The following is a 130188-nucleotide window of genomic DNA, read 5'->3' as shown; positions in this document are numbered from 1 at the left end:
TGGGAGACACGTGCACAAAACTTTTTCCTGCAATAATGGCATATAAAGGAGGAGTGTGCTAAACACCCTTGACATATAGTTCTACCTGTAGCTTTATCGAAAATGCAGAGCTTGGAGAAGTTACTTTTTTGAACTACAACTCCCATCAGCGCAATCCAGTGGCCATGCTGGCTGGGGCTGATGGGAGTTGTAGTTCAAAAAAGTAAATTTTCCAAGCTCTGCAAATGTTATGGCTGATTGCGAAAAAAAATTGTTTTACCTGAAAAAGTTGCACCATCTTTGCTATGATTTTATCTTTGTGTGTGTAAATCCAGGGCTGGCTCCAGGCATGCGGGGGCCCTTGGGCATCAGTTTGCCCTGGCCCCCAGTCGGTGTGAGTGTGTGCATGTGCGTGTACGTGCACGTGCCCCCCAGCCCCCCTACCTGTCTAGTCTTTACCATTGGCCTTAATGAAGATGGCGGCCGTGGTTTCCCTAAGGGGAATGAAGCCTCTGCCACCATCTTTGTTGATGGCACACGTGCATGCTACGCACGTACATCTCTGCCATCAACTAAGATGGCAGCAGCAGCTTCAGTACCTTGGGGAAGCTGCAGCCGCCATCTTCATTAAGGCCAATGCTAAAAAGCCGGCTTACAGGTAAGTGGGGGTGTGGGGGGTATGGATGGTGGAAGGGGAGTGGAGGGCCCCTCAGGGGCCCCTGTAGCTCCGGGGCCAGTGCCCAACCTGGCCGCCCTTTAGAACCAGCCCTGTGTAAATCCCTGCAACAATGTATGGGGTTGAAGAACCACACAGAAGTTTTGTTAGTCATCAAAACTCTTTCGGTTTCACTTGAAATGCCTTGAATGCTTTGCCTGAGGAGAAACTCTCAGTTTTGTTATGAACTTTGTTTTGGATTATTTGGAACATTGTTTTACATAGATTTTCGTAGAATCATAGAGTTGGAAGGGACCTATAAAGCCATCAAGTATAACCCCTTGCTTAATGCAGGAATCCAAATCAAAGCATTCCCAACAGGTGGCTGTCCAGCTGCCTCTTGAAGGCCTCCAGTGTTGGACAGCCCACCACCTCCCTAGGTAATTGGTTCCATTGTGATACTGCTTAAATAGTTAGGAAGTTTTTCCTGATGTTCAATTGAAATCTGGCTTCCTGCACCTTGAGCCCATTATTCCATGTCCTGAACTCTGGGATGACTGGGAAGAGATCCTGGCCATCCTCTGTGTGGCAGCCTTTTAAGTACTTGAAGAGTGCTGTCATATCTCACCTAAGCCTTTCCTTCTCAAGGCTAAACATGCCCATTTCTTTCAGTCTCTCCTCATAGGGCTTTGTTTCTAGTCCCCTGATCATCCTTGTTGCTCTTCTCTGAATCTGTTCCAGTTTGTCTACATCCTTCTTAAAGTGTGGGGTCCAGAATTAGATGCAGTACTCAAGATGAGGCCTAACCAGTGCCGAATAGAGGGGAACTAATACTTCACACAATTTGGAAACTATGTTTCTGTTAGTGCAATCTAAAATAGCATTGGCCTTTTTTGCAGCCACACCATACTGTTGGCTCATATTCAGCTTGTGATCAACAACAATCCCAAGATCCTTCTCGCATGTAGTATTGCTGAGCTATCTTATAACTTCACCCATCTTATAACTGTGGATACTTTATTTCTTTTTCCTGGGTGTAGAACTTTGCATTTATCCCCGTTAAATTTCATTCTGTTTTCAGCACAATGCTGCAGCCTATCAAGATCCCTTTGAATTTTGTTTCTGTCTTCCATGGTATTAGCTATTCCTCCCAATTTTGTATCATCTGCAAATTTTATAAGCATTCTCTGCACCTCCTCATCCAAAACATTAATAAAAATGTTGAAGAGCACTGGGCCCAGGACCAAGCCCTGAGGTACCCCGCTCATTACCTCCCCCCACTTTGAGAAGGATCCATTGATAAGCGCTCTCTGAATACGATTCTGTAGCCAACTGTTGATCCACCCGATAAGTGTTCCATCCAGCACATGTTTAGCTTGCTTGCTAATCAGAATATCCTTGGGCACTTTGTCAAAAGCTTTGCCGAAGTCGAGATATATTATATCCACAGCATTTCCACAGTCTACCAGAGAGGTTACCCAATCAAAAATGGCAGTAATCAGTTGGGCTCCCTCCCTACTAAGTGTGTTCAGAGTTGCAGCCTCAGTTGTTCTGTTAAAATAATATGAAATATGAAGAATTAGGGCAGTATCCAGCTAAAGAGTTCTGCTTGTGAAAGCAATTCTGGCTGCACAATAGAACTTCTTCTCCCTCTCCTTTCCCTGTGTGCTCCTGTGCCCCCCAAAATCTGCTCCAGAGGGTGGGGGGAACCCTAGAACATATTTAGTGAGGTGTGGGGGCCTGTGGATAGAAGAGAGAGAGGGGGAGTTATGTTGTACATCCAAACACATTTCCACTAGTGGAACTGTCTAATTGGATCCCACCTTTAGTTATGACTTGAATTTTCTCAGGGCTGGGTAATTGGTGACTGTCCAGATATTGTTAGACCCTAGCCCCATCAGTCCCAACCAGTGCAGCCAACGGTCAGGGATGAAAGAAGTGTTAGTCGAGCAACATCTGGAGGGCCGCTAGTTACCCAGCCCTGATTTAGTTCCAACTGAAATCAATGTGACCTAAGTGCAACTAATGTAGTCTAGATTCAATCTAATGATGTCAATAAAAAATAGTGGGGAAGCAGAATAATTCCTCAATGATGAGGTTGTGGTTAGCAGGAAGAGATATGATCAAAGTAACAAGAGCCCATAGCTCAATAATAGTTCAGTGGTAGTGTACATAAGAAGATGTCAGATTCAGGGATTCAGAAATTAAAGCTGAATCCCATTTATAGGATTTTGAGTAGCAGGACTGGTGAAGGCCCCAGGCTGAGATCTTTGAGGACCATTTACTAAAGGGAATACTGGACTAACCAGTACCACAACTCAATATGCCACATGTGGTGTGTGCTTTAATGGACCACATTTATATATATAAATATAAACCTGTCCATTTGGAACACTTACAAACAAGCAATATCCTACATGAGGACTAAGTGGCACAGCCGTGTGAAATAATTTTATAGGGATTAGATATATAGGTTGTTTTATCTTATATTTTGATTTCTTATTGCTAGTATTCAGCTGTTCCTGTGCACCATAATCTATGGGACAGGGATGAAATAACAAACTACACCCCATCATGTGCTGAAGATATATTCCCTAAATTTCTTGCCAACTTTCCTCCTTCTTTCCTAATCCCTTATACATTTTTTTTTAACCTGCATGTGGTTTTAAGCCAACCAAACCGCACTTTCCATTTCCAGGTTAACTGATTTGATTTTCAGCATTCCATAACTAATTCTCCTGCAATAGTTAGGAACATTTATTGGAAAAATATAAGCTACCACCAATTTTTAGGGGATAGTCAGGAACTAGATGGACGACAACCTTCAGGTTTTGGCTCCAAAGCATTATTAGATTTATTGCTGAAGAATGCATATAGTTTGGGGATGCAGGAATATGCATGGTAAGGTTTGTGTTTATTGCATTCCACCTTGAGTTTGGAGACTAATAGAAAATGCTGCTCCTTTCTGTTATGCTTCTGAATGCTTCACGAACCTTGGCATTCCTCAAGCTATAGATGAAAGGATTCAGAAATGGTGTCACTACAGACTAGAAGACAGACACTATTTTGTCTGAATTGTGGATGTTCCTCACTGATAGCATCACATACATATAGATGATTGTGCCATAATATATTAATACTACACTAAGAGGGGCAGTGCAAGCAGAGAATGCTTTATGCCTTCTTCCAGTGGATGGCATCTTCAATATAGCCAAAATGATGTTGATATAAGAAACTGTTATTAATAAAAAGCAGCCTAGAACTATTGAAGAAGTGAACATGAAGACTGAAAACTCAATGAATTTTTCCCCCCACGTGGAAGAATCAGCACTGGGGCTAGACCACAGAAGAAATTATATATTATATTGGGCCCACAGAAATTCAGCCTAGCAAGAACAATGGTTGGGGGCAAGGGAGCAAGGAAACCTCCAATCCAACACGCAAGGATCAAGGACTTGCATATTCTATTGTTCATGACTGTGGTATAGTTCATAGGGTTACAGATGGCTAAGTAGCTTTGTAAGACATAAGCACCAGCAGGAAGTTCTCTGTAAGGTCCAAGAAAAGGTTAAAGTAAAGCTGTGTGAAGCAACCAACAACTGTGATGATGGTGACATTCCTGCTTATAGTCAAGATATACACCAACAGGAAGAGTGAAAGGAGAAAGTTCTGGAATCCTGGACAGTTAGAGAAACCAAGGAGGATGAACTCATTCAGAGAAGTTTGGTTTTCTGAGATCATTCCTTTATCTATAAAGACCTGAGATTTTATCACTTAACAATTAACAATTTTCCTTTACAAAGGAATAAAGTTAACATACTGGTACACTGTTACTGGTAAGCAGCAAAAGACAGAACTTTTGACGAAGAAAATATGGTGTAGTGATATAATAGTCTGAAGCAAAGTGCTCACACCACAAATAGTTTTGATTCAAACTTTTTTTTTTTAAAAAAATGTGCACATTGTCATTAATGTACCATACTCTAGAGTCAACAAAACATAGGCTGGAGCTATGCCGGGACACCCTTGTTCCTTCAAGACTGATATCTCTGGAGATTTTCAGGGACAGGGTGTAGGTTCAGCTTCAGGGGCGTCACTATCGGGGTGTGGAGGGTGCGGACTGCACCTGGGTGACACCCTGAGGGGGGTGACACCCAGAGCCGAGCCGCCCCGCCCCATGCCATTGGCCGGCAAAGGAGCCAGGAAGTGCTCTGGGTCGGAGCAGCCAACTCCCCTCGGAGGCGGGCGGGCAAGCCAGCCTGGAGCACGTGGTGAGTGCATGTGCATGCAAGACCAGCCACCCCATCCATGCACCTGGGGGGGTGCCGGAGGTCTGCACCCCCCTGCACTCCCACTAGTGACGCTGCTGTTCAGCTTTCACCACAATGATGTCCCTGAAACCCTCTTTTCTTTTTCCATATTAAGTGATGATTGTCATTCAGTCCTGGGGTAGGGTAAGGTGGGGTGGGGGTGGGATAAAGTGATGTATCTAGATTGAGAACAGGAGTAAGAGCAAACCTGCCCTTCACCCACTGCAAGAGGCAGCTTGGCTTTCATTGACAGAATCTTACAGTGAGCTATAATCTCTCCAAGTTTCCTTTGTACCAAATACGTCCTCTGTCCTCTCACACACAAAGCTCTCTTGGAATGGGGAAATCTGAAAATGTTGATTTATCTTATTTCTTATTTTTCCAGTTCAGTTCTCCACATTTCAACATCACTGTGATTTTTATTTTTTATAAAGAGCCCTCATGAAAATTCATCAGCATTTTATTGAGCAGTGAGCACCAGTCATTTTCACATGCAATTTTGCCTAAGCTACATAATTTTTCCAAAGCAATTCCTCTTAATATAATGCATTCTTGTATGCTATCTTTGCTAATATATGTATTTCTATGCATATATTACCCCAGTGCATGCATTTTTGTATACATTATTTGGCTGGAAAACTACTCTGAAAAATTTGAAGAGATGTCTTCCCCCAATTATTTAGATTCTGGGACCACAGGCTATACTACCTGGAAGATGGAGTGCTGGCAAGTGATGGGTTGCACCTCACAAATACTGGGAAGAACATGTTTGGCCAGATCATGGAAAAATTCATCAGGAGAGATTTAAACTTAATCCTAAGGGGAGGGAGACAAACTTGGAAGTAATGACTACCAGAGGCTTGTGCACAGTAAGATGAATTGAGGGAATGCCTCTAATGGGGCCAAGTAATAGTCTTCATAAAAATGTAGGAAGGAAGCCAGGCCATAAATCACATGGTCTTCGATGTCTGTATACTAATGCCCAGAGTTTGGGAAACAAACAGGACAAACTTGAACTCTTCAGACAGGAAGTACGACAATAGATATAACTGAATCTTGGGATGATTCCCATGACTGGTGACAGCAATTGAAGGATATAACTTGTTCAAAAAGAACAGAAGGAATAGGGAGGTGGAATCAAGTCATATGTTAATATATATATATATCCCTGGCCTGCACAGAAATACTGGAGGATGAGCTTGGTAACTCCACTGAGAGTATCTGGATTAAAATAAATGGGGCAAGGAATAACATAAACATGGTGGTTGGAGTCTACTACCGATCACCCAATCACAGAGAAGACAAGAATGAAACTTTTGCAAAGCAAATTGCCAATGTTTCGAGAAGGCATGATGTGGTAGTAATGGGGGACTTCAATTACCTCAATATCTGTTGGGAGACAAATTCTGCCAAATTTATCCCCCTGCAATCATACTTAGGATAGGTGAAACTGATCACAGAGGATGGAGAGGGGAGGAGGGGGAGGGGAGCAGGCAGGAGGAGGAGGGCAGGTTTGATTATTTGCATGTGTATTGAGTTCGGTGGGATTTACTCCCATGCAAACATGCTTAGGATAGGTGAAACTGACCATGGGGAGGGAAGCCTGGAGTGAGCAGGGGAGGAGGGAGAAGGAAGAGGGGAGGAGAGGAAGACGGGAAGAAGAAGGGAGAGGAGAGGGGAAGGAGGGGAAAGGCTGGAATTTGATGGATGCATGGAGAATGGATAAACCCTGTTAGAAAGATTCTGGGGGGAAAATGTACATATAAGAATCAATTTTATTTTTCTAAAAACTGGACTCACCATATTAATGATTCAAATAGTGGACAAATCACAATCTCAGATTGTGCCCTTTAGAAACAACCATAGAACTCCCAGATAGAGAACAAAAAAATCATGTTTGGTGTTTAAATCCTAGACTATTGCAGAATTAATTAATGACAAAAATCTTTGAAGATATACTTTTTTAAAAATTATATTTTTTTCTACATTTATCTTAACCCATACCTCCTATGGGACATGTTAACTGCAGTCCTCTGAGGAAGCTATATTAGTGAAGGGAGCAGACTGAACAAATTAAGACAACTCCAAAATGAACAATTATTGAAGGAAATCAAAGACCTGGAATCAAGACACAAATATACTGTGAGCACTAGTTTGCAGAGTAACAATAAGGAAAACAACGGGACTTGACTGCATGGAAACTAATAAAATTGTTCCTCATAATATATCAATCAAACATATTACAAATTTGATAATAAAAATTCTAAAATCTTGGCAAATAAATTGAGGTAAAAACATAAATTGAAACCATTTTCACATTAAAGAATTGGGGGCATGGATAAATGTATCAAAATAAGTCTCTATTAACACATTAAAAATTGGAAAACTATATGAATCAACTGAAACAGATCAAGAAGTGATAAATTCATACCTAGGAAAATTGGGGGTGCAACAACAAAGAGGGCATTTAAACCAGCCATTCACCACTGATGAAATTAATAAGGCCATAGATTATCTGAAACCTGTGAAATCATATGGGAAGGACAGATTTATAAGGGGTTCTATACAAAAATATCCACACTTTCTGTGTATGTTTTTTAATGCTGTATGAAATGCTGGGGCATCCCTAATTCATGGGAAGTCACTAACATTATTGTAACACCTACACCAAAAAAGGACAAGGAGTTTATAGAATCATATAGACCAATTTCATGGATAAACATTGACACTAAACTATTTACAGAAATATTGGCAGATAGATTAACCACACTGGCCCCTAGTTGTATACAGGAATACCCCGCATTAATGTACGCAATGGGTCCAGAGCGAGTACGTAAACCGAAAATGTACTTAAAGCGAAGCACTACCTTTTTTCACTTAGCGATGTATGTACTGCACTGCAATCGTCATATACAGGCATAACTGATGTAAATAACGCATTTATAACTAAAAGTCAGTCAGTCAAACTTTATTGCCTTGCTGTAGGCCTTAGCAATTGCAATTTTAAAAAACAGAAACAGTCTGCATTAGCACAGCATTAAAACAACTTTAAAACAGGAACCATATGTCCCTTAGCCATGTACAGTGGATGTAGTACACGGATAAATAACCATAATCCCCCTAAGATTTGTTTAGTACTTCTGAGACAAACTTCGCCCGTAACTTTTGTGCTGCAAGGGCAAAGAGGGCCACCCTGTGTGTAACAGAGTAGTCCTGGTCTGATAAAAGATAAATGATATTATCTTGCGGTGAAATTTGGCTCTGGGATGAGAGTATAGAGGGCACTCTAGCAGATAGTGAGATAGATCTTCAATCACGTCTGCACCACAAATACACACACGTTGATCCCAGGGAATCTGGCTATATTGGCCTGATAAGACCTCAGACAGCATTGTTTGGAATCTTAGGGTAGTGAATGCATACCTAAGGTTAGGTGGAATATAATAGGCCAAATAATTTGCTCTCAGATGATCCATTTTTATTACATCAAACCACCTTGAGAATTTGGAGTTGTTGATAGCCAATCGATCAATCCAGTTACTGTGTTGAAAGATTGCTTCCTTTAATTTACCTCGGTTTGATACAATTGCGTTTGAGGATGTTATGTGGTAAAGGTGATATAAGCTTGATATTCTGGCACTCCAGCCAGTATCCCTTACAGCCATATCATGGCATAGTTTAGTAGGAGTGTTCTTTATAGATTCCCAAAAATTAAACAGGGCGTAGCGGACACGAGCACTGAGTTGAGGGAGACCAAGCTCTGCTCGAAGAAAGGCCACCGGAGTTCCCCGGGGGAGGCACTAAAGTTTTCTCATGAAACTGTTTTGAATTGCCTCTAGACTGGGCATATTGGAGCTTTCCCAACCCCATACTGGTGCCCCATATAAAATCTGGGAGAGAACTTTATTTATGTAAATTTTTAAGGCAGGGAGGACCAGATTGCCTCCAGCTGTTCTATAAAAACTCAAAATAGCCCCACAAGATCTTAGTGCTGACAGTTTAATATAATTTATATGTGCTTTCCAGGAAAGATTGTCCTGGAAATAGATACCCAGGTACTTAAAAGCGCGGCATTGCTCAATTGGGTGGCCGTCTATGGACCAAGTGAAGTTCCTGGGCCTCTTACCAAAGACCATGACTTTGGTTTTAGAATAGTTAATCATGAGGTTTTCTTTTGCGCAGTATATACTGCATTTCTTAAGTAGTCTCCTCAAACCAATTCGCGTAATGGATAATAGAATCATGTCGTCAGCATACAAAAGTATGGACACTTTCCTATTTCCAAAGGCAGGGGGGGAGTATTCAGGGCCCGCCAGATCGGAAGTTATTTCGTTAAGATAGAAATTGAAAAGAAAAGGGGCCAATAGACAGCCCTGCTTTACTCCCTTACTGATGGCTATGGGATCTGTAAGTGAGCCAGTGGGCCCCACCCTAACTCTTGCAGTGTTGTCAGAATATAGTTCTCTGATAAGAAAGAGAAGCCGCTTATCTATATTGGTTTTGGCTAACTTGGCCCACAGCCTTGCTCTATCTATAGAGTCAAAAGCTGCTGCCAGATCCACGAAAGCAGCATAAAGATGTTTCGTGGGGCCGTGGATACTTTTCCTCACAATGTCATAAAGAGTTAGGCAGTGGTCCATAGTGCTCTGGCCTTTGCGGAAACCAGCTTGTTCCGGGGAGGTAACCTGGTTAGTGGTTTCCCACTCTTGAACTTTAGTTAGCAGGTATTTAGAGTACAATTTGACCCCTGTGTCAAGAGGGCTGATGGGATGATAGTTGTTAGGATCGTGTTTTTCCCCTTTCTTATAGATGGGGATGACAATGCTTTGCTTCCATCCTTCCGGGAAAATACCGGTCTTACTTGTGTAAACAATTTGGCAAGAATGGGCGCCCACCAATCCGGAAAATTTTTAAAAAGTTGGAGGGAGCATATCCTCTCCAGGGGCTTTGCCCGATCTCAAGGTAGACATGAGTGATTTTATTTGCGAGACCAAGACTGGGGGCCAGACTGGGAGGGGGTAGTCCGGTTGGTAGAGAACCTCAGGAGCTCCAATGGGAGGTGAATAGAGCTTGCTGAAGTGTGCATGCCAAACTTCAGCAGGGATCTGCCAAGAGTTTAGGAGAGTTGATGTGCGCATCCCTTTGGCCACCAGTTCCCAAAACCCACGTTCGTCTTTTTTGCCCATGGCCTGATCTAATAATTGCCATTAGGATCTAGCATATGCGTCTTTTTTCCTTTTTAATAATGCCTTATATAAAGCACGCAAATGGACTAGATGTAGACGCTGAAAATTTTCCGGGCATCTCATTGCACGGCGGGCGTAATTAGTTAGATGGCGTTTTGCTATTTTACATTTGTGGTCAAACCACCTGGAATTTGATGGCCCCAATGCCGATAATTGTTTATTCGATGTCAATATGGGTCTCAATATGGACACGATTGATTGATATGGCTTCAAAGCATCTGTTTCAGATGTTAATATTGCTTGTCTAATAGAGACCGGGAGATTACTATACAGAAATTCCAAGGCAGTAGACCACAAGGTCATAGACCATCAAACTCTCCACTCAGAGATTTGTATGCGTTCCAAATTAACTTGTGGAGAAAAGGGGGGAGGGTGTAATAACCTCATTTTCATTAGCAGGAGGAAGTGGTCACTTTCTACCCTGTTAATTACATCAAATTTTGATACTTCCATAGGTAGGTTGTTAGTCACAAATATATGATCTATTACACTCGCTCCCGTGCTAGTTAGGTATGTAAAAGCACCTTTGGACATGTCAAGCAAGGAACCATGCAGACATTCCAAGTGATGCAGCATCAAAACATCTAGCAGTCTAAGGCCTTGTTTATTAGATAACTGATCTTGAGAGACTCTATCCCTTGGGGGGGGGATAAAAACTATTGTCATGATTTGAGAACATACCCGTGACTGGCTCGGATTTCCCTATTCTAGCATTAAAATCCCCACATAAGAGTAACCTTGCATCGGGGAATTGATGCTCAATTTGTGACAGGGTGTCTGAGAGAGCATTCCAGATGCTGAGGGAACCCACTGACTTTGCTACGCTCGGCGGAAAATAAACATTATTAATAATAAGATGTCGTACTAGGTGCCCCCATAATCTCAGCACCTGTACGTATTGATCAGTGTTCAGGGTCAGGGGGATGATCTCCACGTGGAGGTCCAGCAATTAAAATGCTAAGGCCACCGGTTGCACGACCTTTGGAGTTGATCTTCCGGGCTGGTATAGAGAATTCTCTGTAACCATTAAGGGACAGTGAGTTGGCGTGCATCAACCACGTTTCTTGTAAGCACACTATTGTGGATTCATGCAGAAAGGAGTACAATTCCGCATCATGGTATTTATTAGACCAGCCCATTATATTCCATGACAGGATCGATATTTGTCAGGCGGGGCTGATCATATCTAGTTCCTTAGCTGTGCTTACACAGCAGTTTATTTGGGGGTATAAAGATGGGAGTACGGATTTTGTTATAGGGCCACGCTGGAGCTCTCCATTGGTCTTTTCAATGACTTTGGGACCATTCTGGGCATTTTGAGAGCTGGGGGTCTGCTTCTCTCTGAAAATTGTGGGGGCAATGGGGGGTGGGCCATTAAGATTCTGGGTGCGCTTAGTAGGGGCCTTTTCATACTCTTCCAGAGTCCTTATCTTGGGGGCAAAGTTTAAAATAGTATTATTAAGGATTCCCGGTCTAGAGGCTCGTGATGGAGAGGATTAAACTAGGGCGATCGTGCTGGGATTTGATGTAACAATTTGATCCCTTGTATTCCCCTGCATTGCTGTTGGGGGTCCCTTCTTTATGATGATCGATTCTGCCTCCTCTTTCTCCCATTTGTCCATGTGGTACAATACAGGAGGGGGTTCAGAAAAGGTCCTCTCATGTATTTTTAAAAGAAGAGCTTTTAGGTAGTCAAGTCTATGCATAATTTTGAGCCAACCTCCCATAGATAGCACCCCAAAAGAGTGGAGCAGAGCTCATTCCTCATCCTCAAGGAGGTCATTGCCCAACCATCAGGATGTTGCCTCAAGCTCTGAATGTCTGTTGACTTTCCTTGTGTAGTCACTGTCACTGGAGACACTGGGCAGCCCTCTGAGTCCTCCAGATCAATAAGCGGTCCAAAGTTCTTGCTTATAGAGGTCTGCCGAGAAAGGGATCTAGGTCTATGACAAGCAAGGAGGTCCACTGGGGCAGCCCTATTTTCAAAGAACCGTGCAAGCACAATACCCTGTTTGGACAATTGATCCTTCAGGGTCAATATATGTTTCGCTATTTTGGGTGAGGCAAAGGTGACTACCGCCCTTGCTCTCGTATCATTGTAATATAAGTACTCCACTAGGGCAATTTCCTGAATGTTTATACTTAGGGAGGGGAGGCCCTTTAGTATTCTTGCGAGGTGCCTTTTCCGTGCGGCTGAGATATTATACCCTTTGGTTTGGGAAAATTGACAAATACCAGTTTACATTGGTTTAGTACTAAATTCCATCTTGGCATGCTAGATGGTAGCGTCTGCGTCTTTTTCCCATGGTTCTTCATTAAAACTCCCTGCCACAGATCTTGGTAGGGATCATGACGATCCTGGGTTTCTGGAGGTGGAGCAGAAGCTAGGGTCAGAGGGGGAATAAGGAGACCGGGATTGCAACACGACTCTTTTTGTACTACCATCCCACTCACGTTAGTAGATTTGGGAGGTGAAGGGATCTCTTTCTCTTTCAACGCAGCTGGGGCCTTGTCCAATAAGTTAAAAAGTTTTTTAAAATTCATTTTACTGCCTCGAGCTGATTTTTGGCTTTTGAGGTTTTTGCTCTTCTTTACTTTAGTAGATTGGACCTTTTTTTTTAGTCCAGCAGGGTCTTGTCATGGCCCCGTCAGAGGACTCATCAGACAAGGATGACTCAGGAGTAACAGCAGCAGACCCAGAAGCAGCAGACCCAGAAGCAGCAGACCCAGAAGCAGCAGACCCAGAAGCAGCAGACCCAGAAGCAGCAGACCCAGAAGCAGCAGACCCAGAAGCAGCAGACCCAGAAGGAGAAATGGAGGAAACTCCTGAGAACCCAGCTCCTTCTCCCCCTCAGCTGCAGAGCACTCCAGACACAGCTGAAGCCCTTCAGCCAGACACAGAGAGTGAACAGGATACTCCCCCCTCACCTGCAGAACGTAGACAACAGAAGGTCAGAAGGTCCACTTAAGGCCAAAATGCTGATGGCTCACACCTGCTGACAAACCTGCTCCTTAAAAGTCAAACCTTGGGTTCAGCTTGTTGCTGACTACAACGTCAGGCATGGCTTCGTGTGTTTCTAGTTTCCCTGAATCTTATCTTGGAATGACCCCTTGGCAATTGAACCTGGACCTCTACTGACCTCGCTTCTGGACTTCTGGCTTGGCACGTAAGCTTAGGACGGGCCTTGCCCTTATCATGCTTCATCCTCATTAGCCTGGCAGATTTACGACCAGACTACCAGCTAAGGACTTTCCCGCCCTGATAACTACCCAGGAATTTCCAGCCCCCACCGGCACTGCTGTCTCAGTGCAGAGCTGACAGGTCTTATATTCAGTGCGATGGGATTGATCTCAGTGGGAGGAGGTGGTATAGTATGTTGTAGACACAAAGGTGGTATGTCGAATGCTAAATGTGCAACGGGCTTTTGGTGCATCTTAACTAGAGTTGTTAATAGTTGTTTACTTTCTGTCAGAAAGTCTTTCATGTTTTCCATCTCTGACACCAGCATGAGTAGCCAGCCTGCAAGAGAGGGCCCCAACTCTGAAAGGGCAATTTGATCTGTTAAGCCGTGGGGCACCACTGCAGAGCTAGATGAATTACACATGCCCAGATCTTTTTCATAAGGGGAATTCATCGTCAGTAACTTCTCCAGGATAGTCTTTTGTCCAGGCAAGAGAGTTCGAGGTTCTATGAGATTTGATAGAGTGTCTTCGCCTGTGCCTTGGAAGCATACTTAGACTCCTCAGGTGCTACATTCTTTTGAGTTTCAGTTGCTAAGCATCATGTTTCTTTAAGCCCTTGCTTCTCCGCCTGCTCAATCTCATCAGCTAGGCTTAGAGCCTGGGAGTTACTTGTATTCCACTGGATGTTATCCTTAAAAGAAAAAGACCACTCAGCAGGACAAGAATGGTCAAAAGTGGAGAGCCCCTCGGAGCTTTTCTGTGAGTGAGTAGTAAAAAAATGTGTGATTTTTAGTTGTCCCTTGGAGGGCTTAGATGGATTTTTCCAGCTTTGGAAAGGGGGGGAAGTTGGAACCATTTCTCCCTCTCTCCCAGACCGTTTCTCCTTAGAGGGGAGACTTTCAAAAGGTGGCACCTCTCCTAAGGCTCTACGTGTGTTTCTTGTCAGGACCATTGTTACAATGCCATATTATGTTGACCGGGATACAAGGAAATTCCTCCCTTAGTTGTGGGCACAGTCTATTGCGAGTTTAGGCATATCGGGAGTATTTAGTCGATTTATAAACCCTTCCAAGGTTAAAATACAATATACAGCTCAGTATGGTGGAATTGACAGTCCCAAATGCATTAACCTTGGAGGCACTGACCGGACGATGGGGAGAGGTGGTAGGGCCAGAGTGTTCCCAAGGGATATGTCATTTGGATAAATGCTGGCCTGGCGTCGGCTCTTCACAATTCTGTTTGAAGTAAGGCTGCTTTTCACGTTAGCACTTTCTTTGCCTAAAGATTTAGTGCGCACTGGAGGGGGAAAAGTCCATCCTCTAGACTATCCCTAGAGTTCATATGAGCTAATAGTTATTCTTATTAGCTTGGTTGAAAGGAGAGCACAGTAAAGACTCACCCAGCATCCCTCAGCAGCCAACCGGAAGTCCATTTATAACTAAAATAAACACAGTAGGCACAGTAGTTAAGAAACTGATAGTAGTTGGAAACTGAACAGGCGGTGGCGTCATGCCGTTAAGTGTCCATTCTTGTGAAGTGAGCATACGTAAACAGGGGAATGGTGCTACTGTAAATATGTCCGTACTTGCGAGTGTCTGTAAATGTTTTCTTTCAGTGTAGCACTTTGGAATATTCCATAGCCATTTTGATGAGATGCTATGCCCCAACTTTTTTTCTCATTAGGTTTGATAAGTGTTTGGTATTACATATATGTTCATAATTGTGCAACATCCTTCAAATATTTCAGTATATTAATTCCCCAAAATTTAAATCAGTTTTTAAAAATGAATCCCTTCCTCCCCTGCTTACTAAGAATACTAAACAGACAATGGTTAATTGAAATAAATAGCATTTCTCATGGCTTGGGAAAATTGCAGCAACAAAAATGATAATGCTTCCAAAATCACTATACCCTTTCCAAGTCATTCCAATTGCCATCTCACGCAAAAGCCTCAAAAAAGGGCAAAAAATAGTTCAGGCAAACGGATCTGCCCTATATCTTCTGCTATGACAAAAGACACAAAAAATTCATTCAGCTTCTCTGCAACCTCCTTAGTCTATCATTCCCTCTCTCACTGTCTTCCTTCTCTAAGTAGGCTGAGTGTGGCTCAACCCTCTATGAAGCTGTTAGGAAACATGTTCATTTGCCTCTTGCTCTTTCACTGAGCTGTTGAGGCCTGCTATGTATTCACACTTATCGCCAGGATGGCACACATCTGGACAGTTTTGGCTAATCCTAGGGGAACAACGCAGGTATATTGAATGGGTATGGGTCCTTGAATGGGTCACTTCTGCGGTGAGCTTCAGTGTGTCTGGTCCATTCAAGGGGCAGTTCCTTTGTTTCTGGTTCCACTCCTCACTTTGTTCCCTGAGCAGACCAGGATGGCCAGTATCCCACAAAGTAAAGGTACAGATGGAATTGTATGTTCTGGTGAACACTTATGGACTCAATGCAGATGTCCCAGTGAGCAGTCTCTGAAAGCTGTGGTCCCATGCTGCACTTGATCTCAACTTTCTCCAACCATGATTTCCCTTGCTCATCCACCGCCCAGCCCAGCCCAGCCCAGCCCAGCCCAGCCCAGCCCAGCCCAGCCCAGCCCAGCCCAGCCCAGCCCAGCCCATGCAAACAACATTACATAAATTGGACCATTTTTGCACAATTTTTATTTCTATATTTACTGTATAAATATTTACTTTCAACAAGATACAAAACCCCACAATGTCATGACCTCACAGATACCTAACTTTCCCCATCCCCATTAATGCCACATGTGAACATCTCCCAGAAAAGGCATCACAGTCTCTGTCCAGTATTCACAGTCACTTCCACTTGTGACATCATCCATTGTTCACTCTGGTGCTCCCTTATCTGTCCCATTCCAAAGCCTTAGAAAGGCTGGGGATAACTCTAGATCCAACTGGTACCAGGTGGTATACTGTAGAAAATTATACCATACCTCATAACAATCTCAGGCAGAGCACATCCTTTGTTCTCCTTGGGTGTTAACTTCCCATGGGCAGCTGGTTGGCCACTGTGAGAACAGGATGCTGGATTAGATCCAGCAGGTTTTTCTAGGCATCCAGGGTTGTTGTTTCTTGGGGCCCTCTAGAGGTCTTCTATTATCAGATCATCTGGATGGAAAAGAAGAAAAGTGATACTTGAGGGAAGGGAAAGAATTGCAGGCACTACTTCACACTGCAGCCAAGCACAAACTACAATCTATCATGTTAGCTACAGCAGAATGCTTGATTCAAGCTTAATTTCAGTGAGGGGTGGGGAGGGAAGGAGATCTTTGGACATCAGAGGATGCCTCTGGGGCCACATTGGCCCTCCCTCATCAAATTAATCTGTCATACTGACACAGAGAGCTTGGCTTTCACTTCAAAATCAGTGAGGAAGACGGTGGTGGTACCTTCCTCTGGCTTTTCTGTTTTCTTCACAGGGAAGAAGACCTCCATTTCCCTGGATGCCTCCGAAGACACTAAAGGAAAGGTCAGAAGGAAAGCAAAATGAGTATCATCCCCCCTTCTTCAAATGGAATGCCTCCCTGGCCTCCTTGAATCAGAGACCTTCCTCCTTTTTTATCCAGTTTTAACTGGCCTGCCAATCATCCCCCCTCACCACAGAACAATTCCTCACCTGAACTCCTGGAGCAGCTCCCTTCCATTCCCTGGTCCTCGAGCCTCTCAAAAATGATGTTTATTTTGAGCTCCTTTATGGAGACAGAGAGCCAGTGTGACGTACTGGTTAGAGTGTTGGACTACAACCTGGGAGACCTGGGTTCAAATCCCCACACAGCCATGAAGATCACTGGGTGACCTTGGGCCAGTCACTGCCTCTCAGTCTCAGAGGAAGGCAATGGTAAACCACCTCTGAATACTGCTTACCATGAAAATCTTATTCATAGGGTCGCCATAAGTAGGAATCAACTTGAAGGCAGTCCATTTCCATTTTCTTTTTCTTTCCTTTTTTTGGAGACCAGGGGATGGATCCTGCATCTACTGCAGCATTGGTGAAACATAGGGCTCATCCAGACGACTGCAAAATGTGTAACACACCCGCTATGTGTGTTCATTATTTTTCGGTCGTCCAAATGATGTCTCGCGCTGTTAGGCATTTTTGAGGGTTAAATCTGCTCCTTGCAATACCGGCAAAAATGTGATTTGCTGTTTAAAATTGGGAATCATCTGCTGTGCCTTCAGGAGTTAGGATGCAATACTGTGGACTTTACAGCTGAAAGGCAGTTCTTGGGCATTTCCCCTTGCCACTTCTCATTTCAGCCAATCACGTATCTGCACTTTTGGGCATGTGCAAGAATAAGCCCAGGAAAATTGAACCAATGATTGCAATGGTGCGGTGTTGGGGGGGGGGGTCTACAACTACTGCACAGATGCATTTAATTTTTTGCCAGCCTGAAAACTGGGCGGCTGCTCTGGGTGAGATCTGCAATGCACAGCAAGTGAGAAGGGGGGGTCGGTTTCAGCCTGCCTCCGAAAGCTTTGTCAATTTCATTCTACTTGCTGGGTTTTTTGCTTCAGATCAGAAAAGCATACATTTGTTTAAGTGTAATATCGCAAATACAAACAATAAAAGGGCTTCTGGTCAGTTTCAAGCCTGCTCCGGAAAGCTTTGTCAATTTCATTCTCCGTGGGAAGGAAAGGGAGAAGGAGGGGGGGTTCACACGTTTCTTGCTTTTTTGGAGAAATAAGTTCAATATGTATCTCCTTAAATATCAATAAAGGCAGAAAAGCATACATTCATTCAAGCATAATATTGCAAATACAAACAAGGCAGGCATGAAACCGAGCAGCAGCCTTTCCTTCCACAGCAAGAACTCCTTTACAGCCATATTGTGCTTCGTTGCAAAGGGGGAGAGGAGCATACATCATTTTTTTGCTGACCAATTGGTTGACAGGGGGAGGTTTTAGAGGCGGAGCTTGGAAAATGCAAAAAGAATGTAGGGGTCTTACCGCTGCGTGTGCGGGTGCAAAAAAACATTTTTTTTAATTGGGAAAGAGTGAACTAAAAGGCAAAGTGAGGACTATCAGATGACAAACCGAATATGGAAACCGTGGATTATCCTGCTGCATTTGGATAAGCCCATATTCACTATCCTCTTGAACCTAGAACAGAATATAGAGAAAGTGAGAAACTGGGGTTGTTGTATGTCTTCATGCAGGGAACCTGACACCTTCAGGCTTGAAATTCATTTGCTGTCATAAGCCTCTTGTGGAAATGGCAGCAAGGAGTTAGACCCCCTGAGGACATCTTGGCAAAAGACCCTCCAAATCTTGGATGTGCCCTGTAATCAAGCCATTTTACCTGAAGCCTCTAAACTGGCTTGGAGCATCATCCTTTGAGAATAATGCAGCCATAACTGCGGAGGGATAGTCCCAAGGGGTACTACATGTAAATGAATAGGAAGAGACCCACATAAACTACTAAGAAATCCTACTTACATTTTCAATGATCCTCCTTCTCTCTCCACCTCCCTCCCTATCACCTGACTCCCCACAAAGAGTTGAACTTGCCAAAGTTCCCAAGCAAGTCATCCAACTGGGAGATGTGTCACAATGGAGGATATGTCACCATTACTATACCAACCTTGCTCAACAATCGGCATTGTTCCTTTTTATAGTAGTTTTTATAGCTTTCAAGGGATTCAACCATTTTAATTTTAATTGTTTAAAAATTCTGTACCACCCTTCATTCAGTGGATCCTACTCCAGTGTCCACTCATAAGAATACAATATAAATCCTCTCCTCCGCCAACTGTTCACTGAATATGCTACAAATATCTCCCACTGACAGACTGCATCCTAATGTTGTTCATTGATTTATTTATTAAATTTCTGTCCCACCCTTCTTCCCAAAAGGAGCCCAGGGTGGCAAAAAACAAACAAGAAAACGCTAAAAACATTAGTGTTAAAAACACTAAATACTAGGGCTGTGCATTGCATTTGGCCAGGGTTCGAACCAAATCAGGCCTATCCAGAGGGTTTGGGGCCCTGGCCAGTTCAGTTTCAGACAGCCACAGATTGCTGCAGGTTGGATTGTCCTGCCCCAGAGATCCAGGGCTGCCAGGGGGTGTGGCAAGAGGCAGCCAGAAGAGGCAGCCAGCAGAAGGAAAACCTCCCAAAAGGCCAACAGCAAGAAGGCAGGAGTAATGCTGCAGCCCCCTTTCTGCCTGAGCATTGCCCCACAGGATCAGTGCTTCTGTTCATCAGCTGCTGGGCTGAGGAGCCAATCCTGTGGGGTGCGTGTGTTGCTAGCAGCTTCCCTGAAGGAAAATCTCTTGTGAAGCAGCACCACACAAAATCACTCCCTCCTCTCCTGTTGAGCAGAGGGAGCAATTCTACAGGTTACAGGTGTTGTTTTGCAAGGGGTTTTCCTGCAGGAAAGCCCCTTGCAAAGCTGCACTGCACAGCATTGACCTCACTCTCAGTGGGGAGGGGGTCATTTCCCACCCACCCCTTGCCATATGTTTAATTAGGGTTTATTTACCATCTGCTTCACCTTGAGAAGAGAGCCAGTGTGGGGTAGTGGTTAAGGTGTTGGACTACAACCTGGAAGACCAGGGTTTGAATCCCCACACAGCCATGAAGCTCACTGGGTGACCTTGGGCCAGTCACTGCCTCTCAGCCTCAGAGGAAGGCAATGATAAACCCCGTCTGAATACCACTTACCATGAAAACCCTATTCATAGGGTCACCATAAGTTGGAATCAACTTGAAAGCAGTCCATTTCCATTTTCACCTTGAGAAACAGGCCCAGTTTAAACAGATGACCTGGCCTGCTAGCCACCTGAGATATATGTCATTACACGAGAATTAGATCCTGGACTTGACCTCTCTGTTGAAGTTTGAGTTCATAAATGTATGGGATGCACTTGGGTCCAGTTTATGTGCGGGATTAACTTGCCCCATAAATGCGCACTCGGCCACTTCGATCTGCCAAACTGACCAGTTGCAGGGGCCACAAAATTCTCATTCTGCACTGATGGATCTTTTAGTGTGGCAACATCTACATGTTGGAACTCACTGCCTATTGACATCAGGCAGGCGCCTTCGCTGAACTCTCTGCAGCATCTGCTTAAAACATTTTTAAGGCAAGTGTATCCAGGCATGTAGAATATTGACATGTGTTTTAATTCTTTTTTAGGTTAATATCAATACTTTTTTTAAAAAAAAAGGAAAATGAAAACCTCAACGATGGAGGACTGCAGGATGTTGGCAGTCATGCCAGCTCCAGATGTTGGGAGGCTCTTGGGCAAGATGCCTTATGCACCATCATACCCTCAATCTCCTCTGGGCCCAACTCCCACCTCTGCCTGCAGGAGCAGGAGAGAGGGTAAGTGACGGAAGCCAGCAGCAGCGGGGAAAGGAAAGGCAGCTCTGTTAAAATGTATACAAATTTAATACAATTTGTTTTCTTCTAGCTGAATGTATTTTCAATTATTACTGTGTTATGGAAAATTAAGTTTATTTTGTCAATAAAATTTTCATAAAACTAAAAAAAACCCACATTCCCTATCTGAGCTAGATGGAAGCCAAATTTTTATTGATAAATCCAGTGATGCACAGTGTAGTCATCATATTCTGTATGTTCCCGAACTGCTGAGATATGTCTATTTACAGTATGTACAGTATATCCTGCCTTCCTGTCTGATGATATCTTGGATCACACACAAAAGAAAGGCAACATAATTATGGAGATATGCTTGGCTTCATTGTATTTGTTAGGGGCCTTTTGTCTATAGGAATCCACAATAAATCTAGCAAAATGTGTACTCGAGAGCATACAAGGTTTCATACAATGCAACATGCAGCAATGACCAGATATTCTCCAAGTACTACGCAGGGTCACTAAGACATACAGACAAGTCCACAACATTATTTTATGCTACCTGCCTTGTAGCTGATGCTTTTGTGCATTTGGAGGCACCCTGCTTCAGTCTAAGAATGGAGATCTTCATTACATCTGCATTGCTGGGATTCACCACTGAGGGTGGCTGGTTTGGTTTTCGCAGAGAACTCCTCCACCCAATCTTATGTAGGTGTTACCTTCTGGAACTCATTGTCACTGTCTCACTGTGAAATGTATCAATGTATACATGATGCATTAAGGGAAATGTAAGTTGAGTAGTTAATGTGCATAATGACTGGCCATGTGCACATTCACCAGACCTCATGAAGAATGTGCACATAACCCTTCCACAAAGAGGGAATTCTGCACATTTTCTGGCCAATATGCATAATCCTCAACAGCCTTGGGGAATGTGCATTTGGTATATTCTCCTGGCAATATGTACATTATCCAGTTAATATAGTCTCCAAGAAATATGTCTTTTTTCTATCATTTATTCAGAGGTGTCAGAACTGCACCGCGCGCGCGCGCGCGCACGCACACGCACGCACGCATGCACGCACACACACACACACACACACACACACACACGGTTGCTTCTGGTGTGCTGCCTAATCTTACATGACTCACAATATACCCTCACAGATAAGCAGAACATCAGGAAGTAGGGGAGTTCCAGATAAAGATAACTTCTTTTCTGAAATCCAGCCCCTTTTTCACCATTCTCATCTGTTCCCCACTCAGCTGAGCAACACAAAGGGAGCTACAGGGAAAGGAATGTTGTAGACCTTCCCTACCACAAATCGGATGGAAATTGTCTCCTATGCTGCTATTAAGGTAAGAAAATAGCTTCATAGGAGTATGGGATCAATCAGCATGGAGATCTCAGAGGAGGTAAGATTTAACCAGCTTAGGAAGCATTACCCAGCCATTATTATTTTGGTGATATTCAATTTTAAAGAGGCAGCTAAGCAGGAAAAAGACAGCTTTGTTTCCATTCATTTCATTTCACCCTCTTGTCATCTCTTTGAAAACCCATATCCCAGCTTTGGGTTATTCCTGAAGTAGACTGCATGCTTACTAAAAACTGCCTTGACAGCATCCTTCACCTGCTGATTTCTCAGACTGAAGATGAACGGACTCAGTAAAGGTGTCAACACAGTATTGATCAAAGAGACAACCTTATTAATTGAAGGGTTGCTGCCTGAGGGTCGTACATACATGAAGATGCATCTGCCATAGCCAAGACTGACAATGATGAAGTGGGAGGAGCAGGTGGAGAATGCCTTGTGACGCCCAGAGGCAGATGGGATCTTGATAATGGTTTTTACTATGTAAGCGTAGGACACCACTGTGAAAATAAAGGTTCCCACGACAGTTAAGGATGAGAAGAAACTGACTAGCTCTACAAGGCTAGTGTCAGTGCAAGCCAATTTAAACAAGGCCAGACTGTCACAGAAAAAGTGATCGATATGATTGCTATGACAAAAAGGTAGATTTATAACCAGGATGGTGGGGAGGATGGTAGCCAAAAAGCCAGCAGCACAAGATCCAACAACTAGCCACAGACAGAGCTGAGTACTCATAATAGCTGCGTAGCGCAATGGATTACAAATGGCCACGTAGCGGTCATATGACATGACCGCTAATAGGAGAAAATCACTACTTACCAAGAAGAAAAAATAGCACTGGGCAATGCAAGCTGGATATGAAATTGTTTTGAAACCTAGTAAAAGGCTCACCAGCACTTTTGTCACTACAGTGGTTGTAATTAGGATCTCTAAGCAGGAAAGGTTCCATAAGAAGAAATACATGGGTGTGTGTAGATGATGATCACGAATGATGATCATGATTATCATGATGTTGCCAGATAAGGTGAGCAGGTAGGATGCAAGGAGGAAGAGTCCCATGAAATGCTCCAGCTGATTCAGTTCTGGAAAATCAAGCAGGATGAAGTCCGTAATGACCGTTTGATTCTCTGCCATGGTTTCAGGAGTTCCTGGAAGAAACAGGTGCAATTAGTGAAAAGATATATTAATTGATGATGATATTTATATAAGGCCTTACAAACATAAAATGATAAAATACAATTGAAATACAGGACTGTATGACATCATAAAATGGCTACTTGCAACTTAAGAATTTCCAGCAGAAAGAATAAAATCAATTAAAATATAATTTGTTTGTTTAAAAAATTGTATACCATTACTCATAAAAAATCAAAGAGGTTTACAGCAATTGTGCATATATTCAATAAAAATTAAGATATTTTCTTAATTGCCTGCATAAGCTTGGTGGCAGGGAATTTAAAAAAGCAAGACAAAGAGAGATGGGTCTGATGACAGGTCACGGTCAAGGAGACACAGCACATCCATGTGTTCAAGAACCGTTTTTAAAATTAGAAGCGTTTTTAGAATTAGTAGAAGGGCAAAGTGAAAGCATACACAAGTGGAGAAATAGAAGAGGAGCTGAATAAAGTAAAGGGGGAAACCAGATAAACAGGGTTTTGTGTGTGTGTGTGTGTGTGTGTGTGTGTGTGTGTGTGTGAGAGAGAGAGAGAGAGAGAGAGATGCCTTGTAAACTATGGCTCACTGCATATGTATTTCTTTACCACCTCAAAAAGGATGTAAGCATACCTTATCTCTCCTTGTTGAATCCAATAGTATGTGGAGGAGAAAGGGTGCTTTTTTGGTAAGAATTGCAAGTTATGGATTCATTGCTGGCTGATGAGACTTTTGCTACCTGACGTGGAGTCCAAAGAGTCTTTTCCTCTTAGTCTTGTTGTAACTTTGACTCACTAATTGCTACCTTTGTCTATCCCCCCATCCCCCATCAAGGTACCACTTTACCCTGCTGCATGGTGGCTGAATGTGGGAGCTCCAGTTTGGAATATTATGAAGCTTTTTATTCAGACCAGGAAATGGAACACTCTACCCAATACACTTACAAAGTTATTTGTATACAACATGATGGTAATAGAGCATGTTTATTTTTTAAAAGACAATTTGTAACTCACATGAATTATGCTTTGTGCTCCACAGAGGTCCCTTACCATAAAAGGAAATACTGTGCCAGCTACATATCCAATTCCTGGCTTTTACAGAAATACAGATTTCTGTGTGTGGGAACGTTCAGAGGAATCTGCATGTCACCAAATATCCACTGATATTGTAGGGTTGGATCGATCTTTTAGCCATCTCGGATTCTTCAGAGGCACCCCAGAATAATTTGCTGTAATAGCTTATTCACTGAATATAGAACAGCTTGTTCAGATGCTATCCTTGATACACCTATGACCTACAAAGCTTTTCAAAGTTGTCACCTTCATATTTCTTCCAAAAATACTTTCTTATGGTGCTAAACCTTCTCCTGTTCTCACTCTGCTGCCTACAGCTCCCCAAACATACGTTTCACTGGATATACTCTTCCAGCTGATTAAATAAAATGTGTTCATGAAGATATTCTCACGAGACTGTCAGAATCACTACTGGAACCAAATAAACAAATAAAGGATTTTAACTGCACAATCTTATGCATGTCTACCAAGAGGTAAGCCCAAGGGAAGTGTGTACAGTAGCCCAATGGCCACATTTCAGCCCAAGAGCCTCCTGTGCAACCTTCCAGGAGCCACATAGTGGTTGACAGGGCCAGAGTAAAAAAATGCATGGAGCAATGAATGTAAATTTGATATTTGTACAGTAGGCTAGTTTCTACACATACTCACACACCCTTCTGTATCTTCCACCTAGAAAAGAGCGATTGTCAGAGTTCAGTGGCACAGGCAAAAAAACTCAAGGAGGGTGAGAAGAAGGGCCAGTAGGGGGTGTGGGTGGGGAAGGGGTGTGGCCTGGGAAAGTCTTAAGATCAAAAAATGTCTGTAAGGAGAGACCCTTCACACATGTGCATACGCAAAGGTTCCCATGGGAACTGGAACTAAAATAATTTGGGGTTCCAGATCCCAGGGATCATTCACTTATAGCTATTACGTAAAGACTTCCCCCCTAGAGCTGTTTCTGCCATGTTGGGGTGTGATATCAGGGTGGGGCTACTTGAAGTGGACCTGTCCCTTTCTTTCTGTTGTTAATGAATATGGGACCTATAAGATCTGCAGAGGGTTTGAGATTCTTTTTCATCGTCATCATCAACAACGTCATCATTAGCAGCAGCTAATTAAGCCCACACTATAATTTGCTGAGCAGGAAGAATGACTCATTAAAGCTCCTTTTCTACTTCATTAAATGTGGTAAAACTCCTTTGGTATGAATTATGTACTGTATACCTGCCCAGTTCTCCCAGTTTCCTGTCCTTGGGCTTCTATCACCGGCCAACGGACTCCTTTAAATAAACCACACATATGTCTGCAGACTTAAAAAAAAAACTTCATGTAAAGAGAATGCTTAACTTTTGTCAGAAGGTGGGTATATATGACCTGCAGGTTAATTCAACCTGTGTTACCATTAAAAAGAAAGATTCAGAAGAAACATATTATTAAACACAGGATTACTGAGAAAATTCAGCCTATTCCTGGAGGAAGACTTACTCCTGCACTGATTTGCAGAAGCTGGCTGAGGTTAAGACTCCTGGTTGGGGGAGAATAAATTTCCAGACTGAGTAGCTGAGTCTTCGACCCCTAGCAGTGACAGTGGGGGTGCAGTAGCCAGAACCTCTACAGAGCAAACTTCTTGCCATCTACCACTGCTCTGCATTTTGCTACTGCCCTCCCTGAAAGGAGAGCCATCAGATCATCTTTGGAGGAAAACCTACTGGGCTGGGGAGGCGTGTGTGTGTCTTTTAATCTGCTGGAAGGTGGAAGAGGAATTGTTTTTGCTTTGGCAGCCAGGAGTTGCTATTAATCTATCATGTGCCTGGGGGAGCCAATTTTGGACTGCTCTGTGTTAGCAACATGGAGTCCAATTCCAGTTGTCTCTGGTATGGGGTGATATGGAGTTGGATTAAGGGTAAGCCACTTAGGGGGAACTCAATCCAGGTAGCTGAAGTCTGGACCGTAGCACAGACAGTTACAGCCTGTGCTGTATTCCAACTCTTTTTCCAGCCAAAGGTTTGGTGGGGACCATGTCAGCTTGTCCTCAGGTCTCTAGGAGATGCTTATCAATACCAGGTCAGTCCATAATAAAATCTTTCTCATCCACAATTTAATCGAGGATGAAGATGATGACTTGGTGAGTATAACCTAGACCTGGGTGGGAGAGCAGGGTGGGATTAGCCTGTCTCAGTTGTTCCTGTCTGGATACTAGATCAGCACCATGGTAGGCTTGAGGGATGGGGAAGGGGGATGTTGTGGACAGTACACTAACAGAATCCCTTTGTGTTAGACTAGTGGGACAGATGGGGATTTTGTTGGTGTACTGTCCACCCCACTGCCCAACCGTCTCTCTGTACCTGGGCTGGGCGAGGGTGGTCTGAAGGTGGGGGACATAAAAACAGTCTCTGAGTCATGGTCAGATCACCTGCTGGTGAGTTTTAGACTTAGGGCTTATCCAAACGGAGTGGGATAATCCACGGTTTCCATATTCGGTTTGTCATCTGATAGTCCTCACTTTGCCTTTTAGTTCGCTCTATCCCAATTAAAAAAAATGCTTTTTTGCGCCCACACCTGCAGCGGTAAGACCCCTACATTATTTTCGCTTTTTCCAAGCTCTGCCTCTAAAACCTCCCCCTATTAACCAATTGGTCAGCAAAAAAATGATGTATGCTCCTCTCCCCCTTTGCAAAGAAGCACAATACGGCTGTAAAGGAGTTCTCACCGCGGAAGGAAAGGAAGAAGGAGGGGGGTGGTCGGTTTCAGCCTGCCTCCGGAAATCTTTGTCAATTTCATTCTTCTGGCTGGGGTTTTTGTTTCAAATCATTTCACTGAGGGAAGGAAAGGGAGAAGGAGGGGGTGACACATTTCTTGCTTTTTTGGAGAATTAAGTGCAATTGCCAGCATGTGTATCTCCTTAAATATCCATAAATGCAGAAAAGCATACATTCATTTAAGCGTAATATCGCAAATACAAACAAGAAACACCTGCCTTGGGAAAGCTTTGTCAATTTCATTCTCTATGGTTCTCCAGTCTCTAAGGAGATATCCACGCTGGCAATTGCACTTATTTCTCCAAAAAAGCAAGAAACGTGTCACACACCCCTCCTTCTCCTTTTCCTTCCTGCGGAGAAATGATTTGAAACAAAAACCCCAGCCAGTAGAATGAAATTGACAAAGCTTTCTGGAGGCAGGCATGAAACCGACCAGCAGCCCCTTTCTCGCTTGCTGTGCATTGCAGATCTCACCCAGAGCAGCCGCCCAGTTTACAGGCTGGCAAAAAATAAAATGCATCTGTGCAGTAGTTGCAGACTCCCCCCCCAACACCCCACCATTGTGATGATTGGTGCAATTTTCCTGGGCTTATTCTCACACATGCGCAAAAGTGCAGATACGTGATTGGCTGGAATGAGGAGAAGGGGCTATGGGAAATGCCCAAGAACCACCCATCAGCTGCAAAGTCTGCGGTATTGCACCTTACCTCCTGAAGGCACCGCGGATGATTCCCGATTTTAAACAGCAAATCACATTTTTGCCAGTATTGCAAGGAGCGGATTTAACCCGCGAAAATGTGTAACAGCACAAGACGTCATTTGGACGACCGAAAAATAATGAACACACATAGTGGGCGTGTCACACATTTTGCAGTCGTCTGGATGAGCCCTTACAGTGGCCTTTTTTGCTCTGCAGGGGTAGGTCACCTATTAAGATGGTATGTCCACAGAGACTGATGGATCTTATCAGTTTTCAGAGGGCTCTGGGGAGTTTTCCAGTTGGTATAGCCAGCACTTCTGATGAAGCCCTGGTTGATCTGTGAAATACAGAGATGACCCAGCACAATTACACCTGAGCATCCTCTCCTAACTGGCAGAGCTCAGAAAGCTCCATGATATGTCCCAGAGCTAAGTACAATGAAACAAGAAGGGAGACAGCTTGAGAGGAGGTGGAAAAAACTGCCAATGCATTGAACACTGGTATGTGCTCATGTTCAAGCCTACTCAGTGGCAATTAAGAAAGCAAAAAAACCTTACTTCTCCACCTCCATTGTGTCCTCAGTTTGCAGTGCAGCAAAGCTGTTTAGAGTGGCCCTAAGAAGGTGATAGAGCCATCTAAAGCCTGCTGTGATATGTTTTTGAAGCATTTTGAAAATAAAATTGCTTCTGTCCACTGGGATTTAGGACCCCATTGTTGATGCTGATGATCCAGGTGAGGTTTCTGGAGCACTATATTGTCCTATGTCATTGGCTGAGTTTCAGCTGTTGTGGCCTGAGGATATGGACAAGGTGCTTGGTTGGGTTTGTGCAACCATTTGTGCCTTGAATCTTTTCCCTTCATGGCTGATAAAATCTCACAGGGAGGGGACAACTGGAGGGGCCAGGGGAACAATGAATGATTGTCTCCAAGAAGGAGTGGTCCCAGGCTGCATGAAGGAGATGGTAGTAAGACCACTGCTGAAGAAGCCTTCCCTGGACCTAGAAGTTCCTAATAATTTTAGACCAGTGCAAATGTCCCCTCCCTGGGCAAAGTTCTTGAGAGGATGGTTGCCAACCAGATCCAGGTACTCTTGGAGGAGACAGATTTTCTAGATCTATTTCAATCAGGCCTGGGTTTGGTACAGAAATTGCCTTGGTCACTATACGATGACCTGTGTCAGGAGAGAGACAGGGGGTACGACTCTGTTGATCTTCCTCGATCTTTCAGCTGCTTTTCATACTATCAAACAAGTTGTCTTGAAGCAACATTGAAATGGAAATGGACTGCCTTCAAGTCAATCCCGACTTATGGATACCCTATGAATAGGGTCTTCATGGTAAGCGGTGTTTAGAGGTGGTTTACCATTGCCTTCCTCTGAGGCTGAGAGGCAATGAGTGGCCCAAGGTCACCCAGTGAGCTTCGTGGCTGTGTGGGGATTTGAACCCTAGTCTCCCAGGTTGTAGTCCAACACCTTAACCACTACATCACACTGGCTCCTAAGATATTCATTTAATTTTGACTTAAGTTTAACATTACAATCTCATTCCCTTTCTTCCTATGATAATAAAAACATTTACCCTGTTGGTATTTTTTGAGTATATATATTTGAACTATTTCTCATATTTCCATCACTAATCAAATAAGATGCAACATAAAAAAAATAGAGAAACCAAGGATTTATTGGTTTATTTATTAAAGCTAAAATATATTGTCTAACATTTCTAACCCTTAATTTTGATTTTAAATACATACAACGGATGCTTTACATGAGAAATCTTTGGTTTGTTGGATGGTTCTGCACATACAGACTCTACAGAACATCTAAAAATAAAGTTGAGAGAATAGGGACATACATTGGAATGTTTTTAGTAATGCCTAGGATATTGTGATGAAGAGACTTGGTTAAAATTCATTCTCATCTGTAAGGCTCACTGAATAGCCTTGGGCCAGTGACTATTTGTTAGCCTAGCCTACTCAGCAAGATTACTATGAGGATTAAAGAGAGGAGCTTGCACAACTATAATCACCTTGAAGGAAATTTAGGGGTGGGTGGAGGAAAGAATAAAAATAAATTAACAGTCCTTGTCAACCTGTACATTTTCTTATACTTATGTACTTGTTAACTGTGTTCCTGAAAACCGCTTGGACTTTCTGGTTTCTAAATGTGAAAATGATGGGGTTGAGCAAGGGTGTCACTGCAGTAGTGATCAGTGAGGCAATTTTGTTGAGATACATAGAGCTGGCTTGGGAAGGCCTGACATAGATGAAGACAGAGGTGCCATAGCCAATGGTAACCACTGTGAAGTGGGAGGCACAAGTAGAGAATGCCTTCTGCCTTCCTGTGGCAGAAGGGATCCGGAGAATAGTGCTTATAATGTAAAGGTAAGAGATGAGTGTCAGGAAAAGAGAACCCAGAAGAATGGGAAGTGAGACAAGGAAGTCAATAAACTCCACGAGGCTGATGTCTGCACAGGCTAAGTGGAGCAAAGGGGCACTATCACAGAAAAAATGGTTGATCACATTAGGGCCACAGTAGGGCAAGCCCAGCTTCATCACAGTGGGAACAAGTATGGAGAAGAACCCACTCATCCAAGAACCTGCCACAAGATTGATACAAACCTTCCCACTCATGATTGTGCTATATCGAAGTGGGTAGCATATAGCTACATATCGATCATAGGAGATCATAGCTAGTAGAACATACTCAGAGGTGCCAAACAAGAAATAGAAGTATGACTGACCCAGGCACCCATAAAAGGAGATGGTCTTCCTTTCAAGCAGGAAGTTCTGCATCATTTTTGGCACCACTTGCAGAGTTGCAAGGATTTCAATGACAGACAAATTGCAGAGGAAGAAATACATTGGGGAATGTAGGCGGTAATCAATGATTATCAGAGTTATGATGATGATGTTCCCAATCATTGTTGCCATCAGAATGATGAAGAACGTCAGAAAAAGGAGGATCTCTATCTCCCAGGGATTGGGGAATCCAATTAAGATGAACTCAGTCACACGTGTTGCATTCTTTCATTCCGTGTTTCAGCATGTTTACCTCTTTGCCTAGATGGAAAGAAAGCATCTTGTTACAAAGGGCATAGAAACTGCAGTGTGCTCTATTTCAGGATGCCTCCAGACCATCACTATTTTTGCAGGAGGGATTCAGGTGCATACTGTAAATTTAGGTTTGTACAATTAAAGTAGACAAGCACTCTATTATCCTAGTGCAACAAATTCACTTTAAAAAGGAATCAGACTTTTTGCAGTGATGGGGAAATGCATTGAAGAATGAATGGCCAATGGGAAAATGTGTACACACCCTGTAAGGAAATGTAGAATACATGCTTATTGTAATATAATCACACCACAAACAAATCAGAATGAATGCTCCGTTAAGCAATCTAACCACCTCATACATTTTGTCCAAACAAATCAGTATGAATGCTCAATAAATACATATTTGGGGGATGGCATAACCTCAGACAAGGTAAGGTCAATACATTTCTGGCATCTCACGATCCATTTCTCAATCTATTTATGGCAGAGTTTTGCAATGCGCACACTGATTTGATCCAACTGAGTTCAAAACTAGATGTCAGAGGAAGTAAATGCTGAATTCACTACAACAATTGTAAAGCCAACTATTTTGGCTCAGGAGAGCTGCTGGTCAGATTTATAGTCTAGTTTCATATTTGCTCAATATTTTCACATGGGAAAAATATCCAAAATTAGATCCAGTATTATATAATTTGAACAAATATGATATAATTTCATGCCATATATATCAATCTGTAAATCAACAATATTACCTCAAACTTACGGATCCTGGAACACATTATTAATTTGTAGAATATGTTTTCCAACCATGCCCACCCCACTTACAAGGCATTCCTAGGTACACTTACTGGAGAATAAATGCAAATGAACTTAGTATGACTTCTGAGTAAAGATAAAGATACATAGGATTGAGGATTGTACTATGATTAAGGGTCTCATTCTCTGCATATACCAATGCTGTAGACTGATTACTGGGCTATTGAATTTTGTCATTCTGTTACTTCTGTTTACTTCAGTTATTTTTCTGCTAAAAACTTCAATAAAGTTTTTAAGTCATTTTAATTAGATCAATTAATTGGTTCCCCTAATTGCATTTAATACCATCCTATATTTCTCTCTCTTTCTCTATATATATATGAATGTAATTGTGATTAACCAAACAGAGGTTGGCCACTGTGAGAACAGGATGCTGGACTAGATGGGCCACTGGCCTGATCCAGCAGGCTCTTCTTATGTTCTTATGTTAGGTTTTTATTATATTAACAAAATGTTTCAGCTTCCGCCTTCATCAGCTGCCGACATACAAATGCTGTTACCAAGGTGGCAGTTCTAGAGCTTTGAGGATGGAATGCTCAGAGGGGCTTCACTTGCAGAAGCTAAGTGGTGGTGGTACTGTCCTCCAGGTTCAGGCCATGTGGTGCCAATGTGTCCAGAGAGTAAATCCAAAAGTTCTCCCTTTTGGTCAATGCTGCTGGATCTGCTGGCATCTCTATCGCTGTAATGGAAAAGTCCAACAGGCTGTGACCCTCGATGTTAAAATGCTTTGCAACTGGTTGCTCCACTTTTTTTGTCAAAATTGCCGACTTGTGGTTCCTGAAGCGCGTGTGTAGGTCAGTTGTGGTCTTTCCTACGTATTGGATATGACATCCTGGTCTTTTGCATTCAATGATGTAAACTATTTTGCAGGACCTGCAGGTGATGTTCTGTTTGATGTAATATGTCCTGCCTGTCCTAGTGCTTGTAAAAGTGGCTGTCTCCCTGAGGTACACACAGGTGATACAACATTTGGAGTGACAAGGATGAGACACTGGATTGGTGATAGGTGGCTTAAGCACAGCTCTCACCAACAGTCTACGCAAATTAGGAGGTTGGCGAAATGCTATAACAGGAGGCCTGCTGATGGCTCTGGTAAGATGTTCAGAGTTTGCCAGCAATGGGTAGCTCTCCTTGATTGCTCGGTGATAGTTAGGAGATGCTGGATGGAAATCTACCACAAATGGAATCCGTTGCTCTCTGCTCTTTGACACCTCAGTATGAAGGAGGAAGTTCTCTCTGGACAGAATGGAGGCTCGGTGGATGTTGCAATTCATAATACGTGGAGAATATCCTCTTCGAAGAAGGTGTTCTTTAAGTTCACTGATCCTTCTCTGGTATTTATCTTCAGTGTTGCAAATAAGTTTGATTCTCAGAGCTAAGCTATACACAATGTTCCTCTTTATATGCATAGGATGGCAGGATTTCCAGTTTAAACAGGTGTGGGCATCAGTGGGTTTGCTGTAGTGACTATTTTGTTGTTTTCAATGCTAAGAAGGACATCCAGAAAAGGGATGTGCAAATTGTCATTTGTACTATTAAATGTAAACTTAATAGAGGGATGGATAGAGTTGATGTAATTTTTATATATATATAAGACAGTTTTCAAAGCAACAATAAGAACTTCACTCAAGCTTGCTCTAGATCCCTATAAGGATTCTGTTAATCACCTAAAAATACATATGAATGTAATTGTGATTAACCAAACAGAGGTTTTTATTGTTAATAATTACATCATATTACATCAAACAGAACATCACCTGCAGGTCCTGCAATATAGTTTACATCACTGAATGCAAAAGACCAGGATGTCATATCCAATACGTAGGAAAGACCACAACTGACCTACGCACATGCTTCAGGAACCACAAGTCGGCAATCTTGACAAAAAAAGTGGAGCAACCAGTTGCAAAGCATTTTAACATCGAGGGTCACAGCCTGTTGGACTTTTCCATTACAGCGATAGAGATGCCAGCACAAACAGCAGCATTGACCAAAAGGGAGAACTTTTGGATTTGCTCTCTGGACACATTGGCACCACATGGCCTGAACCTGGAGGACAGTACCGCCACTACTTAGCTTCTGCAAATGAAGCCCCTCTGAGCATTCCATCTTCAAAGCTCTATATATGCATATATGAATTATATATTACACTGCCATAGCCAATGGTAACCATTGTGAAGTGGGAGGCTCAAGTGGAACATGCCTTCTGCCTTCCTGTGGCAGAAGGGATCCAAATAATAGTGCTTATAATCAGAGCTTGGAAAAGTTGTATTGTATTTGTTCATTAAGGTCACAGACCCAATCAAATAAAATAGTCAGTAAAACATCAGAAGAATTAAGATACAGGAATATGAAAGTACAACATAAAAGAAATAAATAACAGTTAAAAGAGAAGAATCCTCTTACAACTCCTTTGGACAGAAAAGAGGAACTTAGCCACTGACTCTGTTATGGACTTATTAAAATCAGCTAAGAAGTATTTTAAAAACCAGGCCAATGGTCTGCTAGGAAAAGTTACTTTTTTGAACTGCAACTCCTATCAGCCCAATCCAGTGGCTATGATGGCTGGGGCTGATGGGAGTTGTAGTTTTAAAAAAGTAACTTTTCCAAGCTCTGCTTATAATGTAAAAGTAAGAGATGAGTGTCAGGAAAAGATAACCCAGAAGAATTAGAAGAATGGGAATTAGACTGAAAGCACAAAGAAACAATCCCTCGCCCCATGTAAACTTGTTTGGATTAACAGTGTAATCCTTTGCATGTCTGCTCAAAAGTAAGTCCCTTTGAATTCAATCGCACTTACTCTGAACTAGTAAGTGGATATAGGATCACAGAATAAGGCACAGATTTTAACAGTGCCTGGATTCCCAAAACGTGTGAAAAATATGAACTTCATTTTGTTCCAAGTGTGGAAGCCCCTTGGCTTTGCAATATGTTCTTCCAATCCAGATATATCCCTGACCTCTCAAATCATCTGTGGTAACATCTTCATGATTTCAATATCTTCATGATTTGCATGAAGAAGATCAGGGAGCTGCAATTTCTATTAACCAAGCTAACGTTTCCATCTGATATCTACAGACACCTAGATTAAAAGACATAAACCACACATCTCAGGGAACAAGTGCCTCTTACATTTATTTGAGGTGGGGGTGAGGGGCAGTCCATGATTTTGATAACATTTACTAACTACATGTCTATAGGACTGTAGGTTTATAGAGTACCAGGAATGGAATCTTAAGATTACTTAAAATGTGAACACATATGAACATGTACAACAGTTTTACACCAAGTCAGATCATTCATTCATCAAACCTAATACTGTTTACTGTTAATAGCAATTCTCCAATAAGAGAGGCAGAAGTCTTTCACCTGCCAGTTATCTTTTAATTGGAGATGACAGAAACTGAATCTTAGAACATTTACATGCAAATAATTAGCCAGATCACTTTGTATATTGTCATGAACATCAGACAGACAGATTTATATATATATATATATATATTACTCACTTTAGTGTAGACTGAGTCATCCATGTTTACAAGCCTTCATCAGCTTTATTGTCCTTATCCTACTGCTCAGAGAGGGACCATTAATCAAATTCTTGTCTGTTCTCTTGTATATGAAAGAAATAATTTCCAGGAGGTGAAAAATAGAATTGCTTACAACATGATTGCTACAGCTAGAACATTTATTGACCAGTTCTTGTAAGCAAAATCAGACAATAAAGAAAGATGTTAAACTCACATAAAATAGGGCAATCAAATTAATACAAGGAGTTTGGAATTTAGCATATGTGCATTTCTTGTTGAAACCTGAACAGTTAAATCATATAAATCCGTGAGGACTACGCAGAAAAGGGCAGTAAAGTTAATTTACATTCAGTATAATTTCTAACAGCAACTAGCAATCTAAAACTCCATGTGATGAATCCTGCTAAGACTAAAGTCTGCTCTGACATCCTTATAGCTCTTGAGCAGCATGGTAAAAAGAGTGGTTCCAACAAGAAGTTTATTATTGTCTTGAAACAAAAATCTAATCCATTTAATTTTAGAATCAGTGTCTGCAATAGCCGTAAAACTGCAACCTCAGTCTTTCATAAGTGTGTGGTCCATCTTTCTGCCACTCTATTTGTACTACTATCTGATTATTCAACCCCTAACCTCACTATAAATAAATAAATTAGGCCTCAGAGGCTTAGGTAGTATGCAGGTATAGATATTACTCTTGGGGTTGGGTAGAGGATAGGAGAGTACTATGCATACTTCAAGGTATTCTAGGGTTATGAAATGGGAATCACAGCAAGACCATCAATGTGAATTGTCCATATTTCATGGCGGACTATGAAAGATGATCAAGTTAGGGAGTTATAGGCTAGGAAGTAATCTCATGGGCCTAAAACATCATGGCCATCAACATGCAGAAGGTTATCATCTTATCTGAGACACACAGACCTCAAGAAGGAGCTCAATGATTTATACCTCTGTTGGGAAGCTTCTAGTAACATACAAGGGGATCAAATGTTCCTAGCATAACTAGGAATCGCAAATATGTATCTGAGATGCAAGGAGTGACTGAGAGTAATTGCAGCTGAGGGGCAAAATAAGACACAAACACATCAGCTTGGGTTGAACAAGGGCCACTTTATTAAATTATAACAAAACCCCTTTTAAAGTGACCTGCAGAGGGAAACCTAGGTGTGGAGACTGTCTATAAGCAAGCAGCTTGCCATACAGCTCTCGGGCGACTAGCCCCTGCTGGGGCAAGGGCAAGCCCATCTGCTTACCCCTTACCCCAGCCACACCCTGTAGGTGAGTAGGGGGGCCTTCCCACGTCACCCCCCGGGCCGTACAACCCTCGGGTGGATGAGGTAAGTTGGCCCCAGAAGCAGCCCATATGTTGCCCTTGGGCTGTAAAGCCCTGACAGACAGGCCTCTGGAACCAACGATCACCTCCAAAGGTGCCTAAGGGGGCCACCTAGCTGTCTTTACCTACTTCCCTTCCTGCACCTTCCTGCACCCGTGCCATAACAACTTGCCCTCCATAGGGCCTTAACAGTTTAAACATGTCAAAGTCAAATCAGCCAAAACCACCTATTAATCACAATGCCCCCTAACCCAATTCCCTCCCACTCTCACAGTGTGGAGCAGGCAAAAAACCTGCCCGCAAAACAAGGGTGGGAAGGGTAAAAATTCCTACTCAGCCCCAAAGCGACCCATGAACACACCATAACAAAGGGAGGGTGGGGTGGGTGTTGCACGCCAAAGAAGAGGCTAAGAGGCGTGGCCGGGACTTAAATAAACCCCTTAGCTCAACCCCTCCATGCCGTACATTGCGAACGCATAACTACTTTGACACACAACATTGGCCTCTTTCATGATGGTGGTGGCAGCATCGTCCCCATCAGCAACTATGCCCCATTCGCCAGATGCGCAGCGAGCGGGGTGGTACATCTGAGAAGGAAAATGGGGAAAATAAGTAGCAAGTGGCCAGACAACTGGACATCCCTCCTTCACTAATAATCTTCCAGTTGAGAGATAACATATAAAATGGTTGATTTCATCTTATTCTACAACATCTCTTTCCCCAGCAGTTATTGGGTTGATGGCATGATCCCTTGTGAGATATGCCATTTTGGATGAACCAGTGTGGAATTTGTGCAGAAGGAGAAGAGCCATATCTCAGTGGTAGGGCATCTGCCAGAAAATCCCAAATTCAATCCCTGGCATCTCCAGGTAGAAGTGTAAGAGGCTCTTTCCTGAAATCCTTCCTGTCAGTTTAGACAATCCTTAGCTATTGATGTTTTATACAGAGAATTTAAAACTGTTTCTGAGCTTTTAAAAAGTAAATGTAAAAAAAGAAAAAGAAATACTTAGCTAGGTGAACCAATGGTCTGACTCTGTAAAAGGCAGCTTCCTATGTTCCAGAAATATTTGGCCATTTCTGATCATCTCGCCACAATAGTGGAACAACAGGGGCAATCCATATTGAAGTTTCAAAAGTGATGTGCTACTCTGGCCATTCTCATCTAATAGAACAGGTGGATGTGGTCCAAGAAAGGACTGGATCCAGACTTCTAATGAGCAGAGTTCTGCTTAAGCTGAAGGAAGAGAATAAAGAGGTGATTTTTGCCAATTCCACCTTCCTTTGGAACAGCATGGAAGGTGGCACTTGTGGGTGCATGGAGAAGAGATAATTAGCAAAAAAAATCACTTCCGTGCTTCCTCCAGTAGGGAGCCTCTTCTGGATCTTGGTTTTGCAAATAGAAAGAGCCCTTCTTTTCATGGAGTGGCACATTTGCATATAACCCACAAGTGTCCACATATTCACCTCTCCAAACCTTCTCCTTTGTTGTCTGAAGGTGATGATCCCCAAGGGCAAGTGAGGTGTCTCCTTGGGCGTACACACTAAAGGGAAGAGGCAGGGAATTAATCGACAGAGCAGCCCCAGGTGTAGGCCGTTGCCAAGGTGCCACCACCACTGATGGCCAGGGAAGTTGGGGCTGTATTGGGACCAAGACTCTTCCCATGTAAACAGACTGGGTAGAGGACATGGTCACTCCTTGGATGGGAGCAGGTCAAGCCTGACCCCCATGAGTAGGTGTGCAAAGAGACTCACCAGCCCCAGCAGATGGGGACACCAACACTGCAGGAACCAGGTTGGGATTCCGGGCCTGGAATCACTAAGGGCACCACCATGGGGGCAAAAGATGTGGGTGCAGTCTGCTAAGAATTCAGAGTGAGCCCACCCCAGGTCTCTGAAGCTGGAACCGAGGGTACTGTGGGATGCAGACTGTCTGGACTGACTGGGATGTCCACAGACCAACCGGAAGCCTCATTGTCCAAGGCAGCCACCCTGAGGATCAAACCATGCATACAATTACCTTTAGATGCTAACCTGGGTGATTTCGCTGGAGGTGGCCCCAGGTCACCCTGGGCTGCCTGGCTCTTTCCTAGTGCCTCCACCCAAGCCAGTGGTGTGCGTAAGGTGCCCATGTTTGGCACATCATTGGATGAAGGGTGGTCTGTGGGTGAACTGCCTGCTTGACCACCTTCCATATTTTTGTTGAACAAAATTAAACTAGTAGAATCTGTTGAACAATGAGAAATTGAGATTAGTATACCAACTTATTGATTAGTATACCAACTTATTATTATACCAGGCTAATAGAGCACATATAAATTGGGGAGGGGGAGGACATAGGAGTCTTTATGCACCACTTCCAAATCATTGCCACAGATGAAGTGGGGGGTGAGGGGTGGAAAGACAAAAGTGCAATGGAATATCCCTCAAAAGTGATTGCATGTGAATAGGGAGAATCAGGCGCCTATGCCCACTACCTCCAGTAGGCCACAAGGGCCAAAGCCCAACCAGAATCCAGCCTGAAGATGTGTGTGTGTGGGGAGAAAGGACAACAATAGGCATCGCCATATTAATCCCAGGCCTGGGTGGCACCTCCTCCCCAGAGGGGGGAGGCGTGGAAGTTAAGGCTCCAGGACCAGGTAGTGGGGACATAGGAAGACCTAAGCAAGTAAAGATGAAGGCCTGAAAACTAGCTAGGTGATGCCGAGACGGATTCAGGAGAGACATGGGCCTACCACTGAAGCCCATCTGGGCACAAACGGCAGGTCGCAAGCTGCAACACCACCCGATCCTGGACAAGGAGGTGCTTGCTACCACAGTGAGCAGAGGAAGGTGGGGGAGGCTGCCGGAATACACTGCTCTGAACCAGGCCAAACCACCAGAAGGCTTCGGCATCACCCTGTAAGGGAGCATGGAGCACAAAGCCTCCCCCAGCACAAACTCTTGGAGCAAGGCCTATGCCAGGTGGTTCTCTGAAATGAAGAGATCACTTGAGCTTCTGAGGACTCCTGGGACCTTAGCCAGGTAAGAGGTGGCAGACATTTGAAACATAGTTGACCCAGTTCTAGATGTAATAGTGCCATTATGTGAAGATTGTGCAGTTTTTACGTATTCTAAAGTAAAGAACCTTGTTAAACAATTTGCATTTATATGATCATATATTGAGAAGTTATTTGTCCAACATTGCTTCTTTTTTCAGTTTGTCCCCTTGACTGGTCAAGTGCAATGGTCAAGATAATCCTGGTTAGATTCCCAAACATACCTTCTCTCTATTTCTCATCCTTTTTCATGATCACTAAGTTAATGAAAGAGGAATTGTATGTGCAGTATCCATTTGCTTGCCAAATTTCTTGTCCAGGCACACATACATAAATCTCTTCCTGCATGCATATAGCCCTTAGTTAGAACGTGACATGTGTCCTTTATATCCTTTTCATTGTATATCTCAAGATGACCAGAGTTGTGGATTTACACTAAACACCAAGGAAATCAAATGTTCAGTTCCCTGAATGTTTTGGTGTGCAATCTTTCAGGGATGAAACTAACACTGGTAATTTACAGTCAAATGACAATGTTACCAAAGTATATTTTGAAATATACTTTTCTTTCTTTCTTTCTTTCTTTCTTTCTTAAAAATAATTCTTGCACTAGACTGGACTTCAGTGCAAAAAGCACTGCATCATAACATCTTCCAAGTGGATTTCTGTAGATGGACTCATGAGCAAGATGCTAGAGTCCTGCCTTTGGCTAATCAGAAAAAAATGGCATAGTTGATTAGTACAATTTAACATACTATTAATTCCACAAGCAGCAAACATTTCTAACAACTTCTGTGGTCTAATTAGTTGCAAAATAACTGGATTTCTTTCTTTGCTATCTCACCCAGGAGTGCCAATGGTTTCATTATTCCCCAGATGCATTTTTTACCTTAGTTCAAAAATAATGAAAGGCAAAGGGCTGTATTCAACTAACTTTTATTCAGAGTTGACCCACTGTAATTAATGGCAATGACTAATTTAGGTTCATTTAATTTCAGTGGGTCTACTCATGGGTGATCTTTAGCTGATTTAACCCAAAGAATTGTATTTATGTAATATACTGAATTGTGTAAGTCAAACCTTTCCCCAAAACATCCATTCCCTGACTCACTAGGTCCCCATGGAAACACACAACTCAGTTCTTATTAAAGATGTGAATGATACTAATTAGCCTCCTGATAATAAAGTTCTGCTAAAACACCTATGTGCATTGTTCTCTGTTAAGAGAAGAGGTTATTCATTTTGAGAGGGGGACATCCTGAGAGTTCAGGAATGTAATGTTCACGAGCTGAAGCTGAAACTCATTACTTCCCATCATTTGCATGGTCCTATTGAGCTCTTAATGAATTCATTCAGAGAAAGTCTGTACTAGAGAATTCTGTTATATCTGATAAATGATTTTTTAAGTGTACAAGCAATGGATTGAATCTGATGAAGTCATTACATGAGTGGAATGACTTACGCTTTTGCAACAACTTCCTCTTCTCCTCCTGTGCATGCCACAGCCCCTTCCAAATCTGCTCTTGGGTTATCCCCAACCTTCTAAAGCAGATTTGTGGGTGAAGGGTGTACAACAGAGGAGGCGATGGAAGGGAAGTTCTATTAAGTAAGAGGAAGTCATTCTGATTGCACAATGACTTGGTTGGAATCAACACTTAGATATTAGGGTACCTAATTGACCACAAGTTGGATGGTCAAAAGTCAATGAGGGCAGGACTCCTGCAGTTGTGTAGAAGAATAAGAAAATGTGCAGCTGCAGCTGTGATCCAGAGGTGAAAAAGCATCATTCTCTAATTAATGTTGAAAAGTCCTGGAGCCCTTTCCTCCTGTGCCCATGGTTACCCTATCAGCTTTTGTTACCATTTCAAATTAGATTTAATTTAATTTGGTTCAGGCCTGTACACCTCTTGCAAGCCATCTTGATAATTGTGTCCCATCGTCCACAGCTGCACCCCACCAGGGCCCAATTTAGCAAGCCATAGGTTTGTTCCTATTGGTTTCTCTGATACCACTTTCCCCTCTCTATTCTTCAAAACAAGTCATTCTGGGCAAAGCTTTATTGGTGTATTTCCTTGTTGATGTATTTTTATATTTATATTTACTTTTTCTGTAAGCCACCTTGAGGTTGGACTACGACCTGGGAGACTAGGGTTCAAATCCCCACACAGCCATGAAGCTCCCTGGGTGACCTTGGGCCAGTCACTGCCTCTCAGCCTCAGAGGAAGGCAATGGTAAAACCACCTCCGAATAACATTTACCAGGAAAACCCTATTCATAGGGTCTCCATAAGTCGGAATTGACTTGAAGGCAGTATATTTACATTTGTTAACATAACATAACAAAGTGGCCAGGAGAGCACTTGCACTGCTGCCATATGTTACAGAGTGGCTAGTACACTCTTAGGATTATCTCTGCCAACCACCTCACCCAGAATGCCTTGCTATGAGGTAGCCCCCCCGAGCCTTTCTCAGAGCAAGACAAAGAGTAGGAGCTGGAGGGGGTGATGAAGAAAACACTAGTTCTGTCACCGCTAATGTGATGGCAAAAAAATAAATTAAAATAAGAAAGAGAAGAGGAGAAGGAATGGGGGTGGCAGGGGAAAACAGGAAAGAACAGAACAGCAGGAGCACTGCCATTGTGAGGAGGACACTGCCATGTGGGAAGAGGAAGAGGAGCAGGCAGTGCAACTCTGAGTACATGTTCCTCTATTGACAGTAAATGATCATTAGTCGATTTGTGTGTCTGATGATTGGCATCACTGCTGTTCTGTGAATGGTTGGGGCATCCATTAATGGAATTCATTTGCACTTATGCAAGGATCCGTCTGTGAGAGCAACTTTTGGTCCATGAGCTGAAGATTCTTCCATTCATGGGACAACAATGTTGGGTGCTGCCTGGCCATTTGAAAGAAGCCTTTGAAATTAAGGATGCACATGACATAATCTTAGGACTCATGGCAAGGGTGAGTCCTGAATATGAAGGGTACCAGATGGGAATTCAGCAAAAGGAGGAGAGGAATCCTGGACATCACTGCTCATTTTCTAGAGAAAGAGGTGCTGGGTCACATGCTGGGTCTGTCTTGAAATAATATGCTCTGAACTGGAACTCCCCCTCCTCATTTCTGATGCATTGAGGCTCTCTGTCATTATTCATTGGTAAAGAAGATGCACTTTGTACCTGCTCAAGAGCAGTCTTATCTCTTTCACCTTTCCATTTTCTGAGGTTAAGCCCTGGCATTAAAACATCATGTTGGGACTGGACTGTTGTAAGACCTAACACAGCTTAAGCTCTGCAGGACCCAAGCCATTATTTTTGAGCTAGTATAAATATTAGAATCACTGCAGAAAATTATACCTGCACTAAGATGTAGTGTGGTTATGTTACCATTGTTATTTACCCTATTCATAGTTGTTGTTTTGAATGCCTATAGGGGTTTTCATGCTAGTCACCTTTAGAGTTAACTCTAACTTAAAACTGAAATGGACATAACAGTTTTGAGGTTTTTTTCACACAGGATGTGAAATTTTGCCACCTTTAAAGTTTGCCTTTTCCAAAAACGTTTTTAAAAGATTGTGAGTGATCAGTCATGCGAGTTGTCATATTCCTGCACTCCCCTGTTCCTTCCTCCAAGATTTTGAAAAAAATGAGTTTTTTATTAGGTTTGCAATACTAGACACAATTATGTAGCATTAGGCAGGCACAGGCTGGCAGCAACATAGAGGTGATATGCAAATAGGAACATTACATTTGGAGACATTGTAGTCCCTATAGAGGGGACTAACCCTGGTAAATTTCAGGTGGGTAGCTCCAGGGGATTTAATGCTAACCACTTTTAAAGTTTGTTTTTTCAAAAAAAGAATACTATGAGTGCTCTATCATGCCTCACTCCTGTGTTTCTCCTGTTGCTTCCTTCAAGGTTTGAAAAAAAACAACCCTGAAGGTTTTTAAGAATTAGGTTTGTGATACTAACTAGACACATGTAGTATCTGCTTGTCACCTTTAAAACATGCTTTTTCCAATGAAGTTTTTTTATATATAAAAGGTTGGATGATAATTATACAGCCACAGGAGTGGCTATATACTATAGGCAGTGTGGGTTTTTCACATTCCACAATGTTAAATTGAAAATACCCACCATGACATTCTGATGCTTCCCATAAGCTCATTTCAACACAAAACCTTACAAAACTTGTAGTTCTGAACTCAGAAACGCTTGCTTAACAACCCTCTCAATTTTCATGGCAATACACAAAACAGTCAGAGAGAATAGAGAGTTCAAAGTCTAAAAAGAGAAAAAAAAAAACCCAGAGCCCTTTTGGATTTTTTTCTCTGAGAGTTCTCATAAACCTTTGAAATTCATTAAAAGTCAGCCATGTTCACAGAGTACCTGTAATCCTAATACTAACCTTGCCTCATACTCCAACCTTCATCTTCTGCAGTTTAAAAGTTAAAAAAAAGCCTGGCTAATGTTTAATTAATTTAATAAATTTTGGCTGGCAGCCTATGATAAAGTGGGGCATGCTCGGTAAGAACCAACTGTCAGAATTCTAAACACCAGACTCACAGCTGCTGGGCTTGGTTAATCAGGGGGCCACACCCACACCAGACTTTGATTTCACTTGAGATAGTCATGGCTTCCCCCAGAGAATCCTGGGAAGTGTAGTTTGTGAAGGGTGCTGAAAGGAGACTCCTATTCCACTGACAGAGCTCCAGTGGCCCGACTGGTTTAACAGTCAGCCACTCTGATTGAAGGTCTGTGAGGGGAACAGGGCGTCTCCTAGCAACTCTCAGCACCCTTCACTGACTACACTTCCCAGGATTCTTTGAGAGAAGCCATGACTGTCCAAAGTGAAATAAAGGTCTGGTGTGGATGTGGCCAGGGACAGCTTTGGTTTAAATTTGGGTGGGAGGCTACATGTGTCTGCAGTAGAATAAAAAGGTGGGGGGGAAGCCTGAAACAGAATGATACTATTCACAATGTTTTCCTTTTGGAAAGGAAAGGAGCTTCCCTTGTGCCCAGTGCCCGCCCACCCAATCTCTTCTCCTCCCCTCCCTGCCCCTTTCCTGAGTCAGTGTTGGACTATGACCTGGGAGACCAGGGTTTGAATCCCCACACAGCCATGAAGGTCACTGGGTGACCTTGTGTTGAGCCTCAGCTAACTCAGAAAGGACAGGAAGGGGGGAGGCATGAGTTTCAGGTGCCTCTGCTGCCAGAAGAAGCAGAGTTGGGGATTGTTGTGTCTGACCAGGACCTTGCGGGAGGGGGTCAGCCTGCACTCCAGCCAGTTCCCACGAGTAGCGCACTTTCCGAGGAGCCGAGCGTGCCACCCGCAGTTGATGCAGAGGACTTGTTGGGGGAAGCTTCAGAGACAGTGCCAGCTCCTCGCTTGCCAAGCAGTTCCCAGGGGGATACCAGTGTGGCACAGCCCCCTGACCTCGAGCCCATTGCTTGGGAGCAGGTGTCTTCAGATGAGCCATTGGATGCGTGTCCCCTGTCTGCTCGTTCCCGTCGCCACGAGAAACGGACAAGGCAAAGACAGGAATTACGAAGGAGTCAGAGATTACGTTTGAAAACATTTCCTACATAAGCCTGCCGCTCCCAGTGGGGAGTCGTTGAGTCAACTTCCTTCACACGCTGCAGAGCATGTCTAGAGTATAGTTAGGGATTCTAGTGAGTTAGCACAGGGTTTCCTATGAAGCACAATGCCTTTGATGTATCCATTACGCTAATAAAATGAGTTTTACTTTCACCCACACTTCAGCCTCATTCTTTCGGCTCTGGATGGGACACCTTGGGCCAGTCACTGCCTCTCAGCCTCAGAGGAAGGCAATGGTGAAACCACCTCTGAATACCGTTTACCATGAAAACCCTATTCAAAGAGTCGATATAGGTGGGGATCGACTTGAAGGCAGTCCATTTCCATTTTCAAACATGATTTCATAGAAATAAATCCCATTGAACTCAAAAAGTATGCAAATGATCAAACCCTCCCTCCCTTCTCCCTCCTATCCCTTCCCTCCCCCTTCCTTTGCCCCTCCTTCCCCATCCCTTTTCAATCCCCTACTTCCCCTTCCCCCTCCTTTTCCTCCTCCCCATGGTCAGTTTTCCCTATCTTAAGCATGATTGCATGGAACTCTATAAGCATCCAAATGATCAAACCTGCCCTCTCCTTCCCTTGCACAGGATCCCATTTCTTACCTCCCAGATTAAAAACCATATGCTCAGAGACACGTTACCAAATTCTTCCAAGCTACACAGCAAGTGGATTTGACTGTGAAAGACTAACCAAAATGGTGTTTAGATTTTGACCAATTTGTAGGGCAGTCCAATATCTCAGAGAGGAGATCAGGTCTCCTGCTCCTCTGGTGCATTTACTATAGCTGCCCAGTTTCCCTGCTTTTTAAATTTTGATAGAAATAGCTGTGGGCTATAGGTAAGTTCTTAAACCTCAAGTTTTTTTGCCAATTAGTGAATGATAATAATGATCATTATTAGAAAGCTGTGGCTAAATATGTCCATAAGGTTTAATATTAATTCTAAGCAATAAGAATCAAATGAAATTAAAAAAACAAAGACTTTTTAAAAAAAATATGTAAATAAGGATGGAACTGGGATTGATTGGGAAATAATAGAAAACATACACAAGCTGAACAAATGCCATCCAGCTCCCACCAAATGCTTCTAAGAGACAGAACTTACACAAGATTTCTATATTTTAAGTCTTCACCCCTTCCATGCATTGTGATAGAAAATGTTGGGTGGAGTAATATCATTCTAACCTTGCTCTGTCTCTCCCCACCCTTGTGTTTTCCTTGTATGGTGTTGTAATTGCTCCATTTTGGGTTCATTAGAGATGGTATTAAAATACAGCTCTGTACAAATCTCTACACATCAATTTGGAACTAGCCAATCCACTCTAAAGATGTTTGTAGCTGCTTTAGCCCAAGCTGGACAGGATGCAAATCATCCTGAATAAGACCATTTTGGTTTGTGATTTGTACAAATCTGGTGCAGAGCCTTCATGATTGTCATTTCTACTTTATGATTGTGTGTGTGTGTGCATGCACACACTCATTTTTTTAAAGGCTCTTTTAATCTTATGATGAAATTTTTTGAACATTTACCCCTAAAATTCAAATTGTCTCTGGAACTCATATATACAGAGATTTTTCTATTCCTTCTTTCTGTAGGGATGTAGTTAGGTTGGTGACCAAGAGTGCATCTATCCAAAATCAAACCAGAAAAAAAATACAGGAAAAATATGTAACTGGGGTATACGCCCCCAAATCTGCTCTGGGCCAGGACAAATCATATACCCCAGAAAAGGGGAGGGTGTCCCCCACGAGATGCCACTGCATCCCGCCTGGCCCAGAGCTTCTGCTGGGTTCAGGGCACATGGGAGGGCATCTACGCAAAATCAAACTGGACAAAAACACGCAGAAAAAAATAAGTAACTAGGGGTACACACCCCAAAAACTGCTCTGGCTTTGGGGGGGTCAGGTTGGGGGTGGGCACCTTTGGGGCCATTGGTCACCACTCCAGGAGCCACAGTCGCTACTCCGCCTAGATCACAGGCTATTTGTATGTCCCAGCTACCGCTCCAGGCTGCATGCAGCCAAATTTGGCAGCATGCAGGCTCTGGACAGGTGATGACATCAGTCATGTCAGCGGAAGGGCTTGCACCCACAGCCATACTTGCTGGGGAACTTCAACAGCCTACAGCACTGGCAGGTCAGGGTGCTCTGTCCGACCCTTTAGGGTCGGTGGCTGTTAATGCCATCCCTTTTGGGGAGACATCAGTCGCTTTAGGTTTTTACCTGCTCCCCTCTATGAAGGACAAAATTTGGCGGGGGGAGTACGTGGTTGTGTTTTTATTGTTATATCGGGAACACCCCAAAAGGGACAAGGGCAAAGATGCTGAGGGCGAGGCTGAGAAACCTAGGCTCAGGAGAGTTGAAAGTACCTGGGCCAATTGGCTGCCTGCATTTTTGATATATGCTGGAGTGCTGATGGAAAGGCAGCCCCAAAGGGGGCTGTCTCTCTTGAAGTACTTGGATATAATCTATAGAGCATATGTAGAGTTCTCAGGGCCGGCCTGGCTGTCTTACAATGAGGCATTTCATATGTGGGTGGCATGCGATGGGTCTCTGCGGTGGGACAAGAAAGAACCTGAATTATGCCTGCAGTTCATGACTGCAGGCAGGGCCATGACTGGGGATAGATGTGACAGTGGGCATATGCTCAGCAGGCAGTCGGCTGCTACCCTTCCCCGCATTAATGAGGGGCAAAGGGTTCAACCATGGCTGTTGCGCTGGGACTTTATTTTATTATTATTATTTTTAAAACTTATATACCGCCCGACTAGCAATAGCTCTCTGGGTGGTGAACATAAATACAATAAAATACAGGAAAATACAAAAGCATCACAATCTAAAATCAAATTTCACAATCTAAAAACTGCATAACTAAGATCAAATTACAAACATTACCATCATAACAGAAAATTAAAATGCCTCGGGGGGGTCTGCGCACGCACCCCAAGTCGTTACCGACACGACTGTGCCATGTGTGGAGCTGCACACCCTTTCACGGCCTGCCCCAGACACAGGTTCTATAGGGGAGGTGGTAAAGAACAGCAAGGGGGCAGGAAACAGCCCCCACCTGGAGTTAATCAAGGTAAAGGGCCCCTCCCCAATGAAGCTACATGTTTTACGGGCCTTACTTGCTGGTTACCTGGCGGTCGGGGATGCCCGTTTTTTATTGCAAGGGTTTTTGTCAGGCTTCCGTATTCCTTATGACGGTCCAAGGGTCGCCTTCATGTCCCGCAATTTGAAATCTATCATGGGCATGGAGGCACTTGTGCAACTGAAAATTGATAAGGAAGTGCAGGCAGGGAGGGTGCTTGGCCCATTCCAATCAACCCCTCTCCCTCATTTCAGGGTATCCCCTTTAGGTGTAGTGCCCAAAAAGGCTGCAGGGGAATTTAGATTAATACACCACCTGTCATACCCATGTGGACAGTCAGTTAATGATTTCATTCCTGACAGTCTATGCACTATCCACTACACCTCTTTTGATGGTGCAATGCGCATGGTGCGCGCTTGTGGCCGAGGTGCCTCCATGGGCAAGTGCGACATCAAATCCGCCTTCCGCCTTCTACCAGCCCACCCTGGAGATTTTGAACTGCTGGGTTTTACTTTCGCAGGAAGGTTTTACATGGATCTAGCATTGCCTATGGGATGCTCAATCTCTTGCACAGTTTTTGAATGTTTTAGTACCTTCTTGGAATGGGCTATCAAAAGATGGACTGGGCTGGATTCGGTGGTGCATTACTTGGATGATTTTTTATTTGCTGGAAGTGTTGGCGCGGGTGTATGCCAACATTTAATGGCACAGTTCCATGATTTGACAGAGGAACTTGGGGTTCCTTTAGCCATGGAAAAGACCGAGGGTCCAGCCACCCTTTTGACCTGCTTGGGCATTGAAATTGACTCTGACAAACAATGCTGCAAGCTGCCCCATGACAAGCTGCTTATTCTACATAGGAAGATCAAAGAAGTCACTGGGGCCAAGAAAGTTTTTCTTCCCACCCTTCAGGAGTTAGCAGGACACCTACATTTTGCATGCCGGGTCATAGCAACTGGCAGAGCATTCCTAAGGTGAGTCTATGATGCCATGGTGGGGCTCTCATGACCCCACCATAGGTTTCGTGTTACAGCGGCATTACGCGCTGACCTTGCGGTGTGGTCCTCCTTTTTACAGGATTTCAATGGGATATCCTTTTGGAGGCAGGACTGACTTTTAGAGGCAGAATTACAGGTACAATCTGACTTGTCTGGGGGTTATGGTTTTGGTGTGGTCTTCGGGTCTTCCTGGTGTAAGGGCCAATGGCCACAGACATGGGTGCAAGAAGGTTTAGACAAGGATCTGACCTTTCTGGCTTTTTTTCCAATACTCGTGGCTGTCTATCTGTGGGCCTGGGAGCTCAGGAACTCCACGGTCCACTTTTGGTGTGATAACATGGCTACAGTCCAGGTTATCAATTCCCTTATATCCAGGAATGCCAGGGTTATGGGTTTCATCCGTTCCTTTGTTCTCCAATGCCTGCGCTTTAATTTTCTGTTTCAGGCACGGCATGTTCCTGGCATTAATAACGATGTTGCTGATGCTCTGTCACAGAATCAGATGGATTGTTTCTGTCAGTTGGCACCGTGGGCCAGAGCTTAGCCAGAAGCCATGCCCCCTGCGATTTGGGAGATTGGAGAGCAGAGTCGGAAAGGGCCATAAGCCTTTCCATTAACCCCAGCACGCTCGCCAGTTACCGGAGGGCAGGTAGGGCGATGCAAGAATTCTGGGCCACCAAGGGCTATGCTCCAGAGTGGCCTATTCCGGTAAGTCACATCATGGAATTCCTGGTGGACGGCAGGAGATGCGGCATGTCAGTCAAGGTAAGCTGGTGGGGCTGTCCTTTTTAGCGAAGGCTGGTGGCTTTTTGGATCATGCTGGGGACTTTAGGGTCTGCCGCATGTTGACAGGGTGGGCCCTAGAACAACCTGTCCCACCAGATTCCCACCGCCCTATCTCGCCAGACATGTTGCTGGGTATGATTGAGGAATGGGAAGCAATTTGCTCATCCAGCTATGAAGCTAAGCTATTTCACACAGTGGCCCTTATGCTGTTTTTTGGAGCTTTCAGGACTGGAGAGGTAGTGGTCTGCTGTAAGCAAGATCTATCTGGGTGTGCCCTCCAGTTTACAGATATCTCCATAGAAGGAAGTTGCACCTGCATAGTCCTGAGAAGGTCCAAAACAGACCAGAGGTGTATAGAAGGGTGCGTACATTTGGCCCCAGCTTCAGTGCCTAACCTCTGCCCTGTACGGGCTTTGCAAGCATTTTTAAGAGACAGGGGGTCTGACATGCAGCTTATCAGGCAACGGTGGCCTGGCGTACGTCTGATTTGGTTAGACATGCTCCCGCCGAGGGAGTGGCATGTGGTATGGGATCCATGGGCTATAGACCGAGCACAGAAGATGGTCAACCGACGGATTCGGTTGGCCCTTCTTCAATATGGTGGGTTGCCCTTCCCACATCCACGCATTCAGCACTGGAAGGGTGAACTTTACAGGGCACACGGCGTTCACCTGTCTGACACAGGTAACAATTTATTTCTTGGGGACCTACAGAGGTGTCTGCGAGAGATGCTTCTCGGCAGTGGGGTAAAGGGGGACTAAATAGAGATTTGTCCCCCTGTTGTGGCGGGAAGGTGCGGGAAGGGGACAGCTAGGTGGCCCCCTTAGGCATCTTTGGAGGTGATTGGCAGTTCCAGAGGCCTGTCCAGCAAGGCTTTGCGGCTCGAGGACAGGATATGGGCTGCCTCTGGGGTAACTTATCTCATCTACCCAAGGGTTATTCAATCCCAGGTGGGGATGACGTGGGAAGGCCCCCTACTCACCTACAAGGTGTGGCAGGGATAAGGGGTAAGCAGATGGGCTTGCCCTTGCCCCAGCAGGGGCTGGTCACCCAAAAGCTGTATGGCAAGCTACTTGCTTAGAGACAGTCCCGCACCTAGAATTTCCCTCTGCAGGTCACTTTAAATTGGGTTTGTATGTTGTAATTTAATAAGGTGGCCCTTGTTCAACCCAAGCTGAAGTGTCAGTGTCTTACTTCGCCCCTCCACTGCAACTGTACACCATATTCCAAATGCAGCTGCACATCGATTTATACAACAGCACTGTGACAAGGATGGAGGTGTGTTTTTGTGTGTACATGCATGCAACCTTGTGACTTCTGCATGGCTGCAATATAGCTGACTGTATTACTTGTTGAATGTACAAGATGACCGCCTCATACGCCTTACCAGTCGTGTGCTCCTGCATGTTGTAAGAAATAACTTCTTCCTCTATTATTAAGTCGTCTGTCTCCCAGCTGGTCCTTGACAGATTATTTGCGGAGCTATTTGGGCTGGTTGTCCTCCAAGTTTCAGCCTCAGAGATTTGTTTGGTTTCTCGTTTCTCGTAATGGACCTCGTTAGCTGCAGCGAACAATCTACTCACCTTATCTCAGCTGCTTATTTCAAGGTCTGCTTCTCCTGTTCCAGGTTGTGTTGGATGTAATTCCTGCTTACTTGCTTACTTGCCAGTGGTGGGGGACCAGCAGACTATTTTTAGGTTTGCTCTGGCTGCTTCTCGGCAAATGTTTGTTTTTCCAATGAATGCTGGCTGGTGAAGGAATCTGCCGGCCAGGTCCAGCAGCCTTAAAGGGGCAGGATCGAGTTTTACATAAATCAAGCTGTGGATAAAAAGTAAGCAGCTGTTCATTAGGAAATCTAAGTTTGGGCACGATGGTTCTCACCAGAGTAGGATACAAACAGCGTGGTCTGGTCCCCATGACGGACGATATTGCGGCAGTCATTAAAAAACATAATCAATGTAAAATCATGGATTTCTTTGGCCAGAATTTAAATGTCTCATCTGCTATGGGACCTCTGGACCTAATGGTACTGGATGGCACCGAATGCTTAGACTGGTCTTTGGGGCCACAGTGCCTAATGAAATTATCAACTGGGGACACTATGAGGGCTGGCGAGTACTCTCTGGCTGTGGAACTAGAGCATGCTGATCCCTCGATTGTAAACCTTCAGCAGGGTGGCAGCCCTGCTCAGCCCCAAGTCTGTGGAGACTCCGTGAGCGTTACTCCACCTTGCCCTGCTGAGATCCTGTGCGCCACTTGTTCATCTTCTTCAGCTCAGCCTTCCCCGATTTATAAGGGTCCTCATCATGAAGAAATGGATTCTAATACGGTAGTCAAACTACTTTATTCCCAGCTGGACCTAATTAAAAGCTTATTTATAAAATGGACAGAAGACCTGTCACTGATTAAGAACCTCCTTGCCGAATGTATGGGTCAGTTGTTATTATTAACGGCCCCAATGTCGTCTTGTTCAAAGGACGCCACCTTAATTCAACCTCTCTGCACTACTTTGTCAACGGCTGTGTCGGAGACTAAGTCTCGGGTGGACAGGGATCCTAGTCCCATACATGAACTTAGTTTTACAACTGAATTGCCTACGTGTGTAATACATCAGCCTGGTGAGCGAACTTTTAATACAATTAACCCGGCTAGCCTAGGCCATGCTCACAGTAAGTGTGGCATTAATGCTGGGGTTTCAACAAAAAAGGCTCAAAACGTAAAAACATCAAGGCTCAACCAAGTTTAAAGAGGAAATCGACCAGTCCTGAAACCCGATTGGTATGGATCCAAATAATCCGTTTCATCCAAGTGTGCTGACAACTGGTTGGCCACCACTCGCTCAGTGACCTTGCCCAGAAATGGTAGATTCGAAATTGGGCGGAAGTTATCGAATACTTGGGGATCCAAGGAGGGCTTCTTTAAGATGGGCTTTACAATTGCCTCCTTGAAGGCTGATGGCATCACACCCTCTTTCAAGGATGCGTTTACCACTGCTTTGATCCCCTCGCCCAATTTCTCTCTGCAGCTCACAAGGAGCCACGAAGGGCAAGGATCAGTAAGACAAGTGGTTGGCTTGACAGATGAAAGGACCTTGTCCACTTCCTCAGAAGGGAGAAGCCGAAACCGATCCCAATTTACCGGCATGCAACTGGCCAACTCTGGTTCATCCACTGTGTCCACGGCGCACGGGATCGAGCTCTGTAAGTGCTCGATTTTATTGGCAAAGTGTTTTGCTAATAAGTCACAGGAGGCCTTTGTATTCCCCAGGTCCAGGCTATTTGACAGATTGTATCTCCCTACATGAATCTGTCCAGGATTTGAGATCTTCAAGTGAGGCCCTTCTTGTATTCCCCACACCATCGCAAGGACATATGATGCGGACACGAGACAGGGCCTTTTCAGTGGCTGCCCCTAGGCTGTGGAACTCCCTTCCGAGTGAGGTGCGATCAGCTCCCTCCTTGCCTTCTTTCCGGCAACAAGTAAAGACTGTTTTATTTCAATGGGCATTTGGGATAGAGAACGACCAGGATTAAGCATCATAGGTTTGGTTGACTACATTATATGATTTTATTATTTTAAATTGTCCGCTGTTTTTAATCTATATTTTATGGTTTTAATTTTTCTCATAGTTTAATTCTTTTTTAATAGTATACTTCTGTATGTTTTAATTGGTGTTGTTTTTAGTTGTAAGCCGCTCTGACTCCTATTAGAAAAAGGGCAGGGTAGAAATAAAGTTTACTATTATTATTATTATTATTATTATTATTATTATTATTATTATTACAGTAAAAATGAAAGTCTCATCTTTTGCTCTGTTCACTTTCACCTCTGGCCACTTCCAGTTTTCCTCTAGCCATACCAGTCCCTGGTGTGTGGCTCCTCAATGGTTGCCTATAGGGTATGCTTCTCTCAACCTGAAATAGTTTCCCCACTCCTATGTATGTTTATTAATTTGTCTTTTCAACAAAAATAACATACCAAGTAACAAATATTTGTGCTATCATCCAGTCAGTGTTAAGCACTTTTAAGTTTCTTTGACTTCTATGGGAGAATGAAGCATGTGTCTAAAACCTTTCCAAAACTGAATGCTACGTTTGGCATTTGAAAATGTGCCAAATGCTGAAATGATGGGGGGGGAGAGAGAGAGAGGCTTCAGCAATAGAATGAATACTCACCACATTCCTCGTGATGCCTCAAAGGTCTTTCTCCCAGTGGTGCCATCACTTCATTAAAAGAAAGATTTCAAAGATATAGTGTGCTTTGTTAAGAAAGTGAACATATCTACGGGAGGATAGCACTAGTTGTCACCATTCTTCAGATTAATGGTCGACAATTGGTTTTCCTGATTTCCAGATACTGACAGAAATAATTTTTGGACATAAGAAAAAGAAAAAAAAAATAGCAGGAAAGAATACACAACACCTAATAGGAATGAAGGTATTATGTTTTAATTAAAAAATAATCTGATTTTCTCTCATCTGCTTTCTTTCCCACACCTGCAAACAGGGCACCTAGCTTTGTGTTAATAAACTAAAATTTAATTAAAATCCTGAATTAAGTGCACTTTCTTTTAAATGAACTGGGGGAGGGGAGAGAGATGAAACAATAATATTCCAAAGAAGTGTTCAAGAACTCTGTCTTCAAAACATGTTTAAACAAGGAATTGAATGATTGGGTATCTAAATTACTAGACGCGTTTCAGTGATATGAATGGTAGGATAGAATTTGGGATGTAGATTTTTAAAACTATTCTTATAAAAGAAATAACAAATTTATTGAAAACAGATGCCTTTTCATTAATCACTGAAATACACACTTTCAAAATATTGTTCATTATTATTGTTGTTGTTGTTGTTAACAATTTACAAACATAATATAAAACCAGCTGAAATTGTTTTAAAAAGTACAATAAAATCAACTAGAGATAAGTATAACAACAATACATAGGCAAAAAACCTCTTTAAGAATGTACCTATAGCCCGCAGCTATTTCTATCAAACTTTAAAAAGCAGGGAAATAAGGCAGCTATAGTGAATGCACCAGGGGAGCAGGAGACCTGAACTCCTCCCTGAGATATTGGACTGCCCTACAAATTTGTCAAAAATGCAAACACAATTTGGGCTGGTCTTTCACAGTCCAATCCACTTCCTGTGTAGCTTGGAAGAATTTGGTAACATGTGCCTCTGAGCATATGGTGAGTGGTGGCAACACCTGCTATCTCCATGGGGAAGGGGAAGGGGAAGGAGGGGATTGGAAGGGGATGGGGATGGGGAGGGAGGGGCAAAGGAAGGTTGAGGGAAGGGGCAACAGGGAGGCGATAGGAGGGAGGAGACGGGAGGGTGGGTTTGATCATTTTCATACTTTTTGAGTTCAATGGGATTTTTTTCTATGCAGTCATGTTTGAAAATGGAAATGGACTGCCTTCAAGTCGATCCCCACCCATGGCGACCCTTTGAATAGGGTTTTCATGGTAAAAGGTATTCAGAGGTGGTTTCACCATTGCCTTCCTCTGAGGCTGAGAGGCAGTGACCGGCCCACGGTCACCCAGTCAGCTTCATGGCTGTGTGGCAATTGGAACCCTGCTCTTCCAGGTCGTAGTCCAATACTGACCCAGGGAAGAGGCAGGGAGGAGGGGAGGAAAGGAGGAGGGGGGGGAGATTGGGTGGGTGGGCACTGAGCAGAAGGGAAGCCCCTTTCCTTTCCAAAAGGAAAACATTGTAAACAGTATCATTCTTTTTCAGGCTTTCCCCCACCTTTTTATTCTACCGCAGGCACATGTAGCCTCCCACCAACATTTAAACCAAAGCTTTCCCCGGCCATATCCACACCAGGCCTTTATTTCACTTTCGACAGTCATGGCTTCTCTCAAAGAATACTGGGAAGTGTAGTTAGTGAAGGGTGCAGAGAGTTGCTAGGAGACGCCCTGATCCCCTCACAGACTTCCATCAGAGTGGCTGACTGTTAAACCAGTCTGGCCTGTGGAGCTCTCTCAGTGGAACAGGAGTCTCCTCTCAGCATCCTTCATGAACTACACTTCCCAGGGTTCTCTGAGGGATGCCATGACTGTCTCAAGTGAAATCAAAGTCTGGGATGGGTGTGGCCCCATGACTAGGCAAGCCCAGCAACTGGGAGGCTTTTAGAATTCTGACAGTTGGTTCTTATTGAGCATGCCCCGCGTTATCATAGGGTCCCAGCCAAAATTTATTAAATTAATTACAAATCAGCCAGGCATTTTTTTCAACTTTTAAACTGCAGTAGATGAAGGTCAGAGTATGGGGCAACGTCAGTATTAGGATTACAGGTACTCCACAGAGTATTAGGATTACAGGTACTCCACATTGCTGATTTTTAATGAATTTCAACAGATTATGAGAACTCTGAGAGAAAAAAGTCCAAAAGGGCTCTGAGGTTTTTTTCTCTTTGTAGGCTTTGAACTGTCTATTGTCTCTGACTGTTTTGTGTATCACCATGATAATTGACAGGGTTGTTAAGCAAGCATTTCTGAGTTCAGGACTATAAGTTTTGTACGGTTTTGTTTTGAAATGAGCTTACAGGAAGCCTCAGAATGGCATGGGGGTATTTTCAATTTAACATTGCGGAATGTGAAAAATCCCCTCTGGCTATAGTATACAGCCACTTTCGTGGCTCTATATTATGACACTATTTTCACTGGAATATATCTTGGCTAATATGTGAAACATACTAAGAAGGACACTTTACTTCTTACGTTTTTATTCTCTTCTTTTTATTGTTATTTTCTTTTTCTCTTAGATTTTTTCTCATCTTCTTAGTTTTTTCCCCTCATTTACTTTGTTTAAATCTATTGTGTGTCTTTAGGATCATTACAAGTAAGATATATCAGTGACAACATCTCTGTTTTAATGTGCATACCAGCTTATGCATTTTTGTTGAAGAGTGGTGTCATTTGTTTTTATCATAGTTATGCTGTAGTTTGTTTATTATTCAATCACCACTTCCCCCTCTTATTAACATGGTGGGTGAAGTTCTTACCTTACGTTCAGTAACATTTGGTAGAGGTTTTCAGCACTGAGACAGATATGTGTAACATTGGGTTGTAGCCTCAGATGGCCTATATATTATATGCTGACCATTTCTAATATAGTTATGGAAAGTAAGATGGTATATTTCAGTTTCCAATATCAGTATCAGGCTTTGGCTGCTCCTCACCAACACCAAAACATTCCATGAACAGATAGGCGAGTATCCTAAGATACGTTTCTTTCTCCTCATCCTACAGTCATTGTGTATCTCAAAATGCCTCTCTAGATGGCCAAGGGAGCTATGGAACAATGTGAAATGGGGTACAGGGTGCTGCTGGAGCTGGAGTAGATAGGAAACATTCCTTCCATGATCTTCCTTGAGCTAATTTGTGGGAATCTAAGATTGACTTTGAGTGAATACCCTGCTCTGCTACCATTCCTCCTCTCACAGTGTTCAGAAGGATCCCCTGACCGTCCCAGGACGCAGGTGTCCATAGACCAATAAAGGTCTCTTCCATGAAGTTCCTCAAATTAACCTGTTTTAGGATCCAAGTCGTAAAGTGTGGGTTGTCGGAAGAGAAATTGATGGCAGATGGGCACACATAGCATTCATCTTTCTATTTTGGCTGTGTGATATTTAGTTTCTAAGATGGTGAACAGAGAATTACCTACCTACCTAACTGTCTGTCTGTCTGTCTCTGTATCTCTCTCTCATCTATCTATCAATCTATCTATCTATGTTGTGTGTGTATGGGGAGAGAGCAGAGCCTGTTGCATCTGTTTTACTAAAATAATATCAATGTTGTGGTAAACACTATACAAACTTTTTTACAGAAGCCAAGTCCTTGGGCTGGATGCAGAGTTAAGATAGCTGCATTTCCTTCTCATTGAATTTGTGGGACATATTAGGGATGACTAACGTTTCACACTGATTGCAGTGAGAGCAAACCTTTGCTACCAGCTTATAATATAAAAATTATCTTTGCAGCTGTAATGGTTTAAATGACTATTAGACTATTGCTGCAGAGGTGGTGGTGTTTCTGCCAGACTGTACAGCCCTGTGACAAGGGGGTGTGGCACTGGATTGTACTCTTCAGGTTATTATTTTTTTAAAAAATGTTAACCATTCTGTTAACTATTCCCTCTAAACTCTTCACACTAGTATTAATCATTTTATTTTGAATTCAAAAATTCCTACAATCACGTTCAAGGCTACACCGAAAAACAAAACAAAAACAAATATTGTGGCTTGGTAGTGTTTGGTATTAACCATTATTATTCAGCAGCTTGTTGACTGCAGTGACCCAGCAGAATCAAAGTGCCCATTCAGAAGTAGAGCAAATAAAAGTCCCAAGATCAGATGTTGTTGGACCCTTGCCATTGACCACGCTAGCTGGAGCTGATGGAACAACATCTGGAGGGCCACCATGCATTAGATGAATGAATATGGAAAGTAGAAGTAATGCAGTTAGGGATGTGATATTGCAAATATGGGCCAATATTTAACCATTATTAGCCCCAGAATCTCTCCATTAATGTCTAGTTTCTTTGAATTGGTTGCTGGAAGCTAAAATGTACTATGTGACTCTGATATGTAGAGGATAAAGGGTGTAGAAATAACATGTTGTATTAAGCTACTTTATAATATTTCTTGAAATGATAAAATGGTTGAATATATTAATTTGACTCAAAAAGGTATTTAAGTTTCTATTTTAAAGATTGTAATACATATTATTTATTTATTTAACAAAACTAAACTAATTTAACTCTTGAATGTAAAGACTTCTAAGTAGCATTTTAAACTGTTTTATTAAATTATCAGAACTAATGATATATACGTATCCTTATATTTGAGGAGGAGAGGAGATACTGAACAACTGTAGTTCACAATGATATATTTTATCAGAGATTCAAGAATGGAGATAGCAATTCAGGTAACTTGAGGAAAGCTTTTAATAAGAACATGTCAGATAAACCAGTGAAAGGCTGTATGTCATAATGGCCAGACTTTTTAATCAATGTTCAATCAATCAAGAGAAAAGTTTGACAAGATTCTGTACTTAAGGCACTTTCACCTTTCATTATCCAATGCATTTTGTTGGAGATGTCAGCAAGACTACAGATTTTGAGCGTATTTAGTGAAATTGTAATGACATACTGTTTTGAGCTAAGGTCAGTTCAATAAAAGAAAAGATTACTGTTTACAAATTGCCAGTGGATCCAACAGTCCTCTCATGGCCCGGGGCCCAATTTCACCCCTCCAACCCTCTCTATCCACATTTTGGGACTCTTCCCAAGCCATTCCTCCTGTCAGGTCAAACCTTCTGTCTCTAGGCCACACCCGTCAATGGTCTTGATTGCCAATGTCTTCAAATCCTTTCCCATGACTGGAATGTGTCATTATCTGTGATCTTTGCTTGCCTGGATAAAAGATGGAAAATTGTGAGTATGGAGGGCTGCATAAACCTTTGTATGGGTGGAATGTAGCCTACTGTACAAGGTAAGAGTCACATGTTAGACACCATCCAGCCTTTTGTCTCTGGTTCCTACCTACCACTGGAATATTGTTCCCAGAAGACGGCACACTGGAAAATGTAATCCTTCACCTGAAAATGTTTCCATCCCCATCTTACCTTGAGGTTGGATGGATTGTTATCACTTCAGAGTACAAAGATGATGATGAATTAGTCCCTGGTTGTTGTTGCTATGTGCCTTCATGTCGATTGCGACTTATGTCGACCATATGAATCAGCAACCTCCATTGAGGCCTTTCTCTCTGTTTGACTAGAGGTATTGTCTTTTTGCATTATTCCTTGATAACGTCTCTGCCTTCACTCCATAGTTCTTCTTCTTCTCTGTCAACTAAGTTTAAAGCCTCAAATCTGTTCCTTACAGTAGGGCTGCATTCATACGGCAGGTTAGGTCCCAGACCCCCGCCAAAAAGCAAAAACCACTGAAAAGCAGATGAGCTGTAGTGCGGGGGTCTGGAACCATTAAGGATTTATATCCATATAAACATTCAGAGGGTTCTGCACATGATCAGTTTTTCCTTAGTAGATTGTTATAGCTGCCTGTGCAAAGCGTATTTGTTAGTTTATTTTAAATTACAGACATTTCATTACATTTTCAGTCAGTTATGGTGAATTAACAAGATCATTGACAAACATTCTGACCACAGAGACTTTCCAAAATGGGGAGAAATATCAGTGTGGCTTAACAAATGCTCACATTTACGTACAAATGATGTAGACCACGTTAAACATTAGATCACCCCGGAAATCATTTCTGGTACTCATCCTCATCAAGGAATGGCAAATGTAAGAAAGGATTGATCATGGTGCTCTTTTGACAGGTCCTGGGTCCCTGCTTACATGGGAACCCCATGTGTCTTTTTTGGGGGGGGTAGGTCTGACTATCTTGGGATTGTTTGATGTCGATGGGACTTATATCTAACTAACTGTGCATGGAATTGTATCTAAGAGTGAACATAATCTGAGATTTCAGACTGGTTTCCCATAATCTTGCAAATGACAGAAGAGGTCAGATGCTAATTTTCTGCATTTCGAACAGAAAGAGAGAAAGGGATAGAAGGAAAGAGTGAATGAAAGAGAAAGGCATGAACTTCGTATGAATTATGATACTTAATTCAACTTACAATACAATTTATCTGTTTAGGACACTGGCATCAGAGATATTGAAATAAAGAACCAGTCTACTACTATGGAATTTACACTGGCCGGTTTCACTAGCTCTGCAGAATTAGAGACACTTCTGTTTGGGGTATTTGCATTCATCTATGCTACTGCTTTAGCTAGTAACCTCCTCCTCATCTTTACCATATGCACTTCCAGGAAACTCCATACTGCCATGTACTTCCTGCTCATCAATTTGTCCTTAGTGAATCTGTTTTCCATCTCAGTTACAACTCCAAAATTCCTCCAGACTCTTTGGACCCACAGAAAGACCATCTCTTTTTATGGTTGCATTACACAGTCATTTTTATTCATATGGTGTTTGGGAACAGAGCTTTTTCTCCTCTCATTTATGGCTTTTGACCGTTATGCTGCTATTTGCCATCCTTTGCAGTACACAGTCATCATGAGGAAGGAAGTGTGTGTTGGCATAGCCAGTGGACTGTGGCTTGCTGGGATGGTCGTTTCTGCTGTTCTTGTTGGACTTATGCTGAAGCTTTCCTTCTGCAACTCTAACATAGTTGAACATTTCTACTGTGATCTTCCCCCACTTTTAAAGCTCTCATGCTCTGACACCAGCCTTAATGAGATAATGATTTTTTTGTCAGATGTGATTTATGCGATGTGTAGCTGTGGGTTGACGTTAACATCTTACTTCTTTATCCTGAGAGCTATCTTCAGAATCCGTTCCACTGAAGGGAAGAAGAAAGCTTTCTCCACATGTTCCTCCCATCTCATTGTAGTCAGTGTTTTCTTCTCTTCAGCCATTTACACATATATAAGGCCCAGCTCAGCCTACTCTCTAGACAAAGACAAGTTTGTTTCTCTCATTTATTCAGTGGTAACGCCAGTTATTAATCCACTCATATATTCTCTGAGAAACAAAGACGTAAAAGAGGCACTTAAGACAATTATTAGAAGATTCAGACTGCTCCAAAGACCTTAAGTTTTATATCAATGCTGCTGCTTCTCTGCTGCTGTTAAGGAGAGGAGCTGAACAAGAGAAAAGTTGGCAGAAGTAAACTGTTGGATTATTCATGTGCACCAAAATATGCTCCATTTGATTGGAAATCGTGGAACATAAAATGCAGGCTTCCTTTAATCTGTATGCATAATAGCATTTCACTGAAAATGCATCCAAGTGGATCCTAAAACCTTCCTCTTTGTTACTGGCTTGTATTTGGAAGAGAAAACCATGTGGCTCAATAGACACAGGAGTTCTTCAGAAGTAATCTCGTGCTTGACACAAAGAGGTGTTTCCTGCATGTATCCTATGTCTAAGGCCCCTGACTAGGTTTATCATGTTCTTCCCCAAGCCTGGGGCCTATAAATGCTCTGAGGCATGATTGAACCCACCATATTTCCAACCACATTTTTTCCTGTCCTCTACCCTGACTCCACATCATGTTGGAAAGAAATCTTGCTGCTCTCAGGAAGTAGATGGTGCAGAAGCCTGAGTGACTGTATGATAGGGAAGCAAGTGGAGACAGTTTTATTTATAAGCTGTCATTTGTCTTGAGATGTGACTGATCATGATCTCTTTATTTATTTACCCTCTTGTCATGGTCACAAAAATGTGTAGTGCTCTCAAAAGCCAAATTCTGATAACTACTCCTATTAAACTTCCACATTCTATTTTCTTGAACTCCATGTTGAAATTGCAGCCTTGATACATGTCAGGGGTCACCGATGTTGCAGCTGAAGGCACACATGCACCTGCAGAGGCCTTCTTTGCAACCACAGAGTCCCCTCCCCTTGCTGAACTTAGGCTTCAAAGAAGCATTCTCTCATATCCAATAAAAGAGTGCATTGTGTGCTTGATTGGAGTGTGTATGTGGTGCATGTGATGCTTTCTCCAGTTTGCAGATATGTCCATGGACCCAAAAACATGGCTACCTCCTACTGCATGCAGAGGAAGAGCAGGCCCACACCATACATTTAAAGGGCATGACTTCTCTGAAAAATCATGGGAACTAGTTTGTTCAGAGTGCTGGGAATTTGTAGTTCTGTGAAGGAAAAATCATAGTTCCCAAGGTTCTTGGGAACACACAAAGTCTGTGTGAAAGTACATATTTGGAAATGCCATCAGTGTAATCCTAAACACACTTAATAAATAATATCGAATTTGCATGTCACAAAATATATTATGGTCATGTCCATAAGCACCAGGAGGGTAGTTGCCCAGGGGATCTTAGTCTCTCTGCTTTTTTGGGAGCAGGGTCCCTATGTCTCCAAGCATCCTACAGTCAGCATGAAAAGGGAGTGTGTTAGTCACTGAGAAGAGTCTTCTAATATGCTTCCTTGCCTTTTCTGCAGATTGGAGCCAATCAGAGTGAAAGGAGGTGAGTCAGCCACTGAGAAGACTCTTCTCAGTTGCTAACGCTCTCCACTTTCATGCGGATTGGCTCCTAGAGATGTTTGTTGTTGTGAGAGAATGCATTAACAAAGATCTCATTCTTAATCCAGGAGCAAAAAAGGGTATAGATGGCTGTAACTATCAAGAAGGGACCCTGCAGCTCTGAATTTTCTACTAAACAATGGATAAATGCCTATGTAACTTTGTGTCTGGAGACGTATTATTAAGAATCACTTTCCATAATTGTAAGGAGGTGTGTCCATTCGCATGCATCCCAGGCACCTAAATGAGGGGTGGGAGCAGCATAGGGACATAAGCAGGTGTCTTATTCCAGGGGTTCCCAAACCTTTCTTCTACATAGACCACTTGAAAATTGCTGAGGGTCTGAAAGTATCTGAAAATTTACTATGGGCATATGCAAGATAATTAACTCCCATTAGCAATAAGAGCAAGAATTTGAACTGTGCGTATGATATTGTAATTTAAAGGTGTAATTTTAATTTTGCTAGTTGTTTATGTCACTACTATTGCCATTACATTCAGTGATATACGGGAATTACGATTTACGAGTAACATTAGTACAAAAAACACTACTAAAGATTCTGTATGGTTTGGTACAGGAGGAGGTCCATGGGGTGACACCATGAGTTACCGCACCAGGTGACACCAACCCTAGTGACACCACTGACCATGAGCTAGTATAACAAACTATGTACACTGAAGGGGACTATCTTGAGGGACAATGACTGCTATTAGACACATATTTAGGCATAGTTAAGCCTATTGGCACAATTCAACCATGCATATGCAGAAGAAGTTATTAACATATTCAGTAGGCGTTACTGCAAGGGAAATGTTTATAGTGTTGGCCTGCAGTTATACTTAAAGAAAACCGATGTAAACTAGACGGAAGCTTCCATATACTTGTCTATTTAGGGTTTGATTTCATAAATCTGAGATCCTTCAGTTCTTCTGTTAGAGATTCCACAAAAACGTATTTGGAATATCAGAAGAGATTTTCAGTGTGGATTACACCATCCTTCCTTCTTTGATTTGTAAAGGTAAACATCAAAAATCCTGCCATGGGATGGTGTCTTTATCATCAGATTATATTTATAGATTAATATGGAGTTTTTAGAAATTGCTTGAGAGATACTGCATTAGGGCTGCTTTCACACTGCACTTTATTCCATTATTCTGATGATTTCTTACCTGGTAATTTGTGCATTATATTTGATCTTTCACACAACACACAAGCTAGCACCAGAATTCTAGTGGAATGTAGTGGAAGTTTAGCGCTAATTTCCACGATAAAGGATACCAGAAATAATCAGTTAGCAAGACTGGGAACCTGGAAGATTGCAGGAATAATCTGCAGCTGCTCACGTGACAGGCGTCCCAGCATGCAGTGCATTCTCACCCTTTAGTCATGTGGGGAGGGTTGCCTGACAAACATTGTACCGGTATTCCAGCATCAGTGCTGATAGCGGCAGCATTTCCCACACACACCCCTGTTTTGATACAACTACAGTAAAACAATTTAGAAAGTCAGATCCTAAAGGGAGAGGGCTTGCATGGTGATGGGATGAGATCTTAGACCTCCTACACAGTGGGGAACAGTGTGCATGGGTGAAGGACGAAAACAAGCCATGTGAAAGACAGTTGTGCAAAATGCTGGTATATCAGCTGAAAAAGCTGATATTTCTTAACACAAGAGGTACTGCAGTGTGAACGGGATTTAGAAATTGGGACAACAGCACTACCTTTTTCATCCATTAAACTAATGCAATCAGCCCCATGGGTGAAAGAAGAGAGACATGGGATTGGATACACCAGCCCCTGCCCAAAATAGCAGTGTAGACCATGAGTAGGGAAAGGTGACTCTGTAAATTTCAATTTCTCTCAGTTTCTCAGTTCTCCACATGTCCGTATCATTTCACAATTTTTAAAAAAAACATCCTCATGAAATTTTATCCACATTTTAGTGTGAATTTCTCCCAGTGTAGACAATTTTGTATGCATTTTGCCTAATATTCTCATGTTTTACAGAACATTCCCCCAACTTCATATGCATCCCCCTCAATAAAGAGCTGACTACCATAAGTTCAAGGGTACAATATTTCTGTATGCTATTTTCACATCTCTGCATTTTTATGCACACTTTACCCTAGTATATGCATTTTTGCACACACTCCCTTGCGGAGGAACTGCACTGCAAAATTCAGAGAAGTGTGACTTTTGAAGGATGGCTGTGTTTCAGTTCGCATATTGCTTTGGAAAGTGTGAATGAGGTAGGTCCAGCTTTAAATGTGAACGGAATTGAACTTTCCCCCATCCTTAATCATGGGGCTGTTTTTGTATACATGTTTAGGTTTGAGGGCTTTTTCAGATTCTGGTGCTCCTGGTTGTATTATTGCTTCCCTCAAAATTCCAATGTGGAGCAAGCCAGTCTGCAGGTTTCTTCATACCCTTGTCAGCTGGGTTATTCAATAGACATGGATGGTCATGCTTTGGAGACATAAATCATCAAAATATAAACAGCATGATATGTGACAGACAGCATACTACTATATTTCTGTATGTGCATATGTCTAATCCTTACAGTCTTCCCAAATCCCTGTATCCTTTTTTTTCTTTCTGGGGGGGGATATGAGATCATGCATATGCAAGTAAAGCTATATGCACATATGACTCCATCATATGCAGTGTCCACAAAGTGGGACTTTAGCACAGCAGCAACCCCACTCTGCTTATGGAACAGTTAGTGTGTGAACCAGCCTTTAGACATTTCTGGCTCTAAAGCAATGCGTGCACATTTCTTCCTCTTCCATATCAAACTTGGTGACTCTAAAAAATGTTGCTCGTGGAGATGGATGGAACTTTCCTGGGACTCATGTTTACAATAGAATTCATCAGCTTCAAACATAAATTTCATATGAATCTCTCTCAGTAAAGAGCTGACTATTAACTGGCTCTTCGAAAAGACACAGGAAGAGCCCTGTTTGTTCATATGGAGAATATGTCAAATTCAGAATTCAGTTTCTGGTTTGGCATTCAATAGCCAGTAAGTCAACAAGAGAGAAGGCAACAATTCTCCCCAAATATTCATTTCCAGCACTGGATGTTTAACTGTATGGTTATTCTGAACATGGAGTTTAAATTAGGTATCCTAGTTTCTAATTAATAGACCTAGGACTTATCCTTCATATATTTACCAACGGTGAACAAGGGTGTGCATTGATTCTGTGTGAACCCTGAACAACAAGGCAAATGAGGGTGATTTGGAGGTAGATTGTGGACTTAAAGTATGTGCATAAAGGTAACAGCAAGACCATTTCCTTACCCTTCTTCTTTTCTGAGAAACAAAAGCAATATGACTGGGAAAACACCCAGACCTCAAGACTGCTGGGGGGGGGTGGGTGGAGTTTTTTGTTTAGATTCCCATTTAAAATCAAAGGGAACAAAACAGAGCTTCAGATTTAACATATCAGATTTGGCCCCAAATAGCAAATAGAACCAGAACAACTGTTTTGGATCCAAAAGAGCTGCCTCCAAACACTATAAATACAGATACATGATGCATCTTGTGGTCACTGCATACCTCTCATGAATATGGCTGATAAGGTGTCTCTACCTCTCTTATTTGACCATTACGGGTAATGTCACACAAATTAAACTGGTACTTACTAATCACCATCTTCAATTGCCAATGTATTTTTTCTTGAGCAATCTCTCATTCCTGGAGCTCATGATCACTGCAACCGTCATGCCTAAGATGCTAATAAATATAATCACAGGAAAGAAGACCATCTCTTTTGTGGGCTGTCCTACTCAGTCATTCTTCTATTTCCTTATGGGCTCAACTGAATTCTTCATCCTGGCTGTAATGTCCTTTGACCGTTACGTTGCAATATGCTACCCCCTGCGCTATGCATCCAGTTTGAACAGCAAAGCCTGTTTCCAGCTCCTTCTGGGGTCATGGGTTGGTGGTTTCTTGATTATTCTAGTTCCCAGCATTGTGACAGCTGGTCTACCATTCTGTGGCCCAAACATTGTCAACCACTTCTTCTGTGACAGTGCCCCCTTACTCAAGCTTGTCTGTGGTGACACATCATTGGCTGAAAGGGTTGATTTTGGGACTTCTTCTATATTGCTTCTGGGTTTACTTCTCATAACAGTTGTGTCATACATTTACATTATGCTGTCCTGAAGATACCATCAGCACAAGGGTGACAAAAGGCCTTCTCAGCGTGTGTTTCTCATATCACTGTGGTAACATTGTACTATGGGAGCTCTATCTTCATTTATGTCCGTCCCACTAAAGGGAACATTCTGGATTTCAACAAAATAGGCACTGTACTGAACACAATGGTGACACCCATGCTAAATACTTTCATATACAGTCTGAGAAATGTGAAGGTGAAGGATTCCCTTAGAGTTATCTTCAATCAAAGAAAACTAATTCTTAAGAAATGAACTGAACATGCAGCAAAATCCAGCAAAGGGATTTTAAGATCCGGTAGCTTCAGTGGGAGAGAGTCAGCATAGACTAGTGTGTTGGACTTAGATTATGGAGACCAGGTTCAAATCTTCACCTAGCTAGGTAGCTCACTATATGATCTTGGATCATTTAATTATTGCCAGCCTTACCTACCTCCAAAGGTTGTTGTGAAAGGTAAATGTGGCCATCCATGTATGTGTACCTTCTAACCTCTAGAATGCCCTGGGAGATGACTGAAAGTGGCTTTTCAAAATGTAAGAAATAAATAGGTTTTCTTAAGCGAATTTAAAAAGTGGTTTATTTGACTGGATAATGTCATTTGTAATTTGAGGGGTTTTGGGGGGTTCTTGTAAGATACAAAGTGTTATTAACTAGAGTTATATGCACATTCTTCATTGGAGTACTAATTCTAATGATATGGAAAATGAACAAAAGTCTTAAAGTATCATCATCTATACTAAGAGTAAATTCAATTCTCTGAGTGATATTCCTTTTGGAGTCAAAATGGCATCAATCATGAAGGTTTCAGCAGGCTTGGAGGATCCCCAATATTTGCAGAAGTGCCAAAAATGGGTAGAAAGTAAAAAAAAAAAGGAAGAAAATCCAATGGGATCAAAACATTCTCAGCTGGGATGGAATGCTGATGTCTGCTAGGAGGAGAGACCAAAATTGAAAACCAAGAGGAAGTAGGATGCCTTATTGTCTGGAACACTGAAGACACACATTCTCCATTGTAACATTTTGTGGATGGCCCTAAGTTATTATACAGCCATGAGAGTGGCTCCGTACTAGAGCCAGCATGGATTTTTCACATTCCGCCATGTTAAACTGAAAACACCGCCCATGACATTCTGCTGCTTCCCATAAGCTCATTTCAAACAAAACTCTTACAAAATGTATAGTCCTGAACTCAGAATCACTTCCTTAACAACCTCTAAGTTTTCATGAAGATGCACAAAACATTCAGAGAGAATCCAGAGTTCAAAGTGTAAAACAAAGGGGGGGGGGAATCCAGATCTCTGCTCAACTTTTTTGTCAATAGTTTCATAATTTTTGAAATTAATTAAAAATCAGCCCTGTTCATAGAGTATCTCTTCCTATTACTGACCTTGCCCCATTGTCTGACCATCATTTTGTGCAGTTTAAAAGTTAAAAAAAGAATGGCTGATTTTTAATTTAAGAAAATTAACATTGGAGTCTATTATAGTGGAGGCATACTCAGTAAGAACCAACTGTCAGTGTTCTAAAAGTCAGACTGTTTGGCTTGGCTAATTAGGGTGACACACCCATGCTAGAAATTTATTCTACTTCTACATTTATTCTAAACAGTCATGGCTTCCCTCAAATAATCCTGTGAAATTTAGTTTGTGAAGGCTGCTGAGAGTTGTTAGGGGGTGTAGTTTGTCAGAAAGCTGCTAAGAGTTGTTATTTCCTTGACAGAACTCCAGTGATTTAACAGTCAGCCCCTCTTCCCAGAGAGTTCTGTTAACTGTGGCTCTGTGGGGGGAATAGGGCATCTCCTAGCAACTCTCAACACCCTTCCCAAACTACACTTCCCAAGATTCCTTTATGGAACACATGACTGTCTAAAGTGAAATAAAAGTCTGGTATGGACATGGCCAGAGACCGCTTTGGTTTAAACTGGGTGGGAGATTACATGTATCTGCTATTGAATAAAAAGGTGGGAGAAGCCCTCCAAAATAATGATACTGTTAACAATGTTTTCCTTTTGGAAAGGAAAGGAGTTTTCCCTCTGCCCAGTGCTAACCTACCCAATCTCCTCCCCTACTCCTCCCCCTCTCCTCTCCACCTTCCACCTTCCCCCACCTCCCTGCGCCTCCCCAAATCAATTTCACCTATCCCAAGCATGATTGAACACGTGTAAATCCCAATGAACTTGATAAGTATGCAAATGAGTGAACCTGCCCCTCCCCCTCAGCCCTCCTTTCCCTCCCCTCCCCTCCCCTCCCCTTCTTCTCCCCTCCCACCCATCCCCTCCCCTTCCCCTCCACCCTCCTTCCATTCCCCTCTATCCCTCTCCCTCCACCTCTTCACTCTCCCCTCTCTGCTCCTCCCCCTCTCCCCTGCCCATCTACTCCCTTTCACTTCCCTCTTCCTCCTCCATTCCTCAGTCCAGACCTCCCTCCCTCCTTATTACTTTTCCTCCTCCCCATGGTCATTTTTGCCCATCCTAAGCATGATTGCACAGGAGTAAATCCCACTGAACTCAATAAGCATGCAAATGATGAAATCTGTGTTTGCCATTTCGCTCCCACATTCCCCTCCCCATTCCCCTCCTCCTCTTCCTTCCTCCTCATCTACCAACTCCTTCCCTCCCCATTCTCCTCCTCCCTCGTGGTCAATTTTACCTATTCTAAGCATGATTGTGTGGGATTAAATTTCATTGAAATCAGTAAGCATGCAAATGATCAAACCTGCCCTCCTCATAACCTTCCCCTCTGGCCTACTCCTATATGCTCAGAGGCATGTTACCATATTCTTCCAAGTTACTCAGGAAGTGGATTGGACTGTGAAAGACCAACCCAAATTGTGTTTGCATTTTGACAAATTTGTAGCGCAGTACAATATCTCGGAGAGGAGGTCAGGATTCCTGCTTCCCTGGTGCATTCACTATAGCTGCAGAGGCTGGGAAAATGGCCACTGGGAGAAGAGCTCCACTTCCCTTCTCTGCTGTCTCGCCAACACATTAACGTGGATTAACTTGGACCACAGCATTTCAATACGTTTTTAATGAGTGATGATTGTTTTTAGAAGCATTCTGCTCCTTATCCTCCCACTATTTATCTTTTGAGCTGCCGTCGACAAACTGAGAAATTGATAAACTCTGACGAAGAGAGGTAAGGAGCCTCTGTTAAACTCCCCACGGCTTCTACAGGAAGTATTTTGGCATTAGTCATTGCTGCTCAAGATTATAAATCATCTGGACAAAAATTGTGATTATATAATTTTTTCTCTCCTTGTGAGAAAACATTACTGCTACTGTTAGCCCTCTTCCTCACAGTTTGCTATAGCTTTTAAAGCAGAAGGCTCTGGAAAATGGTCTACACTAGAAAGACTTACAAAGAACAAGGAATTTGTTTGGACGGGGGTATAGCTCCAATTACTGCTAAGGCAAAGCAGTTACAAATTACTCATTTCTTCCCTCTAATTTGAAAGAGGAGTTGAATTTATCTGTTTCCCCCACTGAGGAGGAGCCAAAGGCAAATGACTATGGATATAAGGAAGGTCCATCTCGTAGCTCTGAAGGTTTTACCTCTAATGCTGCTATTCTGGACTGGTCCCTAGAGATGAAGGGGGCCCTTCTACCGGACCAATCTTTTCCCCCTTCCTACAATCTTGCTTCTGAATTGGAACTGGTTGAAAGCTCATCCAAGCTGCAATCATTTAAAGTGCCAGCGAATTTTATACCTGTGGGACAGATTTTGGAGGAGCAGATTTTAACTCCCCCCTCAAAACCTTGCCTCCTAGATACATCCTTAGAGCCTTTTATGGGAAATGTAACAAAAAATGAGCTCCTTCAACCTACTGAATACAATTGCTTGGTCACTAGATTGGCTGTAATTTTAACAGAGATCGGCTGTATTAAGAATTTCTTAACTGAGGTTAACAAACTGCTGACAATTCTAGTGGAGAAGTTTAAGAAAATGGGTTCTTGCCCCAGGGTCGATCCAGTCGTACCCAGCGCCACTTTGGATGCAGCGCAAAGCTCAATAGTCCAGAAAAGTAATTTTAGCCTGAAAACTGTCTCCAAACACCGCTCCAAAGCGAAGAAAACTGTGATGTTCCTGTATTAATGTAAATATGGTAAGTGCTGTTTGTATAGAAGACGTATGGTAAGTGGAGTGAAAGAGGAGGGGGGAGTAGATGAGCAGTAGAATGCTGGATGATTGGCTGAGCATTTGAATGGCTGAGAGTATAAATGGAAGAATGACAGTTGAATCGGAGGGTGTTGTTTGAGGTGGGTGTTAGTGAATGTGAGAGAAAGAAGGTGTTTGGAGGTGGATGTCAGAAGAGTGTGGAGAAAGAGGGAGTGGGAGTTCAGATTAATAATAAGTCAAGTATCACAGGAATAGATGAAACCATATGCTTATGTACCATTGTAAAAGTGATCTTGTTATTTCTGATATTTAATAAATACTATTTTGGTTTACCGAAGGCCTGATCCTTGGCTGGGGAATATACAGACCAGAAGGAAGGGCAAGGTAATTACCAAGGCTGGAGCGAAACAGTAACTAATGGTGGCAGCAGTGAAGGGAAGAATAATAACATTACAAGTATCCAGAGCCACCCAGAATTATATGCATTCTATATAGATACAAAGGGGTTGGGAACGGCATAAGCACAAAGTCACAGAAGTAACCAGATAGAGAGAGACTCAGGCAAAGTCTCTGGGAATATTGGTTATAGGATGTGACTGGTGGTGCTGCCTAGCAGGGGGATCTAGTGAGATCTGTGCTAGAGCAGAGAGAGAAACCATAAAAAGGACAGTCCAGACTGGTGGAGTGCCTGGTGGTGCCTAGTGAAAGGCAGTAGCCACAAGCAGGTAGGAACCTGACAGGGAGAGCCAGGGAAGGGCGTCACAATCACGCTTGTGAAAAAACCTAAAAACATCAAGAACTTCAGAGCCCCAAGGGCTAGGAAGATGAATTTTGCCAAACTCTTAAAATTTTTAGAAGCCTTGCTGAATACCAGGAACAACCAACGTAATACTTCTCCAGACCAGGAAAAACATCCGATGCGACTTAAATCTAAGCAAGACATAGCACTTTCAACTCCCGGTGGTACCTTTGCCCATTACTTCATCTTACTCTCATGGCTTAATGCCGCAGGGGAATAGGGCTCAACCCCAACAAGATCTAAATTCGTTTCTGACAGCGAAAAAGGAAAATCACTGGAATCTAAAACTTATTCCACACAAACTAGTACTACTTAATTGCCCGAGAGTAAACGTTCACGACGTTCAATCTGTTAGGAAATCTCATGTTGTCAATTTTCTGCAACCGATCGTGGAGGAACGGGTGACGACAACGGATATTATCAGAGTGGAATATCTGTACAGCAACTCTGCAAAAGCCAAGATACTTTTGACTTTTAGAAAATTGGACAAAGTAAATTTCCTACGTGCTCATAGGCAAACATTACTCATGCATGGCATAGTCATCCAAAGATATTTCCAGAATAGGGCTGGTCTGCACCCTTTACTACCGGTTCTGTATGCGGTACATTCAGCAAAATTGGTTAGTACTCCTAGTCCTGAGATAAAAATTCATAACGAGGGCCTAATACCTCCTGTTTCAAATTCAACAACGGTTCCTCCCATGCTGCAGTGTAACATCAAATCTGGAGTGGCAAATTGTGGTTGTTCTTCACCACCTAATGCATTAACTGGCTTAAAACAAGAGTTTAGATCTAACTCCTGTAAAAATGAAGATCTGCTTAGTCCTTTTAATGAAGAGGAGGAGAACCTTTTCACCACCTTCAGTGGCCTTCCAATGACTGCACAACAGGACATAATTTTAAGACTCCAGAGACTATCCTCTCACCTTCAAAACAGGATGTTTCAACCTGAGTCTTCATCGGATACAAAGCCGGGAATTCCACATGTTCCGAGTGTGCCTGGAATTTGTAAATCTCTGCAGGCTACCACCCTCCCAGAGGATTTAATTCTCTCTTCCCAACATAATGTTTTAGAGTCCTCTTGATTCAACCATATTTCCACACATGACCCTCCTTGGAGGACGTACTTGAATGCGCATTCAATTCCTTCCTGGAACGACGTGAGGTTTCCGGAGAAAGATGAAATGGGCTTTCCACCTAAATGTCAACCTACGACACACCTTCATCTTGTGAAGGCACCAATCTCTAACGTTAGCAGACCGGCACATACTTGCAAGGCAATCATACATCATTAGTCATTCTCCTCTTTGGAAGATTCAAATGCCCCACCATCTTTTTCACTCCCTTCTCTTCAGTATGTTGACGGTGTGTTACCTATTAAGATTTTATCATGGAACGTTGCAGGTTGGTCTTCTAAGTTTGCAGATGGATCTTTCAAAGACTTCTGCGCTCAATTTCAAATTCTCTGTATTCAAGAAACACGGGTAACGTCATCTTTTTCACCTTCTCTACCGGGTTATGCCACTTATTCACTTCCAGCAATTAAATCCGATCGTAGAGGTAGACCGCGAGGTGGCCTGGCAACGCTAATCTTGGTGGACTATAACCCAACTATTACTCAGGTTGAGGTGGGTTCCTCTAATAATATTTTAATAACCCAAATTGTCTGGCCCCCTGGTCTAAAAATCTTTCTGATTAATGTGTACTGCCTGCTCCTTAACTCTAAATATGCGGGCACCTCAATTTGGTCTGACATAGGGCTTTATCTCTTTTATATCAGTCTAATTTAGATCCCTTAATTTTAATCGTAGGTGACATGAATGCCAGACTAGGTCCAAACAATTTTAAGATAGGTGGTAAACTTGGGCTGACCCCGGAAGGTTTGTCATTCCTTCCTATAAGGTCCTCACAGGACTCAGCCATCAATCTCGTGGGCCATTCTCTTTTTGCACTTATTTTTAAATATCAGTTAGTTATATGTAATGGAACAATAAGAACCTCTACATCTGACCTTTATACGTACATTGGCCCTAGAGGAAGGAGCGTTATTGACTTTATGATCTTCTCGCAGCCTTGTATTTCTTTCTGTAAGTCGTTTAAAGTTCTGGCTAGACCTGAGAGTGACCATATGCCTATTCACTCTCTTCTTGTTATCCCAGTCAACTTTACTTCGACTGTATTCATATCGCCAGAGAATATTACATCTCAAGGTGATAAAAGGATTAGATGGAATGGGACGATTCAAGAAGACATAAATTTATTCTTAACTTCTCCTTGGGCACTAACTCTAAGAAACCAACTTTTGTCTTCGCCAGACTCATTGCAATATTCTACTAAAATAATTACGGCCATCAGACCTTTCGTAGTTAATACCCGCCCACCCAGACTGACAAAATATGCCTGGTTTGATAAACAGTGTGCCACATATAAGTGAACATTATCAAGAGCTATAAGGAAAATAAGAAGGTAGACTCCTTAGAAAATTTTAATACCTATATATGTGTGCGCAGAGCATATAAACATCTTTTATGGTTAAAAAAAGATAACTTTACCCAACAACAGTGGAGGGATCTAGGTTTAGCCTCTCTAGAAAAAAAATCAGAAAGATTTTGGGCTTTAGTAACAAAGGGGATCAAGGGAGATTATACTCCCCTGGACAATCAAATTACTTTGTCTAAATGGTGTTCCCATTTTTCTTCTCACTTTAGTCACCCTTCTTCTAGCCCTTTTGTAGATACCTATATTAACATAGATTCCCTGGCCCTTCGTTCTTGTCCGGATTGGGAACCAGTTACTTCCCAAGAAATATCTAGTTTGATTACTTCGCTCCCAGTTAAAAAAGCACCAGGAGAGGACATGATTCCAGCGAAACTGTTTAAAGCGAACCTTGACTGGTGGACACCAGTTCTTGCCAAAATGTTTACTTATATTAATCACCAGGGCAAAGTCCCACCGGGTTGGGGAGTTAGTATAGTGGTTCCCATCCATAAAAAGGGCTCTAAGGCAGATCCAAAAAACGTTAGACCAATTAGCCTTCTCGATGTGGTTGCTAAACTTTATACCAAATACCTGCTGTGTAAATTAAAGATCAAAGTTGCACTCTACTTCATTTAATCCAAAAATATTCTGTGAGTGACAGAAGAGAACTATTTGTCACTTTTGTAGATTTTACCTCAGCATTTGATCTTATTAATAGAGACCGTCTCTGGTTTAAGCTAGCCTCTACTAACATTGATAGAAGACTACTCTGCCTAATGCAAATGCTGCATTCAAATACTTCCCTTAGGGTTCGGTTGGGTGCTAACGGATTACTATCAGAAGCCATTCCAACTTCCAGAGGGGTTCGACAGGGATGCTTATTAGCACCATTTCTTTTTAATTTTTATATTAATAATATTGTTCAAGAATTGGCTGGTCCAGAATTTTTTCCAGCTTCAATCTTAGATGTTAAACTCTCAGTTTAATTATATGCCGATGATTTAGCCCTGATCTCTATTACTCAAATTGGGATGAGGAAGCTCCTAAGACGTTTGGGTAAGTTCTGTATTAAGGAGCATTTATTAATAAATCACTCCAAAACAAAGGTGGTAGTTTTTGGGAAGAAAGAAAAACCCATTACTGGAAACTTAATGATGCCCCCATTGAACAACTTCGTAGTGCTAGATATCTTGGTTTAACATTCAATGCCAACCTTACATGGAAACCACATTTTGATGCAGTCAAGTTGAAGGCGTCCCATTCGATCCACTCGCTACTCCGCTTTTTTAAATTTAAAGGGGGGAGTCTGGTACCTCCAGTTGTGGAGGTTTTCCATAGAAAAGTAATCCCTCAGCTCCTTTATGGTATGGAGATCTGGGGACATGCAAATATCTCGGCCCTTGAGATAGTTCAGAACAACTTTATGAGATCTATCCTTGCTGTTTCACAAGGTACACCTGTTTCCTTTTTAAGGACAGAAACTGGTCTCTGTTCTGTTGAATCTTCTGTACATGTGGCTCTTGCCATGTATTGACTGAAGCTGGCATCCATGAATGATTCTCGCCTTCCTAAAAAGTGCTTTTTAGAACAATTACAGAGCCCCTCTCATAACTCTTGATTTAAGCAAACTAAATTTATTTTGTCTACATATGGGATCAATATGGAAATTTTACCCTCTTACGCTTCATTGCGAGCGAAACAGTTATTTAAGGAAAGAATTTCCCTTTATTCTAAAAGGAGGGATCTTCATTCCTCTACTCAGTCATCTTTTTCTTTGTGGTATCCTCTTTTCAAAACAACTTTTGGTCTGGAGCACTATTTTAGTTTTCTAACCATTCCCTCTTTGAGAAAAGCTTTCACTGCACTATGTTTCCAATCTATGCCTTCAGCCCTTCTTGATGGGAGGTACTGCAGTGTCCCAGTACACCAAGATTTTGCATATGTCAAACGGGCGATGTTGAGGACATTGTCCACTATCTATTAAGATGCCCACTATATGATGCTCCAAGGTTGAAATTGCTTTTTGTTATTCTTTATTCTTTGTCAAATAGATCTTTGCTGGAGCAAATATGTGTCCTCCTCGCTGGCTCTGACATTTTTATAACCACTCAGGTGGCAAAGTTTGCCCTAGCTGCTGGGAAAATGAGGGCAAGATACCTAAAACATCTAAGTGGCGTTCCAGGAGTATCTCTATTTTAGCATTCTTGACTCAACTTTTGATATTGGCTGTTGGCTTTAACGTGCTACTGGCTAGGAGTGTTTTCTACAATCTTATTTGTTTTTCAATTTTAATTCAATTTAATCCATTTTAATTCCAATTTAATCCTATAGTGAAAGGTTTTACAGCTTTTCTGTTAGGTTTTATTTTAAAATATGTATTTTAAATATGTTTATTTCAGACTTTTTAAGTGTCATGTAATGTCACTGCATTTGTCTCTGTAGTATTTGTTATATATTGTGATGGCCTTTGGCTATAAACAATAAAGACTATTCATTAATTCACTATAGCTGCCCAATCTCCCTGCTTTTCAAAGTTTGATAGCAATATCTATTGGTTACAGATATGTTCTTCAATCACAAGGGTTTTTTTTGCCTCTTAGTGAATTACTATATTGTTCTCCTACCTTGCAACATACTATTAAAAACACAATGAAATCATTTTTAGTAATAATAAAAAGCCACATATAAATACAGTAGCTAACGCCCTCTATGCATATGTAATCCATGCTGTTACCAGTATTGCTAAAAGAATGATAAGTACAGCATGCCTGTGCTTGCTGACATTGGGTGTGGCTATTACCCTCCCCCTCTCTTTCTAGAACCAGCTATTGGAGCATGCTCAGTAAGTAACCTTCAGGGTGGGCTGGCTTCTGTGAGAAGCTTTTAGCAGACGAGGCCAACTCAAGATGAGGAAGCTGCTCCAGAGGGGAGGGGATGGGCAGCAATTCTGTGTTATTCACACACCTGCTTTGATTGCTTTTAGGTATGTGTTGGGATCAAATTATTAATTCGGGGTAAAAGATTATTTGTGGAAATGGGTAGATATTGTTTTCATGGGATTAAGATAAAAGTGGGATTTACTATTAAAGTCATAATTTTATGATATTGTAAAATATGTATTTCCCCATATTTAAAGATAGAGTTAAATATTGTTAAGTATATACTTTAATTATGTATGGAAGGAGAAGCTTCTAGCAGACCAGCCCAACTCAAGAAGAGGAAGCTGCTCCGGAGGGGAGGGGAATAGGGTTGCCAGGTCTCCGGTTTTCGGCCGGAGACTCAGGGAAAAAGGGGCCGTCTCTGGCCTCCGGCTATACTTCAATTTAAAAGGTGGATCTCCGGCTTTTTATTGGCCCCCTCAGCCACGCATGCGTGATTGACCACACATACGTTGGGCTGCGGCTGGCCGACTTCCGCTCTTTATCATTCAGGCAGGCAGGATGAGCAGCCACCACAGTGAGGGACCTCTCCAGCAGCAGCCCCTGCCCGCTCCCGCCACCACCCACAGAACATACAGGCTGAGGTGAGGCACGTGAGGGTGATCTGATGGCCCATGAGTGGGTGGAGGTGAGCGGTGGCAGCGGAGGCTAGGCTGGGCCAGCCTGGCTTCCTCAGTCCCTCTTAGCCCCGGCCCAGTCTGGAGCCAGTTCCCCTGGGGCTCAGGCTGCTGCAGTCTCTGGTTGGGGGGGCATCACGGCCACTACCACGCCCAGCGTCTCAAGACGGGGCCCACGCAGCCTGCTGTCAGCCTCAGCAGGAGCCGTGGAGGGCAGGCCGGGCCAGCTCCTTAGCCCCGGAGCCGGTTCCCCTGCTCCAAAAAGGACGGCCACCGGCTTCACCTCTCCTGCTGTGGGCCCCGCTGGGGGGGCCCATCGCGGCCGCTGCCCCCCAGCGACGCCCACAGCAGGAGGGGTGAAGCCGGCGGCTGTCCTTTTCGGAGCAGGGGAACCGGCTCCGGGGCTAAGGAGCCAGCCCGGCCTGCCCTCCACGGCTCCTGCTGAGGCTGATAGGCTGCGTAGGCCCCGTCTCCTAGCAACCGCTGCCGAGATGGGGCCCACGCAGCCTGCTGTCAAGAAATTCTTTTTTTAGTTTTTTTTACATCAGTTCCAAAGTTCAGATCAATTCCTCGCAAACATCATGTTTTAATTTTTTTGGTACAAAACTATTTTGCAACTGGGACTTGTACAATTGCCAGTGAGCTCTTTCCCCCCAAATGCTCTTTTTTTGTACAAAAAAAATGATGTATGGATTTACCTAATCTCCTCAGAAGAAATTTTGCTCCAAGGGGAGGGGAAAGTTTATTTTAGAATCGACTCTCGTGTGTGTGTGTGTGTGTGTGTTTAAAAGCTTTTTTATAATAGAGTTTTATTGTTTTTATGTTGTATTTTTGTATACTCTAGAGTTTTAAATATTAAGCAGTTTAGCAACACTTTTAAATAAAATAAATCAAACTAAAATGAACATCCCAAATCAATGCACAAATGCAAATTTCTCTAACATTCCCAGTTACACCATGCCTTCTCCTCAGTCTTGGCAACATATGCAGGATGGCAGATAATGGGGGCAGTTATATTTAATTTTTCTCCTCCTGCTGAAATCAATGAAAGGGAAGTTCCTTATGGGGAAAAGTTCTGCTGTTGACATAAGAACATAAGAAGAGCCTGCTGGATCAGGCCAGTGGCCCATCTAGTCCTGCATCCTGTTCTCACAGTGGCCAACCAGGTGCCTGGGGGAAGCCCGCAAGCAGGACCTGAGTGCAAGAACACTCTCCCCTCCTGAGGCTTCCGGCAACTGGTTTTCAGAAGCATGCTGCCTCTGACTAGGGTGGCAGAGCACAGCCATCATGGCTAGTAGCCATTGATAGCGCTGTCCTCCATGAATTTGTCTAATCTTAAAGCCATCCAAGCTGGTGGCCATTACTGCATCTTGTGGGAGCAAATTCCAGAGTTTAACTATGCGCTGAGTAAAGAAGTACTTCCTTTTGTCTGTCCTGAATCTTCCAACATTCAGCTTCTTTGAATGTCCACGAGTTCTAGTATTATGAGAGAGGGAGAAGAACTTTTCTCTATCCACTTTCTCAATGCCATGCATAATTTTATACGCTTCTATCATGTCTCCTCTGACCCGCCTTTTCTCTAAACTAAAAAGGCCCAAATGCTGCAATCTTTCCTTGTAAGGGAGTCGCTCCATCCCCTTGATCATTCTGGTTGCCCTCCTCTGAACCTTTTCCAACTCTATAATATCCTTTTTGAGATGAGGCGACCAGAATTGTACACAGTATTCCAAATGCGGCCACACCATAGATTTATACAACGGCATTATGATATCGGCTGTTTTATTTTCAATACCTTTCCTAATTATCCCTAGCATGGAATTTGCCTTTTTCACAGCTGCCGCACACTGGGTCAACATTTTCATCGTGCTGTCCACTACAACCCCGAGGTCTCTCTCCTGGTCGGTCACCGCCAGTTCAGACCCCCATGAGCGTATATGTGAAATTAAGATTTTTTGCTCCAATATGCATAATTTTACACTTGTTTATATTGAATTGCATTTGCCATTTTTCCACCCATTCACTCAGTTTGGAGAGGTCTTTTTGGAGCTCTTCGCAATCCCTTTTTGTTTTAACAGCCCTGAACAATTTAGTGTCGTCAGCAACATGGATGAAGATTCACTGGTATAGGATCTGGTTTAAGTGGGCTGCTTTTCTGTGCTGTCCATATCTTCCCCCTTTGTCAGCAGCTCTGTGAGCATACCTTCACCAGTTGAATGGCTCTGTCAGCAGTGTTTTCCACAAGTATATCAGGGGAATTCTGCTGGTATGCGATATTCTGGCAGCATATCTCAAGATCTGCCTGCATAGTAAGGCTTCTACTACTTCCTAAAGCTGCACAGTTGGAGGATACCGAGAACAGGATTGTGTCCTTAAAAACCTGGCTCCAGACCCTTGTTCAAAATCCTATATACTAATAGCAAATTCATTCTCTGACTGTACATATAAATAAAACATCATGCACACACACAATGGAGCCTGCCCTCCACGGCTCCTGCTGAGGCTGAAGAGCCGCATCGGACCCATCTCCTAGCAACCGCTGCCGAGACGGGGCGACGAATCCACCAGTTCCTACAGTGAAAGCACCTTGTTCATTCTTTCTGTTTTTCTTTTATAAAGAGTAATACTGTTTATAATGTTTATAATGGTTGAAAACATCCCTTGGATGTCATCCACTTCTCTTTTGTAAGAGAGATAAATGTCTAAAACCAGCTGCAATTTCATTGCTTCAGTGGGTCTCTACTCTAGTTGGGACTAGCAATTGGATTATGTTTAGCAGATTGATTGGTGATGTAACCTGCCTTTGTTCTCTTAAAGATAGTGTTTGTTAATAAAAAAATTGTTTGTAACCTGGTGCTATTGGTTTTATTTCTGTCACATTTTTACCTTTACCTTAATACTAGAGGTATTGTATAATTGTATAATTGTGATTGCCAACTGCTTGCCTAGAATGCCCTCCCTTGTCCTTAACATGGCTGCAACCGTATCTACTCAGAAGTAAGTCCTATTGAGTTCTATGGGGCTTAGTTCCTTAATAAGCATGTTTACAGTTGCTGCCTTCAGGGGCATCTATCTGTGCTTCCATCTAACATCTCTGCAACACTAAACTCCTTTCTTCCAATAATGGCCAAGTCTGAGGGCACGTAAACCCTTCTTGCCAGAAGCAAGTAAACTAGAAGGCATCAGAACTGCACCTCCCAAGAAATGCCCCTAATGTCCTAGTAAGAGTTCTACCCAGAAGTTGAAGGGTTACGCTGACCCTTTGGTATGTGTTGCTGTGGTTGGTATGGTATTGCATTTAGGGAAGCATCACTGTCTTTTTTCATTTTCTGTTTGCATTTCATGTACCTTTGACCCTCCTCCCTTACATTCATAGAAGCAACAACAGTGGTTCCATGTGGTCAACTAAACCCCTAAAACCCATTGATGATGTGCCTTGTTGGTTGCATGATGGTTTGTTTTTTGCCCACTAATGGTAAAAGAGAATTCACATATTTGAAAGTGTGGCTGCAGTTCTTGTTCCCAAGCTGCTGCCTGTGAAGGTAGACCAAACCATGGGTGTTTTTTCTCTGTCAATTATTACTCACTGGAATTGGATTGGCTGTCCAAGTGAGTTTATAGCACCGCGCAGAGTAGACAGAAAGGGTAGAGAATCTTCTTTCTCTTACACATTTCTCAGACCTCTTTCTGAAGTGAAGGGTCAAATCTGTAAAGAAGTTTGGAGCAGCCACATTAAAAGATAAGGGCAGGGCATTCCAGGCAGGGGGTTGTCAACCCTGCTTGGATATGGATGTCTTTGCAGAGGATCCCTAGTCAAGCATTACTAACAGCACAATCCAAACTATCTACTCAGAAGTAAGTCCTGTTGAGTTCTATGGGGCTTAGTTCCTTAATAAGCATGTTTATAATTGCTGCCTTCAGGAGCATCCATCTGTGCTCCCATCTAACATCTCTGCAACACTAGGCTCCTTTCTTCCAATAATGGCCTGGCCTGAGGGCACGTAAACCCTTCTTGCCAGAAGCAAGGAAGCTAGATTAAATGTTCCCTAAAGGTGTTGAACTGTGACCTGGGAGACCAGGGTTCAAATCCCCACACAGCCATGAAGCTCACTGGGTGACCTTGGGCCAGTCACTGCCTCTCAGACTCAGAGGAAGGCGATAGTAAACCACCTCTGTCTGAATACTGCTTACCATGAAGACCCTATCTGGGACCAGCTTGAAGGCAGTCCATTTCCATTTTGCATCACCCTAAGCTTGTGAGAAAGAATGACCTTATCACTTCAGATGGACCTAGGAACACCCTATTTTAGGTAAGATTTCTATTTTAATCTCCAGAGAATTTTTTTTGAATGGCATGCTCCAAGCAACTGTGGTTGATACAATGTATCATGCTTAATGATATCACTAGGGCCCGCCCCGTGATGTCACTAGGGCCCACCCTGTGACGTCACTAGGGCCCGCCCCGTGACGTCACTAGGGCCCGCCCCCATTTTCTCAGGTTTTTGGATGCCTCCGACCTGGCAACACTAGAGGGGAAGGCCAGCAAATTCTGTGCTATTCACAGGCCTGCTTTGATTGTTTTTAGGAGCCAAGCAGCAAAGAAAGAAGATGCTTGTTCCTGCAAAAGAAAATAGGAGCAAATCTAAAGGACTGTGAACTCATTGTTTTGTTTAGGGTTTTTTTTCTTTGCATCCTGTTAATTGTTGAAAAAAAGAGAGAAATTGTAATTTTTTTTACTCCTATGAAGCAATAGCAGCCAGATTGTTAATAGCATTATTATTATTTATCTGATCTGATAATATATCAGAACTATTTTTCTTCAATACATATTTAAGTTTGATTCTTGGTATTTTTACTGCAACTATGGATGGGTATCACACCATCAGAAAAGACAGAACCTGCCCACGTCTCCTAGTTAATGTAGGGATATTTGTGGGTTACACATGGCTAAAATTATGTTGCCTCAGTTTGGCTGTTATATCATTCTGACAACTGTATTGATTATTATTATTTTTTAAAAGAAACATATCACATAAAATATTAAATGTATTTAGGAATCACTTTTCTGTCTGTAAAAGCAGATTAAACACTGCAGACAGCAAACAGCAATTAAAGCAGAAAAAACAATTTTAAATTAAGTTGTAGATACATGAAATGTTTGATTTTATTTTAATGTTCCTTATTTTGGGATTGTTTGAACAATGAAGGGCAGGATAAAAATAATTCAAATAAATATTTAAACAAAAAGTGAAATTTAAGTATTTTAAAAAGATAGAAAGATAGCTCAGTTGCTATCTGGATAGCCTGGTAGAAGGATAATCAGCTACATTAAATGGCCACAACGAAGTGATTTTCAATAACCACAAAGGAATGTAACTAATGTTTCATGTGTCTGTTGAATGCCAAAACTATAGACAGGCTTCTAGTATTGGGATGAGGAGACATTTCTGTTCCCCACTTAATATCTAAGAGGCTTTTCCCCATACAACTTGGGTGGGACCAATGTAGCGAGCTGTACTGGATTCTGCATCATATTATGAAGGCCTCAAATCCAGTGATGGAGAAGTTTGTGGGATTATTTTATATATATTCCTTGCTGGAATGTAACCAGTCCCTTGTGGAATACAGAACTTTCCACATGAGTTTTAAAGCTGCAACTTTATATGCATTTATCTGAGAATAAGTCCCATTGAACTCAATAGGCCAGACTTCCAAGTAAACATGCACAGGGTTGCTCGGTAAGCTTCTAACCTACACTGTCCCCCAGTTCCCAGTTCCTTATTTGCGTGAAAGTTCAATCACTAACAAAAAAGAAAAGTTGACAGCTACAGCAACGTCAAGCCTAATTTAACATGCTCCTGAATCTCAAAATATATGATGGGGTACCCTGTATGATATATCACTGTAATGAGGAGACCGTCCCCGTCAAGACTGACAATACAATTATACAATCAAAATATCAGGATTCTGATATTATCATAAATACATAATGCTATCATAAAATAAGTAACTAGGGGTACATACCCCAAACTCTGCTCTGGGCCAGGACAAAACATACACCCCAGGAAATGGGAGGGTGTCCCCTACGAGATGCCACTGCATCCCATCTGGCCCAGAGCCAGGCGCAGGGCACATGGGAGGGCATCTATGCACAATCAAACTGGAGAAAAACACGCAGGAAAAAATAAGTAACTGAGGGTACATGCACCCAAATCTGCTCTGGGCCAGGACAAATCATATACCCCAGGAAAGGGGAGGGTGTCCCCTACGATATACCACTGGGTCCCGCCTGGCCCAGAGCTTCTGCTGGGCGCAGGGCACATGGGAGTGCATCTATCCAAAACCAAAGCAGAAAAAACATACAGGAAAAAATAAGTAACTGGTGGTACACGCCCTCAAATCTGCTCTGGACCAGGTCAAATCATATACCCCAGAAAAGGGGAGGGTGTCCTCTTCGGGATGCCACTGGGTCCTGCCTGGCCCAGAGCTTCTGCTGGGTGCAGTGCACATGGTGGGGCACCTGTCCAAAACCAAATTAGGAAAAAACATACTGGAAAAAAATTAGTAACTAGGGGTACATGCATCCAAATCTGCTCTGGGCCACAACAAATCATATACCCCAGGAAAGGGGAGGGTGTCCCCTATAAGATGCAACTGCGTCCTGCCTGGCCCAGAGCTTCTGCTGAGCGCAGGGCACATGGGAGGGCATCTACCCAAAACCCAAGCAGAAAAAAATACAGGAAAAAATAAGTAACTGGGGGTACACGGCACAAAATCTTCTCTGGGACAGGAAAAATCATATACCCCAGGAAAGGGGAGGGTGTCCCCTACGAGATGCCACTGTGTTCTGCCTGGCGTAGAGCTTCTGCTGGGCACAGGGCACATGGGAGTACATCTATGCAAAATCAAACTGGATAAAAAAAATGTAGAAAAAATAAGTAACTGGGGAACACTGCAAAAATTTTGATCTGGGCCAGGACAAATCATATACCCCAGGAAAGGGGAGGGTGTCCCCTACGAGATGCCACTGCATCTCGTCTGGCCCAGAGCTTCTACTGGGCGCAGGGCACATGGGAGGGCATCTATGCAAAATTAAACTGGACAAAAACATGCAGAAAAAATAAGTAACTGGGGATACACACCCCCAAATCTACTCTGGGTTATGACAAATCATATACCCCAGGAAAGGGGAGGGTGTCCTCTTCGGGATGCCACTGTGTCCCATCCGGTCCAGAGCTTCTGCTGGGCACCGGGTACTCATGAGTGCATCTATGCAAAATGAAACTGGACAAAAACAAGCATAAAAAAATAAGTAACTGTGGAACACGGCCCAAAATCTGCTGTGGACCAGGACATATCATATACCCCAGGAAAGGGGAGGGTGTCACCTATGACATGCCACTGCATCTCGCCTGGCCCAGAGCTTCTGCTGGGCATAGGGCACATGGGAGTGCACCTATACAAAATGAAACTGGACAAAAATATGCAGAAAAAATAAGTAACTGGGGGTACACGCCCCCAAATCTACTCTGAGCCACGACAAATCATATACCCCAGGAAAGGGGAGGTGTCCTCTTCAGGATGCCACTGCGTCCCATCCAGCCCAGAGCTTCTGCTGGGCACCGGGTACTCACGAGTGCATCTATGCAAAATGAAACTGGACAAAAACATGCAGGAAAAAAATAAGTAACTGTGGAACACGGCCCAAAATCTGCTCTGGGCCAGGACAAATCATATATCCCAGGAAAGGGGAGGGTGTCCCCTACGACATGCTACTGCGTCTCGCCTGGCCCAGAGCTTCTGCTGGACATAGGGCACATGGGAGTGCATCTATACAAAATGAAACTGGACAAAAATATGCAGAAAAAATAAGTAACTGGGGGTACACACCACCAAATCTACTCTGGGCCACGACAACTCATATACCCCAGGAAAGGGGAGGGTGTCCCCTACAAGATACCACTGGGTACTGCCTGGCCCAGAGCTTCTTCTGCGTGCAGGGCACATGGGAGTGCATCTATCCAAAACCAAAGCAGAAAAAACATGCAGGGAGAAAAAGTAACTGGGGGTACGCACCCCAAAAACTGCTCTGGACCAGGACAAAACATATACCCCAGGAAAGGGGAGGGTGCCCCTACGAGATACCACTAGGTCCCGCCTGGCCCAGAATTCTGCTGGGCACAGGGCACATGAAAGTGCATCTATCCACAACTAAACCAGAAAAAAAATACAGGAAAAAATAAGTAACTGGGGGTACATGCCCCAAAATCTGCTCTGGACCAGGACAAATCATATACCCCAGGAAAGGGGAGGGTGTCCCCTACAAGATACCACTGGGTACCGCCTGGCCCAGAGCTTCTGCTCTGCGCAGGCCACATGGGAGTGCATCTATCCAAAACCAAAGCAGAAAAAACACGCAGGAAAAAATAAGTAACTGGGGGTACATACCCCTAAAATTTCTCTGGGCAAGGACAAAACATATACCCCAGGAAAGGGGAGGGTGTCCCCTATGAGATACCACTGGGTCCCGCCTGGCCCAGAGCATCTACTGGGCGCAAGGCACATGGGAGCTCATCTATCCAAAACCAAAGCAGAAAAATAGGGGAAAAAAGTACCTGGGGGTACACATCCTCAAATCGGCTCTGGGTGAGGACAAATCATATACCCCAGGAAAGGGGAGGGTGTCCTCTTCGGGATGCCACTGTGTCCTGCCTGGCCCAGAGCTTCTCCTGGGCGAAGGGCACATGGAAGGGCATCAGTTGGCACCGTGGGCCAGGGCTCAGCCGGAAGCCATGCCCCCTGAGATTTGGGAGATTGGAGAGCAGAGTCGGAAAGGGCCACAAGCCTTTCCATTGCCCCCAGCACACTCGCCAGTTACCGGAGGGCAGGTAGGGTGATACAAGAATTCTGGGCCACCAAGGGCTATGCTCCGGAGTGGCCTATTCCGAGAAGTCACATCATGGAATTCCTGGTGGACGGCAGGAGATCCGGCATGTCAGTCAAGGTAAGCTGGTGGGGCTTTCCTTTTTAGCGAAGGCTGGTGGCTTTTCGGATCATGCTGGGGAGTTTGGGGTCTGCCGCATGTTGACAGGGTATCTACCTGGGCGTGCTGTCCAGTTTACAGATGTCTCCATAGAAGGAGGTTGTGCGTGTATAGTCCTGAGAAGGTCCAACACAGACCAGACTGCACAGGTATTGGTCATCCACCTCAGTGGGAATGACCTTGACATGATGCAGGGCAAGGCCCTCATCATTCAATCATGTGCTGATATGCAGCTTATCAGGCAACGGTGGCCTGGCGTACGTCTGATATGGTCAGACATGCTCCCGCGGAGGGGGTGGCATGGGGTATGGGATCCATGGGCTATAGACCGAGCACGGAAGATGGTCAACCGACGGATTCTGCTGGCCCTTCTTTATTTATTTATTTATTTATTTTATTTGTTTCATTTTTAAACTGCCCATAGCGAGTGGCTCTCTGGGCAGTGTACAAAAAGATTAAAATATAGAATATCACAATAAAATCAACCTACCAACAGTAAACATAAACAGCAAACAAAACAAAAGATTTAAAATTATAACATTAAACGCTTAAAATGCCTGGGAGCATAGCCAGGTCTTAACCTGGCGCCGAAAAGATAGAAGCGTCAGCGCCAGGCGTACTTCTTCGGGGAGGCTGTTCTACAGTTCGGGGACCACTACAGAAAAGGCCCTAGATCGAGTAACTGTCCTCCGGGCTTCCTGATGGGTTGGTACCCGGAGGAGGGCCTTAGACGCTGAGCGAAGTGACCGGGTCGGTTCATAGCGGGAGAGGCGTTCCACAAGATACTGCAGTCCCACGCCATGTAAGGCTTTATAGGTCAAAACCAGCACCTTGAATCTGGCTCGGAAACAAATGGGTAGCCAGTGCAAACGGGCCAGAACAGGTGTTATATGCGCTGACTGGCTGGACCTCGTCAGCAGTCTAGCTGCTGCGTTTTGCACTAGCTGAAGCTTCCGAACTGTCTTCAAGGGCAGCCCTACGTAGAGCGCATTACAGTAATCCAACCTAGAAGTTACCAGAGCATGAACAACTGAGGCGAGGTCATCCCTGTCCAGATAGGGGCGTAGCTGGGCTACCAACCGAAGGTGGTAGAACGCATTCCTTGCCACCGAGGCCACTTGCGCCTCAAGAGACAAGGAAGGATCGAAAAGAACCCCAAGACTACGAACCTGTTCCTTCAAGGGGAGTGTAACCCCATCTAGAACAGGGTAAACATCCACCATCTGGGCAGGGAAGGCATTCACCAACAGTGTCTCAGTCTTGTCTGGATTGAGTCTCAGTTTCTTAGCTCTCATCCAGTCCATTATCGCGGTCAGGCAGTGATTCAGCACATCCACAGACTCACCTGTAGAAGATGAAAAGGGGAAATAGAGCTGCGTGTCATCAGCGTACTGGTGGCAACGTACTCCAAAACTCCTGATGACGGCACCCAGAGGCTGCATGTAGATGTTAAAAAGCATGGGGGACAAAACCGACCCCTGAGGGACTCCACAATGGAGAGTCCAAGGTGTCAAGCAATGTTGCCCAAGTACTACCTTCTGGCGACGATCCGCTAAGTAGGAGCGGAACCACTGCCAAGCAGTGCCTCCAACTCCCAACTCCGTGAGTCTCCCCAGAAGGATACCATGGTCGATGGTATCAAACGCCGCTGAGAGATCAAGGAGAATCAACAGAGTCACACTCCCTCTGTCCCTCTCCCGACAGAGGTCATCATACAGGGCGACCAAGGCTGTTTCAGTGCCAAAACCAGGCCTAAAACCGGATTGAAACGGATCCAGATAATCGGTCTCATCCAAGAGCACCTGGAGTTGACCGGCGACCACCCGCTCCAGAACCTTGCCCAAAAAGGGGACATTCGCCACCGGTCTATAATTGTTCAAGTTATCTGGGTCTAAGGAAGGTTTCTTTAAAAGAGGTCTCATTACTGCCTCCTTGAGACTACTAGGGACTACTCCCTCACTCAAGGAGGCATTTATCACTTCAATATGGTGGGTTGACCATCCCACATCCACGCATTCAGCACTGGAAGGGTGAACTTTACAGGGCAGATGGTGTTCACCTGTCTGACACAGGTAACGATTTATTTCTTGGGGACCTACAGAGGTGTCTGCGAGAGATGCTTCTCGGCAGTGGGGAAAGGGGGACTAAATAGAGATTTGTCCCCCTTTTGTGGTGGGAAGGTGTGGGAAGGGGAATAGTTAAGGACAGCTAGGTGGCCCCATTAGTCACCTTTGGAGGTGATTGGTGGTTCCAGAGGCCTGTCCAGCAAGGCTTTGCGGCTCGAGGACAGGATATGGGCTGCCTCTGGGGCTAACTTATCTCATCTACCCAAGGGTTTTTTAACCCCGGGTGGGGATGATGTGGGAAGGCCCCCCTACTCACCTACAAGGTGTGGCACAGGTAAGGGGTAAGCAGATGGGCTTCCCTTGCCCCAGCAGGGGCTGTTCGCTCAAGAGCTGTATGGCAAGCTACTTGCTTAGAGGTAGTCCCGCACCTAGAATTTCCCTCTGCAAGTCACTTTAAATTGGGTTTGTATGTTGTAATGTTCAACCCAAGCTGAAGTGTCAGTTTCTTATTTCGCCCCTCCACTGCAACTGTACACCATATTCCAAATGCAGCTGCACATCGATTTATACAACAGCACTGTGACAAGGATGGAGGTGTGTTTTTGGGTGTACATGCATGCAACCTTGTGACTTCTGCATGGCTGGAATATAGCTGACTGTAAAAATGAAAGTCTCATCTCTTGCTCTGTTCACTTTCACCTCTGGCCACTTCCAGTTTTCCTCTAGCCCTACCAGTCCCTGGTGTGTGGCTCCTGAATGGTTGCCTATAGGGTGTGCTTCTTTCAACCTGAAATAGTTTCCCCGCTCCTATGTATGTTTATTAATTTCTCTTTTTGACAAAAATAACACACCAAGTAACAAATATTTGTGCCATCATCCAGTCAATGTTAAGCACTTTTTAGTTTCTTTCACTTCTGTGGGAGAATTAAGCATGTGTCTAAAACCTTTCCAAAACTGAATGCTACATTTGGCATTTGAAAATGTGCCAAATGCTGAAATGATTGGAGGGTGGGGAGAGAGAGAGAGAAAGAGAGAGAGAGAGAGAAAGAGAGAGGGGGGGGGCTTCAGCAATAGAATGCTCACCACATTCCTCGTGATGCCTCAAAGATCTTTCTCCCAGTGGTGCCATCACTTCATTAAAAGAAAGATTTCAAAGATATAGTGTGCTTTGTTAAGAAAGTAAACATATCTACGGGAGGATAGCACTAGTTGTCACCATTCTTCAGATTAATGGTCGACAATTGGTTTTCCTGATTTCCAGATACTGACAGAAATAATTTTTGGACATAAGAAAAAGAAAAAAAAATAGCAGGAAAGAATATACAACAGCTAATAGGAATGAAGGTATTATTTTAAAAAATAATCTGATTTTCTCTCATCTGCTTTCTTTCTCACACCTGCAAACAGGGCACCTAGCTTTGTGTTAATGAACTAAAATTTAATTAAAATCCTGAATTAATTGTATTTTCTTTTAAATGAACTGGGGGAGGGGAGAGAGATGAAACAATAATATTCCAAAGAAGTGTTCAAGAACTCTGTCTTCAAAACCTGTTTAAACAAGGAATTGAATGATTGGGTATCTAAATTACTAGATGTGTTTCAATGATATGAATGGTAGGATCGAATTTGGGATGTAGCTTTTTAAAACTATTCTTATAAAATAAATAACAAATTTATTGAAAATAGATGCCTTTTCATTAATCACTGAAATACACACTTTCAAAATATGGTTCATTAATATTGTTGTTGTTGTTAACAATTTACAAACATAATATTAAACCAGCTGAAATTGATTTAAAAAGTACAAAAATATCAACTAGAGATAAGTATAAAAACAATACAAAATGAACACCTAAGGTTTATTCACTAATAGGCAAAAAACCTTGCGCTTTAAGAATGTACCTATAGCCCACAGATATTTCTATCAAACTTTAAAAAGCAGGGAAATTGGGCAGCTATAGTGAATGCACCAGGGGAGCAGGAGACCCGAACTCCTCCCTGAGATATTGGACTGCCCTACAAATTGGTCAAAATGCAAACACAATTTGGGTGGGTCTTTCACAGTCCAATCCACTTCCTGTGTAGCTTGGAAGAATTTGGTAACATGTACTATTCCATCTAAACTCTTCACACTAGTATTAATCATTTATTTTGGATTCAAAAATTCCTACAATCACGTTCAAAGCTACTCCGAAAAACAAAACAAAAACAAATATTGTGGCTTGGTAGTGTTTGGTATTAACCATTATTATTCAGCAGCTTGTTGACTGCAGTGACCCAGTAGAATCAAAGTGCCCATTCAGAAGTAGAGCAAATAAAAGTCCCAAGATCAGATGTTGTTGGACCCTTGCCATTGACCACGCTAGCTGGAGCTGATGGGACAACATCTGGAGGGCCACCATGCATTAGATGAATGAATATGGAAAGTAGAAGTAATGCAGTTAGGGATGTGATATCGCAAATATGGGCCAATATTTAACCATTATTAGTCCCAGGAATCTCTCCATTAATGTCTATTTTCTTTGAATTGGTTGCAGGAAGCTAAAATGTACTATGTGACTCTAATATGTAGAGGATAAAGGGTGTAGAAATAACATGTTGTATTAAGCTATTAAGATTTTAATACATATTATTTATTTATTTAACAAAACTAAACTAATTTAACGCTTGAATGTAAAGACTCCCAGGCAGCATTTTCAACTGTTTTATTAAATTATCAGAACTAATGATATATACGTATCCTTATATTTGAGGAGGAGAGGAGATACTGAACAACTGTAGTTCACAGAGATATATTTTATCAGAGATTCAAGAATGGAGATAGCAATTCAGGTAACTTGAGGAAAGGTTTTAATAAGAACATGTCAGATAAACCAGTAAAAGGCCATATGTCATCATGGCCAGACATTTTAATCAATGTTTAATCAATCAAGAGAAAAGTTTGACAAGATTCTGTACTTAACGCACTTTTACCTTTCATTATCCAATGCATTTTGTTGGAGATGTCAGCAAGACTACAGAGTTTGAACGTATTTGGGGAACTTGTAATGACATACTGTTTTGAGCTAAGGTCAGTTCAATAAAAGAAAAGATTACTGTTTTCAAATTGCCAGTGGATCCAACGGTCCTCTCATGGCCCGGGGCCCAATTTTACCCCTCCAACCCTCTCTATCCACACCTTGGGACTCTTCCCAAGCCATTCCTCCTGTCAGGTCAAACCTTCTGTCTCTAGGCCACACCCATCAATGGTCCAGATTGCCAATGTCTTCAATTCCTTTCCCATGACTGGAATGTGTCCTTGATCTGTGATAAGACCTTTTGCTTGCCTGGATTAAGGATATAAAATTGTGAGTATGGAGGGCCACATAAACCTTTGTATGGGTGGAATGTAGCCTACTGTACAAGGTAAGAGTCACATATTAGACACCATCCAGCATTTTGTCTCTGGTTCCTACCTACCACTGGAATATTGTTCCCAGAAGATGGCACACTGGAAAACCCAATCCTTCAGCTGAAAATGTTCCCATCCCCATCTTACCTTGAGGTTGGATGGATTGTTATCACTTAAGAGTACAAAGATGATGATGAATTAGTCCCTGCTTCTTGTTGTTATGTGCCTTCATCTCGATTGCGACTTATGTCGACCATATGAATCAGCAACCTCCATTGAGGCCTTTCTCTCTTTTTGACTAGAGGTATTGTCTTTTTGCATTCTTCCTTGATAATGTCTCTGCCTTCACTCCATAGTTCTTCTTCTTCTCTGTCAACTAAGTTTAAAGCCTCAAATCTGTTTCTTACAGTAGGGCCCCATTCATACGGCAGGTTAGGTCCCAGACCCAACCGAAAAGCAAAAACCACTGAAAAGCAGATGAGCTGTAGTGCGGGGGTCTGGAACCTAACCCGCTGATCGTGCCGGAGGAGAAGATCAGCTGTAGAGCACTACAGCTGATCTTCCGCTTGTCCGGCGCTCGTCCGGCGCTCGTCCGGTGCTCGTCCGGTGCGATCCAGCCCCCCTACAGCTGATCTCCACGCAGGCACCGTATTAGCGGTACGCCGAAAAGCAGGGCACTGAGATGCGGGGCCCTACTGTATTTGATCTTTATATTCTTCTGGTTTGTTACTTAATTTGTATTTTGGCATTATGATTGCTTTCTTTTCCTTTTTTAGCTTAGATACCAAAAATAGTAAGATAGAGATAGTCCATCTTTAAGAGAATGGAAAAGTAATATATTGCACAGTAAAGCATCATTATTTATATTAATATAAAATCATTAATATTATTGCTCTTACTATTACCATTATTGTTACTTAACTCTTGGGACATGGGCAGGAAACAAAGTTAACTAATAATAATGGTGACAGTAAGAGCAATAATATTGCACAGGAACCCTGGGTGGCAAAGTAGGAACTCCTAATAAAAAGCCTTGAAAGGGGGATGTTATATTTAAAAAAGTTTCATTGGAATAGCAGAATAAGTTTAAACAGTATTGAAATCTGACAAGTCAATATCAGTTTCTAGAAATAAGCTGTTAGAAGTTGTAGAATTACTATTAGATTATGTAAATGTAACTACGATTTGTTTTCAATCCCTCTGTATTTGATTTGAGGTGGTTTTTGTTCTAATCTATTTCATTAATAAAACTTTTGAAAACTGGTTTAACCAGAACACATGGTGAAATGAACCTGTTTACAGAGAAATAATGTAAGATATCAACTCAACTAGTGCACTGCTATGCAGGTCTTCCTTGAAACAAGTCACACCATCTTCAATTGAGCTTACTCCATAGTGAGCTACTGGAAACAAATGACTATGCATGATGAATTAGTCCTTTAAGGATTTATATCTGTATAAGCATTCAGAGGGTTCTGCACATGATCAGTTTTCCCTAAGTAGATTGATATAGCTGCCTGTGGAAAGTGTACATGTTAGTTTATTTTAAATTACAGACATTTCATTACATTTTAAGTCAATTATGGTGAATTTACAAGATCATAGACAAACATTCTAACCACAGAGACTTTCCAAACTGGGGGAAAATATCAGTGTGTCTTAATAAATGCTCACATTTACATACAATTTATGTAAGCCAGGTTAAACATTAGATCACCCCTGAAATCATTTCTGGTACTCATCCTCATCAAGGAATGGCAAATGAATGAAAGGATTGATTATGGTGCTCTTTTGACAGGTCCTGGGTCCCTGCTTACATGGGAACCCATGTGTCTTTTTGGGGGGAGGGGTAGGCCTGACTATCTTGGGATTGTTTGATGTCCATGGGACTTATATCTAACTAACTGTGCATGGAATTGTATCTCAGGGTCAACATTTTCTGAGATTTCAGACTGGTTTCCCATAATCTTGCAAATGACTGAAGAAGTCAAACAGATGCCAATTTTCTGCATTTTGAACAGAAAGAGAGAAAGGGATAGAAGGAAAGAGTGAATGAAAGAGAAAGGCATGAACTTGGTATGAATTATGATAATTAATTCAACTTACAATACAATTTATCTGTTTAGGACACTGGCATCAGAGATATTGAAATAAAGAACCAGTCTACTACTATGGAGTTTACACTGACCGGTCTCACTAGCTCTGCAGAATCAGAGACACTTCTCTTTGGGGTATTTGCATTCATCTATGCTACTGCTTTAGCTAGTAACCTCCTCCTCATCTTTACCATATGTACCTGCAGGAAACTCCACAGTCCCATGTACTTCCTGCTCATCAATTTGTCCTTAGTGAATCTGTTTTCCATCTCAGTTACAACTCCAAAATTCCTCCAGACTCTTTGGACCCAGAGAAAGACCATCTCTTTTTATGGTTGCATTACACAGGCATTTTTATTAATGTGGTGTTTGTCAACAGAGGCTTTTATCCTCTCATCTATGGCTTTTGACCGTTATGCTGCTATTTGCCATCCTTTGCAGTACACAGTCATCATGAGGAAGGAAGTGTGTGTTGGCATAGCCAGTGGAGTGTGGCTTGCTGGGATGGTCGATGGTGCTGTTCTTGTTGGACCTATGTTGAAGGTTTCCTACTGCAACTCTACCATAGTTGAATATTTCTACTGTGATCTTCTCCCACTTTTAAAGATCTCATGCTCTGACACCAGCCTTAATGAGAGGACGATTTTTGTGGCAGATGTGTTTTATGGGATGTTTAACTGTGGGTTCACGCTAACATCTTACTTCTTTATCCTGAGAGCTATCTTCAGAATCCATTCCACTGAAGGGAAGATGAAAGCTTTCTCCACATGTTCCTCCCATCTCATTGTAGTCAGTGTTTTCTTCTCTTCAGCCATTTACACATATATAAGGCCCAGCTCAGCCTACTCTCTAGGCAAAGACAAGTTTGTTTCTCTGCTTTATACAGTGGTAACGCCAGTTGTTAATCCACTCATATATTCTCTGAGAAACAAAGAAGTAAAAGAGGCACTTAAGACAATTACTAGAAGATGCAGACTGCTCCAAAGACCTGAAGTTTGATCTTCAAAGGTCTTTTATATCAATGCTGCTGCTGCTCTGTTGCTGCTGCTGCTGTTAAGGAGAGGAGCTGAACAAGAGAAAAGTTGGCAGAAGTAAACTGTTGGATTATTCATGTGCACCAAAATATGCTCCATATGATTGGAAATCGTGGAACATAAAATGCAGGCTTCCTTCAATCTGTATGCATAATAGCATTTCATTGAAAATACATCCAAGTGGATCCTAAAACCTTCCTCTTTGTTACTGGCTTGTATTTTGAAGAGAAAACCATGTGGCTCAATAGACACAGGAGTTCTTCAGAAGTAATGTTGTAGTTGCCACAAAGAGGTGTTTCCTGCAGGTATCCTATGTCTAAGGCCCCTGACTAGGTTTATCATGTTCTTTCCCAAGCCTGGGGCCTATATATGTTCTGAGGCATGATTGAAGCCACCATATTTCCAACCACATTCATTCCTATCTTCTACCCTGACTCCACAACATGTTGGAAAGAAATCTTGCTGCTCTCAGGAAGTAGACGGTGCAGAAGCCTGAGTGACTGTATGACAGGGAAGCAAGTGGAGACAGTTTCATTTATAAGCTGTCATTTGTCTTGAGATGTGACTGATCATGACCTCTTTATTTATTTACCCTCTTGTCATGGTCACAAAAATGTGTAGTGCTCCCAAAAGCCAGATTCTGATAACCGCTCCTATTAAACTTCCACATTGTCTTTTCTTGTACTCCATGTTGAAAATGCAGCCTTGATACATGTCAGGGGTCACCGATGTTGCAGCTGAAGGCACACATGCACCTGCAGAGGCCTTCTTTGCGACCACAGAGTCCCCTCCCCCTGCTGAACTTAGGCTTCAAAGAAGCATTCTCTCATGTCCAATAAAAGAGTGCATTGTGTGCTTGATTGCAGTGTGTGTGTGGTGCACGTGACGGTTTCTCCAGTTTGCAAATATGTCCATGGACCCAAAAACATGGCTACCTCCTACTGCATGCAGAGGGAGAGCAGGCCCACACCATGCATTTAAAGCACATGACTTCTCTCAAAAATCATGGGACCTAGTTTGTTCAGAGTGCTGGGAATTTGTAGTTCTGTGAAGGGAAAATCATAGTTCCCAAGGTTCTTTGGGGGAAGCCTTGGGCTTTAAATGTGTTAGATGTTGCCACAGTAAAGAACTGATTTCTTATAAGAGCACAACATGTGCTGTGTGACATGGGTAATATGGAAAGCACACCTTGAACTAGGCTTGGTAGCAAATTGGCAACCAGTGCAGATTTCAGAGCAGAGATATTATGGGCTGAAAGGGTTTCACTCATGTCATCAATCGTACCACAACATTCTGCATTAACTGCAGCCCCCGGGTCAGGTTGTGCTGCATGGGGATTTCTGTGACCTTGGCTGGCTGAGTGCCAGGACTTTCAAAATTTTGGTTAGGAATCCTGACTGGTTGTGGGATCACCACCACCTCACTTCTATCCATTTGGCATCCTCCTTCTTTTATATCCTCAAAACAAATAGAATTAATACACTGACCTCTGTGTACATTGCATGTAATATTATACATGTAATATTAAAAAAAAGATCCCTGGATGACAATCACCTTTAAAATATTTTTCCTTCCGGTAAAGGCTAAATGCATAAGGGCAGGAAGGGACCACTCCTGCTAGCCATGATCATCGAGCCATGTGTCCCAACAGCATTGTCCTCTGTGCTTGAACATTTAACACAATATCTAGAAAGGAAAGCAGGACACACATAGAGCTTTATGTGTATAGGCTCTCCATTCCAGACATTGCACCAAAAGTGGAGATGTTTAGAAGAGTGGCAGCATGGCACACAACATCAGGACCAGAAGCAGATTTTTGTTACCTCTCCACATGCTTCGTTTGTATGTAAGTTAATACACACCAAGGGTGGGGAACATTTTTCAGCCCAAGGGCCACATTCCCTTCTAGGCAACCTTCTGGGTGTCAATTTTCAGGGCTGGTCAGGGCCAAATGGTAAATGAGAATGTTAGCTGTGTGAAGTAGACTAGTTTCTATTCTCACACATCTCTCTAGCCCAGCCTTTCCCAACCAGTGCGCCTCCAGATGTTGTTGGACCACAACTCCCATCTTTCCTGACCATTGACAATGCTGGTTGAGGCTGATGGGAGTTGTGGTCCAACAACATCTGGAGGCACACTGGTGGGGAAAGGCTGCTCTATACTCTCCCTCCAGACAAGCAAGAAGTAGTGTTAGAGTTCAAGGACATGTTCAAGTCAGGCAAAAACACTCAAGGGGGGTTGTAAAGCTGAGGTTGGGGGTGATTGTACAGTATATGTGGTCTGGGGAGAGATCCAGATTAGGCCTTGGAGGGCCAATTTTTCCTCTGGGACTGAGGTTCCTCATCCCTGACATATAGGAAACTGTCTTATACCAGGCAAAATCATTTCTTCATCTAGCCCAGTATTCTCTACACTGGCTGGTAATGGGTTTCTAGAAGAGGCCTCTCCGATTATCTCCTGTGCGTGCTGGCAAGCTGCAATCCATGCTTCCACACTGGACATAGGCTCTCCATGCTGAGTTCTCATCCAAACCATCCCCTGCACCATCCTACAGTTATTTACATCAGGGTGTTCCCACTTGGTCTTGTCGTTGTCTACAAATTGATTATACCTGTGTTCAGCTGCTCATGAGAGTCTACATGTGTTGATTTCAAAAATCACCCTGAAAAATGTGATTTGCTCATGTGCCGATTTGCTCCAACGTTCTCTCCGGTAGCTTTGACCATGTGCACCTTTCTCCCCAAGGACAACCTCTCCATATCACTCTGCTATTCACCACAGCAACTGCTGACAACTAGAAATGGGATCAAGTGGGTGTGTCGATTGTGAAGGATACCTGGGTTAGGGAAGTTAAGCAGAGTGTAGAGAGAGGGATAGAGCTAGGATAATGAAGTTGATGGGTCAGCTTGGAGGTAGGAGGTAAGAAAGAGTAAAGGAACAGAATGGCGGTGGTGGGGATACTATGAGTTTGAAGGAGAGCTTCTGCATGCTGGCACTTTGGGGCTGGGAAATGAGTGAGCTTGAGGGAAGGCAGGAGAAGACAGAAACCGGAGCGCTAGCAAAATGGAAAAGATTGGGAATTTGAAGTACAGTTTTTATGTGACAACATTTAAGAGTTTGCAGTACAATCCTAGCCATGTCTACTCACTAGCTTTGGTTTCCTGGCTCCTGTTGCCTTCCCTCAAGCAGGCACCTCATCATCTCTGAGTCCACAAGGGATGACACACCCAAGCTCCATTTCAGACATGTAGTTTTTCTTCTTCTTTTTCTCTCTTTTCTAGCTCTTTTCCTCACCTCCTCTCAAGCTCACATGTCAACTCCGATGTTTCAGTATCCTAACTTTATCCTTTCCCTCTCTAACTATCCCTCATAGTTGGTGTGCCGATTTAATCTCCTTTCTGGTTGGCAGTATCTGCTGAATAGTGACTCGGAGCGGCTGCTCCTGGGCACAAGACTGCACACAGAGCCGCATGGAGAGCGTGCAAGGACAGACCAACGCATGAGCAAAACAGGGATTAGCTACAAGTGGTCTTTTTTTTCCAATGAATGCATGCACATGCTTTCTCATGAGCAGCTGAGCATATATACAGACAACTTGTACACAGGTAACATATAATGTTTAAACACCCGTGGTGTCCTAGCTAGGGATGCGAGAGATGTTTGATTGAGTTGCATTTCAAGGAGAACCTTCCTAATTCTAACTTCCAGAAATATACATGAATTGAAACAGAGCCATTCTTCAAAAGTCACACTTCTCTGAAGCCAAGTAACGAGTACAAAAATGCATGTACAAAAGTAAAATGTGCATAAAACACATATATTAGTGAAAATAATATACAAAAACGCATTATATCAGGGAAAATGCACTTTGCAAAAACATGTATAGTATATTAGGCAAAATTGCATTCAAAATGAGTATATTAGGAGAATTTCATTCTAAAATGCTGATGAATTTTCATGAGGACTTTTTCCCCAAAAAAGAACTGCAAACTGATGTGGTAATGCAGAGAACTTAACTTAAGACTGGAATGAGAATGGAGAGAAAACAACATTGATGGTTTTGCTCACCCCTAGTCAGTGGTGTCACTAGGGTTGGTGTCACCTGGTGCGGTAACTCATGGTGTCACCCCCATGGACCTCCTCCCGTATCAGACCATTCAGAATCCTTAGCAATGTTTTTTGTACTAATGTTACTCGTAAATCGTAATTCCCATATATCACTGAATGTAATGGCAATAGTAGTGACATAAACAACTAGCAAAATTAAAATTACACCTTTAAATTACAATATCATACGCACAGCTCAAATTCTTGCTCTTATTACTAATGGGAGTTAATTATCTTGCATATGCCCATAGTAAATTTTCAGATACTTTCAGACCCTCAGCAATTTTCAAGTGGACTATGTAGAAGAAAGGTTTGGGAACCCCTGGAATAAGACACCTGCTTATGTCCCTATGCTGCTCTCACCCCTCATTTAGGTGCGTGGGATGCATGTGTGTGGACATACCTCCTTACAATTATGGAAAGTGATTCTTAATAATAAGTCTCCAGACATAGGTATTTATCAGTTGTTTAGTAGCAAGTCAGAGCTGCAAGGTCCCTTCATGATAGTTACAGCCACATACACCCTTTTTTGCTCCTGGATTAAGAATGAGATCTTTGTTAATGCATTCTCTCACAACAACAAACATCTCTAGGAGCCAATCAGCATGAAAGTGGAGAGCGTTAGCAACTGAGAAGAGTCTTCTCAGTGGCTGACTCACCTCCTTTCACTCTGATTGACTCCAATCTGCAGAAAAGGCAAGGAAGCATATTAGAAGACTCTTCTCAGTGACTCACTCCCTTTTCATGCTGACTGTAGGATGTTTGGAGACATAGGGACCCTGCTCCCATAAAAGCAGAGGGACTAAGATCCCCTGGGCCACTACCCTCCTGGTGCTTATGGACATGACCGTAATATATTTTGTGACATGCAAGTTCGGTATTATTTATTAAGTGTGTTTAGGATTACACTGATGGCATTCCCAAATATATACTTTCTCACAGACTTTGGTTTTCCATAACACAATGTTTGTCCAAGCCTCCACACTTGGGGGAAGCACTACTTGCACACCCCTTCCATAAGCACATCAAAGTTGGATACACACCTGAACCAAGACCCAGACAAAAGGACACTCAAAACAAAAAGGTAATTACAGTGGCTGAGTAGATCTTGTACAGTGGTTATACTGACTGGGCAGCCACTGTCCTTCACATTTTACAAAATACTTTTTCCTATACAAAGATTAAATTTCTATGTATGAAAAAGTAATATATGAAGTGGTCTCAATAGTGAGAAAAGTAAACAAGTGAATGGTGATCCAAATGTTTTTCATTCTCACGTTATGAAGCTAGCTGCCACATGATGTATCACCTTCGCTACGCATGCAGCATAGACTGAAACAACAGCCCCCAAGCCACCATTCAATACGTGCACGTGTTCTTTCCCACATGAATCTACAGGTCTCAAAACGTAATGTGTGACAAAGTCCTCAAACACCTTATAACATGTCTGAAACATGGTCTCTTGTTCTACCAGCATGCTTTCACACCATCACTTTGCCAAAACATAAGGATAGGTAAATTGCTTTTAGGGAGGTTCACAATTATGATTTCCTATTTATTTAATCTAAAAATATTTAAAATACATAAAAACCAGGGGAAGATATTGGAGAAATATAAAATAAATACAAATAAAAAGGGGGGGAGGTGAAGAGACCTTAAATGTGCTACTCACCATCTCTCAGCCTATCCTCCCCTCAGGATGAAAACAATGGAGAACCATGACCAACCCCAGGAAGAAGGGCACACTTAAACTGTAGAGGAAAAAATCATCTACAACCATAGTGTGAAATCAAATACTTATTGGGACACAGTATGAAGAAATATTTATATAAACATGACTATCAAATATGTTTATGAATTACACCATCTTTAAATATATTTATAGTGCAATCCAATGTTTGTTTACTCAGAAGCAAATCTCAATACATTCAATGGGGCTTACTCAAACTGGGAAATGTGCAGAGAACTACAGCCTCAAGTGATAAGGAACTTGTTCTTTCAACTTGTTCTTTTAAGTTGAGACCTTATCCAAGTCTGAGTCTGTGTTGGAACTGCTTTTTAATATGTTTTTAAGCCTTTTCTTTCTTTTTTTAATAAAAGTTTTTTTTAAAGCTTTTAAAAAATATTTTCAAATATGTTTTAATATATTTTAAAGTCTGTTTTTATGGTGTTTTAAAGTGTTTTTAGTACTTTTGTTTGCTGCCCTGGGCTCCTACTGGGAGGAAGGGTGGGATATAAATCAAATAATAAATAAATAAACTTCATTCACCCAACCCAAAATTCAGAATCATGCCTCTTTAGGCTGTTTTCCAACTGTTTATTCTTGCTTTATGGTTATTGGATTTTAAATGGCTTTATTTCTTGTTGTGAGCTGCCTTGGTTTCCAACCCTACCTCACAGGGTTGTTGGAAAGACTACACACACACACTGCAGATGTATAAATACATACAGCCTATATAATCATTTATTGTCAAACCAGTTGGTCATTGCAGAAAAATCAGTATTCGTTTTAAAAAAATCAGTATTTGTTTCCTACAGAATAAAAACTGTAATACCTAAATAAGCCCTGCCTACTTACTTTAAAATAGGACTGGAGGAGGGGAGGGACAGAAAGACAACACAAACACAATTCTTTTTTACATTCACTCCAAAGTCCCATTGATTTTCAGCACATTCATAACCTTGTCTACTCAAAAGTAAATCCCATTGAATTCAATAGGATTTACTCTGGAGATATGGGATTAGCAATCCTTTTACCCCCATAAAAGCAAGTATTGGGAAGGTTTTAAAAACACTGCCCAGGATCTGACTCCTACACGCAAGAGGGGAAAAAACTGAAATGTATATACTTACCCAATTTATGAGATTTTCAGATAAATGGGGGGAAACCACCATTTTCTGGCCTTGCAATGAGGTTTACAAGACACTGCCACAGGTCAAACAAACACTTCACTGATTGGCTGCAATCCTGAATGGGTGGGGTTAAAGTGCTATACAGTAGTTTAAAAAAAGATTTAACGGGGCGTCTTATTTCTCCTTGTTGAATCCAATAGTATGTGGAGGAGAAAGAGTGCTTTTTTGGTAAGAATTGCAAGTTATGGATTCATTGCTGGCTGATGAGACTTTTGCTGCCTGACGTGGAGTCCAAAGAGTCTTTTCCTCTTAGTCTTGTTGTAACTTTGACTCACTAATTGCTACCTTTGTCTATCCCCCCATCCCCCATCAAGGTACCACTTTACCCTGCTGCATGGTGGCTGAATGTGGGAGCTCCAGTCTGGAATATTATGAAGCTTTTTATTCAGACCAGGAAATGGAACACTCTACCCAATACACTTACAAAGTTATTTATATACAGCATGATGGTAATAGAGCATGTTTATTTTTTAAAAGACAATTTGTAACTCACATGAATTATGCTTTGTGCTCCACAGAGGTCCCTTACCATAAAAGGAAATACTGTGCCAGCTACATATCCAATTCCTGGCTTTTACAGAAATACAGATTTCTGTGTGTGGGAGCGTTCAGAGGAATCTGCATGTCACCAAATATCCACTGATATTGTAGGGTTGGATTGATCTTTTAGCCATCTCGGATTCTTCAGAGGCACCCCAGAATAATTTGCTGTAATAGCTTATTCACTGAATATAGAACAGCTTGTTCAGATGCTATCTTTGATACACCTATGACCTACAAAGCTTTTCAAAGTTGTCACCATATTTCTTCCAAGAATACTTTCTTATGGTGCTAAACCTTCTCCTGTTCTCACTCTGCTGCCTACAGCTCCCCAAACAAACCTTTCACTGGATATACTCTTCCAGCTGATTAAATAAAATGTGTTCATGAAGATATTCTTACGAGACTGTCAGAATCACTACTGGAACCAAATAAACAAATAAAGGATTTTAACTGCACAATCTTATGCATGTCTACCAAGAGGTAAGCCCAAGGGAAGTGTGTACAGCAGCCCAATGGCCACATTTCAGCCCAAGGGCCTCCTGTGCAACCTTCCAGGAGCCACATAGTGGTTGACAGGGCCAGAGTAAAAAAATGCATGGAGCAATGAATGTAAATTTGATATTTGTACAGTAGCCTAGTTTCTACACATACTCACACACCCTTCTGTATCTTCCACCTAGAAAAGAGCGATTGTCAGAGTTCAGTGGCACAGGCAAAAAAACTCAAGGAGGGTGAGAAGAAGGGCCAGTAGGGGGTGTGGGTGGGGAAGGGGTGTGGCCTGGGAAAGTCTTAAGATCAAAAAATGTCTGTAAGGAGAGACCCTTCACACATGTGCATACGCAAAGGTTCCCATGGGAACTGGAACTAAAATAATTTGGGGTTCCAGATCCCAGGGAACATTCACTTATAGCTATTACGTAAAGACTTCCTCCCTAGAGCTGTTTCTGCCATGTTGGGGTGTGATATCAGGGTGGGGCTACTTGAAGTGGACCTGTCCCTTTCTTTCTGTTGTTAATGAATATGGGACCTATAAGATCTGCAGAGGGTTTGAGATTCTTTTTCATCATCAGCAGCAGCAACATCGTCATCATTAGCAGCAGCTAATTAAGCCCACACTATAATTTGCTGAGCAGGAAGAATGACTCATTAAAGCTCCTTTTCTACTTCATTAAATGTGGTAAAACTCCTTTGGTATGAATTATGTACTGTATACCTGCCCAGTTCTCCCAGTTTCCTGTCCTTGGGCTTCTATCACCGGCCAACGGACTCCTTTAAATAAACCACACATATGTCTGCAGACTTAAAAAAAAAACTTCATGTAAAGAGAATGCTTAACTTTTGTCAGAAGGTGGGTATATATGACCTGCAGGTTAATTCAACCTGTGTTACCATTAAAAAGAAAGATTCAGAAGAAACATATTATTAAACACAGGATTACTGAGAAAATTCAGCCTATTCCTGGAGGAAGACTTACTCCCGCACTGATTTGCAGAAGCTGGCTGAGGTTAAGACTCCTGGTTGGGGGAGAATAAATTTCCCGACTGAGTAGCTGAGTCTTCGACCCCTAGCAGTGACAGTGGGGGTGCAGTAGCCAGAACCTCTACAGAGCAAACTTCTTGCCATCTACCACTGCTCTGCATTTTGCTACTGCCCTCCCTGAAAGGAGAGCCATCAGATCATCTTTGGGGGAAAACCTACTGGGCTGGGGAGGCGTGTGTGTGTCTTTTAATCTGCTGGAAGGTGGAAGAAGAATTGTTTTTGCTTTGGCAGCCAGGGGTTGCTATTAGTCTATCATGTGCCTGGGTGAGCCAATTTTAGACTGCTCTGTGTTAGCAACATGGAGTCCAATTCCAGTTGTCTCTGGTATGGGGAGATATGGAGTTGGATTAAGGGTAAGGCACTTAGGGGGAACTCAATCCAGGTAGCTGAAGTCTGGACCGTAGCACAGACAGTTACAGCCTGTGCTGTATTCCAACTCTTTTTCCAGCCAAAGGTTTGGTGGGGACCATGTCAGCTTGTCCTCAGGTTTCTAGGAGATGCTTATCAATACCAGGTCAGTCCATAATAAAATCTCTCTCATCCACAATTTAATCGAGGATGAAGATGATGACTAGGTGAGTATAACCTAGACCTGGGTGGGAGAGCAGGGTGGGATTAGCCTCTCCCAGTTGGATACCCAGTTGGGTACTTGGATCAGCACCATGGTAGGCTTGAGGGATGGGGAAGGGGGATGTTGTGGACAGTACACTAACATAATCCCCTTGTGTTAGACTAATGGGACAGATGAGGATTTTGTTGGTGTACTGTCCACCCCATTGCCCAACCGTCTCTCTGTACCTCAGCTGGGAGAGGGTGGTCTGAAGGTGGGGGACATAAAAACAGTCTCTGAGTCATGGTCAGATCACCTGCTGGAGAGTTTTAAACTTACAGTGGCCTTTTTTGCTCTGCAGGGGTAGGTCACCTATTAAGATGGTATGTCCACAGAGACTGATGGATCTTATCAGTTTTCAGAGGGCTCTGGGGAGTTTTCCAGTTGGTATAGCCAGCACTTCTGTTGAAGCCCTGGTTGATCTGTGAAATTCAGAGATGACCCAGCACAATTACACCTGAGCATCCTCTCCTAACTGGCAGAGCTCACAAAGCTCCATGATATGCCCCAGAGTTAAGTACAATGAAATAAGAAGGGAGACAGCTTGAGAGGAGGTGGAGAAAACTGCCAAATATTGAACACTGATATGTACTCATGTTCAAGCCTGCTCAGTAGCAATTAAGAAAGCAAAAAAACCTCCACCTCATAGAATCATAGAGTTGGAAGGGGCCTTGTAGGCCATTGAGTCCAACCCCCTGCTCACAGCAGGAAATCCACAGCTAGAGCATCTCCCACAGATAGCTGTCCAGCCTCTGCTTGAAGACATCCAGCGAAGGGGATCCCACCACCTCCCTAGGCAGTCGGTTCCATTGCCGAACTGCCCTTACTTTCAAGAAGTTCCTTCTAATGTCCAATCTGAATCTACGCTCCTGCAACTTAAAACCAGTAGACCTAGTCCTACCCTCTGAGGCAGCAGAGAACAAATCTGTACCCTCCTCTATGTGACAGCCCTTCAGGTACTTAAAGAGCGCAATCATGTCACCCCTCAGCCTTCTCTTCACCAGACTGAACATGCCAAGTTCCTTCAACCTTTCCTCATAAAACCTGTTCTCCATACCGGCTATCATCCTCGTCGCCCTCTTCTGAACCCGCTCTAACTTGTCTCTATCTTTCTTAAAATGAGGCGCCCAGAACTGAACGCAGTATTCCAGATGAGGCCTGACTAATGCAGAATATAGTGGGACTATTAATTCCCTCGACTTGGAAACTATAGCTCTGTTTATGTAGCCCAAAACCGTGTTTGCCTTTTTTGCCGCAGCATCACACTGCTGGGTCATGTTCCACTTGCGATCCACTACAATTCCAAGGTCCTTCTCACACGCACTACTGCTAAGCTGGGTATTTCCCATCCTGTACCCGTGCATTTTGTTTTTGTGGCCTAAATGCAGAATCTTGCATTTGTCTTTATTGAATTTCATTTTATTAATTTCAGCCCAATTTTCTAGTCTATCCAGGTCCCTTTGGATTTTATTCCTGTCTTCCATTGTGTTAGCTATCCCTCCCAGTTTCGTATCATCCGCAAACTTCATAAGGCTTCCCTCCACCCCATCATCTAGGTCATTGATAAAAATGTTGAAGAGTATCGGCCTCAGGACAGAACCCTGTGGCACTCCACTCGAAACCTCCTTCCAGTCCGAAGCAGAGCCACCGACGACCATTCTTTGAGTATGGTTTTCCAACCAGTTGTGAATCCACCTGACAGTATTTCCATGTAGTCCGCATTTGACCAGTTTGCTGATCAAAAGGTCGTGGGGGACTTTGTCAAACGCTTTGCTGAAATCTAGATAGATGACATCTACAGCATTTCCATCATCTACTAAGCTAGTGACCCGATCAAAAAAAAGATGAGATTAGTTTGACAGGATTTCTTCTCGACAAACCAATGCAGGCTCCTACTATTCACAGCATTGTCATCCAGATAGTTGCCAATGGACTCTTTTATTATCCATTGTGTCCTCAGTTTGCAGTGCAGCAAAGCTGTTTAGAGTGGCCCTAAGAAGGTGATAGAGCCATCTAAAGCCTGCTGTGACATGTTTTTGAAGCATTTTGACAATAAAATGGCTTCCATCCACTGGGATTTGGGACTCCATTGTTGATGCTGATGATCCAGGTGAGGTGTCTGGAGCACTATCTTGTCCAATGTCATTGGCTGAGTTTCAGCTGTTGTGGCCTGAGGATATGGACAAGGTATTTGGTTGGGTTTGTGCAACCATTTGTGCCTTGAATCCTTTCCCTTCATGGCTGACAAAATCTCACAGGGAGGGGACAACTGGAGGGGCCAGGGGAATAATGAATGATTCTCTCCAAGAAGGAGTGGTCCCAGGCTGCATGAAGGAGATGGTAGTAAGACCACTGCTGAAGAAGCCTTCCCTGGACCCAGAAGTTCCTAATAATTTTAGACCAGTGCAAATGTCCCCTTCCTGGGCAAAGTTCTTGAGAGGATGGTTGCCAACCAGATCCAGGTACTCTTGGAGGAGACAGATTTTCTAGATCTATTTCAATCAGAATTCAGGCCTGGGTTTGATACAGAAATTGCCCTGGTTACTCTATACAATGACCTGTGTCAGGAGAGAGACAGGGGGAGTACGATTCTGTTGATCCTCCTCGATCTTTCAGCTGCTTTCGATACTATCAAACAAGTTGTCTTGAAGCAACATTGAAATGGAAATGGACTGCCTTCAAGTCGATCCCAACTTATGGCGACCCTATGAATAAGGTCTTCATGGTAAGTGGTGTTTAAAGGTGGTTTACCATTGCCTTCCTCTGAGGCTGAAAGGTCACCCAGTGAGTTTCATGGCTGTGTGGGGATTTGAACCCTAGTCTCCCAGGTTGTAGTCCAACACCTTAACCACTACATCACACTGGCTCCTGAGATATTCATTTCAATTTGACTTAAGTTAAACATTACAATCTCATTCCCTTTTTTCCTATGATAATAAAAACATTTACCCTGTTGGTATTTTTTGAGTATATATATTTGAACTATTTCTCATATTTCCATCACTAATCAAATAAGATGCAACATAAAAAATAGAGAAACCAAGGATTTATTGGTTTATTTATTAAAGCCAAAATATATTGTCTAACATTTCTAACCCTTAATTTTGATTTTAAATACATACAACGGATGCTTTACATGAGAAATCTTTGGTTTGTTGGATGGTTCTGCACATACAGACTCTACAGAACATCTAAAAATAAGGTTGAGAGAATAGGGACATACATTGGAATGTTTTTAGTAATACCTAGGATAATGTGATGAAGAGACTTGGTTAAAATTCATTCTCATCTGTAAGGCTCACTGAATAGCCTTGGGCCAGTGACTATTTGTTAGCCTAGCCTACTCAGCAAGATTACAATGGGGATTAAAGAGAGGAGCTTGCACAACTATAATCACCTTGAAGGAAATTTAGGGGTGGGTGCGGGAAGGAATAAAAATAAATTAACAGTCCTTGTCAACCTGTATGTTTTCTTAAACATATGTACTTGTTAACTGTGTTCCTGAAAACCGCTTGGACTTTCTGGTTTCTAAATGTGAAAATGATGGGGTTGAGCAAGGGTGTCACTGCAGTAGTGATCAGTGAGGCAATTTTGTTGAGATACATAGAGCTGGCTTGGGAAGGCCTGACATAGATGAAGACAGAGGTGCCATAGCCAATGGTAACCACTGTAAAGTGGGAGGCACAAGTAGAGAATGCCTTCTGCCTTCCTGTGGCAGAAGGGATCCGGAGAATAGTGCTTATAATGTAAAGGTAAGAGATGAGTGTCAGGAAAAGAGAACCCAGAAGAATGGGAAGTGAGACAAGGAAGTCAATAAACTCCACGAGGCTGATGTCTGCACAGGCTAAGTGGAGCAAAGGGGCACTGTCACAGAAAAAATGGTTGATCACATTAGGGCCACAGTAGGGCAAGCCCAGCTTCATCACAGTGGGAACAAGTATGGAGAAGAACCCACTCATCCAAGAACCTGCCACAAGATTGATACAAACCTTCCCACTCATGATTGTGCTATATCGAAGTGGGTAGCATATAGCTACATATCGATCATAGGAGATCATAGCTAGTAGAACATACTCAGAGGTGCCAAACAAGAAATAGAAGTATGACTGACCCAGGCACCCATAAAAGGAGATGGTCTTCCTTTCAAGCAGGAAGTTCTGCATCATTTTTGGCACCACTTGCAGAGTTGCAAGGATTTCAATGACAGACAAATTGCAGAGGAAGAAATACATTGGGGAATGTAGGCGGTAATCAATGATTATCAGAGTTATGATGATGATGTTCCCAATCATTGTTGCCATCAGAATGATGAAGAACGTCAGAAAAAGGAGGATCTCTATCTCCCAGGGATTGGGGAATCCAATTAAGATGAACTCAGTCACACGTGTTGCATTCTTTCGTTCCATGTTTCAGCATGTTTACCTCTTTGCCTAGATGGAAAGAAAGCATCTTGTTACAAAGGGCATAGAAACTGCAGTGTGCTCTATTTCAGGATGTCTCCAGACCATCACTATTTTTGCAGGAGGGATTCAGGTGCATACTGTAAATTTAGGTTTGTACAATTAAAGTAGACAAGCACTCTATTATCCTAGTGCAACAAATTCACTTTAAAAAGGAATCAGACTTGTAGGTCCTGCAATATAGTTTACATCATTGAGTGCAAAAGACCAGGATGTCATATCCAATACGTAGGAAAGAGCACAACTGACCTACGCACGTGCTTCAGGAACCACAAGTCGGCAATCTTGATAAAAAAAGTGGAGCAACCAGTTGCAAAGCATTTTAACATCGAGGGTCACAGCCTGTTGGACTTTTCCATTACAGCGATAGAGATGCCAGCACAAACAGCAGCATTGACCAAAAGGGAGAACTTTTGGATTTACTCTCTGGACACATTGGCACCACATGGCCTGAACCTGGAGGACAGTACCGCCACTACTTAGCTTCTGCAAATGAAGCCCCTCTGAGCATTCCATCTTCAAAGCTCTATATATGCATATATGAATTATATTACGCTGCCATAGCCAATGGTAACCATTGTGAAGTGGGAGGCTCAAGTGGAACATGCCTTCTGCCTTCCTGTGGCAGAAGGGATCCAAATAATAGTGCTTATAATCAGAGCTTGGAAAAGTTGTATTGTATTTGTTCATTAAGGTCACAGACCCAATCAAATAAAATAGTCAGTAAAACATCAGAAGAATTAAGATACAGGAATATGAAAGTACAACATAAAAGAAATAAATAACAGTTAAAAGAGAAGAATCCTCTTACAACTCCTTTGGACAGAAAAGAGGAACTTAGCCACTGACTCTGTTATAGACTTATTAAAATCAGCTAAGAAGTATTTTAAAAACCAGGCCAATGGTCTGCTAGGAAAAGTTACTTTTTTGAACTGCAACTCCTATCAGCCCAATCCAGTGGCCATGATGGCTGGGGCTGATGGGAGTTGTAGTTTTAAAAAAGTAACTTTTCCAAGCTCTGCTTATAATGTAAAAGTAAGAGATGAGTGTCAGGAAAAGATAACCCAGAAGAATTAGAAGAATGGGAATTAGACTGAAAGCACAAAGAAACAATCCCTCGCCCCATGTAAACTTGTTTGGATTAACAGTGTAATCCTTTGCATGTCTGCTCAAAAGTAAGTCCCTTTGAATTCAATCGCACTTACTCTGAACTAGTAAGTGGATATAGGATCACAGAATAAGGCACAGATTTTAACAGTGCCTGGATTCCCAAAACGTGTGAAAAATATGAACTTCATTTCGTTCTAGTGTGGAAGCCCCTTGGCTTTGCAATATGTTCTTCCAATCCAGATATATCCCTGACCTCTCAAATCATCTGTGGTAACATCTTCATGATTTCAGTATCTTCATGATTTGCATGAAGAAGATCAGGGAGCTGCAATTTCTATTAACCAAGCTAACGTTTCCATCTGATATCTACAGACACCTAGATTAAAAGACATAAACCACACATCTCAGGGAACAAGTGCCTCTTACATTTATTTGAGGTGGGGGTGAGGGGCAGCCCGTGATTTTGATAACATTTACTAACTACATGTCTATAGGACTGTAGGTTTACAGAGTACCAGGAATGGAATCTTAAGATTACTTAAAATGTGAACACATATGAACATGTACAACAGTTTTACACCAAGTCAGATCATTCATTCATCAAATCTAATACTGTTTACTGTTAACAGCAATTCTCCAATAAGAGAGGCAGAAGTCTTTCACCTGCCAGTTATCTTTTAATTGGAGATGACAGAAACTGAATCTTAGAACATTTACATGCAAATAATTAGCCAGATCACTTTGTATATTGTCATGAACATCAGACAGACAGATTTATATATATATATATATATATATATATTACTCACTTTAGTGTAGACTGAGTCATCCATGTTTTCAAGCTTCCATCAGCTTTATTGTCCTTATCCTACTGCTCAGAGAGGGACCATTAATCAAATTCTTGTCTGTTCTCTTGTATATGAAAGAAATAATTTCCAGGAGGTGAAAAATAGAATTGCTTACAACATGATTGCTACAGCTAGAACATTTATTGACCAGTTCTTGTAAGCAAAATCAGACAATAAAGAAAGATGTTAAACTCACATAAAATAGGGCAATCAAATTAATACAAGGAGTTTGGAATTTAGCATATGTGCATTTCTTGTTGAAACCTGAACAGTTAAATCATATAAATCTGTGAGGACTATGCAGAAAAGGGCAGTAAAGTTAATTTAGATTCAGTATAATTTCTAACAGCAACTAGCAATCTAAAACTCCATGTGATGAATCCTGCTAAGACTAAAGTCTGCTCTGACATCCCTATAGCCCTTGAGCAGCATGGTAAAAAGAGTGGTTCCAACAACAAGTTTATTATTGTCTTGAAACAAAAATCTAATCCATTTAATTTTAGAATCAGTGTCTGCAATAGCCGTAAAACTGCAACTTCAGTCTTTCATAAGTGTGTAGTCCATCTTTCTGCTACTCTATTTGTATTACTCTCTGATTATTCAACCCCCAACCCCACTATAAATAAATAAATTAGGCCTCAGAGGCTTAGGTAGTATGCAGGTATAGATATTACTCTTGGGGTTAGGTAGGGGATAGGAGAATACTAGGCATACTTCAAGGTATGAAATGGGAATCACAGCAAGACCATCAATGTGAATTGTCCATATTTCATGGCGGACTATGAAAGATGATCAAGTGAGGGAGTTATAGGCTAGGAAGTAATCTCATGGGCCTAAGACATCATGGCCATCAACATGCAGAAGGTTATCATCTTATCTGAGACACACAGACCTCAGGAAGGAGCTCAAGGATTTATACCTCCGTTGGGAAGCTTCTAGTAACATAGATCAAATGTTCCTAGGATAACTAGGAATCACAAATATGTATCTGAGATGCAAGGAGTGACTGAGAATAATTGCAGCTGAGGGGCAAAATAAGACACAAACACATCAGCTTGGGTTGAACAAGGGCCACTTTATTAAATTATAACAAAACCCCTTTTAAAGTGACCTGCAGAGGGAAACCTAGGTGTGGGGACTGTCTACAAGCAAGCAGCTTCCCATACAGCTCTCAGGTGACTAGCCCCTGCTGGGGCAAGGGCAAGCCCATCTGCTTACCCCTTACCCCGGCCACACCCTGTAGGTGAGTAGGGGGGCCTTCCCACGTCACCCTCCGGGCCGTATAACCCTCAGGTGGATGAGGTAAGTTGGCCCCAGAAGCAGCCCATATGCTGCCCTTGGGCCGTAAAGCCCTGACAGACAGGCCTCTGGAACCACCAATCACCTCCAAAGGTGCCTAAGGGGGCCACCTAGCTGTCCTTACCTACTTCTCTTCCTGCACCTTCCCGCACCCGTGCCATAACAACTTGCCCTCCATAGGGCCTTAACAGTTTAAATATGTCAAATTAGTCAAATCAGCCAAAACCACCTATTAATCACAATGCCCCCTAACCCAATTCCCTCCCACTCTCACAGTGTGGAGCAGGCAAAAAACCTGCCCACAAAACAAGGGTGGGCAGGGTAAAAATTCCTACTCAGCCCCAAAGCAACCCATGAACACACCATAACAAAGGGAGGGTGGGGTGGGTGTTGCACGCCAAAGAAGAGGCTAAGAGGCGTGGCCGGGACTTAAATAAACCCCTTAGCTCCACCCCTCCATGCCGTACATTGAGCATGTATAACTACTTCGACACACAACATTGCCCTCTTTCAAGATGGTGGTGGCAGCATCGTCCCCATCAGCAACTATGCCCCATTCGCCAGCTGCGCAGCGAGCGGGGTGGTACATCTGAGAAGGAAAATGGGGAAAATAAGTAGCAAGTGGCCAGACAACTGGACATCCCTCCTTCACTAATAATCTTCCAGTTGAGAGATAACATATAAAATGGTTGATTTCATCTTATTCTACAACATCTCTTTCCCCAGCAGTTATTGGGTTGATGGCATGATCCCTTGTGAGATATGCCATTTTGGATGAACCAGTGTGGAATTTGTGCAGAAGGAGAAGAGCCATATCTCAGTGGTAGGGCATCTGCCAGAAAATCCCAAATTCAATCCCTGGCATCTCCAGGTAGAAGTGTAAGAGGCTCTTTCCTGAAATCCTTCCTGTCAGTTTAGACAATCCTTAGCTATTGATGTTTTATACAGAGAATTTAAAACTGTTTCTGAGCTTTTAAAAAGTAAATGTAAAAAAAGAAAAAGAAATACTTAGCTAGGTGAACCAATGGTCTGACTCTGTAAAAGGCAGCTTCCTATGTTCCAGAAATATTTGGCCATTTCTGATCATCTCGCCACAATAGTGGAACAACAGGGGCAATCCATATTGAAGTTTCAAAAGTGATGTGCTACTCTGGCCATTCTCATCTAATAGAACAGGTGGATGTGGTCCAAGAAAGGACTGGATCCAGACTTCTAATGAGCAGAGTTCTGCTTAAGCTGAAGGAAGAGGATAAAGAGGTGATTTTTGCCAATTCCACCTTCCTTTGGAACAGCATGGAAGGTGGCACTTGTGGGTGCATGGAGAAGAGATAATTAGCAAAAAAAATCACTTCCGTGCTTCCTCCAGTAGGGAGCCTCTTCTGGATCTTGGTTTTGCAAATAGAAAGAGCCCTTCTTTTCATGGAGTGGCACATTTGCATCTAACCCACAAGTGTCCACATATTCACCTCTCCAAACCTTCTCCTTTGTTGTTTGAAGGTGATGATCCCCAAGGGGAAGTGAGGTGTCTCCTTGGGCGTACACACTCAAGGGAAGAGGCAGGGAATTAATCGACAGAGCAGCCCCAGGTGTAGGCCTTTGCCAAGGTGCCACCACCACTGATGGCCAGGGAAGTTGGGGCTGTATTGGGACCAAGACTCTTCCCATGTAAACAGACTGGGTAGAGGACATGGTCACTCCTTGGATGGGAGCAGGCCAAGCCTGACCCCCATGTGTAGGTGTGCAAAGAGACTCACCACCCCAGCAGATGGGGACACCAACACTGCAGGAACCAGGTTGGGATTCCGGGCCTGGAATCACTAAGGGCACCACCATGGGGGCAAAAGATGTGGGTGCAGTCTGCTAAGAATTCAGAGTGAGCCCACCCCAGGTCTCTGAAGCTGGAACCGAGGGTACTGTGGGATCCAGACTGTCTGGACTGACTGGGATGTCCACAGACCAACCGGAAGCCTCATTGTCCAAGGCAGCCACCCTGAGGATCAAACCATGCATACAATTACCTTTAGATGCTAACCTGGGTGATTTTGCTGGAGGTGGCCCCAGGTCACCCTGGGCTGCCTGGCTCTTTCCTAGTGCCTCCACCCAAGCCAGTGGTGTGCGTAAGGTGCCCATGTTTGGCACATCATTGGATGAAGGGTGGTCTGTGGGTGAACTGCCTGCTTGACCACCTTCCATATTTTTGTTGAACAAAATTAAACTAGTAGAATCTGTTGAACAATGAGAAATTGAGATTAGTATACCAACTTATTGATTAGTATACCAACTTATTATTATACCAGGCTAATAGAGCACATATAAATTGGGGAGGGGGAGGACATAGGAGTCTTTATGCACCACTTCCAAATCATTGCCACAGATGAAGTGGGGGGGTGAGGGGTGGAAAGACCAAAGTGCAATGGAATATCCCTCAAAAGTGATTGCATGTGAATAGGGAGAATCAGGAGCCTATGCCCACTACCTCCAGTAGGCCACAAGGGCCAAAGCCCAACCAGAATCCAGCCTGAAGATGTGTGTGTGTGGGGAGAAAGGACAACAATAGGCATCGCCATATTAATCCCAGGCCTGGGTGGCACCTCCTCCCCAGAGGGGGGAGGCGTGGAAGTTAAGGCTCCAGGACCAGGTAGTGGGGACATAGGAAGACCTAAGCAAGTAAAGATGAAGGCCTGAAAACTAGCTAGGTGATGCCGAGACGGATTTAGGAGAGACATGGGCCTACCACTGAAGCCCATCTGGGCACAAACGGCAGGTCGCAAGCTGCAACACCACCCGATCCTGGACAAGGAGGTGCTTGCTACCACAGTGAGCAGAGGAAGGTGGGGGAGGCTGCCGGAATACACTGCTCTGAACCAGGCCAAACCACCAGAAGGCTTCGGCATCACCCTGTAAGGGAGCATGGAGCACAAAGCCTCCCCCAGCACAAACTCTTGGAGCAAGGCCTATGCCAGGTGGTTCTCTGAAATGAAGAGATCACTTGAGCTTCTGAGGACTCCTGGGACCTTAGCCAGGTAAGAGGTGGCAGACATTTGAAACATAGTTGACCCAGTTCTAGATGTAATAGTGCCATTATGTGAAGATTGTGCAGTTTTTACGTATTCTAAAGTAAAGAACCTTGTTAAACAATTTGCATTTATATGATCATATATTGAGAAGTTATTTGTCCAACATTGCTTCTTTTTTCAGTTTGTCCCCTTGACTGGTCAAGTGCAATGGTCAAGATAATCCTGGTTAGATTCCCAAACATACCTTCTCTCTATTTCTCATCCTTTTTCATGATCACTAAGTTAATGAAAGAGGAATTGTATGTGCAGTATCCATTTGCTTGCCAAATTTCTTGTCCAGGCACACATACATAAATCTCTTCCTGCATGCATATAGCCCTTAGTTAGAACGTGACATGTGTCCTTTATATCCTTTTCATTGTATATCTCAAGATGACCAGAGTTGTGGATTTACACTAAACACCAAGGAAATCAAATGTTCAGTTCCCTGAATGTTTTGGTGTGCAATCTTTCAGGGATGAAACTAACACTGGTAATTTACAGTCAAATGACAATGTTACCAAAGTATATTTTGAAATATACTTTTCTTTCTTTCTTTCTTAAAAATAATTCTTGCACTAGACTGGACTTCAGTGCAGAAAGCACTGCATCATAACATCTTCCAAGTGGATTTCTGTAGATGGACTCATGAGCAAGATGCTAGAGTCCTGCCTTTGGCTAATCAGAAAAAAATGGCATAGTTGATTAGTACAATTTAACATACTATTAATTCCACAAGCAGCAAACATTTCTAACAACTTCTGTGGTCTAATTAGTTGCAAAATAACTGGATTTCTTTCTTTGCTATCTCACCCAGGAGTGCCAATGGTTTCATTATTCCCCAGATGCATTTTCTACCTTAGTTCAAAAATAATGAAAGGCAAAGGGCTGTATTCAACTAACTTTTATTCAGAGTTGACCCACTGTAATTAATGGCAATGACTAATTTAGGTTCATTTAATTTCAGTGGGTCTACTCATGGGTGATCTTTAGCTGATTTAACCCAAAGAATTGTATTTATGTAATATACTGAATTGTGTAAGTCAAACCTTTCCCCAAAACATCCATTCCCTGACTCACTAGGTCCCCATGGAAACACACAACTCAGTTCTTATTAAAGATGTGAATGATACTAATTAGCCTCCTGATAATAAAGTTCTGCTAAAACACCTATGTGCATTGTTCTCTGTTAAGAGAAGAGGTTATTCATTTTGAGAGGGGGACATCCTGAGAGTTCAGGAATGTAATGTTCACGAGCTGAAGCTGAAACTCATTACTTCCCATCATTTGCATGGTCCTATTGAGCTCTTAATGAATTCATTCAGAGAAAGTCTGTACTAGAGAATTCTGTTATATCTGATAAATGATTTTTTAAGTGTACAAGCAATGGATTGAATCTGATGAAGTCATTACATGAGTGGAATGACTTACGCTTTTGCAACAACTTCCTCTTCTCCTCCTGTGCATCCCACAGCCCCTTCCAAATCTGCTCTTGGGTTATCCCCAACCTTCTAAAGCAGATTTGTGGGTGAAGGGTGTACAACAGAGGAGGCGATGGAAGGGAAGTTCTATTATGTAAGAAGAAGTCATTCTGATTGCACAATGACTTGGTTGGAATCAACACTTAGATATTAGGGTACCTAATTGACCACAAGTTGGATGGTCAAAAGTCAATGAGGGCAGGACTCCTGCAGTTGTGTAGAAGAATAAGAAAATGTGCAGCTGCAGCTGTGATCCAGAGGTGAAAAAGCATCATTCTCTAATTAATGTTGAAAAGTCCTGGAGCCCTTTCCTCCTGTGCCCATGGTTACCCTATCAGCTTTTGTTACCATTTCAAATTAGATTTAATTTAATTTGGTTCAGGCCTGTACACCTCTTGCAAGCCATCTTGATAATTGTGTCCCATCGTCCACAGCTGCACCCCACCAGGGCCCAATTTAGCAAGCCATAGGTTTGTTCCTATTGGTTTCTCTGATACCACTTTCCCCTCTCTATTCTTCAAAACAAGTCATTCTGGGCAAAGCTTTATTGGTGTATTGCCTTGTTGCTGTATTTTTATATTTATATTTACTTTTTCTGTAAGCCACCTTGAGGTTGGACTACGACCTGGGAGACCAGGGTTCAAATCCCCACACAGCCATGAAGCTCCCTGGGTGACCTTGGGCCAGTCACTGCCTCTCAGCCTCAGAGGAAGGCAATGGTAAAACCACCTCCGAATAACATTTACCAGGAAAACCCTATTCATAGGGTCTCCATAAGTCGGAATTGACTTGAAGGCAGTATATTTACATTTGTTAACATAACATAACAAAGTGGCCAGGAGAGCACTTGCACTGCTGCCATATGTTACAGAGTGGCTAGTACACTCTTAGGATTATCTCTGCCAACCACCTCACCCAGAATGCCTTGCTATGAGGTAGCCCCCCCCGAGCCTTTCTCAGAGCAAGACAAAGAGTAGGAGCTGGAGGGGGTGATGAAGAAAACACTAGTTCTGTCACCGCTAATGTGATGGCAAAAAAATAAATTAAAATAAGAAAGAAAAGAGAAGAGGAGAAGGAATGGGGGTGGCAGGGGAAAACAGGAAAGAACAGAACAGCAGGAGCACTGCCATTGTGAGGAGGACACTGCCATGTGGGAAGAGGAAGAGGAGCAGGCAGTGCAACTCTGAGTACATGTTTCTCTATTGACAGTAAATTATCGTTAGTCGATTTGTGTGCCTGATGATTGGCATCACCGCTGTTCTGTGAATGGTTGGGGCATCCATTAATGGAATTCATTTGCACTTATGCAAGGATCCGTCTGTGAGAGCAACTTTTGGTCCATGAGCTGAAGATTCTTCCATTCATGGGACAACAATGTTGGGTGCTGCCTGGCCATTTGAAAGAAGCCTTTGAAATTAAGGATGCACATGACATAATCTTAGGACTCATGGCAAGGGTGAGTCCTGAATATGAAGGGTACCAGATGGGAATTCAGCAAAAGGAGGAGAGGAATCCTGGACATCACTGCTCATTTTCTAGAGAAAGAGGTGCTGGGTCACATGCTGGGTCTGTCTTGAAATAATATGCTCTGAACTGGAACTCCCCCTCCTCATTTCTGATGCATTGAGGCTCTCTGTCATTATTCATTGGTAAAGAAGATGCACTTTGTACCTGCTCAAGAGCAGTCTTATCTCTTTCACCTTTCCATTTTCTGAGGTTAAGCCCTGGCATTAAAACATCATGTTGGGACTGGACTGTTGTAAGACCTAACACAGCTTAAGCTCTGCAGGACCCAAGCCATTATTTTTGAGCTAGTATAAATATTAGAATCACTGCAGAAAATTATACCTGCACTAAGATGTAGTGTGGTTATGTTACCATTGTTATTTACCCTATTCATAGTTGTTGTTTTGAATGCCTATAGGAGTTTTCATGCTAGTCACCTTTAGAGTTAACTCTAACTTAAAACTGAAATGGACATAACAGTTTTGAGGTTTTTTTCACACAGGATGTGAAATTTTGCCACCTTTAAAGTTTGCCTTTTCCAAAAACGTTTTTAAAAGATTGTGAGTGATCAGTCATGCGAGTTGTCATATTCCTGTACTCCCCTGTTCCTTCCTCCAAGATTTTGAAAAAAATGAGTTTTTTATTAGGTTTGCAATACTAGACACAATTATGTAGCATTAGGCAGGCACAGGCTGGCAGCAACATAGAGGTGATATGCAAATAGGAACATTACATTTGGAGACATTGTAGTCCCTATAGAGGGGACTAACCCTGGTAAATTTCAGGTGGGTAGCTCCAGGGGATTTAATGCTAACCACTTTTAAAGTTTGTTTTTTCAAAAAAAGAATACTATGAGTGCTCTATCATGCCTCACTCCTGTGTTTCTCCTGTTGCTTCCTTCAAGGTTTGAAAAAAAACAACCCTGAAGGTTTTTAAGAATTAGGTTTGTGATACTAACTAGACACATGTAGTATCTGCTTGTCACCTTTAAAACATGCTTTTTCCAATGAAGTTTTTTTATATATAAAAGGTTGGATGATAATTATACAGCCACAGGAGTGGCTATATACTATAGGCAGTGTGGGTTTTTCACATTCCACAATGTTAAATTGAAAATACCCACCATGACATTCTGATGCTTCCCATAAGCTCATTTCAACACAAAACCTTACAAAACTTGTAGTTCTGAACTCAGAAACGCTTGCTTAACAACCCTCTCAATTTTCATGGCAATACACAAAACAGTCAGAGAGAATAGAGAGTTCAAAGTCTAAAAAGAGAGAAAAAAAAACCCCAGAGCCCTTTTGGATTTTTTTCTCTGAGAGTTCTCATAAACCTTTGAAATTCATTAAAAGTCAGCCATGTTCACAGAGTACCTGTAATCCTAATACTAACCTTGCCTCATACTCCAACCTTCATCTTCTGCAGTTTAAAAGTTAAAAAAAAGCCTGGCTAATGTTTAATTAATTTAATAAATTTTGGCTGGCAGCTTATGATAACGTGGGGCATGCTCGGTAAGAACCAACTGTCAGAATTCTAAACACCAGACTCACAGCTGCTGGGCTTGGTTAATTAGGGGGCCACACCCACACCAGACTTTGATTTCACTTGAGATAGTCATGGCTTCCCCCAGAGAATCCTGGGAAGTGTAGTTTGTGAAGGGTGCTGAAAGGAGACTCCTATTCCACTGACAGAGCTCCAGTGGCCCGACTGGTTTAACAGTCAGCCACTCTGATTGAAGGTCTGTGAGGGGAACAGGGCGTCTCCTAGCAACTCTCAGCACCCTTCACTGACTACACTTCCCAGGATTCTTTGAGAGAAGCCATGACTGTCCAAAGTGAAATAAAGGTCTGGTGTGGATGTGGCCAGGGACAGCTTTGGTTTAAATTTGGGTGGGAGGCTACATGTGTCTGCAGTAGAATAAAAAGGTGGGGGGGAAGCCTGAAACAGAATGATACTATTCACAATGTTTTCCTTTTGGAAAGGAAAGGAGCTTCCCTTGTACCCAGTGCCCGCCCACCCAATCTCTTCTCCTCCCCTCCCTGCCCCTTTCCTGAGTCAGTGTTGGACTATGACCTGGGAGACCAGGGTTTGAATCCCCACACAGCCATGAAGGTCACTGGGTGACCTTGTGTTGAGCCTCAGCTAACTCAGAAAGGACAGGAAGGGGGGAGGCATGAGTTTCAGGTGCCTCCGCTGCCAGAAGAAGCAGAGTTGGGGATTGTTGTGTCTGACCAGGACCTTGCGGGAGGGGGTCAGCCTGCACTCCAGCCAGTTCCCACGAGTAGCGCACTTTCCGAGGAGCCGAGCGTGCCACCCGCAGTTGATGCAGAGGACTTGTTGGGGGAAGCTTCAGAGACAGTGCCAGCTCCTCGCTTGCCAAGCAGTTCCCAGGGGGATACCAGTGTGGCACAGCCCCCTGACCTCGAGCCCATTGCTTGGGAGCAGGTGTCTTCAGATGAGCCATTGGATGCGTGTCCCCTGTCTGCTCGTTCCCGTCGCCATGAGAAACGGACAGGGCAAAGACAGGAATTACGAAGGAGTCAGAGATTATGTTTGAAAACATTTCCTACATAAGCCTGCCGCTCCCAGTGGGGAGTCGTTGAGTCAACTTCCTTCACACGCTGCAGAGCATGTCTAGAGTATAGTTAGGGATTCTAGTGAGTTAGCACAGGGTTTCCTGTGAAGCGCAATGCCTTTGATGTATCCATTACGCTAATAAAATGAGTTTTACTTTCACCCACACTTCAGCCTCATTCTTTCGGCTCTGGATGGGACACCTTGGGCCAGTCACTGCCTCTCAGCCTCAGAGGAAGGCAATGGTGAAACCACCTCTGAATACCGTTTACCATGAAAACCCTATTCAAAGAGTCGATATAGGTGGGGATCGACTTGAAGGCAGTCCATTTCCATTTTCAAACATGATTTCATAGAAATAAATCCCATTGAACTCAAAAAGTATGCAAATGATCAAACCGTCCCTCCCTTCTCCCTCCTATCCCTTCCCTCCCCCTTCCTTTGCCCCTCCCTCCCCATCCCTTTTCAATCCCCTACTCCCCCTTCCCCCTCCTCTTCCTCCTCCCCATGGTCAGTTTTCCCTATCTTAAGCATGATTGCATGGAACTCTATAAGCATCCAAATGATCAAACCTGCCCTCTCCTTCCCTTGCCAGGATCCCATTTCTTACCTCCCAGATTAAAAACCATATGCTCAGAGACACATGTTACCAAATTCTTCCAAGCTACACAGCAAGTGGATTTGACTGTGAAAGACTAACCCAAATGGTTTTTACATTTTGACCAATTTGTAGGGCAGTCCAATATCTCAGAGAGGAGATCAGATCTCCTGCTCCTCTGGTGCATTCACTATAGCTGCCCAATTTCCCTGCTTTTTAAATTTTGATAGAAATAGCTGTGGGCTATAGGTAAGTTCTTAAACCTCAAGTTTTTTTGCCAATTAGTGAATGATAATAATGATCATTATTAGAAAGCTGTGGCTAAATATGTCCATAAGGTTTAATATTAATTCTAAGCAATAAGAATCAAATGAAATTAAAAAAAACAAAGACTTTTTGAAAAAAATATGTAAATAAGGATTGAACTGGGATTGATTGGGAAATAATAGAAAACACACACAAGCTGAACAAATGCCATCCAGCTCCCACCAAATGCTTCTAAGAGAAGGAACTTACACAAGATTTCTATATTTTAAGTCTTCACCCCTTCCATGCATTGTGATAGAAAATGTTGGGTGGAGTAATATCATTCTAACCTTGCTCTGTCTCTCCCCACCCTTGTGTTTTCCTTGTATGGTGTTGTAATTGCTCCATTTTGGGTTCATTAGAGACGGTTTTAAGATACAGCTCTGTACAAATCTCTACACATCAATTTGGAACTAGCCAATCCACTCTAAAGATGTTTGTAGCAGCTTTAGCCCAAGCTGGACAGGATGCAAATCATCCTGAATAAGCCCATTTTGGTTTGTGATTTGTACAAATCTGGTGCAGAGCCTTCATGATTGTCATTTCTACTTTATGATTGTGTGTGTGTGTGCATGCACACGCTCATTTTTTTAAAGGCTCTTTTAATCTTATGATGAAATTTTTTGAACATTTACCCCTAAAATTCAAATTGTCTCTGGAACTCATATATACAGAGATTTTTCTATTCCTTCTTTCTGTAGGGATGTAGTTAGGTTGGTGACCAAGAGTGCATCTATCCAAAATCAAACCAGAAAAAAAATACAGGAAAAATATGTAACTGGGGTATACGCCCCAAAATCTGCTCTGGGCCAGGACAAATCATATACCCCAGAAAAGGGGAGGGTGTCCCCCACGAGATGCCACTGCGTCCCGCCTGGCCCAGAGCTTCTGCTGGGTGCAGGGCACATGGGAGGGCATCTACGCAAAATCAAACTGGACAAAAACACGCAGAAAAAAATAAGTAACTAGGGGTACACACCCCAAAAACTGCTCTGGCTTCGGGGGGGTCAGGTTGGGGGTGGGCACCTTTGGGGCCATTGGTCACCACTCCAGGAGCCACAGTCGCTACGCCGCCTAGATCACAGGCTATTTGTATGTCCCAGCTACCGCTCCAGGCTGCATGCAGCCAAATTTGGCAGCATGCAGGCTCTGGACAGGTGATGACATCAGTCGTGTCAGCGGAAGGGCTTGCACCCACAGCCATACTTGCTGGGGAACTTCAACAGCCTACAGCACTGGCAGGTCAGGGTGCTCTGTCCGACCCTTTAGGGTCGGTGGCTGTTAATGCCATCCCTTTTGGGGAGACATCAGTCGCTTTAGGTTTTTACCTGCTCCCCTCTATGAAGGACAAAATTTGGCGGGGGGAGTACGTGGTTGTGTTTTTATTGTTATATCGGGAACACCCCAAAAGGGACAAGGGCAAAGATGCTGAGGGCGAGGCTGAGAAACCTAGGCTCAGGAGAGTTGAAAGTACCTGGGCCAATTGGCTGCCTGCATTTTTGATATATGCTGGAGTGCTGATGGAAAGGCAGCCCCAAAGGGGGCTGTCTCTCTTGAAGTACTTGGATATAATCTATAGAGCATATGTAGAGTTCTCAGGGCCGGCCTGGCTGTCTTACGATGAGGCATTTCATATGTGGGTGGCATGCGATGGGTCTCTGCGGTGGGACAAGAAAGAACCTGAATTATGCCTGCAGTTCATGACTGCAGGCAGGGCCATGACTGGGGATAGATGTGACAGTGGGCATATGCTCAGCAGGCAGTCGGCTGCTACCCTTCCCCGCATTAATGAGGGGCAAAGGGTTCAACCATGGCTGTTGCGCTGGGACTTTATTTTATTATTATTATTTTTAAAACTTATATACCGCCCGACTAGCAATAGCTCTCTGGGCGGTGAACATAAATACAATAAAATACAGGAAAATACAAAAGCATCACAATCTAAAATCAAATTTCACAATCTAAAAACTGCATAACTAAGATCAAATTACAAACATTACCATCATAACAGAAAATTAAAATGCCTCGGGGGGGTCTGCGCACGCATCCCAAGTCGTTACTGACACGACTGTGCCATGTGTGGAGCTGCACACCCTTTCACGGCCTGCCCCAGACACAGGTTCTATAGGGGAGGTGGTAAAGAACAGCAAGGGGGCAGGAAACAGCCCCCACCTGGAGTTAATCAAGGTAAAGGGCCCCTCCCCATTGAAGTTACATGTTTTACGGGCCTTACTTGCTGGTTACCTGGCGGTCGGGGATGCCCGTTTTTTATTGCAAGGGTTTTTGTCAGGCTTCCGTATTCCTTATGACGGTCCAAGGGTCGCCTTCATGTCCCGCAATTTGAAATCTATCATGGGCATGGAGGCACTTGTGCAACTGAAAATTGATAAGGAAGTGCAGGCAGGGAGGGTGCTTGGCCCATTCCAATCAACCCCTCTCCCTCATTTCAGGGAATCCCCTTTAGGTGTAGTGCCCAAAAAGGCTGCAGGGGAATTTAGATTAATACACCACCTCTCATACCCATGTGGACAGTCAGTTAATGATTTCATTCCTGACAGTCTATGCACTATCCACTACACCTCTTTTGATGCTGCAATGCGCATGGTGCGCGCTTGTGGCCGAGGTGCCTCCATGGGCAAGTGCGACATCAAATCCGCCTTCCGCCTTCTACCAGCCCACCCTGAAGATTTTGAACTGCTGGGTTTTACTTTCGCAGGAAGGTTTTACATGGATCGAGCATTGCCTATGGGATGCTCAATCTCTTGCACAGTTTTTGAATGTTTTAGTACCTTCTTGGAATGGGCTATCAAAAGATAGACTGGGCTGGATTCGGTGGTGCATTACTTGGATGATTTTTTATTTGCTGGAAGTGTTGGCGCGGGTGTATGCCAACATTTAATGGCACAGTTCCATGATTTGACAGAGGAACTTGGGGTTCCTTTAGCCATGGAAAAGACCGAGGGTCCAGCCACCCTTTTGACCTTCTTGGGCATTGAAATTGACTCTGACAAACAATGCTGCAAGCTGCCTCATGACAAGCTTCTTATTCTACATAGGAAGATCAAAGAAGTCACTGGGGCCAAGAAAGTTTTTCTTCCCACCCTTCAGGAGTTAGCAGGACACCTACATTTTGCATGCTGGGTCGTAGCACCTGGCAGAGCATTCCTAAGGCAAGTCTATGATGCCATGGTGGGGCTCTCACGACCCCACCATAGGTTTCGGGTTACAGCAACATTGCGCACTGACCTTGTGGTGTGGTCCTCCTTTTTACAGGATTTCAATGGGATATCCTTTTGGAGGCAGGACCAACTTTTAGAGGCAGAATTACAGGTACAATCTCACGCATTTGGGGGTTATGGTTTTGGTGTAGTCTTCGGGTCTTCCTGGGGTAAGGGACAATGGCCACAGACATGGGTGCAAGAAGGTTTAGACAAGGATCTGACCTTTCTGGCTTTTTTTCCAATACTCGTGGCTGTCTATCTGTGGGCCTCGGAGCTCAGGAACTCCACGGCCACTTTTGATGTGATAACATGGCTACAGTCCAGATTATCAATTCCTTTACATCCAGGAATGCCAGGGTTATGGGTTTCATCCGTTCCTTTGTTCTCCAGTGCCTGCGCTTTAATTTTCTGTTTTGGGCATGGCATGTTCCTGGCATTAATAACGATGTTGCTGATGCTCTGTCACGGAATCAGATGGATCGTTTCTGTCAGTTGGCACCCTGGGCCAGGGCTCAGCCAGAAACCATGCCCCCTGCAATTTGGGAGATTGGAGAGCAGAGTCAGAAAGGGCCATAAGCCTTTCCATTGCCCCCAGCACGCTCGCCAGTTACCAGAGGGCAGGTAGGGTGATGCAAGAATTCTGGGCCACCAAGGGCTATGCTCCGGAGTGGCCTATTCCGGTAAGTCACATCATGGAATTCCTGGTGGACGGCAGGAGACGCGGCATGTCAGTCAAGGTAAGCTGGCGGGGCTTTCCTTTTTAGCGAAGGCTGGTGGCTTTTCGGATCATGCTGGGGACTTTAGGGTCTGCCGCATGTTGACAGGGTGGGCTCGGGAACAACCCGTCCCACCAGATTCCCACCTCCCTATCTCGCCAGACATGTTGCTGGGTATGGATGAGCAATGGGAAGTAATTTGCTCATCCAGCTATGAAACTAAGCTATTTCACGCAGTGGCCCTTACACTGTTTTTTGGAGCTTTCAGGATTGGAGAGGTAGTGGCCTGCTCTAAGCGACATCTATCTGGGCGTGCCCTCCAGTTTACAGATATCTCCATAGAAGGAGGTTGCGCCTGTATAGTCCTGAGAAGGTCCAAAACAGACCAGAGGTGTAAAGGAAGGCGCATGCGTTTGGCCCCAGCTTCAGTGCCTAATCTCTGCCCTGTACGGGCTTTGCAAGCATTTTTAAGAGACAGGGGGTCTGCTGAGGGATATTTATTCACCCACGCAAACCAGGAACTCCTCTCCGTTTACCAGTTTTGGGCTTTAACAAAAAGGGCTTTACAGGGGATTGGCCACGACCCTGCACATTTTGGCACCCATTCCTTTAGAATTGGAGCTGCTTCTACAGCAGCAGGTTTGGGTTTTCCACAGGCACTGGTGCAGGCTGTTGGGCGTAGGTCTTCTGATGCTTTTAAGGGCTATATTCGCCCCTTCTAGAAGGATGGGGAATGCGGAAGCTTAACATTTGCATTTATTTTGACAGGTTGCTGGTCGGGGATGGGGCAGACATGCATCCTTATTTGTGGCCACAGCATGGTGTTCTTGGCAGCTCGAAGGGCAGCGAACTCGAGCGCGGCTCCCAGTTGGGCTTGAGTAGATGGGCAGCGGTACAGTGGCTTGGCCAGCAAGGAATGCATTGGGAGGGCCTCCTACCCGCTCTATTCCAGCAACACGCGACACGGACAACTCCACAGGTATTGGTCATCCAACTTGGTGGGAATGACCTTGGCTTGATGCAAGGCAAGGCCCTCATCATTCAATCATGTGCTGATATGCAGCTTATCAGGCAACGGTGGCCTGGCGTACGTCTGATATGGTCAGACATGCTCCCGCGGAGGGAGTGGGATGGGGTATGGGATCCACAGGCTACAGACCGAGCACGGAAGATGGTCAACCGATGGATTCGGTTGGCCCTTCTTCAATATGGTGGGTTGACCATCCCACATCCATGCATTCAGCACTGGAAGGGTGAACTTTACAGGGCAGACGGTGTTCACCTGTCTGATGCTGGTAACGATTTATTTCTTGGGGACCTACAGAGGTGTCTGCGAGAGATTCTTCTTGGCAGTGGGGTAAAGGGGGACTAAATAGAGATTTGTCCCCCTTTTGTGGCCGGAAGGTGCGGGAAGGGGAATAGTTAAGGACAGCTAGGTGGCCCCCTTAGGCACCTTCGATTTATATAACAGCACTGTGACAAGGATGGAGGTGTGTTTTTGGGTGTACATGCATGCAACCTTGTGACTTCTGCATGGCTGGAATATAGCTGACTGTAAAAATGAAAGTCTCATCTCTTGCTCTGTTCACTTTCACCTCTGGCCACTTCCAGTTTTCCTCTAGCCCTACCAGTCCCTGGTGTGTGGCTCCTGAATGGTTGCCTACAAGGTGTGCTTCTCTCAACCTGAAATAGTTTCCCCACTCCTATGTATGTTTTTTAATTTGTCTTTTCAACAACAATAACATGGCAAGTAACAAATATTTGTGCCATCATCCACTCAGTGTTAAGCACTTTTAAGTTTCTTTGACTTCTGTGGGAGAATTAAGCATGTGTCTAAAACCTTTCCAAAACTGAATACTACTTTTGGCATTTGAAAATGTGCCAAATGCTGAAATGATGGGGGGAGGGGGGAGAGAGAGAGAGAGAGAGAGAGAGAGAGAGAGAGAGAGGCTTCAGCAATAGAATGAATACTCACCACATTCCTCATGATGCCTCAAAGGTCTTTCTCCCAGTGGTGCCATCACTTCATTAAAAGAAAGATTTCAAAGATATAGTGTGCTTTGTTAAGAAAGTAAACATATCTACAGGAGGATAGCACTAGTTTTAACCATTCTTCAGATTAATGGTCGACAATTGGTTTTCCTGATTTCCAGATACTGACAGAAATAATTTTTGGACATAAGAAAAAGAAAAAATAGCAGGAAAGAATATACAACAGCTAATAGGAATGAAGGTATTATTTTAAAAAATAATCTGATTTTCTCTCATCTGCTTTCTTTCTCACACCTGCAAACAGGGCGCCTAGCTTTGTGTTAATGAACTAAAATTTAATTAAAATCCTGAATTAATTGTACTTTCTTTTAAATAAACTGGGGGGGGAGAGAGATGAAACAATAATATTCCAAAGAAGTGTTCAAGAACTCTGTCTTCAAAACAATAGGGAGGCGATAGGAGGGAGGAGACGGAAGGGTGGGTTTGATCATTTGCATATTTTTTCAGTTCAATGGGATTTTTTTCTATGCAGTCATGTTTGAAAATGGAAATGGACTGCCTTCAAGTCTATCTCCACCCATGGCGACCCCTTGAATAGGGTTTTCATGGTAAAAGGTATTCAGAGGTGGTTTCACCATTGCCTTCCTCTGAGGCTGAGAGGCAGTGACCGGCCCAAGGTCACCCAGTCAGCTTCATGGCTGTGTGGCGATTGGAACCCTGCTCTTCCAGGTCGTAGTCCAATACTGACCCAGGGAAGAGGCAGGGAGGAGGGGAGGAAAGGAGGAGGGGAGGAGATTGGGTGGGTGGGCACTGAGCAGAAGGGAAGCCCCTTTCCTTTCCAAAAGGAAAACATTGTAAACAGTATCATTCTTTTTCAGGCTTTCCCCCACCTTTTTATTCTACCGCAGGCACATGTATCCCCTCTGGCTATAGTATACAGCCACTTTCGCGGCTCTATAATATGACACTATTTTCACTGGAATATATCTTGGCTAATATGTGAAACATACTAAGAAGGACACTTCACTTCACAATTAGAACATCTCTGTTATAATGTGGATATCAGCTTTTGCATTTTTGTTGAAGAGTGGTGTTTGTTTTTATCATAGTTATGCTGTAGTTTGTTTATTATTCAATCACCACTTCCCCCTCTTATTAACATGGTGGGTGAAGTTCTTACCTTACGTTCAGTAACATTTGGTAGAGGTCTTCAGCACTGAGACAGATATGTGTAACATTGGGTTGTAGCCTCAGATGGCCTATATATCATATGCTGACCGTTTCTAATATAGTTATGGAAAGTAAGATGGTATATTTCAGTTTCCAGTATCAGTATCAGGCTTTGGCTGCTCCTCACCAACACCAAAACATTCCATGAACAGATAGGCGAGTATCCTAAGATACGTTTCTTTCTCCTCATCCTACAGTCATTGTGTATCTCAAAATGCCTCTCTAGATGGTCAAG

At 43.1% G+C, this 130188-nt stretch overlaps 3 protein-coding genes and 1 pseudogene across 7 annotated transcripts; 1 reads left to right on the top strand and 3 right to left on the bottom strand.

The window, feature by feature from the left end:
• Nucleotides 1-22259: 22259 nt before the first annotated feature.
• LOC133367854 (olfactory receptor 6C76-like) lies at nt 22260-23225 on the bottom strand. Its single transcript, XM_061591943.1, has one exon. The coding sequence runs from the start codon at nt 23223-23225 to the stop codon at nt 22260-22262; it is 966 nt and encodes a 321-aa protein (XP_061447927.1).
• A 6218-nt stretch (nt 23226-29443) lies between these two features.
• On the bottom strand, nt 29444-51732 carry LOC133366179 (olfactory receptor 6M1-like). Of its 5 annotated transcripts, XM_061588980.1 has the most exons (5): nt 51576-51732; nt 38519-38711; nt 37952-38028; nt 35134-35236; nt 29444-30814 (listed from the first exon to the last, which is right to left on the bottom strand). In XM_061588980.1, the coding sequence occupies exon 5, from the start codon at nt 30683-30685 to the stop codon at nt 29840-29842; it is 846 nt and encodes a 281-aa protein (XP_061444964.1). In that variant the 5' UTR covers nt 30686-30814; nt 35134-35236; nt 37952-38028; nt 38519-38711; nt 51576-51732; the 3' UTR covers nt 29444-29839. The 5 variants fall into 5 exon arrangements, with proteins under 5 accessions (XP_061444964.1, XP_061444966.1, XP_061444962.1 ...); XM_061588982.1 differs by lacking the exons at nt 38519-38711; nt 51576-51732 and adding an exon at nt 38240-38286; XM_061588978.1 differs by lacking the exons at nt 37952-38028; nt 38519-38711.
• A 130-nt stretch (nt 51733-51862) lies between these two features.
• On the top strand, nt 51863-67517 carry LOC133367853 (olfactory receptor 6M1-like; annotated as a pseudogene).
• A 41491-nt stretch (nt 67518-109008) lies between these two features.
• Nucleotides 109009-109970, bottom strand: LOC133367852 (olfactory receptor 6M1-like). The gene has a single exon (XM_061591941.1). It carries the CDS (start codon nt 109957-109959, stop codon nt 109009-109011), a length of 951 nt encoding a protein of 316 aa, XP_061447925.1. The 5' UTR covers nt 109960-109970.
• Between the last annotated feature and the right edge of the window lie 20218 nt (nt 109971-130188).

Source organism: Rhineura floridana, chromosome 11, assembly GCF_030035675.1.
Source record: "Rhineura floridana isolate rRhiFlo1 chromosome 11, rRhiFlo1.hap2, whole genome shotgun sequence".
Classification (NCBI taxonomy): Eukaryota; Metazoa; Chordata; class Lepidosauria; order Squamata; family Rhineuridae; genus Rhineura; species Rhineura floridana.
Note: the sequence above shows the minus strand (reverse complement) of the source record. Positions and strands in the feature narration are given on the sequence as shown.

Excerpts from the sequence above, each read along its gene's own strand:
- LOC133367854 (XM_061591943.1), bottom strand. The coding sequence starts at position 23,225 with ATGGCAGAGAATCAAACGGTCATTACGGACTTCATCCTGCTTGATTTT.
- LOC133366179 (XM_061588980.1), bottom strand. The coding sequence starts at position 30,685 with ATGGCAACAATGATTGGGAACATCATCATCATAACTCTGATAATCATT.
- LOC133367852 (XM_061591941.1), bottom strand. The coding sequence starts at position 109,959 with ATGGAACGAAAGAATGCAACACGTGTGACTGAGTTCATCTTAATTGGA.